Source organism: Pinus tabuliformis, chromosome X (assembly GCF_031772625.1).
Source record: "Pinus tabuliformis cultivar Carrire ecotype Pingquan chromosome X, CPIR1, whole genome shotgun sequence".
Lineage (NCBI taxonomy): Eukaryota > Viridiplantae > Streptophyta > Pinopsida > Pinales > Pinaceae > Pinus > Pinus tabuliformis.
The window spans coordinates 455,252,332-455,396,510 of NC_142308.1; the positions used below are offsets into that span (position 1 = coordinate 455,252,332).

Genomic DNA, 144,179 nt, shown 5'->3' on the forward strand with positions numbered 1-144,179 from the left:
ACCTATTGTATCTCCACTATTTGTTGCAATGAAGTGTGATTACAATTAGGGAGAATACTAAACATAAGAGCTTACCCTATTATCACATAAAATGAATATAATTCACCTAGAGAAGAAATTCCAAAATAGGGATTGTTGGACAAACAGTAGGTTGAACCCTCTGTAACATCTAATGGCATTGTTACTGTTGAGATTGTTGTAATAGTCAATGATGATAATACCACTATAACAATCGACATTGTTGATACTATTAAAGCTCATATAACATTTGATGCCACTGTTATTGCAGGGCCTGTAACAGTCGAAGTTGTTATCAATAATAAGACTCTTCTAAATCCACCATATCCATAAGATTAGTGATAGCTAAGGCTTATATAATGGAAAAATGGACCAGTGGTGATGATGACACTGGTGTTCTTTGTAGGAATTTACAGGGTAAGTTCCTCAGAAAGAATACCAAAAGGACACCGCTCACAACCAGATCTCAAATCAATACACCAGTATTTTTGACGTAGTTAAAACCCTCAGAGTGCAAGGAGGGAAACAGTCCACGGCCTGTCCCAACGTGGGTACAGACAATTTATTAATCAAAGAATGAAAATTTACATAAGCTTCTCTCATGCACGGATTACCCGAACAATGACCCTCCATGCGCTTTAAATAGAACTCATGGACCAATCGGGTGTCAAGCCACAGATCAAGTGTCGATAATACCGAGGTGAGAGTGAACCGTCGGATCACTACATATCGTGACCGTCGGATTGTAAGTTACAATATGTACAACGGTAAAGAAAGACACTTTACCTAACTCTATACCTAACTCTAAACTAGACCAAGTTGATCTTAACTATATCCTATGTGTCGAAATATCCTAACATCCCCCCTTAAGAACAACTTGGGATAGGATTGAAGGATTTACAAATATGACACAATAGGAGAAGGAAGGAGGCACTAGAGCCTATCCCCCCTTAGTGACAACTTCCTGAACTCTAAGCATATATCGAAGTTTAGTGAACTTCGCCTCTGTGAGAGCCTTTGTGAAGATGTCTGCAATCTGATCATCTGTTGGACAATATTGTACTTCAAGAGCATGGTCATGAATGAGTTTTCTGATGAAGTGCATGTGTAGTTCGATGTGTTTGCTGCGCTGATGCTGGACTGGATCTTTGCATAGCTGAGGCGTGCCAAGAGGCACGTTTGTCAAAACTGTCCCGATGATGTTTTCCGAGTACACATCCGGAACAAACACCATCTCTGCAAGATATCATAGGAAGACCTGTCACCATATTTTCTTTACATAGATGCTGAAGGGAGCGATAGTTTAAGTGACCAAATCGCTCATGCCAAAGTTTGCTCACTTCATCATTATGAGCAACAAATGCTGAGGGAAGATTTGATGACCCAAAGTTGTGAAACTTATACAACCTTGTGGAATCATCAGCAAGACCAGTAGCTAGAATCTGTTTAGGATCTTTTAGATCCTTGATTACAACATCATGAGATGAAAATTCAACAATTTTGCCTTCACCTGAATGAGTTATCTGATAGACAGATAGAAGGTTGGAGGATAAGGTTGGAACACATAATACATCATTAAACTGACCATTGTCTAGATGAACAGTTCCAGTCCCTACAACACTAAGAGATCTATCATCACCAACATATATATTTTTGGTGTTACAATCTTTTAAAGAAGAAAACATGGCTTGGTTTTTGGCCATGTGATAAGAGGCTCCAGAATCAATGAGCCACTCATGAGAATGAGAAGAAGAAGAAGATACATTTAAAGCATAACCAGACTGAGATGATTGACAACGACATGCAAAAAGTGCCATTCCGGAAGTTGAAGTTGAAGTAGGCTCCACATGGATGTTATGTTTCTTCATTGCGGCTTCCAAGGCTTCCATCTTCTTAAAGCATTTAGATTCTAAGTGGCCATCTCGATTACAAAAGTTACAATGTCTGTCAGTCCTCTTCCATTTGTTTTTATTGGTCTTGTCATTTTGCTGAAATGATCTTTCATCTTGAGGCTGAGTTGGTTTAGGACCATTCCTTTGAGGATAAGACTTCTTAGGATTCTTTGAATTTGGTTGCTGCTGGGCGGCTAACGCTTTCGAGGAAGAGTTTCCAAGATTAAGAAGACCAAGGTGTAAGAGTTTTTCTTGTTCTCTTATTAAGGAATCACAAAAGGAGTCAAAGGAAGGGGGTTTGTAGTCTTTGCCTTGACAAATGAAAGCTTCCCTTGTAGAATGGAAAGTGGAAACAAATACAGAGTAGGCTGGTCCCAACTTAGTAAGGATAGAATAAATAAGGTTACCATCTTCTTTCTTAACTTTAACACCTTCCAAGAGATATCTAAGGGTCTTGAATTTGGACAAGAAATCTTCAATGCAAGAAAAATTATTAGGATCCAAAGTAAGCAACTCATTCTCAAGTTGATGGGCTCTAATTTCATTTTTAATCCCAAAAACTTTAGCAAGTTTTTCTAATGCTTCATGAGGAGTTTCAATTTCTGCAATGTGGAATCTAAGATCAGGAGAAACAGACATTCCTATCAAACCACGTGCTTGATCTTGTCTATTTTCCCATTTTTCGGCCTTGTCTTCATCTTTGGGTTTCTTCTCTTGGTCTGTGGCTATTCTGAAGAGACCTTTACTTCTAAGTAAATCTCCCATGTAGGCTACCCATTGGAAGTAGTTAGTGCTGTCAAGAATGACTTGGCATGGACTTTCCATTTTTTGAAAAAAAACTGAAGCTGAAGATGCTGAAAGTAAGTGGTCCAATGGATAGATCTCGAAAAAATAGGCGGTTTTAAAAAAAACGGCTCTGAAAAAGGCTTCCGGATGAAGAAGTTATGGCTTTTTTAAAAAAAATTGTTGACGTTGCCGGCAAAGTGCGCGAATGTGCGGGAATGAAAAAATCCGCCCCCACAAAATGGAGACTTGAACCCAAGACCTCTACTCTCTTAAAAAGTCTTTGAACCAATTGATCTATACAAAATATTTGAGAGAGAGAGAGAGAGAGAGAGAGAGAGGGGGGGGGGGGCCTCGATTTGCGTGCTTGCCTTGGGAAGGCTCTTTTCCCCTACAAAACACAAAACACAAAACCCAACACGAATATGCAAAGAAAAACGAACCTTACGGCTCAAAGTTAGCTTTAGCCAAAAAACTAGAATTTTAAAAAAAATCTCAAAGTTAGCTTTTAACCGAAAAACTAAATATTTTTCTCAATGTTTCTGATTTTCCAAGATCACACTAAGGTGCAGGGAAAAGAGCATACGCATGAGAAAAATCATTTCTTTCTGTTTCTGATTTGCCCAGATCGCACAGAGTCGCAGGGCAAAGAGCATACGCAGAAATGAAAGGTATAGATCCGGGAAAAAAAAGGCTAAATAAACCGAAACCGAAATAAGCAGAGAGAAAATGACAGTAAACTGCAAAAAAAACACTGTATACCTCCCGATCTGAAAAATGACGCAGCTAGGGCTACCGAAACCTTTTCGCGTGTAACGAAAGGGGTTCCTCACTGAAACAGATGCTCCGAACGCAACAGAGCAGTCCTCTCGGCCCGAAAGCAGTCAGAAACAGCAGATCTAGGAAACGACAGCCGCATGCAGTTCTACCGGCTTCAGATTTGGATCACCAACGGACGCGGCCCTCAAATAGCTCTGATACCATGTAGGAATTTACAGGGTAAGTTCCTCAGAAAGAATACCAAAAGGACACCGCTCACAACCAGATCTCAAATCAATACACCAGTATTTTTGACGTGGTTAAAACCCTCAGAGTGCAAGGAGGGAAACAGTCCACGGCCTGTCCCAACGTGGGTACAGACAATTTATTAATCAAAGAATGAAAATTTACATAAGCTTCTCTCATGCACGGATTACCCGAACAATGACCCTCCATGCGCTTTAAATAGAACTCATGGACCAATCGGGTGTCAAGCCACGGATCAAGTGTCGATAATACCGAGGTGAGAGTGAACCGTCGGATCACTACATATCGTGACCGTCGGATTGTAAGTTACAATATGTACAACGGTAAAGAAAGACATTTTACCTAACTCTATACCTAACTCTAAACTAGACCAAGTTGATCTTAACTATATCCTATGTGTCGGAATATCCTAACATTCTTAATACATAAGAAATACCAATTTCCCCAAGTCTTAAGAGTATTCTACTTGAAATTGAGCCTAGAAAGACCTTAAATATTACTCCTAATATATTCCTTACACAAATAAGAAATTTGGTACAGTTGCTGAGAAAGTACAAAAGGAATTTACCTAACCTCCCTCTTGGCTTAGGAATTTCCAAGTTTCTTCCAAGTAAGAAAATTTCAAGGATCGCTCTTAATTAGGGACATACAACAGCTTCTCAGGTGGAGATTATGGGACAACCAATTGCTTCAAGAACTCCTCTCTTCGACGTCATGAATTTCTTTTGTCATGGAGTCTTCATCTTTGGGACTTCTTCATAGGGTACAGATCATCCATCACTTCCATCCATGAGCCAGTGATGTCCTTATTTTTTCAGAAAGTGGTCCATTAGTTTTCTATCTAGATTTTGCTTCATGTCATGTTGCTTTCTCCATGCCATATTTTCGAAAGGATCTTACATCCTTCTATATGGTCTTCCTCGAAGTCATTCACAAATCTAAGCCCATCCAAATATTAGTTCAAAATACTTCAGGGTGATGCTAGGGCAAGTTGGAGCTCGCAGGGTATTGGAGCATCTTATCAGTTGCAGCTGATAAAACCAAGGCGTTGGAGTGTCCTTCCAGTTAGAATTGGTAAAACTAGGGTACAAGAGCATCCTTTTAGGTGTTGGAGCTACCTAATAAACTTGAATGCTTTTCTAGAGTACTAGGGAGTTGGAGTTTCCCTTTCAATTGGAGCTGAAACTTTATTATACTCACAAAATATTAGAAAAGCATTTAGTGGTTTTTCTCGCAAAAAGGTTTCCACCTAAAAATTGTTGTGTATTGCCTCTTGTGATGTGTTATTGATTATTGTTCTTTTGTTCATGCACTAAAAATTCTATAATTAACTAATTGTAAGTGAAATGTTGATTCAAACTCCCCTCAATATTTCCAACAACTGGAATGGCTATGGCAATGCCCATGCATATGCATGACATAATCCAATCGACGAGCTTTAATAAAATGTACATTAGTTACACATGTAGCTAGAATGAACTTGACCCAATGAAAAATGAGGGTTACAACGACCTTTGAAGGTTCGATCCACCACGAGAGTGCAACGTCTACCTTGTTATTAATTTGATTTGCCTTGGAATACTATTTTGGAGATAAAAGAGGGCCCACAATCTACTTTAGATGCTCAACGCTTCCTCTTTCTACCAAATGTCTAGCTAGCCCTTTATTCATGCCCATGATTTGGCTTGAAGGAAGATGGAATTCATTTCATGTGCATAAATACAACCACATTCCTCTTCCTTTGAGCATGAACACATTTGCATGGGTGATAATAAATCTCATGACCCACATGCAATGCAACATATTGAACTTGCAACATAAAACATGCTCTACCACCCTATTCTTATAAAATACATGTCTGCCTCACTCTTTACAAGCTGAATTTTGCTTGAAAAATAATTATTTTGACAAAATTTCAATACACCATGTCAAGTAGACATCATGATGTTCATTTTGAGCCATTATTGAATTATGGTCCATGGAACCTTGTGCATTGGGATAGGTGCAATGCCCTATAAATCATGGAATGTTGTGAACTATGAATTTGTCATGTAGAGAAATTGAATTATATTGTACCATGGCCAAAGAGATGCATACAATCTTTATGACATATGACCATGTGGAAAAGAAAAGAATGTTTAACACATCAAATGGACTGGCCCTACATAATGTGTCACACCTCCAAAACCAATGGCTTGTTCAAGCCATGTGTCCAATTAGATCCATCCCAAGGCCTCCAATCCTATCCAATCAAAAGAACCTGAGAGTGGAGACTAGACAGACCAAGCATGGCCAACCATAACAAGACTAGGATACCATAATACACAATCATCACATCAGAAGAGTTTTGACTTGCATGTCTTTGCGTTTACAATGGTGTTGCCATGAAAAGAACCATGGTACCTCCCTAGGAGGTAACAGGCACAACATCTAAACTATGAACAGGTTGCCTTTCATTGAAGATCTTGCTCTAGAATAAGGCATACAACCAATGCCCCTCAAAAACCAAAAGTCGTTGATAAGCCCACCTAGTGGGAAGGTGCATCAAAGTAACACCATTTTATATCCAAAGAAGCCTCCAAGGAAAAATTGTTGAAGGTACCCCAATCCACCATAATGGCCAGAGAAGAAGCCAACCAAAGGTCAAAAAGTGATGTATAAACCAAAAAGAACTACCAACAAACCCAAATCGCCCTCCTCAAATGAAGTCAGTGGCTCCCAACCCCACATTGGCCCCCTAGTCTAGATGTTGCAGCTAGGCAAATGAAATAATAGAGATACAAGCTACCTCTCTAGATCCATAGGTCCATTCAATGGAATAAGAGAGAAAGAAGCCCCAAAAGGGGGAGAAGGTATTAATGACGAAGTGTTGAAAGGTGCCCATAAGGAAGAGGGAAACCCAATGGATTTTCAAGAACCAACCATTCCATTTCAAAGCATTCATGGAGAATGAAGCATGGCTAGCAAGAAGAAAATTTGATAGCCTCCATAAGATATCAAAGTTTACATGACGTGGCAACAAAAATAATTGTTTTATATGTATTATTTTTGTGTTTTATTAAGAAATCAATTAGTAAAAAACTACTCTACTCACTTTTGGGTGAACAATAGAAATTCGGGAAAAAAAATGGATCTTTTGTATCACCCCATCCATTGTTAAGGGGTAAGAGATGTTGCAATCCAACATCAAAAAAAATTGTAATTGTTACTCATCTTGATTCCACCTATCTATGTAATTTGATCAATACTCATTATTGTTAAAAAAACACAATAAACAATACTAATATAGTATCAAAATGTTTCTTTCAAAAAGTAAATCACTTTGAACATGTACATATATTTCTTCAACTATGTCAATTGGCTTTCAAGTGATTGAGAGAAATGATTGAGATCCTCCCCATCCAAATTCAATTTCCAAGTGACATGGTGATCTTTAACGTAATGGCTTTGAGCCTATAATGTAATTCTTATATAAAATATAAAAAGTATTTAAACAAGAAAACAAGAAACAAAAATATTCAATTACACTTTAATATCATATAATAGTGTACATATTGTTTTCTGATTACATTTTAACATTATATAATAAAATATATATTATTTTCTTAAACTTGAATAATATTGATCTAGAATACTTTTATAATATTTTATTCATCGCCTATTAAAAATAATATTAATATTAAGCAAAAACCTAGCAATATCCTATATTCTCATTTCATCATGACTGCTTAATATAACATATACAATAATTTAATTAATAAATACCATAAATACAAATCTAGAATAAATCTCAGCATTATTCCATGTTATCATTCCATTACCGATCACTGCATATGAAAAGAGATATTTTATAACTAATCGTTTGTTTCTTAAAAGTCATAACTATAAATGGAAGTACGAATCAAATTTTACAAAGTGAAATGTGAATCTCCTCTCCATATAATGAGTTGTTTATTATTAAAACAATGTATAACATAAACATTATAGTTGCTTAAACTATGAGATATATAATGAAAATAAACATTTTATCATAGTTACTATATAGAAAGAAAGAAACTATATGAAAAGAAACATTTTACTTTATAATTAATTATTTGGTTTTTAAAATTAAGAGAAAATTAACATTTACAAAACGAAAAGTGAATCTCCTCCCCGAGTTTGTTAGCAAAACAATGAAGAACATTATCTTATACTCTTATTACATTACAGGTGCTTAATATAACATATATTGACTTATACTATTATTTATACTGTTATTAAGTTAATTAATAAAAATCATAAGCACAAATCTGTGCAAATCATAACACTACTCTAGTAATCCATTCGAATAAGTGGAGATATTTTATAATTAATTGTTTACTTTTCAAAAGTCATCACTATAAACGTATGTAAGAATCAAGAATGAAAAGTGAATATCCTCCCCATATAATGAGTTTGTTAATGGCAATGTGCATGTTTGTGAACCTCCTTCCCTGTAATGAGTCTGTAATGAGTTTGTTGGTGGCAATGTTGTCTGAGTATAAATTTCTTGGAGAATCTCCTTCCCTGTAATGAGTTTGTTAGTGGCAATGTTGTTTGCGAGCATAAATTTCTTGGAAAATGTTAACAAAGTGTGCCATCACGAACATAATCTCAGCTTTGCTTTCGCTTCCACATGTTTGGCAAATATTTGTATGTGTATTGGATACTGGACACCTTAACATTTATATAAATAATAGCTGCTTACTGCTCTCATTTCATTGTAAACATGCATGCATCAAGTCAGAAGCCCATATCGCTAACTTTATAGGCACACAACTCATGAAACACAACCTGATTTAGAAAGAAAATTGAAAAGCCCGTAATGCTAGCTTTATAGACACACAACTCATACAACACAAGCTGACCTGGAAAAAACAACAAAAGATTCATTGAGGTTTTGCGAGAATTAATACTCGATGTTTTCCTATACGAGCTTCATGAACACGACCAACATGACGGAGGACCTACAGAGTGCAGTAAAACATCAGAAAATTTCTGTCATGTTTCAACCGAAGTACTAAAAGCTTTTCAAACTGTTATTTCACTTCTCAATCAAGTTTACTCAAACGGACATTACTAGGAACTAGGAAAAGACGAGATAGCGTTACTTACAGTCAATATTGATTTCCCTGTGTTATCAAGCTTTAACACGGGCCCTTTTAGATCTACCTCCAAGAAGAAATGTTTGCCCTTAACCGGCTCTGATGTTGAAATATCACGTAGCTCCTACTCACAAAGCATAATACACAGCTGTTAATGAATACGAAGTACAATTAATTAGAATATTACGATAATCAAATAATTCATCTTCTTACTAGTGCTTTTTCGAGCAGATCTTCTCCCAGCTGCAAGCACATGAATTCACAAGTAACATTAATAGAAAAGAATAACTGTAAGTTGAGGCAGGTGATAGTTATTATGGTAAAACTAGAAGGAAGCCAGGATTCAACAACAGAGCAGTCAGGAGAATCAATATAATTTCAAAAGAAGCAAAATGCAACACAGACCTTCTTTCTGGGTGCCGCTATTAGCTGTGCGTTAGTTTCTGCATATTGTGCCATCTCATCAATAGCAGCATTCACTTTATCAAGAGTGAGACGCCCTCTCATGTAGCTGTTCACATAATTTATATATCCGTTATACGATATTTCTGACCACTAACAACTGTGTTTTAACATGTCACTGTCAATTTTCAACCCTCAAATGAATTGAATAGTCACTTAAAGCAAGATTAGCCTGCACCTCAAAGGTTTGCTTGGATACATCATTTACCTTGAAAGCGAGTCAAGTTCGTTATCTGTCAGGTACCAACGAGGAGGTGGACCACGGCCTTTCCTTTCCTGCTAACAAATCTCTGTTAATAAGATACCACTATCAAAAATCAACATGATCGATAAGTACATGCGAAATTCCAGGTAGCAAAAGAACAGTAAGGAGACACTTTCAGTATCATTTCAAGTGTAGGGCACTCAAATGTCACCTTGACTACATTGTCTTTGGCTTTCTCTAATATTTATAGGCAACAAAAGGATCACCAAAATTTGCCCAGATTATAGCAGGATAATAGTACCTAAAACCGAGCGTTATGATGTTAAGGGTGTTCTGTTCTCTGATTTTGAACGTATTATCAAGAGATTGTGTAGCACTGCTCTTGCATATCAGGTTCAGTTTACAAGGAAGTCTCTTGTAACAGACCTGTGATAGATCCCCTGGCAATGTTGAAACCTTTGACTGAACATGGGAAATAAAACAGATTCTGAGGAAGGGCTTCTGTAGTGGAACATTACGAAATATCATTTTACAGGATTAACTGTGAATTCAAAGTCATTGATCTATGACCCATCATCTCCCATGAGCATCATTCACTCATCATTGATTGCTTGTGAGCTTGTATATCCACTTAGCACTTGTTGGATCCGGTAATGTAGTCAAAAGAATCACATAGCGTTAATTGTCACTTTTTGGATGTGCACCTAGTAACTAGGATTTCCCTAAAAGTCAACCATCCCAAGACCATAATTTAACCATGCTCGAGCTAGAGAGTCTTGGGATAGTGACCTACCCAAGAAGTCCTGATTACAAGGTGCAAGTCCCAAAAGTGGCAATTGACATTGTGTGATTCAGTTCATTAATTGTGTTCCAAATTCTTCACCACTGTGAGCATCATTCAAAGCAATGAGTACAAAGGGGACAATTCAAGCTCATGGTCACTAGTGAATGACGATCATGGGAGATGGGTCATAGATTAATGACTTTGAATATACAATTAATACCAAAAATGATATCTCATAATGTTCCAGTGTGAAAGCTCCACCACATACATAAATAAAGGGAAAGTAACTCCGAATGAATAGTTCATGATGTTGAAAATAGTAGCAAGAAAGGGTTCCTTGATTTGTGCCTTAATTCAAGGGAACACAACGAGTTTCTTCTTAGCATGCTAGAGTTCCTATAAGTAAGGAGCTCATTCCTCAAATTTAGGACAAATTCCTATAATTCAGGATTCATTCCTAAAGGATAAAAGTTAGAACGAGTTATGAGGCCGTTAACTAATGAGCAGAAGTGGAAGGCCAAGTTTGTTGTCTTCTAGAGCGAGTTAAGTTGGGAAAAGGACGGGTGATTGTATCTCAAGTTCTAGAATTGAGATAAGACGAGTTGCATGAGTTAGTTAACTCAGTTAACTCAATCAATCACAAAAGCACTTTCCTAAAATTAGAACTTGCCAACTTTAGCCATTCGAACTGCTTTAAAAGGAGGATGAAGGCACAGCTTTGATCATTGTCTTATGAGAACGAGTTGGTGAGAAGGTTGCACACGTTTATGTGTGGAGCCTGTGAGAGAAAGGATATACAAGAGGAGCTTGTGCGAGTATTGAAGAAGGCAAGCAGATCAGGGGTCTTGCAGATAGGTTAAGCTTAGTACAAGCAGAGGGAGTCAGATTGTATTCTCTATTAAAACAGGCTGTTTTTGTAAGAGATCGATTGCTCAGTTTTTGCTATCAAGAAAATTTTCAATAACAAGCAGAAGCTTTTGCCAGTTGAGTTCCCTAGACAATTCTGTGTTGTTGAATTATATGACTGTGCTTTTATTTCTGTTCCTATTCCACTGCATCTAGTAGAGAAATTCTGTGTTTATGTGAGAAGAAATTTTATTTCAGATTTGCTCATATTAGCGGATCAGAATTTCGTGAATTTTCTAAACATGAGGCACAATTCTTACTAAGGTTTAGCAAATAGGGTAGCAACCTAAGTGGGCCTGTTAATGTTCAAGTTTGCCTATTGCAACTGCAGGGTTACATGAACAACGACTCTAATGAGAAAGAACACAATCAGCACAGACCACCTAAAGAAATACACCCAGTTAGCCTAAGGATATCTATGAAAATATGATGAGAAGGGATGTCAGATAATGTTCTTGTAGAGGAAAAGATAAATTGGAAGACTGGAAGGCCAATTGTGATAGGGAGGGAGAAGAATGGAAAACATGATATAGGACGCCCTAGCTAAAATCAGCAGATAAAAATACTACTACAGATCTACGGTCACAAGAAAGCAATTAACAATATTAGCAAACTGAAAGATGAAAAATGGCAGTTCATTGAAAGGTAACAAAGTTATGAAAATTCAGTTGTGTACTACCCTTTAGGTTTTATGGCAAAGGACTGTTGATTTGGAGTAGCATCAGATGTGCTCTAGCCATGAAATTTGGTGGAAAGGTTGGGGCACATGAGATCTCCAATACCCAGAAAGGGTTTGGGCAGATTCTAAACAGATCAGGAGATATTAAAATAATTAATATTTTTAATGGAGTCCCTAAGTCTAAACTTATAGAAAATAAAATATTAATGTGTACTAATATGAATTTATGTTAGAATGGTCCAAAAGACATGGATCAAGCCAGATCTAATCTTAGCCGTTGATTAGGGACTTAATCTCGTCTGTTGAGATGTCAACAGAAAAAGTATAAGAGGAGGCTTGAGGGGCACTTGGAGAACACACTGAAGGAGACCAGTCAGTTCAATTTCTGGAGCGGGGTTCGTTGAGAAATTGAACCAGTGGTCTGGAGAGCAGTCAGGAGGCAGCAAGTACAGAACAGAGAGACAGGAGATCAGCACAAAAGAGGCAGACGCAAAGCCAGAGGAAGCCACGCAGAGGCAGCAGAGACTGCGCAGAGCCAGAAGGGCCTGCGTCATCCACGCAGAGGCTGCAGGAGTGACACAGAAGCCTAGAGAGGCTGCACAGAGCCTCAGTAGGCTGACACAGAGGGCTTTAGGCAGATGCAGAGGATTTCAAGCTGTAGCAAAGGTCAGTAGGGCCTACCTGGGTTTAGGAAAGTACTGGAAGTTTGTCTATCTGTGGGTAAGCCAGTTTGGCACCCTATTGTACAAGAAAATTGCTGAATAATAAAATCCTCCCTTGCTGCACCGGTTTTCCCACATTGGGTTTTTCCGGGGACATTAGTCCAAAATAACTGTGTCAATGTGTGCATATTTTTGTTTCTGTATTACGATGTGATATCTGCAACAGTGTTTATTTTAATGTTTGTTGAAGTAATTTCATGAATAACTTATGATGAAATAAGTAGGAAAAGTAAATCAGTTGCTGCAGTGATAGAATTTTCACATGGTATCAGAGGAAGTAATCAGAGACAGAAAGGGAAATCAGTTATCGGTCGAGACCACGATGCAGAGGCATCCACCTCAGGGGACTCACGCAGATTTTCAGAATATTGCACAAGAGAGAGAGATTTCGATTTCTCTATGTTGGCTTCCATGTTGGAAGAAGAAGTGGTGTGCATGACTAGTGCTGCATCATCAGAAGTATGCTATATAGATAGTGGAGCCTCGTGGCATATGACGAGAATCAAGGAGTGTTTCTCAGAATATCGAGAAGAGAAGATGAACTTTCAGATCACCATGGGGAACAAGGCAAAGTGTACTCCAGTAGGAAAGGGTACCATAGTTTTTCAAAAAGAATCGAGAGAGCGGTTCCGTGCCACAAATGTGTTGAATGTGCCAGGATTGGAGATGAACTTACTTTCCGTGTCACAACTACAAGGCAAGGGCTATGGCATCTACTTCATCAAGGAAAAGGTATACGTCAAACACCTGAGCTGGAAAACAAAAGTGCAGATCGGGATCAAAAGTAATCGGTTGTAAAGATTACAACTAGAATCTCCAATGGCACTAATGGGCAGTCATGGGGACAAAGACTTAAATGAACTATAGCGCAGAAGGATGGGTCACTTGCACCATGGAGCTCTGAGAATTCTCAGGAGCACTGTAACAGGAGTTTCGGGTCTGAGTACGGAACGAGATGATGTATGCAGGGGATGCGCTTTAGGAAAGTATGCTAAGGCGACATTTCCTAGGAGCAACCACAGGGCCAGGAGTGTATTAGGATTGATACACTCAGATATCTGCGGACCTATGTCTGTGAAAGCTCTCAGCGGTGCCGAGTATTTCCTTACTTTCATTGATGACCACTCGAGGAAAACCTGGATCTATTTTTTTGAAAACCAAGGATGAGGTTTTCTATCGATTCAAAGATTTCAAGGCTCTAGTGGAGAATCTGACAGGTAAGAAAATAAAAGTCTTGCGCTCAAATAATGGTGGAAAATATGTCGATAAGGACTTCACAGATTTTTGCACTAAGGAGGTCATCAGAAAAGAGTGGACAACTCCCTACAATCTGGAGCAGAATGGGGTGGCAGAAGGGAAAAACAGGACTATTGTAGAAGCAGCTAGGGCCATGTTGTATGATCAGGATATGCCAAAATTCCTGTGGGCAAAAGCATGCAACACAGCTGTCTACGTTCAGAACAGGACTCCTCATCGGGCATTGGGCAAGATTACTCCAGAGAAAGTCTTCACAGGGAAGACACCTAAAGTCAGTTATTTCATAATATTTGGGAGTTTGGTATATTGTCGCATACCCGAAGAAAAGAGGAAGAAGCTGGACCAGACTGCAGAAAAGGGGTATCTAGCAGGATATAGCGAGAATGCTAAGGCATACAAGATCTATCTTCCAAGGAGCAGGAAGGTAGTAGTACGACGAGATGTAAAGTTCATGGAGGACAGAGCTTTCAGAAGATCTCATGAAATGCCTTCCAAGGAGCAGTCGACAGAGGATCCGTTGGTCATGCCTCTTCAACCAACGGAAGTGAAGAATCCTTCCTCAGATCAAGAAGATTCTTAGGATGAGGAAGAGGAGCAAACAGAAGCACCTGTTGGCAAATGAAGAACCAGCAAAGAACTTCGTCAAATTCTGCGTGATGCATAGAACTTCATTGGAGAGCCAAGGAACAATAAAAGGGAGCGAAAACAGCCAGACAGGTATCAGGCGTTAGTAGCTCAGGATGGAGAGCCTGCCAGCTTCAAGGAGGCAGCTCAGCATCAGGTCTAGCTAGATGCGATGGTGGAGGAGTATAACTCCATAATGGTAAACGATGTCCGAGAGGTGGTGTCAAGGCCTCAAGACAGATCTGTGGTAGGTTCAAGATGGATCTACAAGATCAAATATGTTGTGGACGGCAATATTGAAAAATACAAGGCCAGGTTTGTGGCTAAGGGGTATGCTCAAAAGGAAGGGATTGACTATGAGAAAACCTTCGCCCCGATAGCCAGGTATACATCTGTTAGGACCGTGATATCTCTTGCAGCCCAAATGGGATGGGAGATCCACCAGATGGATGTCAAGACGGCATTTTTGAACGAGGTAATAGAAGAAGAAGTATACATTGAACAACCAGAGGGCTTTGAAACTCATGAGAAGAAGTCTCATGTATGCACACTGAAAAAAGCCTTGTATGGGCTGAAGCAGGCACCAAGAGTGTGGTATGGTCGAATAGATGGCTACTTGCAGAAGATGGGGTTTGTCAAGAGTGACGCGGATCCGAATCTCTACTATCTGGTCATAGAGAGCGAGCCACTTATCTTAGTATTATATGTGGATGATCTCTTCCTGACAAGATCATCCAGACTCATTGAAGACTACAAGAAGAATCTAGCCACAGAGTTCGATATGAAGGATCTGGGACGAATGCACTATTTTCTAGGGTTGGAAGTTTGGCAGCAGAAAGGAGAAATCTTCCTTGGGCAAGGAAGGTATGCTACAAAAATTCTGAAAAGGTTCGAGATGGGAGACTGTAGACCTATGGCTACACCAATGATCACCAACTGGAAGAAGATTGATGCATCAAAAGACAAGGATGTCGATCCCACCCTATACTGACAGCTCATAGGGTCCCTGATGTATCTAGTCAATACCAAGCCAGATATTTGCTATGCTGTCAACACCCTCAGTCAGTTCATGGTGGAACCAAAGAGGGCTCACTAGGCAGCAGCCAAGCACGTTCTCAGGTATTTACAGGAAACAGTTGATTATGGGCTCTTGTACAACAAGGGGAAGGATATCAGGTTGAGTGGATTTACTGATGCAGATTGGGCAGGAAGTTCAGTGGATCGGAAAAGTACCTCTAGGTACTGTTTCAACATTGGATCAGGAATAACCTCCTGGTGCAGTAGGAAACAAAAGTCTGTGGCTCTGAGCTCGTCTGAGGCAGAATATATGGCAGCAAGCACAGCTTCGTGTGAGGCCATATGGCTTAGAAAACTGTTGGTAAACCTATTCAAAAGAAATATGGAGGCGACCAGGATCATGTGTGATAATCAGAGTTGCATCAAACTCTCTGAGAATCCAGTGTTTCATGATAGGTCAAAGCATATTGATATCCGATGTCACTTTGTCAGAGATTGTGTCCAACGTGGAGCTGTACAGTTGAGCTACACTCCTACAAGGGAACAAGTGGTAGATATCCTCACCAAGGCCCTTGGAAAGTCAAAATTTGACTACTTCAGAGAAAAGATGGGGATGGTAAAGAACCCCTTTCAGAAGTATTGTGTTAACAACACGAATGAAGAGGGAATTGCAGTGCAGATGCAGTGTTGAGAGAAAGGACTAACAACAGCACAAATGCAGAGGAAGTTGCAGTGCAGATGCAGTGTTGGGAGAAAGGACTAACAACAGCACAGATGCAGAGGAAGGTGCAGTGTGGATGCAGTGCTGGGAGAAAGGACCAGCAGCAACACGGATGCAGAGGGAGTTGTCGTACAGATGCAGCAATGGCAGTGGCAGAACCATGGGCAACAGTACAGGATGCAACAGTGCAGAGGATGTTGGGCAGGGAGGCCTGGCATCAACACAGGTACCAATGTCGGATGATCAGAGTAATACTCAGTGAGGAGTATTGCTAGAGCACAATCCTCGCTAAGAGGGAGCGTTGATTTGGGGTAGCATCGGATGTGCTCTAGCCACGAAATTTGGTGGGGAGGTTGGGGCACATGAGATCTCCAATACCCAGAAAGGGTTAAGGCAGATTCTAAATAGATCAGGAGATATTAATGTAATTAATATTTTTAATGGAGTCCCAAAGTCTAAACTTAGGGAAAATAAAATATTAATGTGTATTAATATGAATCTGTGTTAGAATGGTCCAAAATACATGGATCAAGCCAGATCTAATCTTAGCCATTGATTAGGGACTTAATCTCGGCCGTTCAGATGTCAACAAAAAAAAGTATAAGAGGAGGCTTGAGGGGCACTTGGAGAACACACTGAGGGAGACCAGTCAGTTCAATTTCTGGAGCGGGGTTTGCTGAAAAATTGAACCAGTGGTCGGGAGAGCAGTCAGGAGGCAGCGAGTACAAAACAGAGAGACAAGAGATCAGCGCAGAAGAGGCAGACGCAGAGCCAAAGGAAGCCACGCAGAGGCAGCAGAGACTGCGCAAAGCCAGAAGGGCCTGCGTCATCCACCCAGAGGCTGCAGAAGTGACGCAGAAGCCCAGAGAGGTTGCGCAGAGCCTCAGTAGGCTGACGCAAAGGGTTTTAGGTTGATGCAGAGGGTTTCAGGCTGTAGCAGAGGTCAGTAGGGCCTATGCTGGGTTTAGGAAAGCGCTGGAAGTTTGTCTATCTGTGGGTAAGCCAGTTTGGCACCCTGTTGTACAAGAAAATTACTGAATAATAAAATCCTCCCTTACTGCACCGGTTTTCCCACATGGGGTTTTTCCGGGGACATTAGTCCAAAATAACTGTGTCAATGTGTGCATATTTTTGTTTCTGTATTACGATGTGATATCTGCAGCAGTGTTTATTTTAATGTTTGTTGAAGTAATTTCATGAATAACTTATTATGAAATAAGTAGGAAAAGTAAATCAGTTGCTGCAGTGATAGAATTTTCACAAGGACTAGCCAAGGGCAGGTCGGGATTGTTCAGACCTTTTATAAAGATATCTCATTTTGATTACTCCTGATAAAATGTCAATCCTCTAAAGCATGTAACCATAGAAAAATTGTACTCAATAGTCTTCCAAATGCCAAAAGTTAAAGCTCCAGCCCTGAACACTTTTTAACAAATTTCTTTAAGGAGCCTCGGAGATAAACATTGTCACTCAAATGCAGTTATTGAATCAAAAAGAGAAGGTAAGGTGACTAGAGCTCTAATCACCTACTTCACAGCTTTATTCCCCAAGGAAAAGAATCTTTCCTCTTAGACAAAAATAGGCTGATTTCACTATGCAAATTAGGGTACAAATCATCTCTGAGCTCTTCAGTTCACTGTCAAGTGGCTAAAGGATGGTCTTCCCCACCTAATTGCTAAGTAGCAAGGGAGCTTCTCTCTAGTAAGGTAGCTGCTTTATAAGAAAATTCTAGCACATAGTCAGTCCTTCTAGCCAAGAAAATATAAAAGAAAACTATGATGTTTATGAATTTATATACGCATACTGCATTTCATACTGGATTGGGACTTTCTCACACAAATATTCAAAAACTTTGGACTTGTTGGCAGTTGGATGATGGGTGGAGACGTGCGACAATTAACTCCCAGTTTTCAGTTCTTATTGATGAGAGACCATCATACTTCCTGAAAACAGCTAAAGGTTTGAGACAAGGCCATCTGTTCTCCCAAAGTTTTGTATATCCCCATGGCAGAATCCTTAGAATTCTTAACAGGAAAAAAGTGGTCTATATCACAGGGGTAAAAATGTGTGAAGCTAGATTTTTGAATCATAGTCAGTTTGCTACTGATACAAAGTTAGGAAAGGAGCTTCAAAAATGAGGCTGAAGAGGACATCTTATTCATTATTTGGAGCCTTGGAAGGTACAATGAACAAAAACTGATCCTTATTTGATGAAGTCAACCAAAATAAGAGAATTTACCTCAGGCTCTACTAAATAATTGGATCATTTCATTAAAGACTTGAAGCATTCAGGCTTATCCTTTTCAGAGTAAAAAATCATGTCTAAGGATTGGAAACTGGCACTTGATCATTTGAGAAAAACAGTGACTAGTTGAACTACCTAATTATCAATTCAGCAGGAACACATATTCATCCTCTATATTTATTAAGTGCAACCCTAATGTATCAGACTTTCTCACTCCATTAATAACAAAGATGAAGAAAGTTATAGAAACCATATTATAGAGTGGAAGTAAAAAATATATGAATTCTTTCTAAACAGGACAATGGAAGGACCTGGGATGTGAAAGCCTTCTCTATTCAAACTTATCTGGAGCTGTCATCTGGAACATGGAAAAAGAGTAGAGCTTTTCAAAATGGGGTTTCAGAAATGACACAAGATTTTCCAGAAAACAAGGAAATGACAAATAGAAAGTAGCCATAGTCAAATCCAAGTTAGTAGAGTCAAGAAAGTTATACAAAGCCTGCTCGTAGACTCTGATTGTTCCACTACTGGGTTGAGGATAGTGCCATGGGAAAAAAATACAGGGAAGTCACATTTTTACTTCAACTTTAAACAAAAAAATCATGAACAAAGACCAGAATTCAATTTTATGACTGGAAAGGAAAAAGATGCAAAAATCCAAACATGAAGGATGTTGCTTCGCAACATTGCTTAAAGTTTTGCTGCTAAGTTTACTTCTCCAGGCTTTATAAGTCAAAGTAACCATTCACAGTTTGGAGACAGACAGAGAGAAAGCAACATTTTTGTGCAAAAAGTGTTGAGAAACACCAACAAAATTATTCCTACATGCTTCCATATGTAAAAAATCTGCAAAATACCTTTTATTCCTTTGAAAATGCATCTCATTACCAAGCCATAAGATGTACATCATCAATCACATCATGGAGCCAGAGTGTGACCACACGTCACCTCTCCCTACATAGGCTAGGAGAACCAGTGCGTCAGATTTGGTTCTAATCTCAAGGAACTATATCTTTCTTGAATATGTGAATTCTAACTAAAACGTACATAGCCAACTCAAATTTGAAAGTTGTGATTTCTCCCAAATAGAACAGGATAGTCACCCCATTAATGTTGCAGAACATCGTCTTTTCCATAAAAAGGAATATTTTATCAACTGAGCAAACATTCCAAACACTTTCTCCAGCATGCAAAATCATCCCTGAATTTGCTCAACACAGAATTATATTATGGGTTCACACAGGTTTTCTATCCTTATCACACCAAAAGGACCCCTTTCGCATGAAGAAGGGCAACAAAAGAGAATGGTGAATTCAGCAGCTACCCATGCCCAAAAGGCACAGGCAACTTTACTTCCTAGGTGTTTCTCAGTCATTTTCACAACCAAAACATTTCTTATATCAAATGTGCATCTTTTTGCATTTCAGTTACATATGGTTTGGACGTTGGTGTCCATGAAGAATAGCATGCGAGAAAAGGTCCTTTTGTAATGCCACAATGAAGGCAAATCACCAAAGGGATTTCTTTTAATAGCATATGAAACCACCAGGATCTGGGGTATGAAGTAATATTAAGGTTATTTGTTGAAACTTATCAATTTAACTTGGTATCAGGGAATCATATAGTATGAGGAAAGGTCCTTTGGGAAGAAATATCAAAACCACAAATCGTCATGAAATGATTCTCCTCTCAGCATTATTTTAGAAAGTATATTCCGAATCAATGAGAAACAGGTCCAATTTTGTTAAATGATTGCAAAAGAAAAAGATAATTGTCCTTCCTGGTTAAAGGAATTGTCCAAACAAAAATTCCTCAATAAGAATTGTAACAGTTCCTTGGTTTGGCAGGTCAACTCCAGATTGAGGGGGTATTTATTAAAGGCTGCTTGTTGATTGACAGAAAAGCACCAGGAAAATCCTTCCAGAAGAATGAACCTTGGTGAACATAGTTCTGGATGCCATCAAATGTTGAAAAACATAACTTCTTTATGGGAAGAACTTAACAGAGTAAAATAATAAGAGAAATGGAATCCACTTGCTGAGAGAATGGAACCCAGTTGCTCTGATTAAAAAGAGTAAGTTCAAGCCTACCTTCTAATTATGCCTCTTTGCAAAGAATGCATGAGAAATTATCCTTGAAAACACAGGAGTCCTTTTCGTTCCAGCCAAATCTAGTTTTTATTTGCTCTGATACAGTTCATGACCTTTTGGGTATGTGTTACATTCTTTGCACGACTAGTCATAGGTGTTGTTACGTTGTGCCAGGTGCAATAAGGGGGTCACAAGGGAGGCGACAGCACCCCGAAATATGTTTTTATGTGGACCCAAGCATGGGGGGCAGGCCCAAAGATGGTGGGAGGACCTACCCCTGGTTTCACACATGGCTTTGGGCATGATGGTTTTGCCCATGGTATTTTGTAGATCCGGTCAAGGGAACTACGGTTATGTTTTAATCCAAGGTTAATGGATCATGGGTTTATAAATGTTTCGGCATATATATAATGTATTGTAACATTGAAAGGAATATAATGAAAAATCAATTTGGTTTTCCTGATTTTGGGTTCTAGGAGAAAAATTTGTGTATATTTTTGTTCTCACCATTGTATTTCTTTGTTTTTTTAAGAATCCGTTTGCAGGTGATTTTTGTACAAGTTTAAAACCTTCATGACCCATCATCAATCAAATTAGGGAAAAAAATATTTATTCTTACTCTTCTAAGATCAGCCAACAACTATTGATCAATCCTATTAAAGGGCGAGAACTCACAATATATCCTTGCAAAAGCCAAGGTACTACAATAGTAAGTGTTGAATTTTCTAGGGCACACGAGCTAGAAACAATTTTCTTCCACAGATAACTACTTCCAATGATCAATTAGCACTAAATTCACATAGAATTCATCCAATATCATTAAGCAATTATACAGAAGAAAATTCAACCATTAAACATGAAAGAGCGGTAGAAAATTAACAATAAAACCAAGAGACAAGAGACACAAAAAGTAGGCCTGAGGCCAGGGCAAAACTGTTAAGTTATGGTAAGTTCTATGCTTAGAGCAATTTACTTCAATTTCTTCTTATTAGCCCAATGTCAATTTCACTGCTTAGCAATCACATTAACATAAAGCAAAATGCTGATAGAACATAAACAAATCAATAGAAGACAAGCCAAGACAAGAGACACCAAATGTGGTGGCTAGCCAAGGACAAACCCCTATGTGGGGAAACCCTTTGATCAATTATTCTATAATCTTCAATAATTCAGCAGAGAGAGAGAGATAGTACAATATCGCAAATCTGATATTTTATATCAGCGATAATAAATCAGCAACCAGCAAAGTGAAAGCTAGTCAAACAGCCCCGAATTGACCTCTAGTCAACCTTGAAGAACTCGGTCTTCAACAGCAAACATCAGCAGCCCAAAACAGCCCTTAGTCAACGGTCAAAACAGCAGTCAATAATCAGCAGCCTGCGGTCAGCCCTAACCAGTCAACGCTGGTCAACTCTTTGGGTCAACGCTAGTCAACGCAGCACCCAATCAGCATGTGCAAGACAACACATCTTCTAACAGCCCTCCACCTTGGTCAACGCAGCCCAAAAAAGTCAACGCTGCCCAAAAAGTCAATGCCGCCCTAGAAAACAGTCAATGCTGCCCTAAACAGAATTTCCGTCCTTCCTCTTGCACGTGTGAGAGAAGCTGCTCCTACGCTGGCCCAATGAGATTAGAAGAGAGAAGATGAGTGTTGAGATGATGTGAAATAATGCCACAAGGTATCTTCCTTTTATATGAATCGTTGAGGTTAAGCTGGGGGTGTGTCACACACTTTATCTTGCTGGCCGACCTTGACAAATTGTCAAGAAATACAAATAAATTCATATCTCCATAAATACATGTCGGAATCGGATGATCGTTAGATCAATCCTACACCTCTCAACGAGAGGAATCCAAGAAAAATATCAGCTGCCATAAATAAGATGACCCACATGGAGTTTGGCCCTAGTTGCCAATTTTAACACTCCCTCTCAACTAGGGAGAACTCCATCTGCTAACCAATCTGGTCGTCGTTACTATCTCTGCCATCAAATGCACTGCCCTGCACGGCTCGGCTCGACTCTGCTGAACTATGAAGAAGAAGAAATGATCGAGGATGTATCATACCATCCTCTACTGACCCGAAGTCAGTCCCAAATTAAAGAGAGTGCTCAATAGTGCTCTTACTGACCCGAAGTCAGTTCCAGAGAGTGTGTCATACCACTCTTACTGATCCCAGATCAGTTCCAAGAGAGAGTGAGCTATATCACTCTTACTGACCCAAAGTCAGTTCCAATTGATCCTAGATCAATGTCGGTCATCCTAGCATAGGGAGTACAGTAGATACACGATGCGTCCATCGTTACTACTATGGTCCCTATCCTCATTTCCCTACTCATTGGCCAAATGAGAGGTACTTCCCATGAGTCCCAAACTGCATGGGTAGGATGCCTTGACAGGAGAACCACTCGTCCTGCCTACAAGTCACCATGGGGTATCATAGGGGAAGGTTGAACCATTCACCCTGTACACAGCGCACCACTAAGGGAGGGTGAGTCGCCCTATGGTCGCTTGTTGCTCCAAGAAGTACCCCAAGCCCCCCAGAGCTCCCAGAGCTCAATGCATGCATCATACAGGACCCTCATAAGAGGGTCTCTCAACGACTCCAAGTCGTTCTCGGAAAGTCAAGAATTTGACCTTTCCCAGGGGCTTCGTCAGAATGTCGACGACCTACTCATCTGTACCGATATGATGGAGCCTTATTGCTCCTCGTTGTACCATATCCCAGATAAAGTGGTACCTAATATCGATATGCTTGGAGCGATCATGAAATATGGGATTCTCGGATAAAGGAATCCCACTCTAGTTGTCACAAAGGATCACGGTAGTATCCAATGTCTGTCCAAACAGCTCACTAATGAGCTTCCACAACCAGACAGCCTCACAAGAGGCCATACTCGCAGCAATGTACTCTGCCTCAGCAGTGCTCAAAGCCACCGACTTTTGCTTCCTGCTCATCTAGGATATCGAGGCAAAACCAGAGAGAAACAGCACCCAGAGGTGCTCTTACAGTCCACCATACTCCAAGTAGCCTCACATGTCCGGCAATGTATCTCAACCCATGAGTGATTGTGCCCCAAAGATATCTCAAAAGATTCTTGGCACCAATCCAATGTGAGTGGTGAGGCTCAACCATATGTTGGCTCAACGTGTTGAGTCACTGTTGACTGCAAAACATATATCCGAACAGGAGTTCACCAAGAACATCAATGCTCCTATGAGTTGACGATACTCAATAGCATTTCCCAAAGCAGGTCCGGCAACACTATTGCATAACTTCTTGAAGTCAAGCTCCATCGGGGTAGTCACGGGCTTGTAGTCCACCATACCGAATCTCTCCAATATCTTCACCACATATTTTCCTTGAGATAGGAAAACCTCCCCTGGCTTCTGCCAGACTTCCAGCCCTAAGAAATAGTGCATCAGTCCTAGGTCCTTCATCTCAAATTCGGAAGCCAACTCCTTCTTACATTTGTGAATGATAGGGTCTGCACTTGTTAGAAAGAGGTCGTCAACATACAGCTCCAGTATGAGAGGCTTATCATCTTCAACCTTAAAGTAAAGGTTCAGAACTTCAGATCGACTTCACTCCTAGTGAATCCCAACTTCATCAAGTAGCTATCGATCCTCTCATACCAAGCTCGAGGTGCTTGCTTTAGCCCATAGAGGGCTTTCTTCAACCTGCAAACGTGAGATTCACGATTATGAATCTCAAACCCCTCGGGTTTTTCCACATAGAATTCCTCTTTGATCAAACCATGCAAGAACACCGGTCTTGACATCCATCTAATGTAGGTTCCATCCTTGCGAAGTAGCAAGGGCTATGATCAAGCGGATTGTGGTGTATCAGGCAATAGGTACAAATATCTCATCATAGTCTACGCCTTCCTTTTGAGAGAAGCCACGAGCGACAAAGTGAGCCTTATATTTTTCAGCACTCCCATCAGCTCCATGCTTTATTTTGTAAAGCCACTTCAAGGTGACAATTGTTTTGTCCTGGGGTCTGGGGACCACATCCCATACATCATTCTTCATGATGGACTCGTATTCCTCATCCATAGCACCCTTCCATACCTGATGCTTCAGGGCTTCTTCGAATGATGAGGGCTCATTTTGAATGATCGTGCTCATAATGGTCAAGTATCCCTGATACCTGATCGGCTTCTTCCTTTCACGGAAAGTCCCTCTGGGTGCAATGTGTCCTTTGGCATCATCAAGTGTCCCCCTAAGCCATGAGGGCCTCTTTCTAGAAGAGGAAGGCTCTTGCGGAGGGGGATCGATATGATCCATAGGTTCTTCCACATCGGGCATCGTCTCATCTTCCTTCTCATCCGGCTTCTTGGTGTCAGCTTCTTTAGTTTTCCTTAGAATAGGAAGATTTTCAACTTTGCTAAGAGCCATGTCTTCGTCAAGGTGACATCATGACTAATCTCAACTTCCCTTTGACTAGCCACATAGATTCTATAGTCCTTAGAATTTTCGCTATAGCCCACAAAGATTTCCTTCTTTCCAGATGCACCCAATTTATTCCTTTTCTCTTTAGGCACATGAAAATATACGGGACTTCCAAAAATTCTAAAATGAGAGACATCATGTTTCTTACTAGTGAACATCTCTTCGGGAGTATTGGAACCCAATGCTTGATGAGGGCATCAGTTTTGAACATATACGACGGTATTCGCAGCGTTGGCCCATAGAAACTTTGGAAGCCTTTCATCATGGAGCATAGCACGAACAGCTTCCACAATCATACAATTCTTCCTTTTCGCCACACCATTCTGCTCAGGAGTGTATGATGTTGTGGTCTCCTTCTTAATGCCAGCCTCTTTGCAAAAGTCATGGAACTCATTGGATTCATACTTAGTCCCATTATCAGTCCTTAAGATCTTGATCTTCTTCTCAATTTGATTTTCGATCAAGGCTTTGAAGTGACGAAACCAGGAGAATAATTCATCCTTCTTTTTCAAGAAGTATATCCACGTCTTGTGAGAATAGTCATTTGTAAAAGTGAGAAAATATAAATAACCTCCTAAAGAGTTCACGGGCATCATACCAAATATGTTGGAGTGGACCAATTGCAAAATATCGGAGGTCTTGCTATGGCTAGAGGGGAATGGTCCCCTTTTGAACTTTCCTTTGGCACATCTCGAACATACACCTTCATGCTCTATTTTGAATTCGGGCATCCCTGTCACCATTTGTCTTACATCGAGTACAGCCTTATAATGAAGGTGGGCAAACCTTCAGTGCCATAGTTCAGACTGAAGAGAGGTGTCGCAAGACATGACTCCCAACGGACTTCCTCCAACTTGATATAGAGAGTCAACTCGAAACCCAAGAGTGAAAGCATATTTAAAATTCTTTTTCCATACACGTACCTTGCCATCGATGAAGGCCACCTTGTAGCCTTTGTCTTCCATTGCCGAAATGGACACCAAGTTCTTCTTGAGATCAGGTACATATAAGGCTTCTTGCAAATGAATTGTGTTACCCTGATTTAGTTGAAGAGTAACATTCCCTACACCCTTTATGGGATAGGTGGAGTTATCTCCAAGAATAATCTCCAAGTTGGTCTCTTTCTCTATCATATTAGAGTGAGCTTCCTCGTAACCAGTGAAGTGCCTTGAGGCACCACTATCAATAAGCCAATTTCCCAACGAGTCCGGAGGAGTTAATAATCATCTTGCTTATTGTTAAAAACATTAGATTCATACCTGCGGTTCCTTGCCTTCTTGGAGGGTTGACCACTTCCTTGATTTTCGGCGTGCCTCTTTCCTTTGCCATTGAACCTGCCATTCCTTTGATTGTGGTTGGAATTGCCCCGGGAGTAATTTTAATCATCGTCATGAGATGTGTCCTTCCTATTTGTACACTCCCTCGCATAGTGTCCGAATATATTGCAAGTGAAACATCTTCCCTTCCTTAGCCCTTTCAATCTAGCCTTTCCTTTGGATTTAGACCCAGAATTTTTTCTCCTTTTAGCATGAGAGGAGAAAGCAGTGGGGTTGCCTTTAAATGAAGGCATTTCCTGCTCTTCCATCCTAGTCTCTTCTTGAATGCATCTCACCATCAATTCCTCAAATCTTGGAATTACATTATTGTTGAGAAGAGTGGTTCTAAATACATACCATTCGGATGGGAGCCCTCCAAGAGTTGTGATAGTCAGTTCCTTGTCAGGAATGACTTCTCCAATCGATAGGATATCATTCTTAATCTTGATGATCCTTAAGAAGTAGGATTGCATATCCTCATCTTTGCCCTTCTTAATTTCCTTCAGCTTACTTTTGAAAAACAAAACTTGATTTGCATCACTAACTTTTAACAAGCTTATCCGTCTATCATAGATCTCCTTAGAGGTGTTTAGCTCGGAAGCATAGGCCGCCGGGGGCTTGTCAATAGAGTCCCGGATGAACTTCTTCGCTTTGAATTCACCCTTAGTGTACTTGTTCCTTGTAGCAGCCATTGCATTTAATGGAGGCTCTGTAATTCTGCCTCTCACATAGTCCAACACTTCCTGCTATTCCAATGTCAGATCGAGAGACATCTTCCATCCGCGATAGTCAGACTTCTCACAGAGCTTGTCCTTGGCGGGGAAGTGTAATGAGGAACCCATGAAGTCTAAAGACTTTTTCCAACAGTCTTCGCTGATTGCTCTTGCTCTTGCTCTTGCTCTTGTTTGGGCTTTGTCTTCACCTCAGCTCTGATAACATGTTAAGTTATGGTATGTTCTATGCTTAGAGCAATTTACTTCAATTTCTTCTTATTAGCCCAATGTCAATTTCACTATTTAGCAATCACAGTAACATAAAGTAAAATGTTGATAGAACATAAATAAATCGACATAAGATGAGCCAAGATAAGAGACAACAGATGTGGCAGCTAGCTAGGGACAAACCCCAATGTGGGGAAACCCTTTGATCAATTGTTCTATAATCTTCAATAATTCAGCAAAGAGAGAGAGAGATAGTACAATATCGCAAATCTGATATTTTATATCAACAATAATAAATCAACAACCAGCAAAGTCAAAGCTAGTCAAATAGCCTCGAATTGACCTCTAGTCAACCTTGGAGAACTCGGTCTTCAACAGCAAACATCAACAGCCCAAAACAACCCTCAGTCAATGGTCAAAACAACAATCAATAATCAGCAGCCTACGGTCAGCCCTAACCAGTCAACGCTAGTCAACTCTTTGGTCAACGTTGGTCAACACAGCACCCAAACAGCATGCGCAGGTCAATGATTGGTCAACACATCTTCTAATAGCCCTGCACCTTGGTCAACGCAGCCCAAAAAAGTCAATGCTTCCCAAAAAGTCAATGTTGCCCTAGAAAACAGTCAACGCTGCCATAAACAGAATTTGCGTCCTTCCTCTTGCACGTGTGAGAAAAGCTGCTCCTACGTTGGCCCAATGAGATTAGGAGAGAGAAGATGAGTGTTGAGATGATGTGAAATAATGCCACAAGGTATCTTCCTTTTATATGAATCGTTGAGGTTAAGCTGGGGGTGTGTCACACACTTTATTTTGCTGGCCGACCTTGACAAATTGTCAAGAAATAAAAATAAATTCATATCTCCATAAATACACGGCGAAATCGGATGATCGTTAGATCAATCCTACACCTCTCAACGAGAGGAATCCAAGAAAAATATCAGCTTCCATATATAAGATGACCCACATGGAGTTTGACCCTAGTTGCCAATTTTAACACCACAAGGGAGAACCCAGAAATCCTTCCTTATATGAAAGATAGAGTTCAAGATTCATCAATACATCAAAAGTAATAACATCAAGATAATAGCCAAACCAGAAACCAAGAACCACATCAAGTGCCAAGCCAAGAACCAATCCCTTCTCTAGATTTTCGGGCTCCTTTCCTTCCACAGAATTCACTAGAACAGACAGAAACACAAGTGATGCGAATTGCCCAAATGAGGAGAAATGCCTCACATATAAATAGCCTTCACAAGGGGTCGAATAGGTGCCTCAAAGGGGCCCATCCAACCTAAACAAAATGAGGCCGACTTGAGCAAATTTTGGAGGAAAAATATAATTTTCAATTTCTTTTATAATGAAAATACCAACCACGGCTACCATATTTTCCAACACTCCCTCTTAGCCAATGAGGCAATTTTCATTCCCTCTCTCAAGATCAATCTCCTCGACCAATCCACAATTCTCCCGGTCCACAACCTAAGGGAGAGATCACAAGTACAAGTCTCTCTCTCAATCAAGATCAATCTTCTCGTCCAATCCATAGGCCTCCTGGCACACAGCCTAAGGGAGAGATCATCAGTGTCATCGCAAGGAAAGATACATGGTATTGCACTCAAATTGTCAATGTTCCAAGGAAAGTGGAAGTACCGACTTTTTCAACAAGGATCGGATCACATTTCAACAGTCCATGTGTCATGGTCATCCCATTCTACAAGTTATATATTGTAAATGATCTTAGTAAAACCTTGACATGTAACAACCTAGGTAATCTTATAATTTGATGACAAATTCCATCCTAGGAGGTTTTTTAACCTCACTAATTACCTATGTTTCTAGACACGACTAATCAAAAGAATTTTTTCCCTCCAGCTTAAACCCCAAAGCTAGGGTGAAATTTATTGTCTATTTAGTAGGTGAGTCCTAGTGTTTTTACTAGAGCCTGATGTGAAAGTGGTCTGGGAATAATTTAGCTAGTTGGCTTAATTATTTTATTACAAAACACTTGGTTTACTAGATCATATTGTGTCGCAGATGGGTTATGTGTCTTGAGGATCTAAGCCAAATGTGTATTCCCTCTTTGAGTTTTGTAAATGTAAAATTGTATGTATTAGAGGGTTGGAAAAATAATTAAATCCCCTCATGTCAAAATTAATCAATGTTACTTGGGAGCGGGAGCGGGAGCGGGAGCGGGAGCGGGGAGCAGGAGCGAAAACAGGAGCGGGAGCAACCATTTTCAGAAGCTCCTGATTTGGGAACGAATCCGGGAGCGATTTTTTAAAAATATATATATATTTTATATTTTTTAATTTTTGATACATATATGTCAACAAAAACATGTAGAATGATGAATTAGACATAAAAAGCATAAAAAAAAAAAATAGATTGATCATTGAACCATATCACATCAATCATCTAGAAATTATAATCGTCATCAACCATGTCCACAAGTTAGTTAAATACATATTACAACTGCAACATATTGAGTCTTATAAATCATGATTCATCAAATTCAATCTTAAAGTTTCAACTTCAAGCTTTCAGAATTGAAAATTCAATAACATTTATCATCATTGATCACCAAAGTTGTACTTGTAAGCTAAGTTTAACCATTACAAGAAGTAATATCGAAGATATTTCTAAGTCCTAACTTCTAACTGTTAACATGATATGAAATGTTAAAAATTTATAAAATGAAACATGAATAATGAGATGAAATGAAACAACTTTAGTCTTTCACAAAGCATCATATTCATAATTCACAATCATTACCAATGAGTTATAATTGCCAAGGCCCAACTTCAAACTTCAAATTTTCAACCAATGAGTTAAAATTGGCAACCAGGGCAAAACTTCATGTGGGTCATCTTATTCATGGCTAATAATATTTTTATTAGATTCCTCTCGTCGAAAAGTGTAGGATTGATATAAAGATCATCCAATTCCGATAAGTATTCATGGAGATATGAATTTATTTTGATTATGGAATTATTATCAAGCCGACCTACAACTCATGTAGGCTCAAAAGCCCAACAGTCGCATCTATTCACCCACCAACGTTGTGTATAAATATAAGAGGGCTTTTCCTCATTTAGACTCACTCATCTCATCACATCTCTCTCTCTCTACTGCGCAAATATGACTCTCTTCTCTACTGCGCTGAAATGGGTCTCTCTCTCTCACACATGTGAAGCCGGAAACTGCTGAAACTGACGCTGCAACTGCAGAAGTAAAGATTGACTTGCGTGGCCTAGAAGATCTCCTCTTTGGAACTGCGCTGTAGGTTCATCTGAACCTCCTTTGAAAGCCGCAACTTTTGGTGGTGGAATGAAGTCAATCCGACGAACGGTTTGCAAGATATCGACTGCCCTAGTTTGAAGCCGGAAACTACTGAAACTGAAGCTGCAACTGCAAAAGTAAAGATTGACTTGCGTGGCCTAGAAGATCTCCTCATCTGAACTGCGTTGTAGGTTCATCTGAACCTCCTTTGAAAGCCGAAACTTTTGGTGGTGGAATGAAGTCAATCCGACTGTCGGTTTGTGAGATATGGTCTGCCCTAGTTTGATAATGAAGCCGCTAATGCTGATGCTACTGATCTAGGGTTTGCTACTGCTGATATGAATCAGATTTATTGTACTATTTCTCTCTGCTGAATTATTGAAGATAAAAGAAGATTTGATCAAAGGGTTTCCCCACACATTGTGGGGTTTGTCCCTGGCTAGCCGCCACATCTTCTGTCTCGTCTTGGCTTGTTTTCTGTCGATCGTTTAATGTTCTATCTGCACTTTACTTTATGAACATGTGATTGCTAATCAGTGGAATATAATAAGAAAAAGAAGTAAGCTGTTATAAGCATAGAACATACCATAACTTAACATGATATCAGAGTTGAGGTGAAGACAAAGCCCGAGCAAGAGCAAGAGCAATCATTGAAGAGAAGATTGGCAAGGCTATCCTAAAAGAACTATGAGGTCCTCAACACTCTTTCCTACCGAAGACAAGCTCCGTGAGAAAGCTGACTATCACGGATGAAAGATGTCTATCGATCTAACCCTTGAAGATCAAGGAATGCTGGACCATGTAAGAGGCAATATTGTTGAGCCTTCATCAAATGCATTTGTTGCTGCCTGGAACAAATGGAAAAATGGAGAAGTCAAAACAAAGAAGATCATCCGGGACTCTATCGACAAGCGCTTGGTGGCCTACATCTCTGATCTAGACACCTCCAAGGAAATCTACGACAGACTGGTGAGTTTATTTAAAGTTAATGATGCAAATCAAGTTTTGTTTCTTAGAAATAAGTTGAGGGAAATCAAGAAGGGTAAAGATGAAAGTATGCAAGCATACTTCTTAAAGATCACCGAGATCAAGAACGGTCTCCTATCTATTGGGGAAACCATTACTGACAGAGAAATGGCACTCACAACTCTCGGAGGATTACCATTTGAATGGTATGTGTTCAGGACTACTCTTTTGAACTATAATGTAATTCCTAGTTTTGAGGAATTAATGGCTAGATGCATTCAAGAAGAAACAAAGGAAGAAGTGTAAGAAATGCCCATGCCTAAAGGTCCTCCTACTGCCTTTCTTTTCATGCAAAGAAAAGAAATAATTCCGGGACTAAATCAAAAGGAAAGGCTGGACCTAAGGCTAGAAGAAAATGACGATGTTACATTTGCGATAAAGCAAGTCACTATGCAAGGGAGTGCCCTGATAGAAAGGACTCACTCTAGGACAATGATCAAAATCCCTCTGATGGCAATCAAAGGAATGACAAATTCAACAGCAAAGGTAAGAGGAGAGTTGGGAATCAAGGAAGAGGACAAGCATTCAAGAAGGCCAGAAATTCCAGGATGTATTAAATGCACCTGACCTCAAAAAGATCCTAGTGTCCATCTCGGGAACGGAAGACAAAGGCTACAAGGTAACCTTCAGCGATGGCAAGGTATGTATATGGAAAAATAATGTTAAAGATGCCTTTACTCTTGGGTTTAGTATTGATTCATTATATCAGGTCGATGGAAGTCTGCTAAGTGTCATGTCTTATGACACATATCTTCAGTCCGAACTTTGGCATTAGAGGTTTTCCCCCCTTCATTATAAAGCTATACTCGGTGTAAGACAAATGGTGATAGGGATGCCCGAATTCTGAATAGAGAATGAAGGTGTATGTCCAGGATGTGCTGAAGGAAAGCTCAAAAGGGGACCATTCCCCTCAAGCCAAAGCAAGACCTCTGATATATTACAATTGGTTCACTCAGGCATACCAGAGGTTGGCATTAAGAGGGAGACTACTACACCACATACTCCTAAGCAGAATGGTGTGGTGAGAAGGAAGAACCGCACGATGATGGAAGCTATCCGGGCCATGCTACATGATCAAAGACTTCCGAAGTTTCTATGGGCTGAAACTACAATCACCGTTGTATATGTACAAAATCGATGCCCTCATCAAGCATTGGGTTCCTAAACTCCTGAAGAAATGTTCACCATCGGTCAAAGGGAAGTCGTGATTAGTCATGATGTCATCTTTGACAAAGATATGGCCCTCAGCAAGGTGGACAATCTGTTGACTTTGAGTAGCTCTCAAGAAGCCGACACCAGGGAACCGAAAGAAAAGGATGATGAATCAATGCCTGATGTAGAAGAACCCATGGATCCGATTGATCCTCATCCACATGAGCCTTCCTCTTCTAGGAAGAGGCCTTCATGGCTTAGGGGGATACTTGATGATGCTGAAGGACATGCTGCACCATGAGGAACCTTCCATCAAGTAAGAAACTTAACAGGTATCAGGGATACCTGACCATCATGAGCAGATCATACAAAATGAACCTTCATCATTCTCAGATGTCATCACGCATTAACTATGGAAGGATGCTATGACCATAGAATATGGGTCTATTATGGAGAATGATGTCTGGGAAGTAGTTCCCAGACCCTGGACAAGACAATTGTACTTCAAAATGGATTTACAAGATAAAGCATGCAGCAAATGGAAGTATGGAAAATTATAAGGTTCATTTTGTTGCTCGTGGTTTATCCCAGAAGGGAGGTATAGACTATGATATTTGCACCTGTTGCCAGATATACGACCATCCGCTTGATCATAGCCCTTGTGGCTTCACAAGGATGGAACCTACATCAGATGGATGTCAAGATCGCATTCTTACATGGTTCTATCAAAGAAGAGGTCTATGTGGAGCAACCTGAAGGATTTGAGATTTATGATTGAAAAACTCATGTATGCAGGTTGAAGAAGGCTCTCTATGGGCTGAAGCAAGCACCCCGAGCATGGTATGAGAGGATCGATAGCTACTTGATGAAGCTGGGATTCACTAGGAGTGAAGTTGATCCTAACCTTTACTTTAAGGTTGAAGATGACAAGCCTCTCATATCGGTGTTGTACGTGGATGACCTCTTTCTAACAGGTGCAAACCCTCTCATTCACAAATGTAAGAGAGAGATGGCTTCTGAATTTGAAATGAAGGACCAAGGACTTGAAGTATGGCAGAAGCCAAGGGAAATTTTCCTATCTCAAGGAAAATATGTGGTAAAGATATTGGAAAGATTTGGTATGATGGACTGCAAGCCTGTGACTACCTCGAGGATCTTAACTTTTAGAAGTTATATGGTAGTGATGTCGGACCAGACTTGGGAAATGCCTCTGAGTTTCAAAAACTCATTCGCATTGATGTTCTTGGTGAACCTCCGTCTGAACATATGTTTTGCAGTTAGCATCGTGAGCTCATATTTGGTTGAGCCTCACTGGATTGATGCCAGGAATCTTCTGAGATGTCTTCAGGCCACAATCTCTCATGGATTAAGATACACTGCCAGAGATATGAGACTACTTGGATATACTGATGTTGATTGGGCAGGCAGTGTGGTGGACCGTAAGAGCACTTCCGGGTACTGTTTCACCTTGGGATCTGCTTCGATATCCTGGATGAGCAGGAAGCAGAAGTCGGTGGCTTTGAGCACCGCCGAAGCAGGATATATTGTTGCTAGCATAACCTCATGTGAGGCAGTTTGGTTGCGAAAGCTCTTCAGTGAGCTGTTTGGATTTACATTGGATACCACTGTGATTCTCTGTAACAACCAGAGGTGGGATTCGATTATTGAGGAATCCCGTATTCGTCAATTGCTCCAGCAGATAGACATCATCTGGGATATGGTAACTCGATGAGCAAGGAAGCTCCATCACATTAAGATGATGTACAGGTTGATACACCTTGTCAAAGCCCCAAGGAAAGATCTAATCTGTGATTTTCCCAAACGACTTGGAGTCGGCAAGAAACCCTTGTACAAGGGTCCTGCATGTTGCATACATTGAGCTCTGGGAGCTCTGAGGGCTTGCGGCTCCTACTGGAGCAACATATGACCACAGGGTGACTCACCCTCCCCTAGTGGTGCACACTGGAACAAGATGATTCGCTCTCTTGTGGGACAAGATGATTCGCTCTCTTGTGGAACAGGATGATTCGCTCTCCTGTGTAGCAGGATGATTAGTTCTCCTGTGAGGCCTGGATTGATGTGTTCTCCATGGCAGCCTGGATTGATGTGTTCTCCATGGCAATTGTAGCAGGATTGATGTGTTCTCCTGTGAGGCCTGGATTGATGTGTTCTCCATGGCAATTGTAGCAGGATTGATGTGTTCTCCTGTGAGGACAGGATTGATTAGTTCTCCTGTCGAGGCATCCTACCCATGCAGTCTGGGACTCATGGGAAGTACCTCTCATCTGATCAATGAGCAGGGAAATGAAGTTAGGGACCATAGTAGTACCGATGGACGCATCGTTGTAACTACCGTACTCCCTACGCTAGGATGACCTCCATTGATCTGGGATCAATGATACTAGTCTAGGACCAGTGGTAGGAGTTGTACCATACTATGACGCTGACTTCGGGTTGGTTGAGACTGGTCTGGGATCAGTGGTACATACTCTGAGACTGACTTTCAGTTAGTGGAGGATGATATTGGTCCGGGACCATTGGAGTTGTACTCACTATGACGCTGACTTTGGGTTGGTTGAGACTGGTCTGGGACCAGTGGTACATACTCTGAGACTGACTTTGAGTCAGTATGATACATCCTCAATCATTTCTTCTTCTTCATAATTCGGACAAAAGCAGAGTAGAACAGAACAATGCAAGAGCAGAGCAGAACAAAACAAAACAGTACAGATCAGTGCAGGGCAGAACAAGACAAAGCAGAACAGGCAAAATAGAGCAGAGCAGGGCAAGGGTCAGGCTGTACAAGGCAGTGCATTTGATGGATGAATAGTAACGACCGATAGACAGATTGCAGATGAAGTTCTCCATGGTTGAGAGGGAGTGTTAAAATTGGCAACCAGGGCAAAACTTCATGTGGGTCATCTTATTCATGGCTAATAATATTTTTATTAGATTCCTCTCGTCGAGAGATGTAGGATTGATATAAAGATCATCCAATTCCGATAAGTATTCATGGAGATATGAATTTATTTTGATTATGGAATTATTATCAAGCCGACTTACAACTCATGTAGGCTCAGAAGCCCAACAGTCGCATCTATTCACCCACCAACGTTGTGTATAAATATAAGAGGACTTTTCCTCATTTAGACTCACTCATCTCATTACATCTCCCTCTCTACTGCGCAGATATGAGTCTCTTCTCTACTGCGCTGAAATGGGTCTCTCTCTCTCACACATGTGAAGCCGGAAACTGCTGAAACTGAAGCTGCAACTGCAGAAGTAAAGATTGACTTGCGTGGCCTAGAAGATCTCCTCTTTGGAACTGCGTTGTAGGTTCATCTGAACCTCCTTTGAAAGCCGCAACTTTTGGTGGTGGAATGAAGTCAATCCGACAAACGGTTTGCAAGATATCGACTGCCCTAGTTTGAAGCCGGAAACTGCTGAAACTGAAGCTGCAACTGCAGAAGTAAAGATGGACTTGCGTGGCCTAGAAGATCTCCTCATCTGAACTGTGATGTAGGTTCATCTGAACCTCCTTCGAAAGCCGAAACTTTTGGTGGTGGAATGAAGTCAATCCGACTGTCGGTTTATGAGATATGGTCTGCCCTAGTTTGATAATGAAGCCGCTAATGCTAATGCTACTGATCTAGGGTTTGCTACTGCTGATATGAATCAGATTTATTGTACTATTTCTCTCTGCTGAATTATTGAAGATAAAAGAAGATTTGATCAAAGGGTTTCCCCACACATTGTGGGGTTTGTCCCTAGCTAGCCGCCACATCTTGTGTCTCTTGTCTTGGCTTGTTTTCTGTCGATCGTTTAATGTTCTATCTGCACTTTATGTACATGTGATTGCTAATCAGTGGAATATAATAAGAAAAAGAAGTAAATTGTTATAAGCATAGAACATACCATAACTTAACAAGGCCCAACTTCAAACTTCAAATTTTCATTGTCACAGTGATATAATGTTTACAAAAAATATCATTATGATATGAAAGAGTCAAGAGTCAAGAGTCAAGGACTCAAAACTCAACAGTTATGAAAACTAAAGTCAAATAGAAACTAAAAAAGACAAGTAAACTGTAAATCTACATGTGGCCCTTGCCACGAGAGTCTCCAGGAGTATAAGCAGGTCGTGGTGGTCTTCTAGGAGTCTCCCGCACAGACCGACAACCAGAACTAGAACCTCCACGCGAGGGTGTAGATGGAGGTGGCGACAGCAAAGGAACAAGACTCGGACCTCGAGCACTGCTACTGGATGGTGGAGGTGGAAGTGGAGGTGGCATGGCTGCTGCTTCATTTTCATCCCTTACAAGTTCCTCTTCTAGTTCTTCAATATGTACAATGCCATCCTCCAAATTGTCATCCTCTGGGTGATTGTCCCAAATTTTATATGTGGGATCCTCATTAGCCCGATCACAGTAATGACTCAACAACCTCAAGTTGTAGTGCACATAAACCAAGCTTTCTACTCGGTTTTCATTGAGTATGTTTCTTTTCACATTATGTATATAGCTGTAGGTGCTCCAACACCTCTCTGCAGAAGAAGAATTTACAACCTGTGAAACAACTTTTTTTGCCAATTTTGGCAAAAGTCCGTGGCCACCATATGTTTCCCACCATGTGAGAGATTCAAATTTATCTTTGTCGTCCATTGCATGGAAGTTACCATACAAACCAATGCCACTGAAGTATCTGCCTATTTCAAGGCGCACAGCTACACATTCCTCCCTGTCAGGTACCAACTTTTCTAATGCTTCCAAATATCCTTTAGTTACCTCTGGATCTAAATGGGGTTTGGTCCTAACCCCACCCCCTGCTGCAGGTTGGCCCAACCAAGATGTAGAGCAGCATTTTGGCGTAAGGATATACGCCAAGCAATGTAGTGGAAGGTTAAGCCTATTCCACCGTTCACACACACAATCATGAATCAGTTTGTACAAGTTGGGATCTCTATTATGAACAATGTCTTTTATTTCCCCCAACATGGTTTCCATTTGCTCATACACCTCGCCAATCACTGGTTTTTCTGTATCTGCAAACCGAATCATGTGATAAATTGGCTTGGTGAAATCCAATACCTGCCTCACACTTGTCCAAAACTGCCCATCAAGAGCGGCCTCCTCCACCATTTCAAAACCTGCCATGTCAGCTACATTTGTAGCCCTTTCCTTTAACACCTGCCAATGTGGACTTGATACCATGCTAGCTAATGCCTCTCTTACCTTCAAAAGGCGCCTGAAGGTGAGGTAATAGCTACCAAATCTAGTCTTCACAATCTTCAGCAACTCCAATCTCGAGTGACTGCGGAAAAGGCCATGGGTATTGCTATGATTTGTAATAAATTTTATCATTTGTTTGCCTTTCTTGTACAAAACACCAATCCATTGGTATTGTTCATTTTTGTTTTTGACAATATCATGCAACAGAAGGTTCAATGTGTGAACCAAACATCCAGACCAAAATATGTTGGGGTATTTATCCTCAATAATTGCTCCCGCTGCCTTACAATTAGGAGCATTATCAGTGATGACTTGGATGACATTGTATGGGCCAATACGCTCAATTGTTTCAAGTAATGCTTCTGCAATGTTGATGGCGGTCTTGAACTTGTCTGAGTAATCATGTGCAGCTAGAAAGATGGGACCACTAACAGACACTGCAAGAACACTTATCAATGGCTTGCCTTTTACATTTGTCCATCCATCAGATACAATGGACACCCCATGGTCAGTCCAAGAACTTGTCATTTTATTCAAAGAATGTGATATTTTTGCTTTTTCATGATCAAGGCCAACGGTTCTTGCCTTCTCATACCCAGGGCTCTTGTATCCTTTAGGGGCATCATTTATGGCAGAAACCATTTCGTGCCAATAAGGTGAGCGTAGAACATTGAATGGTATCCCACATGCATAGAGAAACCTGTAAACTTTTGAATCCACATCATTCCTACACCCCTCATCAAGGAAATCTGATATGGTTCTACGCCTTAAAGATGATGACCCTATGCCTCCATGTCCATATCCACTGCCTTGGGAGGATGTTGAAGGAGTTCTTTGTGATTGTGAGCTTGGTTCAAAGAAACCCCTTGATTTTTTTGTTCTGTATTGGGCTTCCTCCTCTTCCCTTATGTATTTGGCTCTATCCGCTGTTGACACCGCTGTACAAGTTTTTATTCCTATTTGTTTCTCTCCATCCCATGGCCTTTTCCCGCAGAGGTGTCTTCTAGCACGGGTGTATGAACCTGTGTAATCAGTGTTGCAATGGGGGCAATGAAATTTAGCGGTTCCACCCCCTCTCCCTGTTTCAGCCCTGTGAACATATTTCCACAATGGAGTTTGGTCTTGTTTAGTTTTTTGAGGGTCATGTTCACCCTCCTCCAACTCCTCCTCATCGGGGTTTTCACCCATTTGACTTTCTCCGGCTTCTTCATCCCCCTCTTCAGTTTGGGGCCCCCTCCGTTTCCTACTCTCCAGCACCATAATAACCATAAAAGGGACCAGGAAGAGGAAAATGCCAATAAATATAGCCAGGTCCATGGTGTTTGATGTTTGTAGGGTTTTGATTCTTGAATCTGCAAATTAATTTAATTTATTGGGATTAATTAATTTAATTTAAATACATGATTTTTAAACTCAAACAGTTAAATTAAATTAACTAAATTACTATCTAACCAGCTAAACTAACTAAATTACTAAGTTACTTACCTCTGCAGGCTTGCTCCTCGCTCCTTGGCACTTGCTCCTCGCTCCTCAGCACTTGCTCCTCGCTCCTTTGCTCTTGCTCCAGCTCCAAACTCAAGCTCAATGAAGTTAGAATGAATTTTTTTTGGCCCATTGGGCTTTTAAAACCCAAAAAAAAATTTAAATTTTTTTTATTTTTCGGGTCCGCGGATTTTTTTTCCGCCAAACCGCTCCCGGCCCGGCTCGAATCGCTCCCGGAGCGATTTTTAATGCCCAGGAGCGATCAGGGAGCGATCGCTCCCCGATCGCTCTCGAGCATTAAAAATCGCTCCCGCAGCGATTTTTAATGCCCAGGAGCAATTAGGGAGCGATCGCTCCCCGATCGCTCCCAAGCATTAAAAATCGCTCCTGGAGCGCCGGAGCGATCGCTTCCTAACAGACCAGGGAGCGCAAATTTTTTTAAGGGAGCACGCTCCCGAAAATCGCTCCCGTCCAGGAGCGATTTTGGGAGCGCGCTCCCGAGCCGCTCCCGCCCGGAGCGCGATTCAGGAGCGGGTTCGAGGGGGGGGCGCTCCCCCGCAACATAGAAATTAATTAATTTTTCTAGAAAAATAAAATTAAATCCTAAGCCAGAAAATAAATTAATTAAATTCAAATTAAATTGCCTTAGGAAAACAAATTCCCCAAATGGAAAAATTCATAGGTCTTAAAAAATTCATTTTTTAAAAGTCATCCACCAAGGGAATATTGTATATTTCAAGAAAAATTGTACCATTGGATTTTGGTGGTTAAGTCAAAGTCAAATTTTTTAAGAAATTAGCTCAAAATAATTAATTTTGAGCTACTTAAAATGGATAAATGATAAATTCGAAAATTCCTCAAAAATAAAAATAATAATCAAGAGCCAAGATTAAAAGAGCTTGAAGTATTTATCAACAACCAAGATTATTTTAACAAGGATCAAAGAAACTCGTTATTTTTCCATTTGGAAGATTCATCTATAAATTAGAGAATAAATTGAGTCTCTAGTCATCTTGATCTCTGGCTGGAATTGTTGTTGAAGCATTTTGTATACTATTGTCCCGCTAGGAACTATTTTTTTCTACTATAATAAAAGACTTTGGGGTGCAACTCGAAGTGTTATTGTTCATTGATCTATGGTATGTATTGACTATGGGCTTCCTATGTCAATCCTTGGTCTCCAAGTTCACATATTGTGGGCAAGGGTTACTTTGCTTGGATCCTTAGTTTTTATATGGTGGATTGAGTCTTCGCTAAGGCTATAGTGAGCATAAATTTTCTAAAGCGTTTTAGCCATTCTTCCAAGGAAAAAATATCATAAAAATTTATTTTCTCAAAATCTATTTTAAAAGCCATGTATATTTTGTAAAATAATTTTGTAAGTTTATTTGTAAGTTATTTTTCTAACTTGGGTTGGGGTTTTTAGAATTATTTTGTATATATTTGGGGTTTGGGTGTTGTATTTCTATTTTTGCAAGTTGGATCAAGGGATCAAATGAAGGAAGAGCTAGATCTAGGCCCTTGAGGGTAAGATTTAGCCTCTTGATAATTTTGCAAGGACTTTCACTAAAGATTTGAGGGCAAAATTCAAATCTGGAAGAATAAAAAAAATTGAGACAATAGTTTTCAATGTTTGGCCTTCCCAGGACTAGATCTACCCCTTCCAAGCTCAGTGTTTCCCTTCCTTGGCCTGCGTCAGCCCTCCTTGGCCTTTCCGTCATCTTTTCTGCCCTTTTAGGGCAAGTCGTAGCCTTGGGAGGCCAACATCTCCCCTTCTAGGCCCAGCATTGGGGCCTTAAGGCCTCAAAAGGCCTAGTCGTGGGCCCTAGGCCACACGGTTGCCCTTCTCTTGCCCAAACAGCTGCCCTTTAGGCAGGTCGTCCTCCTTTTGGCCCTAGTTTGCCTTCCAAAACCACAGCATCAAGTCGTTCTGAACTTTCTTCCTCTAGTGTTGCACTTTTTCGGCTTCCCCTTGCCCTTTCTACCCCTGATCTATCATCTCAGCATCCTTATCCCCAAACGTTGGCCTACCATTGGCCTTCCTTAGCCATTTTCTGCCCTAACTTGACCTAAAACCCTAATCTGAATTTTAAAGGCTAAACACTTGGTGGTTTTGCAGGTTTAAAGTCTCAAAATTCATATTTTTCAAGCGGCAACTTGATCCCAAAGTTTCAATGAATTTAAACCACGCGATTTCCAAGGCCTTAGGCCTAAGGTTTGACCTCTAAACCCTTGTTTTGCTTCTGTTTTACTACAGCAACCAAATCAATAATCTTTAAGCCCTAAAATCACATGTTAAATGGTCAAAATCACTTAGAATTGTAAAATCTAAATTTTCACAAGTTTTGGCCACTTGGGCATCTTGAATTTGGCCTAGATCTAACTTTAAAGCTTGCTGGAATTTATTGCATAACTGCAAAATTCAGATCTGAATATTCCTAAAACACATTTTTAATTAAGGTCAAACATTTTGAATTTTTAGTTTCCGGCAAAATTTTACTATTTTTAGGCATTTTTGGCATCATCTTTAGCATCACTGGCTTGCTAATTTGTGATTAATTCACTGTTGTCATAAATATATTAGTTCTAAAATTCACTGAATCACATCATCACAAAGTGGGATAAACAAGTTAAGTTACATTTGCTGGTCATTGGAAATTTTTTGTGTCGAGCAAATTTCAAGTTTTGAGGTAATTTCTCATTGTTGTCGTAACATTGATAAAGTTTGGGATTTCTGAATTACTATTGCTGATATAAATTGTCATAAATTTGAAATTGACTTATCTCATCTTGGTTGTCTAACTTTGCACTCTTTCATAAGTTCTAAGTCTTTGATATTGTGGCATCTAATTGAATAATTGTTATAATCTTAAGAAGTTTGGCATCTTAAGGTCATTGGTTATTTGGCATCTTGTGGAATATTGTTGAAGTTTACACTTATATTGTTCAGCATTTATCTTTCTTAAGATTGTATCTAAATATTGTTGAGTACTCTTGCTTCAAAACTAATTCACAAAAGGTACTTAAGTAACTTACACAATCTTAATCCAAGATAAATTTCACTCATCTCTTGCATAAGCATACTAGATCTAGCTTGCACTAATAACTTACCTCCTAGCATAAGCTAGGTTGATAGAAGTATAGGGCAACCCTTATCAGTTAGCTTGAGGGGCCTCAGCAAATTTTCGGTGTTTAACATGGTGACCTTGCAATTGTCAGAGCCACAGTTTTTGCAACGCAGGAGGCATCAGGTGATAGGACAACAACAGAAGGTGTCGTTAATCAGGCCCTAGCCTGCTTCTTGTTGGCCTCTTTCCCACAACCTACCTTGGAGTCCAACTTCAAAATAGTTAAGGGAAGGTTACATTTAGATTAGGCATTTAACTAAAAATAACCAAGATCTTTGCATCACACATAGGTCATAGGTTTGCATATCATTCAAGTTAGTCAATCATCTTAAGCAGCAAGTGTCCATTCAATCATCTAGTTCCAATTTACTATAAGAAGGAATTTATGACTCCATTAAGGCCCTGGTCTCATACTTTAAAATCCAATCTAATTAATGATCTTACTTAAATTTAACCAATTGGATAGGCCACTCATTAGTGTCTCCCAAACAATTTGGTTTCCAACTTGTTTTCCTTCGTCTCATTTCATAGGGACTACCCCCATAGCCTTGTTAGGAGACAGCTAGAACGGAGTGGACGGGGATCAGAGTGACAGCCCCTACCCTAAGCGTTGTCGCAAAGCTTTTACAATCTAAGCGACAACACATAGCATCCAACACGTCCCACAAGCCACAACCCCGCAGCATTCAAGTCAATGCACTCCTAACCAATGGGATCAATTAGTGAGGCCAAACCAATTATATGCACAGGGTACATCTCCACGACCACAAGGTTTCCCAGTTTGTAGTCTAAGGCAGGAATCCCTATCTCAATCATATACACAGCGTACATCTCCCCGATCACAAGGTCTCCCATGTTAGAAAATCAGAAAGGCAATAAAGATTGTCTTGATCTTGATAGTTACTTGTGATGTTTCTTATTATTGCAATTCTTTATATCTTCTTTCTTTAGTTCATCAAGCAATTACCAAAAGCAACAGCACATAAAACAATAAACACCAAATGTAGGCACATGCCAAGGCAAAACCCCCCTCGAGGGGAAAACCCAATCAAGATAATTCTTCCTTTCAATAGTATTCTTTGAGACTCTTCACCCTAGACCAAGACCAAACCTTCCCTCCACGCCAAGTCAGCCTCCCAGAATTTCGATCTCTTCCCAACAACGTCAACTATGCAGCAACTTACGGCAACTAGTAGCTTCCAACAACAATGAAACTTGGAAGAATTCGATCTCCCAATCTAGGGCATGAAATAGAGAGAGAGAAACACCAAAATTTCGATTTTCCTTGTCTCCTTAGACTTCCCCAAACTCGCACTCACTTCGGCTTCCCGGCAACAGACTTCACACCTTTTCCTAGCTACAAGAGAACTTAGCACTTCTACCCAGCAAAAAGAGATTTTCACACTTATTCCCATCTACAAGAGAATTTGAACTAGTGAGGGAATGATGCTCCAAATGAATTCGATGACCTTCTTTTTATAGGCTTCTTGTGGGGTCAAATAGGGTCCTTATGCTGACTTGATCTTCTTCTAAGCCGACATGGTGTGGAGGTTACATAATTCATATTTGACTCAATACTTAACATTTTTACATGATTCAAAAGCTCAAAAAAGGTCTCTTTAAATGCACAATAACTCTATAGACTCAAAATAAATCCTAGAATTCCTCAATGGGACTTTGACCTAAAACATGGTGACCCAAGCATGAAACCCATGCTTTAATAAGTCACAATAATAATAATAATAATAATTCTTTTATTTATTGTTTTGACAAATACATTACATGATGACTCAAGTACATTAATGAAGACTGAACATAGTTACATTTTCTAACATCCTAGCCCACAGCGTAAGGGAGGAATCCCTATCTCAATCCCAGACCATAGGCAGTTCTCTTGGCCAACAACCTAAGGGAGAGATCACAAACTCAATGCCTCAGAACCAATCTCCCCAACCAAACTCACTGGTCTCCTAGCCCACAGCCTAAGGGAGTGACAATTCTCCCAACCAATCCACAGGTCTCCCGACACACAGCCTAAGGAAGATTTTTTATGTTATCAATCAATGCTCCCTCTCTAACGAGATTCTTAGTCATTCACGTAATCATCAACTAGTTCAACAGCAAAAAAAGTAGCCATGGTGATTTCTAGCACTTTATCAAAAATTTCAACAAAGTACAACATCCAGCTATTCATTCAGCTTCAGTTGGGACTTCTCACAAAAGCAAACATCAACAATCCAACAAATTACAAGTGGCCTCTCACATAAGCAAATATCAGCACTCTACGCATTAGCAGAAAAGTGTGACATAGTTGAATCCATCAAACAATAGGTGACTTCTCACAGGAGCAGGCATCAGCAATAATATCAGCAACAATGGTTGAATCTAGCAAATAACAAGTGGATTCTCACATAAGCAAACAACCTGCACATCAGCAAACATGTATACCATAATCGATTTCAGCACAATATCCAATAGATCAACAAACAACTTTCGAAGCCAAACCACTTCACAAATCAGCTACATTCCCAGCTTCAATTACGCTACATGCAGTAGGAACATCCATGTTATTCAATCCAACACAGCTCCCAAAATATAGCAATTTCATGCATCAAGTGGTTCAACGAGCCAATCAGAGGGATTCATCAAATCAACAACAAAGTCTTGCAACTTCTTCAAATTTTCCTCAAGCAAGTGTCCATGGACTCACAGTCCATTATGCCACAACCTCAGCAATGATTTCACCAAGCTCATGCCATACTTTCAATCTTACAATCCTTCAATCAGCTCCCTCTTACACTGGATGAAGAGGACCACAATCCTTATCAATATATCGCAGAAAAATCACGAGCTCATCTTCAGCAAATTTGGATCAGCATCAATCTTCAAGACTTCAAGTCATACATCATGGATCAAAACATGCTTCAATCAAGCTAATATTGTCTGCTCCCTCTGAGTCCAAAGCCCATCCAATCACGAGTCTTCTTGTCACTTTGTTCTTCCATCTTTACAACAATTGCCACAACCTTGACATATTGTATCATGTACCTACAATTCTCACTAGGAGGCCATGGAACAACAAATACAACCAAGCAAGACATACAAAGACAAGAGACTCATAATGAAACAATAAACAAGAAAGTACTTACCTCTTGAGAAAGTGTCAGCTCCGTCTTAATCATAACCTTCTCAAAACCAATCAACCTTGTCCACGTCATCACCAAGGAGTCCAAGTCCACATCATTAGGGAGTTCATCATCAAGGAGTCCATATCATAAAGGATTTAATGTCCTCATCAGCTAGTCTACGTCATCATTAAGAAGTCCACATCATCAATGAGTAAATGTCATCATCAAAAGAGTCTGCATCATCAATCAATCAATGTCATCATCAAAAGAGCCCACATCCTCATTAAGTCCACATTGTGAATGAGTCTACAGTATCATCAAGAAATCGACATCATCAAGAAATTGACATCATCATGGAGTCCACATTATCCACATCATTAAGGAGTTAAGGTTTCTTCTTTCAAGCGATCATAATTTAGACCATAAGCCTTAGATTTTCTTCTCCAAATCCTATCTAGGATTTACAAACCATAAACAATCCAATGTCAGTAATGATTAAAACAATAAAATAAATACAAGATACTTATCTTTTGGGATCATGACAGCTCCCTCTTGATCTTTGGTCTTCTTGAATCCATCCTGCAAATCAACTTCATCATCAAGATGTCAACTCTTCTAGGAGCTACGGTTTCAAACGAAAGCAATTAATCCACAAGCACAACGATTATCATTTCCAACCACTTTTGTCTTGATAGGGTTTTAATGATATTACAAACCCTAACACTTATCTTCATCATTCTTGATCAACATCCTTGCATTCTCTTTCATCTCCATCATTCTTGCTTTCAATCCTAGGTTTTTTGAGATCAAACCCTTACTAGAGTTTATAAATCCAAAACAAGTCAACACATTTAGTCTTCCAAGCCATACAGTCTCAATCCTTTAAAAAGGTGTAAGATCAAATTTAGTCTTTAAGGAGGAGCTTGGTTCTCCTAGTAGCAAATTTTTCAGAAAGGCATAATAACCTCAAATCAAGAACCTTTAGCAACATCATCTCTTGCAATAGATCAGGTCTTAAATGAAAAGAGAAGGGAGATATTCAAGAAGAGGCATAGGGGACATTTAGCACACCTATTTTAAACTTTGATCGGTTCTTGAGATTCCAAAACAATGTACTAAACCTTCACTTGAAGACTCACAACTTGCCACACATTATTTTGACATATCTAATTCGATCTTCATATCATAAGAGAAATGAAAACCAAAGAAAATAACATTCAATTCAGCCCTCAGATCAATTAGGTCAGCTCCTTTAATGAGGTGAATCTGCATAACAAAGATAATAGACTCAACCACAAGGAAGTTCAATCCCCACTTCAAACTTCAATATAAATACAACAGAGGTAACTCAAACCCTTTAACTACATCATAAATACTTCGCTCGCTAGGACAAATATACATATTTTGGATCTTTCTTACACAAGGAGCTCAGTCCCTTTATCATATAAACTTTGAAATTAATCTCCTCAGACTTCCTTGATTCTAAGCTTATCATATCAATAATGAACTTGGATTCTAATTTGCAGACTTCCAGTCTCTTCATCATAGAGATATATCATAGACTTTCAACCTTTTACTCCTCAAAATTTGATTTCAATCATATAGAGAAGATAGCCTCAGAATCTTGCATTTCCACAGAAATTTCTTAAGAATTTTGCATGGTATTACAAAAAGATGTGCCTTACAACTGGACTTTGATTTCCTTAGTCACTGATCTGATTTAGAATATTAGTTTGCAGTGCTAATATCTGCCTTAGATTATAAACAAAATGCTTTCATTGTGCTTAAGGATTCATCAATTTTTGCAAGTGAAATGAAGAGTTTTTTTTTGTTAATTTTATGAGCAATTTAACATAAATCAGAAACTAAACAGCAGCATAAACAGGTACAGAACATCATCAAAAACACATTACAACAAGCACATGATAAAGGAGTTCACGCCTCCTGGGCTACGTCTCCTTGGTCCAGCTTCTAATGGCTTGGGCCTCTCTATTATGCTAAAAGTGTAAAAATTTGTATTAACAATGCTCAAATGCTTCTGAAACCTACTCCAATGAGTCCAGAATGTCCAAAAATGGCTATCTAGCCTCCTTTTTATCCAATTTGGTGAAAAACAGAAGAAGTTATGACTTCCATTTGTTTTTCCATTATTCGCTCCACAAATTGCCCCATTTCCGGCATGATCCTACAAATCAGCGCCAAAAACGCGCTAATTGGGCTACATGATCCTACAAATTAGTCCCAAAAACGCGCTAACTAGGCGAAAATTTAGTCGCGCAGCAGGCCATAATCTGTCAGCACCGACTCTCCATCGCAAATCGCAATCGGCGTAAAAACTCAGCGGTCTTATGGTCTGGTGAACACGGCGAGAGATGTGTGATTGCAATCTGGTGGACCAACAGGAGTATTAACCAGAATTCATAATTTATCGCATTTGCAAACCTATCGGAAATCACAATTCGGTGGTGCCTTAACGGGTAATCATAATGCGAGACTTTGCACCCTTGCAATTTGAGATTGCAATATCGCATCGCAACCTGGTACCTGCCAAGGGTCGATTCTATAACACCGACCCTTCGCCAATCTGCGATTGAGATCCATCGCATCGCGCCTCCGGCCGATTTTTGACAGCCTTCCCGCCTGCCCTATCGCATCGCACCCTTCCCTACCCAAGGGCCAGTTTTTAATGCCGACTTGCCCGCAATTGCCATTTGCAACATGCAGGGGCCAATGGCAACTTGCCACTTGGCACCTCCTCATTCGCAATAGGACCTTGCCACATCATTTAATCTTGCCATGTGAGCAAGTCATACCTGAACTTTAACTTGTTATAACTTCTGCATACAAGCTCGGATTTGAGTGTTGTTCACACTGTTGGAATCAAAATGATGAGCTCTTCAATCTGAAGCTAAGTTTATCAAGATTCTGACACTTTGATTTTTGAGCATAATTTTGAGCACCTGATCACTCCTCCCCACTAGAAGCCTTTTGGACCCCAAAAGGATCACTTTCAATTGTTCAGCAGGTGAAGGTACAGTTCCCTCACCTTTCCAATCTCGATCCACTGATCACTAAATTGGAACTTGTGATCTCCACGATTCTTGTCGTGCCTTTCTGTGTACTTGCCTTTAACTTTTTCAAATTGTTCTTGCATTGTTTGATGTACCATTTGGAGTCGTTCAATAAACTCTTTGGCCTTGTCCATGTTACTATCAGTGGCAACATCCTTCTTACCAAGATGATACAATACATTATGATGCAAATGGTAAACAAATTCCTCCACTTGATTCCTTTGACTCAAGCTTGAATATACATCTTGAAAGTATGTATTTTTCTGAACACAACTTTCATGCAAAACAAAATTATGCTTGAGAGAAATAGTTATACAAACTATAAGCCTAAAAAGTACATCAACAAACTTGTCGCTTATACCTTTCTTATACCTTTTGACCGAGTGGAATAGTAGACGAAAACCCATCCAATGGAAGTGTCTTTGTCGCTGCAACTTAAACACTTTATCATTGAAATTTTCCGAATGAAAAGAAATGGGTTTACCACATTGGAAAAAGTCTATGCCCATGGCATAGTCACATACAACAACCTGAAACATAAATGATTGTCAAAAGTCTGGAAAAGCAAGTACTGGAGTTGTACTAATCTTTTGTTTTAAAGCATCAAATGCCTCTCGTTGTTTGCCTCCCCACTGGAAGACCTTTTGCACAATTACCAACGAATGCAAATGAACTACAATAGAAGAAAAATTAACAAAATTTCTCCTCCAACATTGGGTTGTTCCCAAAAAACCTATTATCCAAATGATTATCTTTAGCCTGCTTGCGGAAATTGCGAGCAGAGCAAAGGCATCTGCGGCTTCACTGTTGGGTCCCTATACTACTAGTGTAGCCCCTTATTGTTATTTCTACAACCCCCTGATGGTATTGTTGTGCCCATGTAGTCCCCATGTTGTTATTATTGTGCCCCATAGAAGCCCACTATTATTATTGTTGTGCCCATACAATATTATTGTTATGTAGGCTCTGATTATATTGGGACCACTTAGACTCCTATATATAGAAAGGAGGTATTGTCATTTGTATCATCCAAGAATCGTTCATTTGTGTAATGTAAAGGAGGTTGCCCCCTCGAAGAGGCTTGATTTCTAAGTCGTTGATCTATCTTTTCTATCTTTTTGTGAGCTGGTTTCGTAACATTTGGTATCAGAGCTTTGGATTCTAGGGTTTCGTTGCTCCAAACAGGTCATCGTGGAATTTTCACTATAACTTTTTCTCTAAGAAGTTTCAGAAGCTAAAAAAACCCATTTGAAAAGAAATCATTTTGAACCTCGGGTCTGAATTTCAGATCTTGTCTCACTATATTTTCGGAGATATGATCTGAGGAAGTTAGGGTTTTTGCAAGCTCCAGAATTCCATCTCAAACAAGTCATCGTGGCATTTTCACTATAATTTTTTTTTCTACGAAGGTTCAAACTCTGAAATTAAAACCCATTTGAGCCGAAATCTTGGTGAAGCTCGGGCCCGAATTTCAGATCTTGTTTCACTATATTTTTGGAGATACGGTCCAAGACATTTAGGGTTTTTACAGACTCCGAATTACATTCCAAACAGGCAACCTTGGGAAAATCATCATAACTTTCTCTCTGAGCATCAAACTGAAATTTCGTAAGAAGTTACAAAAAGAGGACAGACTGTAATTTTCCATGTATTTTTTCAGGTCCAAAGGTCGAAACAGTGACATGTGGCACTTCGTACAAGTTCACTCTACTGAAAAAAATATATAATCAGGTCATCTTGGGAGATTGGGCATAACTCTTTCTTGGAGAATCCAATTGCGATCAGACTAGTGGCATTGGAAAGAGGACTCAGAGAGCTACCACAGGCCACAATTTCAAAACTTGAAGATTTGAAATTAAAGAGTTAGAGTCGTTTAAATATCAAGCTCCTAAAAGCAAGAAAAATAATGACTCAAATCAAGAAAATAGAAACACCTAGTAAGCAAAATTGGATGGATGATTTGAAGAATGCGATCGAAGCTAAGATAAATAGTTTTATATGTGCCATGGAAGCTAATATCGATGGTATGGAAGCAGATTTGAAAAAAAACATGGAAATTTGAAGAAAGACATGGAAGGTTTGAAGGAAGGTGGGACAAAGCTACTACAAAAAAGGCCTCCTAATGACGAAAAGGTAGTAGAGGAAACTCATGATGAGAAAAAAAAATGTTAATCATGATTTCATAGAATCTAACATTGGATTGAAGACCTACCATATTCCAAAGATCGATATGAGGAATTTTGATGGCAAGGATCCCATAATATGGATACTACAGATGGAGAAATATTTTGATCTACGCGATGTGCAACTGTTACAAAAGGTACGTACTATATTTAAAACCGGATATAAATTTTTATGGTATAAAGGGCTTTGTTCTCTTAAACCACTTGTCACATGGTCAATTTTCACGGAGGAAATGTTAGCACATTATGAGAATACAAAGAGCAACACCTTCTTTAGCCAAATGATAAATCTCAAACAAAAGGGTTCAATGGCAGAGCACATTGAGGACTTCCAAAAATTGAATATAAGGGTAAATGATATTCCAGAGAAGCAGAGGATTGATGTCTTCATAAGGACTTTAAAGGATAACATTCAACATGAGGTTCATCTTTGGGAACCTAACTCATTGGAGAAGGCATTCAGGTTGGCAAGAAAAATTGAAAGCAAAATTATGACAACAAGAAATCCTACCACTCACAATTACAAAGATGTAAGTGTTGTTGCTCCTAGCCTTCCACAACCTACAAGGTTGACACCACAACAATTGGAAGAAAAAGGAGAAAATGACCTTTGTTATAGTTGTGATAGCAAATACACTAAAGATCATAAGTGTGCTGAGAAGAAATTATTTTACATTGATTGTGAAGAGCAGAAAGAAAAGGATCAAGAAACGTCAAAAGAAGAGGATATACACCAAGAACCAACACCAGAGAAAGAAGAAATGAATCTGACCATATCTTGTAATGCATTGGCAGGAATTACCATTCCTCAAACTCTCAAGATAGAAGGACATATCAAGAAGAAAAAGGAGAAGAAAAAGGATAAGCTCACTTTCACACAGAATCGAATGAAAGAACACGCAGATCAACATCGCAGCAAAAGAAGTTTTGACATAGGCGACTAGGTATTTTTACGACTACAACCATACAAACAAATGTCCCTCAAGCAAGCTAAGAAGGATAATAAATTATCACCAAAGTACTATGGTCCTTATAAAGTGTTGCAAAAGATTGGTACTATGGCATACAAATTGGAGCTTCTTGCATCTTCCCGAGTGCTCCCAGTTTTCCATGTTTCATGCTTAAAGAAAGTTATAGGTGACAAAATCCCAATTCAAGCTGGCGATGAAGGAAAATTCATATTTGAACCTGAAGCAATCACGGAAACAAGAACCCAACAACTACGAAATCGATAAATTTCAAAGTATCTCATCAAGTGGAAGAACTTACCCGCTGAAGATTCCACATGGGAGGACGAGAATTTTATACAAAAGCATCCAGAACTACTCAAGCGTTGAGAAAAACACTTTTTGAAGGAGAGGGACATGTTAGGTCCCTATACTACTAGTGTAACCCCTTATTGTTATTAATGCAACCCCCTTATTGTATTATTGTGCCCATATAGTCCCCATGTTGTTGTTATTATGCCCCATAGAATCCCATTACTGTTATTGTTGTGCCGCTACAATATTATTGTTATGTGGGCTTTGATTGTATTGGGACCCCTTAGACTCCTATATATAGAAAGGAGGTCTTGTGATTTGTATCATCCAAGAATTGTTCATTTGTGTAATGTAAAAGAGGTTTCCCCCTCAAAGAAGCTAATTTTGAAGTCGTTGATCTATCTTTTCTATCTTTTTGTGTGTTGGTTTCATAACATTCACGAGAATGTATGATTCTTTCACCTGTGTCTGCAAGAATGGAGTCAATACCACCACAGACTGTTACGGCTTCAATCTTGGAGAGGTCTAGCTTCAACTCACCTTCTCCATGTCCCACGCAGACTGCCAAAAAGCCTTTGGGAACCTGAACACGCTTGGAAGAACCAATTTCACAGCTCAAGTACATCAAAGAAGTTTTATCCAACATATACTTTGACATCTTTAGAAACAAATGTTCTTGACATACGACATCAAGTATTTTTTTCTCACACATGACATGTTCATAATGAAATTTTCTGAAAATGAAAATGTCATCCAAATAGACTATCCTATCTAGAAATGGCTTCAACACATCTTTCTTCATATGCGTAAAAGTAGTAGGAACATGGCAAAGACCGAAAAACATAACAAGCCATTCAAACAAACCTTGTCTGGTTTTGAATGTCGCCTTCCCTATATGTCCTTCAACAACTCTACTTTGATGAAAACCACTTCTTGAATCCCATTCAAGGAAATGCTTACCATTCTTCTCGGGCGCCAAAACAAGAGGTGCACCACACGATAAAGGAGTAGGCCGAATGATCCTTTTATTCAACAATCCCTGGATTTGCATCTTAATTTTTGCGCTTTCCATCACTAGCATCCTGTACATGCCAATGTTAGGAAGAAGATACTTTTGCTGCAACTGTAACTCAGGTTGGATTCCCCTCTTGGGAAGTAATCCCTTTGATTCCTAAAACATTTCATCGGATTGGTTAATAGCATCAACCAAATCAGTTTTCAAATTCGAATTACAACCATCAAATGCTTCATAATCAATATCATTCTCAGGATTGATCATGAGAAGCATAAAATTCTTTCTCGAATTCACCAGTCTTTCATCTGCCTAGCATTAACAAGCGAAAGATTTGTTTTTTTACTGTTAGCTCTCACAATATATTCTACTCCTTTTTTGAATATGTGATATTTGTTTCCATGTCGATGGAAAATAGTTTTTATGTCGTAAAGGTACAAGCTGCCCAAACCAATGCCACAGATATCTAACAGCACAACGTCAAGCTCCACTTCATCTATGAATTTCGCAGTGATTGCAAATTTCAGTTTACACTTTCTCGTAACCTGCGATTGCGCATTGTCACATACCCATCCAAGTGAATACGGTTTATGATGTGGAACAGTTTCCAGATTTAAACTCTTGACAATGTTTTTTGAGATAAGATTCGTTTGAGAGCCACTATCAAATAGCGTATCAATCTTGTTATGCTTCGATAACACCCTTATGTGAAACAGTTATATTCTCCTCTTTTCATTTGGAGTTTCATTTTGCAAGTCCGAAGAACTAGTGCTGGCAATGGATTCCTTTTCTTTTAACCCCGTGGTTGTGATTTTAGTTTTATCACCCGAATTAGATCCCAAATCCTCTTCTTGAGTGATTGCAGTTGTCTTTTATTTTCCTTTGTTGTTGTTTCTCTTTGGTTTCATTTTGGGATGAAGCTTCCAACAGTGAGCTTCATCGTGACCCTCTCTAGAACAATGTTTACAGATTGTTTTCTCTACTTCTTTTTTGATAGATGCATTTTTCTTTTATTTTCTTTTGAAAGCCTTTTCCTTTCCTTTACTCTTAAATGGCTTTTTACTACCTTCTTCTGAGATATTTTTCCCTCTTGCCTCAAGATGAGTGGCTTGCACACACACATTATCTAGATTATCAGGATTAAACATTAAGATAGTGTGCCTAAGATAACTATGTAAACCCCCTATGTACTTCAACAAAGTGTCCTATGATTTCAAATCTACACCCACATCAGAGACCTTTTTTTGAATTCTTGGGTGTAATCTTGCACATTTTGACCTTTAAGTTGTCTAAAGTTCTGTGAATTCATGATGGATTTCTACATATAAGCTAGAGGGTAGAATTGTTTTTCGATTGCAGCAATGAAATCATTCCAAGAAATAGAGACCTTAACATGTTTTTTAATCTCCTCTTGGGTCTTTGATTCCCACCATACTAGTGTTGCACCCTCCATTCTCAATGAAACTAACTGAATCTTTATGTCATCCTCTTGAAGGTTTTGAATCCTGCAATAGACCTCCAACTAACGGATCCAATTATCAAGCTTCTCTGCATTCACTTCACCATTATACATAGGTAGCTCAAATTTAACATCAAGTTTTAAAAAGGTGATTTACCAGTTACTTTTGAAGAATGATGATGAGTACGAGTAAGGGTTGTGTTAATGGAAGAGGGTGAATATGCTTGTGAAGAAGAAGATGAAGAAAATGGTGGAGAGGTTGGAGGTTTGTCTCCATTTCCATTACCTCCTTTTCCATTGCCTCCTCCTAAAGAGCCTTCTCCTTTGGGAGGTTTGAAACTTTCCCCTTGCAACTTGGTATTCCTCTCTTCATAGAGGATCTTCACCATCTCTGTCATATCAAAGAAATCCTTTCTGAAGGTCTTCTCATCTTCTGTCATGTTTGTAGGTTCTCCTTCATGAGACATGATCTCTAGAGTGTCAACTACAACTTGAGGCTAAACTGGTGTTGGAGATTGTGGCAACCTTGCTCTTCTTCCCCTTGACCCAACTTTAGGGCTTCCAACCAACTTTCCTTCACCTCTTTTGAGTTTTAACCTTGTAAGCATGACATAAACTTGCAAACAATTAAATCCTTCTTTCACAAAACAAAACCTAGGGCTCTGATACCAAATTGATCTGATTTAGAATATTAGTTTGCAGTGCTAAGATCTTCCTCAGATTATAAACAAAATGCTTTCATTGTGCTTAAGGATTCATCAATTTTTGCAAGTGAAATGAAGAGTTTTTATGTTAATTTTATGAGCAATTTAACATAAATCAGAAATTGAACAACAGCATAAACATGTACAAAACATCATCAAAAACACATTACAACAAGCACATGATAACAGAGTTCACCCCTTCTGGGCTACGTTTCCTTGGTCCAACTCCCAATGGCTTGGGCGTTTCTAATACACTCAAAAGTGTAAAAATTTGTGTTTACAATTCTCAAATGCTTCTGAAACCTACTCCAATGAGTCCAGAATGTCGAAAAATGGCTATTTAGCCTCTTTTTTTATCCAATTTGGTGAAAAACTGAAGAAGTTATGACTTCCCCTTGTTTTCCCATTATTCGCTCCACAAATTGCCCCATTTCCGATATGATCCTACAAATTAGCCCCAAAATCGCGCTAACTAGGCGAAAATTTCGCCGCACGACGGGGCATAATCTGTCGTCACTGACTATCCATCACAAATCGCAATCGGCGTAAGAACCCGACGGTCTTATGGTCTGGTGAACATGGCGGGCGATGTGCAATTGCGATGTGGCGGACCCGACAGGAATATTAACTGAAATTCATAACTTATCGCATCCACGAACCTATCGCAAATCGCAGTTCGGTGGTGCCTCGGCGGGTAATCATAATGCGAGACTTTGCACTATTGTGATTTACGATTGCGATATCGCATCGCAACCGGTACCTATCGAGGGTCGATTCTATAACACCGACCCTTCGTCGATCTGCAATTGCGATCCATCGCATCACGCCTCCGACTGATTTTTGAAAGCTTTCCCGCCTGCCCTATCACATCGCAGCCTTCCCTACTCAGAGGCCGATTTTTAACACCGACTTGCCTGCTATTGCGATTTGCGACATGCGGGGGCCAATGGGGCCTTGCCACTTGGTGCCTCCTCATTCGTTGTAGGACCTTCTCACGCCATCCAATCCTGCCATATGAGCAAGTCAAACCTGAACTTTGACTTGCTCTAACTTCTGCATACGAGCTCGGATATGAATGTCGTTCGCACCGTTAGAATCAGAATGACGAGCTCTTCGATCTGAAGCTAAGATTATCAAGATTCTGACACTTTGATTTTTGAGCATAATTTTGAGCACCTGATCAATATCAATCATAGAAAATAATCTTGATATGATAGACAAGCAATTTCTTGGATCCAATCATAGAGACGGCTCGAATCTATTCCAGACTTCAGATCAAGGGGCTCATCAAAATGTCGTTACAGATATTCAAAGGGACTCAAATTATTAATGCAAACTTACATACTTAACTAACATTGTCTAGGCTTCAATTACTTCTCTATTATTTCGACTTCACAATAGTACAAGATAATTGATACCTTACAACGACATACAAGTTGTTAATTTTCCAGTGTTCTATGCTTAACACAATCACTTACACCAATTCTTCTTCAATTAGCAATCAATTTGTCCACTATAATTCAATCTTAAAGCAACAAATAGCAATTGTAGATATAACAGTAAACCAATGCACAATAGAAGACAGCCAAGAACAAGAGAGACACAGTGTTTGGTCAAAGACCAAGGAAAAATCTCACAAGGGGGGAAAACCCTTTCAAAATTCTTCTTCTATTAGATTGACATCAAATGTTCAGCAGAGAGATACAATGTTCCAATTCATCAACAAAGAGTCAAAGGTCACAACTTTGACTATCCAAACCAACCAATCAGTATCCAGTCAAAGATGAACCAACAAGTCAAATTTGATCCAATGTAAAGTCTGCAATTCTAGTCAGAGTCGACACTCAACAAAAGCAACCCTAATCAATCAACAGTCAATCGTCCTCCAATAGATTCAGTCAACCTACCAAAAGATGCGGCCTTCTCTCTCCAGTCAAAACAGTCAAAATTTTGCCCATACAAATTCGATCAAAGTCAACTTTTGACCTATGAAAACCCTAGCTACAGGACTGTGGTCAACACTGGTCAAATAGCCCAAAAAAGTTCAATCAAACTGTTCCGGAACTCGGCCTCCCAAAACAGATCCAAATCTATTCAAAACACACCAAGTCAACACAAGTCAAAGGTGCCAAAATAGAAGTCAAACTCAATCAAGAGAATTTCCTCCCTCCTCGCACGTGTGAGCTTGGAACCTGCAATTTTAGACTTGTACAAACCAATCAGATCAAGAGAGATATGTGTGATGATGCTCCAAAGTGACGTGACATAAGGTCTATTTATATGTGTCTCAAGGGGTTCAATTAGTTTGCCCAAGCCGACTTGTACTTTTGTGCACATGTTGGTTTCTCATCAAAAATAATATTTTTCCTTGTCTAAATTAAATTCTTCCAAGGGCTAATAGGGGCTTCTCTAGATGAGGAAGACTTCCCAATGGAGGGAATTTGTCCCTGAGCTGCCAAATTAAGACTCCCTCTCAACTAGGGAGAAATTTCCGACTGCATCATAAGTCCCATCTCAAACATCTTGTCATCATCATCACTGAATCAAGTCATATCTCGCATTTGCGATTCTCTGCTTATTTGTTGAACATTCTCGAATCTAAAGAAGAAGAATCATCATAGGGGAGCTCTGGCATCCACCCTATATCCAAGGACAATAGGCGAGATACACTTACCATGAAAGGTAAGGATGACACTCTATCCTATTGACCTATGACAATAGGTGAGATACACTTACCATGAGAGGTCTGGATCACACTCTATCCTATTGTCCATTGATCTTCCCATCATGACCCTCAAGAGTCAAGTGGTAGAACACTTGCATTCACCGCCTTGGGGGAGATACACACTTACCATAATTTGTAAGGATCAATGTTATCGGAATCGGACTGGAATCGGTCGATCTAGCCGTTTTTGGCCCAAAATCGGTCCGAACGGGGCCTCCAAAACATAATTGGCCAATTCGGTACCAAACTGGTTAGCTATGTATCGAAACCGGTTGATTCGGTACTCTCCCATCAAACCGTTCAGTTCAAGACCAGTTTTTGTGCGATTTGTACCTTCCCGAGTCAGTGTAAAAAATTTGCCTTTTTCTTTATTTTTTCATTTTTTCATTTGGTTGGCCCACTTCTAATTCTCCCCTAGGCCAACCTAATATTCACGCCTATGGTCCTCAGCCTAACGTTCAAGCCTATAATCCTATTATTGCTATGCATTTCATGGTAATGTTAAATGCTTAAAGTAAAAGTGACATTCTCCTTAATCTTTCATTTCCATCCTTTTTGCTTAAATTTTTAACATTACCATGAAATGACTCAAGATGTTTGAGAGTGGTTCCAGCCTCATGGGATTTCATACAGAGAAAGTAGGATTTTAGATTTCGTTCAAAATCCAGCAGACTTAACCATTTTTCAGGATATTAGGGGATTGCAACATTTCCATTGGATTTTGTCATGTACGAGGGTAAGGAACTCGTATTCAATAAAAAGCAATCCCTCTATGTACTTTGATGTTAGTGGCATTAGTTGTCTGAACTCCTCTATCATGACTATTGAAAATATACCCATCACTCACACAAAATCTTGACTTGACATGCTACACTTTTTCTATCTTATTTAAATGCTTAGAGGGTTATATTGATAATGAAGATCCCAATATAGGCAATGATTGCAGACTTGGATGCTACTCATTCTTCAAATGAGGATGACCAGGATGATGATTTTGATGATGACATTGACAATTAGCACTTGTAGGTTGTAGTTGTAGTATTGTATACTATAGTATCAGACTATCATGTTATTTTGCGCTATAAAGGCCTTTTAGAGCCTGCTTCTTGATGTTTTTTGGTTCAACGATGTTTTGCACTAAGTGTTATTTTGGTTATATGAACTATTACTTGTTATATAAATCAAAACTTTTGCATATTTGTGTATAAATGGTTTGGATACATATGGATGCACATGAATATATATGTTTTTCTTTAAAATATGAATATTTTTATTTTTTTGGTAAACAAGATTTTTACCGATTCCGACCAGTTCCTGGTCCACAAGGTTTTTCAGTTTGATCACCGGTTTGGTTCTGATAACACTGGTAAGGATCACACACATGCCCAAGTCACCTCACCTATTGGCCAAATGGCAAGGAACAATCCCAACAAGCCCATCTTGTGGGTAGGATGCCAACTGAGGTATACTTTGTCAAGTCCCAGACTTGATGGTAGGGGGAGATACCCACTTGTCATAAATGACAAGGATCACACACGCCCTAAAGTGACAATAGGTGAGATACACTTACCACAAGGTGTATGGATCACACCCTATCCTATTGTCCAAAGATCCCTCAACCCCAAGAGCTCTCCAACTCAATCCCTCTCCTTGTGAGCTCAAACAAAGGGGAAGAGCACAGCTCAATGTCCTTGATCAGTCGTGAACCTTACCCAAGAGGATCACATCCATCAATCCAAGTTGCTCTATGAAGGCCAAGAACTTCACTTTCGGCAAAGCCTTGGTGAGAATATCTGCTATCTACTCATCAGTCGAAATGTGATGGAGTCTTACAACTCCTATTTGCACCATGCCTCGAATATGGTGATACATGATCTCAATATGCTTGGACTTGTCAGGAACACAAGATTCTTTGCCAGATGGATCTCACTCTTGTTGTCGCAATATATCATTGTCGTGTGTAGAACATGCTCAAACAATTTTCCAAAGAGCTTCCTCAACCATACTACCTCACAGCTAGCCATGCTAACAACAATGTATTTGTGAGAATTTCTAAATAGAAATCCAACTGCAATGACTGATACTATTTCTTCTACTTATTAATTCAGAAACAAGTTATTCACAGTGTTTCTACAACAAATATCAAAATAAATTCTACTGTAGCCTTCACAATTCAAATACGCGAAAAGTAAATGTAAGGAAAAATACTAGCACAAGTACAATCACAATTACATAGTTATTTTTGGACAATTGTCCCCGGAAAAACCCAATGTGAGAAAATCGTTGCAAGAGATGAAGGTTTTTTTATTAATCTTCAGCAAAATCTCATGTACAAGATACAACCAACAGAATGGCAGAGGAATTTTTGTGAGAAATTTTACAAAAAAAATTATCACGCTTCACAATGAAATTCTGACTCTAGAGAGGACCTACTACACTCACTGCATCACCTTCTGCGTAGTCCCAACATCACTGCCTCTACATTGTCCCTCCTCTGCTCTGTGTCTTCTCTCTGCTTCCTGCACTCCCGGCCATTGCTGATACCCTCTCCCTCCAACCTATAACTCTCCCTCTGATTCGATTTTCTCTTGCCAAAGATTAGCCAGTGAGAAAATCAATCTACTTGGGCAACTGAGTATCTGCCTGGGTCGATTTCCAAATGCCCATCGAAGTTCATATAATCCTCTCGTTGATCAATCAACGACCCATATTAGATTCTAATCAATGGCTTAGATCATTTTGACTTGATGCTCGTCTTCTTCGAGAAGTTTCACCCTTAGTTTAATTAATACCCTTTAATTATTTTAATTTCCTAAGTTTAGACTCAGGCATCCATTAAAAATAATTAATTATTTTAATAAAACTGTCTCAGGGTGGAATTTCCCAAAACGATTTCTGGATATTCTGGAATACATGTGTCCAAGCCTCCCTGCAAATTTGGAGGCTTAGAGCACATTTGATGCTACCAGAAATCAACACTCCCTCTTAGCGAAGAATGTGCTCTAGTAATGCAACCAGCTGAAGCATCACTCTGACTCTGTAACATCACCCTCTGCGCTGCTGATGTCTCACATCACTACCCACCAACTACTATGCAAATGTTGCATCTGTGTTGTTGTAATGTTCCTAAACAAGAAATTAAGTGATAAACAAAACATGCCAACAGTCCAGCAATCAGAAAAACGAAATTTACATCAAGCACCCATGAAATCACTGGATATAGAGAACTGTTGAGCCATTTTATTAATTCTTCAAGGGCAAATACAATGACAAAATAGAATGGTGCACATGGGCTTGTCTCAATGGACAATCGTGACAAAGCCCAGGTGAGCAAATGTTGAACTGAAGGTTGCCCCAACTACTGCACCAAAACTAAACTGTGCTGCCCAGAAACTGCATTTGTCTGTTGAAATTGAAGGGTTGGAATCACTGCCTCTTGTGCTCATAAAATTATAAGATTTCAGATCCTTACTTCTTAGCCTAAACCCAGAAAAACCCAGGAAGGGTTTGGTCTATTTCAGACTTATGAAATTCGACCCCCAAGTAGCCCAACCTCAACTGCAACTACAAAAATTGGCCTGCTAGAATGAAGTTGTAAAACCTCCTGGAAAATGCCCCAAATCACTAAGATGATCCCTCCTATGAATCTCCTTCCTTCCCAGCTGTGATTCCGAGTTGTAGCTCTTCCCCTCAAGACCCACGAATTGACTGGAATGGCTCTTTGCGTTGTCCTCCAAGCCTGGAATTCGAACTACCTGTTTGTTGCTCTCTCTTGCCCCAAAACTCCTCTTGAATGTTGGCCCAATGATGTCCTTCAGATTCCTTGGCTTCTCCGGCTAATGGTTGGCCCAAGGTAGCTCTTTCCTCCACTGCGTGTTCTCAACTGCTGGCCCAAAAATATGCACTCCCTGAAGATAGTTGAATGACTGTGTTGTAGATACTCCCGGAACTCCTTGAAATGTTGTGGAACTGCCTTCCTAGGGTGGCACTCGAAGTTCCCCCGAAGGTAAGGTTGAATCTCTTGCTTGAGAGATTTGTGGTTGAACAGCCAGTTGACTCGGCAAAGCAACTTGAGCAAACAGTCAAGTAAAATTCGATATACAAGAGTGAATGAATGACCAAGTGAGAGGCTCCTTCTCCTTATGACTTTGTGGGCCTTCCTTTGCCTCATGTGGGCCCCTCCAACAGCTATACGAATTCCCTCCAAGCAATTTGAATTGCCTAGTTCGAATTCCCACGTGGGTGGCCCCCACCTTCCACTAGCAAACTAATTTGGCCGAAATTTCTCCTAAGTCCCTAAGTCAAAACTACTTGGGTCCTTTTCCTTGGCAAAATTGTGCAAAATTGTGTAGAGATAAGCCTGTTACAAATGTTTTTGGGAAGGGACATCATAGTCCTCCCCTCCTAAATGTTGCTTGCCCTCAAGCAACTTCAGAGTTGGGTGCTCCAAAATGTGCTCACCCTCCTAGGTGGCATCTTCATATGACAAGTTCTTCCAGCGTACCAAGAACTCCCTGATGGTCCTACTCCTCAGCTTCCTCTTCCTCCTCTCCAAAATGGCCTTAGGCTCCAAAACAAAGTGGCCCTCATCATCTAATGGGGGTAACTCAAATGTTGTTGTCACCTGTTGCCCCAACACCTTTTTAAGGCATGAGACATGGAATATATTGTGAATCCTACTCCCTGGAGGCAACTCCAACTCGTAGGCCACCTCCCCAACTTGCCTAACCACCCTATATGGCCCATAAAATGGGGTTGTAGCTTCTCGCCCCCCTTCTGCTTCAACGTGGACTACATGTACGACTGTAACTGGAGGTAGACCAAATCCCCCTCCTCGAAATCTCTCTCGGTCCGATGTCGATCTGCGTACACCTTCTACTGGTTCTACGTCGTCACTAAATTATCCTTAAGAGCCTTGAGGATGTCTTGCCTCTCTTGGATCCAATTTTTTGCCTTGGGGCCCAGTTGTCTCCAAAAACAACATCAGTAAAAGATAATGCATCATAACCATACAAGGCATAGAAAGGAGTCATACCGCTAGACATGTGGTGAGTGGTGTTGTAGCAATACTCGCCCAAATGCAGCCATCGGATCCAAGCCCTCTACTGCCCAATCACGTAGTTCCTCAGGTACCCCTCCAGCCATTGATTAACTCACTCTGTCTGGCCATCTGTTTGGGGGTGGTAGCTCGTGCTAGGGGTGAGCTTGGTACCAACCAACTTGAAAAGCTCCTGCCAAAAGCCTCCCATGAACCTGCTATCCCTGTCACTCACGATGTTCTTAGGAAGCTCGTGTAACTGGAAGATCTCCCTAAAGAACAACTCTACAACCTGTGAAGCCGAATATCTAGTAGGGATGGCGAAAAAGTGGGCATACTTGGTCAACCACTACATAAATGCAGTCCTTGCCTTGTACTGTGGGGAGCCCCGTGATGAAATCCATGGAGATACTTTCCCATTTCCCCTCGGGGATGGGAAGCGGCTGTAACAATCCTGCAGGGTGAATCAACTCCCCCTTGTTCCTCTGACATGCCTCACACTCTTGTACGTGCTTCAACACGTCCCCCTTGAGGCCCTTCCATGTGAAGCGCTCCCTAACTGCCATGTATGTTTTCCTGAACCCCTGATGCCCTAACAATGGCGAGTCATGTGCTACCTGGAGCACTCTCTCCCTCAACTACGAGCTGGGCACCAGAAATATGCGCCCCTTGTAGTAGATAACCTCATCCATCACCCGGTAGCGCTCATCTGCGTGGGTACCCTCCAGAATCTCGCATGCCCTCCTGTCCTTGGAATACTCCACCAATAACTGGGCCTTCCAATCATGGCAAATGCTCATGAGTGATAGGCCTGCGAGTCTCTGTGATAGAGCATCAGCCACCACATTGTGCTTTCCCCGCACATACTCTATGTCAAAGTCATAGGCCTACACCTTGTTGATCCATCTCTATTATTTGTCATTGAGGCCTTGCTGCCCCATGAAGTGACGAAGACTGTTGTGATCAATCTTCACCCGAAACCTATTACCCACCAAATATTGTTGGAACTTGGCCAATGCATGCATGATGCCCAGCGTCTCTGTCATATATAGAATATGACCGCTCATGGGGTAAGAACTTCCGACTCTCGAAAGCAATGGGGTGCGCATCTTGTGATAGTACTGCTTCAACTCCCTCCCCACATGCATCACACTCCACAATGAAGGGCTAAGAAAAATCCGGAAGTGCTAAAACTGGACTACTGCTCATCACCTCCTTGAAGCGATCAAACGCTACCTATGCCCCATCAATCCATGCGAAAGCCCCTTTCTTGGTCAAATCTGTTAGGGGTGCTGCCAACTGCAAAAACCCCTTGACAAGCTTCTGGTAATAAGTGCAGATACCCAAGAAGCCCCTCAACGTTGCCACATCCCTAGGCACTGGCCAATCACGGATAGCTCGTATCTTCTCCTCATGGACCTTCACCCCATCTACACCAATGATATGCCCTAAGTAGAGCATCTCTGTCAGGCCAAACTCACACTTGGACAGTTTGGCATAAAACTGTTGCTCCTCCAAAATACGCAACACCTCCTCCAAGTGCTGGAGATGCTCCTCCCAAGTCCTGTTGTAAATCAAGATATCGTCGAAGAAAACCAGCACAAATCTCCTCAACTGCCTCCGAAACACATGGTTCATACATGACTGAAAAGTAGCTGGGGCGTTGGTCAACCCAAATGGCATGACCAGGAACTCGAAGTGCCCATAATGGCACCGAAAACCTGTCTTGGGGATGTCCTGATCCCTCACCCTGATCTGGTGGTACCTCGAACATAGGTCTATCTTAGAGAAGTATGTGGCCCCTCTAAGCTCGTCCATCATCGATGTGAGGGATGGGGTGCTGGTTCTTCAGTGTCTTCCTATTGAGGGCCCAGTAGTCAATGCACATGCACAAGGTTCCATCCTTCTTCTTCACCAACACTATTGAAGAAGTAAAAGGACTGGAACTTGGCCTGATATGGCCCAATGCCAACAGCTCTTTGATGGCCCTATCAATCTCATCCTTATAGGCCTTAGATGCCTATAAGGGGTGGTGATCATTGCCTGCACACCTGGCTCCAACTCAATGGCTTGCTCGAATCCCCTATCTGGTGGCTGCCCGAGTGGAATATCACTGAATACTATGTACTCGTCCTACAAGGGCTGTATGTCTGGTGGTGGTGGTTGGACCTGTCCTCCAACCTCTAAAATCCTCAGCTCCACTGCCCATGCTATGTCCCCATGTCGCAGATCTACCTCCATCTTATGCACTGAGACTATCTGGGGTGGATATGAATGCATGCCTCTAAGGACCACCGATTTGCCATCCGGCCTGGTGAACTCCATCTCCAGTTTCTTCCAATCAGTAGTGACCCGCCCAAGGGAGTACAGCCACTAGACACCCATCACCACGTTGGTGTCTGGCACATCCACCACATAGAAATGGCCCATAATAGAGTAGTTCCCCATAATAATTGTCAAAGCGATCACATACCGAGTGTATTGCATGGTACGATTACCTGGTACCAGGACTGAAAAGCCCTCAAACTCGATCATGATGAGGCCCCTCCTCTGAACCAACTGGGCATCTATGAAGTTGTGGGTAGCCCCACTGTCAACTAAGAACGACACCCGTTGTCCCTGTATAGTGCCTAGGATCCTCAATGCCAGGAACTTGAGGACCCCGCATAAAGAAGCAAGGACTCACCTTGATGGGGCAAAGGATGCCCCTCCCTGTGGAGGTGGTGGTGGTGGTCCCCTATCCTTCAGAGCCTCACCGTCTCCCATACCACACTCTTGCTCCATCTCATCCTCCTGGTCAATGTCTGAAAAGACCTCAATATAATGTGCTTTGCTAACAGTGCACAGATGGCCTAGTGCCCAAGGCTCCCAGCTAGTGAAGCACAACTTCCTCCTCCTGAGGTCCTTCCGTGTCTCATCATCCAGCTACCCCTGTCCTTGGGTGGTTCTCTGAGGTGGAGGTCTAGTGTAATGCCCCTTCTAGGGAAAAGGGGTCCGTGCAGGGAAAGGTGCTCTGGTCTTGGGGATGACCCCTTGCAAATCTTTGGTGCACATAACTACCTCCTATAGCGTGGAGGGTCTGTGTGACTTCACCAATCCAAGCAAGGGCTCGAGTAAGCCCTCTATGAAGGTATATAACCTTCGAGCATCTGATAGGTTCGGGACCATCACTGAAACTCGCAGAGACTCTGAAATGTACTACTCTGGGTTGCCTGTTTGGCAAAGTTGGGTTAGCTCCTTGAAATGTGCCTTTCGATCCCTCTAGTCAAAGCGTTCTACCACCCTCCTGGTGAAATCCTCATATGAAGCCACATTGACATGCCCTAGGGTGGCCAAACCATGAAACCACCAATCATGGGCTTCCCCCTCCATGTGTAGCGTGGCCATCTTGATGACTTCCATCTCTATCATCCGATTGAGCTAGAAATACGTATCCATCTTCTCAACCCGAGCCCCAGCAATGCACTTGGCAGTGCCATCGAATGTAGGGAAGTACATCCTCCCTATGGTCTTCTGTAGCTCATAGCTCTGTGTGCCCTGTCCTCCATAGCCGTTGGTCTTCTCATTCTGCTTGAGCTTGCAGAAATCTCTGAAAGGGAGTGCTTCCCTGAAGTTTGCTCCCATAGATTGCCACTCCCTAAAGTGTTCTCCCATCTGTGAAGGGTCTTCACCCCCTATTGGTTCGATCTGTGCCATAGGCACGAAAGAGGGCAGTGTGGCTCGAGTTGGCCCACTGCCTGATGGGGGTTGTGTTGTTGGTGAAGGGTGATCGAATTGTTGGGAGGCTCCAGAAGTTTCCCCAAATAAGAATCCTCTAGGGGTGGTTCTCTCCTAGTTTTGCATTTTTATCTCCTCCAACATCTCTTTCTGGCCCTTTTCTAAATCATTCAAAGCCTTCAAGAGGTTGTCAAAAGCCATCTCCTCCCTGCTCTTGGGCTCTACCATATCTTCCTCTGCTACCACTGCTTTCCCCCTGTCCTTCGTGTCTGGAGTGATTTCCAGCTCTCTTTCTCTGCTCCAGTACCTCTGCCTCCTGTAATATTTTGTTGGTCCCCTTCTCTCATAGGAGAAAATCCCCACAGCTGAGCCAAGACCTAGGCTTTGATACCACTGTAATGTTCCTAAACAGGAAATTAAGTGATAAACAAAGCATGCAAATAGTCCAGCAATCAGAAAAACGAAATTTACATCAAGCACCCATGAAAACGCTAGAAATAGAGAATTGTTGAGCCATTTTATTAATTCTTCAAGGGAAAATACAATGACAAAATAGAATGGTGCACTTGGGCTTGTCTCAATGGACAAGCGTGACAAAACCCAAGTGAACAAATGTTGAATTGAAGGCTGCCCCAACTGTTGTACCAAAACTAAATTGCGCTGCCCAGAAACAGCATTGTCTGTTGAAATCGAAGGGTTGGAATCACTACTTGTGCTCGTAAAATTATAAGATTTTAGCTCCTTGCTCCTTGCTCCTTAGCCTAAACCTAGAAAAACACAAGAAGGGTTTGGTCTGGTTCAGACTTCTGAAATTCAACCACCAAGGAACCCAACCTCAACTGCAACTGCAAAACTCGGCCTGATGGAATGAAGCTATAAAACCTCCTGGAAAATGCCCCAAATCACTAAGATGACCCCTCCTCTGAATCTCCTTCCTTCCCAACTATGATTCCGAGTTGTAGCTCTTCCCCACAAGTCCCACGAATTGACTGGACTGGCTCCTGCGCTGTCCTCCAATCTTGAAATTCAAACTTCATGTTTGCTACCCTCTCTTGCCCCAAAACTCCTCCTAAACGCTGGCCCAATGATGTTGTTCAGATTCCCTGGCTTCTTCGGCTAATGGCTAGCCCAAGGTAGATATTTCCTCCACTGCGTGTTCTAAACTACTTGCCGAAAAATACACACTCCCTGAAGATAGTTGAATGATTGTGTTGTAGATACTCCCCGAAACTCCTTGAAATGTTGTGGAATTGCCTTCCTAGGGTAGCACTCGAAGTCCCCCGAAGGTAAGGTTGAATCTTCCGCTTGAGAGATTCGTGGTTGAACAGCCAATTGACTCGGCTACGCAACTCGAGCAAACAGTCGAGTAAAATTCGATATACAAGAGTGAATGAATGACCACGTGAGAGGCTCCTTCCCCTTATGACTCTGTGGGCCTTCCTTTGCCTCATGTGGCCCCCTCCAACAGCTATACGAATTCCCTCCAAGCAATTCGAATTGCCTAGTTCGAATTCCCACATGGGTGGCCCCCACCTTCCATTAGCAAACTAATCTAGCCGAAATTTCTCCTATGTCCCTAAGTCAAAACTGCTTGGATCATTTTCCATAGCAAAATTGTGCAAAATTGTGTAGAGATGAAACTGTTACAAATGTTTTCAGGAAGGGAAATGACAGTTGTTGCTGGCCCTGCCACTGTCAGCTTTGCATCTGCACTGCAACCATCTCATTTGTTGCTGTTGCAACTGAGAAACCATTTGTTTCTGCTATTGAAACGGGTTCTCTACCATATCCATCTGCTCCCTGAACTAGATGAACTTAGCTCTTCCTAGAGATTTTGTGAGTACGTTTGCTACTTGATTTCCTGTGGGGGCATACCGCGATTGTACTGCCCCACGCTGAACACAGTCTTTGATAAAGTGACATCTGATATCAATGTGTTTCGGCCAATCATGAAATATTGGATTCTCAGAGAGTTTAATACAACTCTAATTATCACAGAAAACACTAGTCGCTTCCATCCTCTTCCTGAACAAACTCACAAGCAGTTTTCTAAGCCATATAGCTTTGCACATTGTTATGTTGGCTGCCATATATTTTGCTTTTGTTGAGCTCAGAGCTACCGACTTCTACTTCATACTGCACCAAGAGATCATTCTTGATGCAATGTTGAAGCAATACCGGAGGTACTTTTCCGATCTACTAAACTACCTGCCCAATCTGCATCTATGAATCCATTCAATCTGATGTCATCTCCTCAGGCGTATTTCAACCCATATCCGATTGTTCCACGCACATATCTAAGAATGTGCCTAACTGTTGCCCAATGCTCCCTTTTCGGTTCCACTATGAACTGACTAGGGGTGTTGACAACGAAGCAAATGTCTGGTCTAGTATTGCCCAAATACATGAGCAACCTAATGAGTTGTTTGTACAAGGAGGGGTCCGCTTGGCTTTTGATGCATCTATTTTCTTCCAATTGGTGATCATAGGCGTAGCCATGGGCCAACAATCCTGCATTTTGAATCTCTTCAGGATCTTTGTAGCATATCTTCCTTTCCCAAGGAAGATCTCCCCATTCTTCTGCCAAACTTCCAACCCTAGAGAATAATGCATCAACCCCATATCTTTCATGTTGAATTCGACTTCAAGATTCTTCTTGCAGTCTTTTATGAGCCTAGATGACCCTGTTACAAACAAGTCATCCACATATAATACCAGAATAAGTGGCTCATTCTCCACCATTAGATAGTAGAGATTGGGATAAGCATCACTCTTGACGAATCCCAACTGCTGCAAGTAACTATCAATCCGACCATACCATGCTCTGGGTACCTACTTGAGCCCATACAGGGCTTTCTTTAACCTGCATACATGAGTTCTCTTTTCATGAGTTTCGAAGCCTTTGGGTTGTTCTATATACACCTCTTCTTCTATCACCCCGTTCAAGAATGTTGTCTTGACATCCATCTGGTGAATCTCCCATCCCATTTGAGCTGCTAGAGATATAACAGATCTAATGGAAGTATATCTAGCTATTGGGGTGAAAGTCTCCTCATAGTCTATTCCTTCCTTTTGTGAGTACCCCTTTGCCACGAACCCAGCCTTGTACTTCTCTATACTGCCATCTGCAGCATACTTGATCTTGTAAATCCACCTTGATCCTACCATTGATCTATCCTCTAGTCTAGGTACCACTTCCCAGACATCATTCATCATGATAGAACTATACTCTTCTACCATGGCATCCACCCAAACTTGGTGTTGTATGGTTTCCTGAAAGCTGGAGGATTCTTCAACCTGTGCTACCAAGGCTTGGTACCTGTAAGGCTGTCTACGTTGCCTCTTCTCAATTCTAGGAGCTCTGACAAACTCCTCTACGTCCCTCAGCATCTGTCGTACTTCCCTGCTGGTTCTACCACTGGAGGTGGGAGGCTCAATCAAATCTCCCTCCCGTTCCTATTGTTCCATCTATTGAAAACTGTCTGTATTTCCTACTTCTAAGGAAATATGGTGCTGGTCACTGTGCTCGATCCTGGTGTCTGTCCTCTTGCTTGTCCTCCTTGCTACCCCTGTTATTGTCACTGTTTTAAAATTCGACCGAATTGAATCCGAAACGGCCGAGTTGATCCGAGTCATTGAAGAATTTTATGACCCGGCAGAAAAACCAATTCAGGAGGTCGAGTCATGACTGACTCGGCCGAGTCAGTCATGACTCGGTCAACCCAGCCGTTTCCAGTTCTACTCAGCCAAGTCATTAAATCCAGCCAGTCACCCAAAAAAACAGAGATTTTTCTAATTTTTAATTTTTTTTAACTTTTTAACATTTAGTTGATTGTTGAGGACTCCAAGGTGTTTTCTAAATTGGTTAAGTGCTATTTGGGGTCCATTCCCCTCTCCTAGTATTGATATGCTATTCAAATTTCATGGTAATGTTCTCCTAGTATTGATATGTTATTCAAATTTCATGGTAATGTTAAATTCTTTAAGTAAAAGTGACATTCTCCTTAATCTTCATTTTCATCCTTTTACTTAAATTTTTAACATTACCATGAAATGACTCAGGATGTTTGAGAGTGGTTCCAGCCTCATTGGATTTCATATGGAGAAAGTAGAATTTTAGATTTCATTCAAAATCCAGCAGACTTATCAGTTTTTCAGGATTGGAGGATTGCAATGTTTCCATTGAATTTTGTCATGTATTAGGGTATGGAACTCGTATTTAATCAAGAGCACCAATCCCTCTATGTACCTTGATGTTAGTGACATTGGTTGTCGAACTCCTCCGAGATTCGCTCCCAAACCAGGAGCTTCTGAAAATGTTGCTCCCGCTCCCGTTTTCGCTCTCGCTCCCCACTTTCGCTCCCGCTCCCAAGTAACATTGAGCCAGATGATGTTGGCAACTCTAGCAGTAGCCAGTAGTACTGGTCACAGACTTTTGTTGTAGAAGCCATTTATAGCCTCCTTGGTATGTGTTTTTGTTTTGATCTCTATATCATCATCGTGTATGTATTGGACAGTGCACTGGGTGCCATTTTGATATAATGGATATATTCATGAGCCTACTTTGATCATGTGTAGTCTTCTATCTATATTCTAATGTTGTGTGTTTGGAAACAGGAATGAAAATCTTTAAAATTATGTGTTTTTATAAAAAATAAATATTTAATGTATTTTTTACAACGACCAAGTCATTGAAATCGAGCCAACCGAGTCAATACCGAGTCGGAGTCGGAGTCGGAGTCAACCCTTGACCGAGTCAGAGTCGCAGTCGGAGTTTTAAAACATTGGTTGTTGTTAGACTAATGGGACATCAACTGACTGATCTTTTGTTGGCATCTCTCGAGATTTCCTGAAAGCTCTATCCTCCATGAACTTTGCATCCCGTCTTACTACAATCTTCCTGCTACTAGGAATGTAGATTTGTATGCCTTCGAGGTCTCGCTATATCCTACGAGGTACCCCTTTTCTACAGTCTAATCCAGTTTACTGCGCTTCTCGTCTGGAATGTGACAATATGCCACACTTCTGAATATCCTGAGATGACTCACTTCCGACTTCTTCCTTGTGAAGACTCCTTCAGGCGTTTTCTTCCCCAATGCTCTATGAGGAGTTCTATTCTGGCTATACACCATTGTGTTGCATGCCTCTGCCCATAAGAATCTAGGCAAGTCTTGGTCATACAACATAGCCTTTGTCGCCTCAACAATGGTTCTATTCTTTCGCTCTACTACTACATTCTTCTCTGGATTATATGGAGTTGTCCATTCTCTTTTGATGCTCTCCTTTGCGCAGAAATTTGTGAAGTCTTTGTCCGTATACTCTCCACCATTATCTGAACGCAATACCTTTATCTTTTTCCCTGTCATGTTTTCTATGACAGCCTTAAACTCTTTGAATAGATCAAAGACCTCATCCTTGGTCTTTAAGAAATAGATTCAAGTTTTTCTAGAGTGATCATCAATAAAAGTGACGAAGTATTCGCCACCACTAAGAGCTCTCGTGGACATTGGGCCACAAATATCTTAGTGTATCAATCCCAATACGTCTTTCGCTCTGTTGTTACTTATGGAAAAAGTTACCTTAGCATACTTACCTAGTACGCATCCTCTGCATAAATCATCATGCTCAGTATTGAGGACTGGTACTCCTGTAACAGTCTCACTGAGCATCCTTAGTGATCCATGATGTAAGTGTCCCATCCGCCTGTGCCACACGTCATTCAGTTCCTTCTCACCATTATGGTTGTTGCCTATCAATGCCATTGGAGACTCAAGTTGCAATCTATACAGTTTGTTGCTTCGAACTCCAATTTGTCTCATCTTCTTCCAGCTTGGATGTTTGACATATACTTTCCCTCCAATGAAATATACATTGTATCCCTTGTCCTGTGACTAGGACACTGAAATCAGATTCATTCCTAACCAGGGGACATACAGAACATTAGTGGCTCGAATGTTGGTTCCTGCTTCCGTCTGAAATGTTATGGTACCTCTCCCTACTTAAGTACACTTTGTTCTATTTCCCATAGTGATATAGAAATCCATTTGCTCTTCTTGATAGCTCGAGAAGTATTCTTGTACTCCAGTCATGTGCGATGAAGCCCCACAATCAATATACCAAACATCTGCCAACGTTGAACTTGACAAGCATGTGAATTCTTCTTCAGATCTGGAAGATAATTTAGAAACATCTTGATTTTCCATCCTTATTTGTGCCATTTTTCCTATAGATTTTTTACACTTTTCTGCCCAACAAAAATTGTGTCCCACCTGAATATTGCTCTGCGCTAAGACTGCTACACTACTCCCTCTGTCACTAGCAAACTTCGATCTGAAATCTCTCTGTCAACTCACTCAGAGAGAGATTTTCCCACAAAAATTTTGCCTTCCTAGATTGCACAATCCCTCTGGGGATTCAATCTGTTGCCTACACAGCTCCCGCTTATGTTCAGCATTGGCTCTTCAAGTTTCGTTCTCTTGCTTCTCCTTAGCTCTAATACCATGTGAAAATTTCTAAATAGAAATCCAACTGCAGTGACTGATATTATTTCTTCTACTTATTAATTCAAAAATAAGTTATTCACGGTGTTTCTACAAAAAATATCGAAATAAATTCTACTGCAACCTTCACAATTCAAATACGCAGAAAGTAAATGTAAGGCAAAATACTAGCACAAGTACAATCACAATAACACAATTATTTTTGGACAACTGTTCCCAGAAAAACCCAATGTGAGAAAACCGGTGCAACAAACGAGGGTTTCTTTATTAATCTTCAGCAACATCTCATGTACAAGATACAGCCAGCTGAATGGAAGAGGAATTTCTGTGAGAAATTTTACAGACAATTTTGTCACACTTCACAGTGAAATTCTGACTCTTGAGAAGACCTGCTGCCTTCATTGTGTCACCTTCTCTGCAGTCCCAGCATCACTACCTCTGCGCTATGTCACTGCCTCTGCATTGTCCCTCCTCTGGTCTATGTCTTCTCTCTGCTTCCTGCACTCCCGGCCATTGTTGATACCCTCTCTCTCCAACCTACAACTCTCCCACTGATTCAATTTTCTCTTGCCAAACTTCAGCGAATGAGAAAATCGATCTACTTGGGCAACTGAATATTTCCCTGGTTCAACTTCCAAATGCCCATCGAAGTCATCCTTATAATCCTCCCTTTGATCAATCAACAACCCAAATTAGATTCTAATCAATGGCTCAGATCATTTTGACTTGATCCTCGTCTTCTTCTAGAAGTTTCACCTTAGTTTAATTAATTCCCTTTAATTATTTTAATTTCCTAATTTTAGATTTAGGCATCCATTAAAAATAACTAATCATTTTAATAAAACTATCTCCAGGTGGAATTTCCCAAAATGATTTCTGGGTATTCTGGAATACATGTGTCCAAGCCTCCCTGCAAATTTTGAGGCTTAGAGCACATCCAATGCTACCAGAAATCAACAGTATTCTGCCTCAATCTTGCTTAAAGCAACGGAATTTTGTTTGTTTTTCATCCAAGATATCATGGCAGAACCCAAACTAAAGCATCACCGTGATGTGCTCTTCTTGTCAATAACATTTACGGCCCAGTCAACATCAGTGTAATTGATGAGCCCTGGTATTGCAACAAGAATGTTGCAACTCCCAAGGCTACCAACTTTAATTAGCAATACAGAGTTTGTACAAACTTAAGAGGGGTCAACATTGTATTTGCAGTAGACACCTTTCTCTTCCTAGTCTGACTCCCTTGATGCAGGCGAAGGAAGGCAATGAAACAATTTCAAATGAGCAAAGATCTAGGTAAGCCGCTAGTCCTAAGTTGCAAAAGATAAATAGCAATAAGCAAACTTATTCTACTTTTGCTAAAAAGTAAATGACAGAAAGGAAATATATTCTATTTGCAAAAATGTAAAGCATAATGACAACCAAACAAATCTAATCTATTTTGCTAGAAAGGAAATGGCACTAAAGGAAATCTATTCTATTTTACAGGAAAAAAAATTCCTATAATACTCTTGCATGAAGGAAATCACACTTTGCTTAAAGTAAATTGTGAGAAGGAAATCTAAACTAATTGCAGAAATCAACATTCAAGAGGCAAGCAAAGTAAAAGTTAAATGGTGACCTAACCAAGCCTCGGCTCAACCAAAGTGGCCTCAGAGCATTCATAGGCCATAAATCTACTTCTACCATGAATTTGGAGTGAATAAGAGCTCAAAAACAAATTGTTATGAGAAACTTTTCATTGCTACAAGGTGCATGTTTGACTCAAAAACGTTTTTTTTACATGATACAAAAGCCCAAGAAGGGTCTAATAAAAATGGCAATGACTCTAATGACTCAATACAAAACCTAGAAGCCTTCAATGGAGGCTTTGACCTAGAAAGCAATGACCCAAGCATGAAACCCATGCTTTAAGAAGTCATTTTCTTTAATAATAAAATTTATTTTGATAAGTACAATTATGAAGACTAATACTAGTTACATTCTTCAACACTCCCTCTTAACTAGGGAAGTATTCATAATTACATACATACGAAGGTACGTGGAAGATCTCAAAATGAAATGAACAATGAAGAGTTCTAGCACACTCAGTGCTATAGATTAGATACCTGACCAGAGTACTCTAATCGAGTGGTACTAAGGTGGACTCAAGATTTAGCCACTATAGGTACCATCAAGCTTTTAAGCTCTACCACCAACCCAGTGATCTAGGTGTGTATCCAAGGTCGGAGCTTCATGACCAACGACACCCTCCCTACTTCAAGATCTAATCATCAACACATCGGCTGGCCAGATGTCCTCCCAAGCATCTTGCCATAAGATGCTCCATCCCTCCCAATCAACTAAATCTGTAACATCAACCAATCCAAGCATGCTTCTAAAATATTCAAACTTCTTATTCGGGAGAGATTTCGTTAACACATCAATTACATGTTCATCTATCAGAACATATTGTAGCTTCACGACCCCATCTTGTACCAAACTCCTAATGTAGTGGTACTTGTTGTTGATATGCTTTGTCCTTGCATGGAATACGAGGTCTTCAGACATCTTGATGCTCCTTTGATTATCACAATTTATCATCGTAGGATCCAAAGGCTTTCCAAACAAATCTGACAGAGTTTTCTTAACCAAACAACTTTCTTTCCTACTTCACATGAAGCAACATATTATGCTTCAACACTATTTAATGCAACAGGATCTTGTTTTCTACTCATCCATGAAATCGTTGCAGATCCCAAACTAAAACAACCATCGGTAGTGCTTTTTCCATCAATCTCACTACCACCCCAATTAGAATCGGTAAAACCTATTAACTTGACTTCCTTTCCATTATATTTTAGGCAGTGATGTATTATGCCACATAGGTATCTCAAGATATGCTTGGCAACTATCCAATGGTCCTGACGAGCCTCCAACTAAAACTGACTAAGAACGTTTACAGCAAAACATATACCAGGTCTCGCATTTACCAAGTACATTAGAGAACCCACCAACTTATGATAGCTAGTAGGATCGACGAGACAAGAGTCGGAGCTTCTCAACTTCTTGAGATTACTGATCATGGGAGTAGTCATAAGCTTGGAAAACATCATACCAAACTTTTGTAACATCTTGATTATGTATTTACCTTGACCCAAATATATCTCACCGGGTTTATGCCAGACTTCCAAGCCCAAGTAACAGTGCATGATTCCCAGCTCTTTTGTTTCAAATTTTGTTGTCAGCGTTTTCTTGCATTCTAGTATTCTGCACTCCACACCTGTAATAAACAAATCATCCACATATAGCAATATAATGACTAGTTCATTCTTCACCACCTTGATGTAGAGGTTTGCGTCAGCAGAACTTTTGACAAACCCAATTCTTAAGAGATATGCATCCATCCTTGCATACCATGCCCTAGGAGCCTACTTCAAGCCATAGAGGGCTTTCTTGAGTCTAAAAACATGTGTATCTCTTCTATTTATTTCAAAGCCTTTCGGTTGTTCAATTAATAGTTCTTCATCAATGGTTCCATTTAGAAATGTTATTCTCACATCCATTTGATGGATATTCCATCCCATAGTAGCAGCTAGCGAAACCAAAGATCTTATAGTAGTATACCTAGAAGTAGGAGCAAAGGTTTCTTCATAGCCGATTCCTTCCTTTTGTAAAAACTCCTTGCAACGAATCTAGCTTTGTATTTGTCTGTGCTTACATCAACAGCATGTTTGATTTTATAAATCCATTTGGAAGTGACAATTGATTTGTCACTTGGTCTAGGAACTATTTCCCAAACCCCATTCTTCATGATGGAATGATATTCTTCTTGCATTGCTTTCTTCCATTCTTCTTGATGAGCAACTTCTTCAAAGGTAACTTTACCTTTACCTTGTCATTAAGAAGTCCATATTGTCAATGAATCAATGAGCTTCTATTAATTTTGTCATGTATGCTACATACCTTGAATATCTCTTTGGTCTTTTGCTTTCTCTAAAAGTTCCTTTAGTTGCTCCATGTCCTTTGGCATCTTCAATTGTAGCTTTTAACCAATTTGGCCTCATCCTTGTTTCAGGAATGATTATAGGTTGTATAGGCTCACTTGGTCCTTCTTCTTCTTCTTCTTAGTTTGTAGTTTTTTTGTCATGATGCTCTTCTTCTTCAAATAGTGATACATCTTCTTCACCGGATTCGATTGGTATATCCTTGGATCTTTTGTAAGTTTGATTTTCATCAAATATAAAATCCCTGCTAACTTCAATTTATCTTCCTTCCTTGATGTAGATTTTATAAGCCTTTGATGAAAGGCTATAACCAACGAAGATCCCTTTTATGCTTGTAGAATCCAATTTCTTTCGCTTGTCTTTTGGAACATGAATGTATGCGAGACACCCAAAGATTCGGAGATGGTCTACACATGGCTTCTTCCCTGTAAATGCTTCTTCCGATGCCATATTATCAAGATTCTATGAGGACTTCTATTTTGTATATACATTGTTGTCATTGTTGCTTCTCCCCATAGAAATTTTGGTAGATCTTTGATCAAATATCATAGTTCGTATGCATTCTTCAATGGTTCTATTTTTCCTTTCTACAACTCCATTCTGCTCGGGGTTGTACGGAACAATGAGCTCCCCCTTAATACATGTTTCTTTACAATATGTAATTAATTCTTTTGAAGTGTATTCCCCTCCATCGGATCTCAAAGTCTTTACCTTTCTTTCGGTTAAGGTCTCCACTTCGGATCTAAATTCCTTGAACTTTTCAAATACTTCGTCCATTGTCTTGAGAAGATAGACCCATGTCTTTCTAGAGTGATTATCAATGAAAGTCACATAGTAAAGATGGCCTCCAAGATATTTATTAGACATTGGCCCACACACATCGGAATGAATGAGGTTTAGTATCTCCTTAGACCTTGTATCACTACTTGTAAAAGGTTTCCTAGTATTCTTGCCCAAAGCATATCCCTTGCATACTCTTTCATGATCTTCTTTGATGTTGGGGATGCCCTTTACCATTTGACTAAGAATGTGTATTATCTTGTAATGAATATGATCATATCTTCTATGCCAAAGTTTGAAAAGATTGATCTCCATGCAAACTAGGGCATAGGGAGATGGTGTTATAACTCTATATAGCCTTCCTTTGCGATCTCCAACGATTCTTACCTTTTCAATACTTGAATTTTTTCCCCAAACCAGAACTTTTTCATCTACAAATGCAAACCTATCTCCTTTATCTTCTAAAAAAGAAATGGAAAGCAAATTCTTTTTCAAACCTGGGACAGAATATGTGGTTGAGATGTAGCTTTGCTCCACTTTCCAACTTCAATGATGTAGATTCAAGGCACTTGACTGCATAATTGTTGTTGTCTCCTAGCTCCATTGCATGAGATGATGGTTCCCTTGAAAGAGTATGAAGTTGTCCACTTTCTCTCGTCATATGTATTGAGGCTCCACTATCAATGATCCATGCATTGTCATCATCAAGAGTACCTGTAAGTGCAGCAAAGAATCCTTCACTCTTGACTCTAATTTGGAGGCCCATTAGTAACAATGATTCTCACATCTCCAACAGTATATCTCAAACCAAGATTAATCGTCCCATGTAAATATCCCAGCACATGCTTAGCAACGAACCAATATGCATGTAGAGGCTTAGTCATAAATTGACTCAGAGTGTTAACTGCAAAACATATGTCTGGTCGAGTGTTCACAAGGAACATCAATGCCCCAATCAACTATCGATACTCAAAGGGATTCGCCAAGTCAAGTCCAACATCTTCTCCACATAGCTTCTTGAAGTTCATTTCCATCAGTGTGGCCATGGACTTGCATTCTACCATACCAAATCTTTCCAACAATTTCACAACATATTTTCCTTGTGAAAGGAAAATCTCACCAGGTCTCTGCCACACCTCTAAGCCCAGGAAATAGTGCATCAATCCAAGGTATTTCATCTCAAATTTAGAGGCCAACTCCTTGCACTCGAGCATGAGAGGCTCACTACCTATCAAGAATTATTCATCAACATATAAAACAAAAATCAGGCACATACCTTGAACAACGTTGAAGTAGAGGTTTGTGTCGACGTTGCTTCTTGTGGATCCAAGCTTCATCAAGTAGCTATCAATACAGACATTGTTAGTTTTTGTAGCATCGGACAAGTGTTCTAGTCTTGACTTCGGTCAAAGAGGCTAAGAAACACAAGATCTCAAAAACCCAAAAAATGTTTCGGGAGACAACACCAAGAGACAACTCAATTAAATTAATTGATCGATAATTAAAAAATGCTTAAGTCTAACTTAGGGAAATCGATTAAACAATGAGAATTAGTTAAGAAAAGTGAGAATGCTCTAGAAACTCACAGGGATTGAATTTGAGATGATCTTAGTTGTTGATGGAGATCTAATCATGGTCATTGGTTCACCATATTGGAAAATCAGAAAGGCAGAGAGATTTTCTTATACTTGATAATTACTTGTGAAGTTCTTGACTTCTTATTATATTTCTTTATATCTTCTTTCTTTTAGTTCATCAAGCAATTACCAAAGCAAAAGCACATAAAACAATGGCCAGTAGATATAGGCTCACAGTCGGGAAAACCCCTCTCTAGGGGAAAACCCAGTCAGTAATTCTTCCTTCAATAGTTTTCTGAAGATATTCCAAGACTCTAAACCTTGACACAAACTTTCCTCCACACCAAGTCAGTCTTCCTCTTCTCTTGCACATGATCCTCCTTGACCTAGCAACAACAGTAGCAGGACTTTCTTCGACCCAGCAACTTCTATCTTGCCTTGGAGACTTCGATCTTCTATTAGAAACTTCCATCTAGACCCAGTACAACTTCTTGAGGCAGCAACACCCAGCAATAGCAACTTCGACCTACATTGGCAGCAACATCACACGGCAACTAGCTACAGCATCAACAAGAAAACTTCGATCTTCCAAACTAGGGCACGATAGAGAGAGATAGTTGCACCAGAGGTTCGATTTTCTTCCTTTCCTTCTTCTAGATCAAACTTGCACTTCCTTTTCCTTCTTCCATTTCATACTTTTTCCAGCTTCAAGAGATATCGAAGTTGCTTGTGATAGTGAATGCTTCAAATGGAATTCGAACTGCTTCATTTATAGTCCTTTGGTGAGGTCGAATAGCCTTCTTTGAGGCTGACTTGATCATCTTAAGGCTGACTTGGTGTGGAGACAACATAATTCATATTTGACTCAATACTTAACCTTTTTACATGATTCAAAAGCCCAGGAAGGGTCTCTTTAAAAGTACAATGACTCTATTGACTCTGAATAAATCCTAGATGTCCTCAATGGGGACTTTGACAAACATGATGACCCAAGCATGAAGCCCATACTTTAATAAGTCATAATAATACTAATAATAATTCTTTTCTTTATTCTTTTGACAAGTACATTACATGATGACTCAAATATATTTAATGAAGACTAAACCTAGTTACATTTTCCAACACTCCCTCTTAACTAGGGAGGTATTCATTAGATATAAGTACAAGGAATATCTCAATTATATGAACAATGAAGAACTTTAGGCACCGCAATGCCATGGACTAGATTCCCAACCAGGGCAATCTATCCATTGGTCTCTCAATAATTTACGCACCGCAATGCCATGGACTAGATACCCAACCAGGGCAATTTATCCATTTGTCTCTCAATAATTTACGCACCGCAATGCCATGGACTAGATTCCTGACCTAGGCAATCTATCCAAGTGGGACTAAGATGGACTCAAGCTTTCAGCCTCTCTAGGCACCATCAGCCTTACTTGTTAACCATCAACCCAAGGACCTAGGAGCATATCCATGGTCAGAGCTCTATGACCCACGCCACCCTCCCTACTTTGGTACCTAGACATCAACACAAAGTGTCGGCTAGATGTCCTCCCAAGCAATGCTTCACTCACAAAGCCTCTCCTTGATCCAGCAGATCAAGGACAACAAATATCTCCTGATCAAATTGATCGGTAACCAGCATGCTATCAAAACCTTCGAGAGATTTAAACACAACCCCAATCAATGATATATTTTCACATAAATAAACACAAACCTTTGGGGTTTTCCTGATGTTGCTTTTCAAACATGATACGTTGATCAACCGAATCTTTCCTTTTCAACTTCACATACAGCAACATATCCTTCAAACTTCATTCTCCAATCAAAACTATGCTCTCCCTCTCAACCAGGGAGATTTTCTCTGCCCAAGCTCCCTCTTAAACTAAGGGAGATCTCTTCTATCAACTTCTTCTTTTCGACATCAGAGAATCTTTCATGGCTTCCATCCTTCTTATCAAAGTCACCATCACCGTTCATATCATGCTTATCACATCAACCTTTCTTTCGATCATCTTCACCACCTAGAAGATTGTGTACCTGCACAACTTAGATAGCAAGTACAACCAAAACTATAGAAGCATGAAGTTAGCCATAACATAAATCTTATAACAACGGAAGCATTAGACATAATCAGCAAGAGACTATACTTCAACTTCTTGCCCAAGTTTAGTTACAAACCCTAAATCACAACTACAACTCATCAAGATATCAAACTTATTATATCTAGGGTTTTGATATTCTTTTAATGATATGACACGATCTTTCATATAGAAAACCCTAGAAACAAATTTGATTAATACATCTAACAATTTTCAAATTTCATATGTTACATTCCATACAAGGATTTCATACAAACCCTAGATTTCATAAGCTTTTAACAATCAAGAACCAATCACAGCTTCAATCAACAACATGACTAGAATCCACTAGGGTTAGCTACAAACCCTAGATTTTTCTTATTTCGGCATCATCCTAGAATATCAAATTCAAACAAGGACTTATATTAAACCCTAAGACTTATGACCATAAATAATTAGCTCAACACATATATCTATGAATTCATCATCATGCATAAGCATATCATATGTCAGGAAACATTAATATTTTAGACATACTAACCAGGTTAGGGATTCAACCAATAGACACATATCTAGGGATTCATTCCTAGGACTCTAAATACATAACAAGGGTTTTGCTTATAGACACAACCAAACCCTAAAGATCTAAGGTTTCATAACATAGCAAAGCAATCCCTACTATACCAAAATTTTAAAGGTTCGGGATTTTAGACAACATCATTCAACCCTAACAAGTTAGGGTTTTCATGATCATACCAAAACCGCAAACATGACATCATTAACAAAACTTCAAATAGCATTTCACAATAACCCTAAGCAGTTTTAGGGTTTCAGACATTAACATTAACATACCCTTAGGTTAGGGTTTTCCAAAGGACCTGTCTAGGGTTCTATACAAACAATCATGGATGTATGAAGGGTAGATTTATCAAGTGATGAATCACACAAAACAAGAATCATTATGATTCAATATAGCTAGTCATCACAATGTTAGTAATAGATTATCATATTAATACATATTTATTATAAAGAAATTAATGTTTTGTAGTTTAAGGCATACCTTTGTTCCTCAAAAAACCTTGCCTTGGAAGGCCCTCTTCCATACTCCTTGAGGATATAGCAGATGTTTTCCTAACCAAGAAAATAGAAGGAGAATGGTGATTAGTATTTAATATAATCAAAATTTAAATAAGTACATGAAATTAGAAATTGAAAGGAAATGAGATACTTAACTTTGGGAGATGTTGGGGGCTCCCTCCAAAGCTTGAGGGATACCAATAAACTCATAAAAACAAAAGAAAATGTCTTTTCCAAAAAATATGTTAAAAACCTATAAATTCTAAACATCAAAAATACAAAATAAAATGTCTAATACTATAAGCAAAAGACTTAGTAGTGTAAGTCCCTAATATCAGATTCTTCAGGTTTGGCTTTCTTTAGGTCTTCTTCTTCAGCAACATTGGCTTGATCTATTTCTCTCTTCTTGTTTCTTGGATTGTCAATACAATCACTCCTGTAGTGACCCTTCTTATTACATTGATAGCATTCTACTTTGGACACATCAACCTTCCTCTTTGGTCCTCTCTTGAAGTTTCCTCTATGTTGAGCAACATAGGGATTTGACACTCCTTCAAGGTTGGCAACTAATATGAAATTCTTAATTCTTCTTGACAGCAAGCGGTCCATAGTTCTTCAAAACTCGGAGCTTCCTTCCAACTGTTGAGTCCTACAACAAATGCACCCCAAGTAGGTGGCAATCCTAGTATAGCAATGACCACAAGTTTTTTGTCTAGAACAATTTCGTCAATGGCCAAAAGATCATCTCTGATTCTTGCTATCTTTACAAAGAAAAAGGCCACAGTGTCTTGTTTAGTTATTTTTGTGGTCCTTACTTCATTCTTCAGACTTGCTACTTGACCAATGTTCTTAATGGTGAATAACTTTGACAAAGCCTCATATATTTCTTGAGCATGGTCAATGTTGGCTATGATGGGACAAGGTTGTTCTGTATTCCTTCTACCATTAGGTTCACGTCCACTAATTCCAAATCTTTGAACTTTGCTTTATCAGCATCACTGGAGTCTTCAGTAGGCTTCTTTACCTTTCCTTTCACCAAGTCTAGTACCTTGTTCTTTTCAAGGATGAGGTCAATCCTCTTTTTCTAGGATTTGTAGTTTGAGGCTCCTTCAAGTTTATTCTCTCCTTTGATTGTGTTAGACATCTTCCTTGAATACAGTAGACTTCTTTCTTGAAGTAATCCCTTTGAATGATTCCTTGATCAAGTGTTTGAGACTGCCTTTAGCTTCTTTCTTCACCAAAGCTCTGAAACCATGTTAGAAAATCAGAAAGGCAAAAATATTTTTTTATACTTGATAATTACTTGTGAAGTTCTTGACTTCTTATTATGTTTCTTTATATCTTCTTGCTTTTAGTTCATCAAGCAATTACCAAAGCAAAAGCACAAAAAACAATGGACTGTCGATATAGGTTCACAGCTAGGAAAAAACACCTCTCTAGGGGAAAACCCAGTTAATAATTCTTCCTTCAATAGTTTTCCGGAGATATTCCAAGACTCTAAACCTTGACACAAACTTTCCTCCAAACCAAGTCAGCCTTCCTCTTGTCTTGCAGGTGATCTTCCTTGACCTAGCAGCAGCAGTGGCAGCATTTTCTTCGACCCAACAACTTCTATCTTGCCTTGGAGAATTCGATCTTCACTGGAATAGTTCAATCTTCTCTTCGAAACTCCCATCTAGACCCAGTACAACTTCTTGAGGCAACAACACTCAGCAATAGCAACTTCGACCTATACTGGCAGCAGCATCACATGGCAACTGCCTACGGCATCAACAAGAAAACTTCAATCTTCCAAACTAGGGCACGAGAGAGAGAGAGATAGTTGCACCAAAGGTTCAATTTTCTTCCTTTCCTTCTTCTAGATCAAACTCGCACTTCCTTTTCCTCCTCCTTCCAATTCGCACTTTTTCCAGGTTCAAGAGATCGAACTTGCTTGTGAAAGTGAGTGTTTCAAATGGAATTCGAACTACTTCATTTATAGTCCTTTGGTGAAGTCGAATAGCCTTCTTTGAGGCCGACTTGATCATCTTAAGGCCGACTTGGTGTGGAGACAACATAATTCATATTTGACTCAATACCTAACATTTTTACATGATTCAAAAGCCCAAGAAGGGTCTCTTTAAAATTACAATGACTCTATTGACTCAAAATAAATCCTAGAAGTCCTCAATGGGGACTTTGACCTAAAACATGATGACCCAAGCATGAAACCCATGCTTTAATAAGTCATAATAATAATAATAATTCTTTTCTTTATTCTTTTGACAAGTACATTACATGATGACTCAAATATATTTAATGAAGACCGAACCTAGTTACATTTTCCAACACACCAAATAGAGATTATAAGAGCAACTCATTGGGTAGAGGGGAAGACACACTTTAGCACATTGATTGGGTGAATGATCTAGGCAAATCAAATTTCCTAGAGAACAGAAATTCAATCGGGAAGAGAATTCAAGCCAGGAGATCAATAGGAGAGGCAAATGAGCAGCAGTAGAATTTCCGGTGGAGGTTTTCAGTGTCGAAAGAGTCAGCCAAAAAACGTCGAGTTATTCTAGAGGAGGCTACACGTGGACTACACAAGCAGCTTCAAAGGGCAGTTCAATTTCGCTGAGGATGAGATCGATTCAGTTGTCAAAGGCCGGGATAATTTTCCTAAGGGTCAAAGAATCACTTCTAGCAGCAATAGCAGGCAAGACATCTTGATCAGAGGCAGTTTTGTTGACAAATCAATGTTTCTATGAATTACAGTTTGATTCCTCTTTCTTGATAATTACTTGTGAATTAATGTTGGCTTCTTTTACTTTGTTATTAGTTTATCTTTCATCAAACAATTACCAAATTATATGTATATGAAGATCACAAAAACAAGAGACACAAGATGTAGGCACTCAGCCAGGGAAAAACCCTTTCAACGAGAAAACCCAATCCAACTCTTCCACTAGTTGATTCAAATCAAGATGAGACAATCCAAGAGCCTTTAGATCTGTTGCACACTTTTTGTCAAAGTTCCAAAGAAGAAGATATGCCAAAAAAAATTCAAAAGATTGGATCATCAGTCATCAATTCATTGAGTCTTTGTAAACCCATTCTGCAAATTTCTAATGTAAATGACGCTAGTAAGACTGTATGTATGTAGCAACCTAGGGAAGCCTATTATTTTGGAAAGAATTTCATCCAGGGGGATTTTCATCTCACTGACTCATCTGTGTTTCTAAATACAGATGGTCAACAGAGTTTTTCCCTCCAACTTCACCCCAAATCTAGGGTGGAATTCTTCATCAAGTCTTAAGTGAGTCATAGTGTTTTAGTTGAGTCTTATGTAAAAGTGGTTTGGGAATAATTTAAGCTAATTGGCTAAATTATTTTATTACAAATCACTTGATCTATTAGATAATATTGTGTCGTACAATTAGGTATGTAACTTGAGGGTCTATATCGACCGGGTGTTCCCCCTTTGAGGGTTGAAAATGTAATTATCTTATGTAAAAAAAAATTAATGCATGGTCCCTCATACTTAGACACCATGGCTAAAATATTAGAGGGTGGACAAATCATTAATCCCCTCAAGTGTCAATTAATTAAATAATCTGGCAAAAACTAAGCCAGAAATTTAATTAATTAGAGTCAAAATTAAAGTCTTGGAGAAATTAAATTCTCCAAGTGGAAAATTCGTGGGTAGCAAAGAAATTTATTTTTGGAGGTCACCCACAAAGGAAATATTGAAAATTTCAAGAAAAATTGGGTCTTTGGACCTTGGTGGTTAAGTCAAAATCAATTTTTTTAGGAAATTATCTCAAAATAATTAATTTTGAGCTAATAAAAATTGGGTTAAATAACAAATTCAAAAATTCCTCAAAAAATAAATATTTTCAACATTGGAGATTAAAAGATGTTCAAATATTTTTCAACGATCGAAATTATCTTGACGAGGATCAAGCTAACTAGTCATTATTTTTCCACTTGGAGGATTTATTTATAAATTAGGAGTCATTTGTGTCTCAAGCCATGAGATGTTTGGCTAAGAATTCTGCAGCAAAGTTGATGTAACGCTACTATCCCGCTGGAAACGTTTTATGAATCATAATAAAGACTTTGGGGTGCAATTCATGGTGTTTATTGTCTACTAATTTGTGGTACGTGTTAGGTACAGGCTTTCCTATATTGTGCTTACAATTGATAAAACATTTGTTATTCATTAGATGGTGAAAAGAACATTCTATTGGTAGATTTTGGGCCTATCTTAAGTGATCTAATTCGCCATATGTCTAAAAAGTTTTTTTGAAGAAAATATAGAGTGTTTGCAGGTTCCCCAGCCCTTGCACTCCAAGTTCACAAATTGTGGATGTAAGGTGACCTTGTTTGGACTTCAAATATTTTTATGGTTTATCTAACTTCGTTAAGTTTGTAGCTTGCATTTATTTTCCAAAGTATACTTAGCCATTTATCCAAAAATTTCTAGGGAAAATTAATTGTCAAAATTCATTTTAAAAGCATTGTATATTTGTATATTTGTATATTTATAAATAAATTTGTATAATATATTTTGTAAATTATTTTTTTATTGGGATTTTCGAGTTTTGAGAATCTTTGTATATATTGGGGTTTAGGTATTTGTAAATTTATTTGTGCAGGTGAAATCAAGTGAGAAGAGTTGGAGATCAGTAGCAAAGTCAAAGGAGCAGCAGTAGAATTTCCGGTGGAGGTTTCAGTGTCAGAAGAGTCAGCCAGAGGAGGTCAAGTTATTCCACAGGAGGTTGCACAAGGATTGTGCAAGCAGCTTTAAAGGGCAGTTCGATTTGGCTGAGAAGGAGGTTGATTCAATTGTTGGAGGCCAAGATAATTTTCTTAAGGGTCGAAGAATTACTTCCAGCAGCAACAACAGGCAGGACGTCTTGATCATAGGCAGTTTCGGGCTGTTGAAAAATGTGTAACTAAATTCGGTCTTCATAAGTATGAAATGTATTTTTTATTCTTGTAAATTATAAAATGAAAGAAAAATTATTATTATTGTTTTGGAGCATGGGTTTCATGCTCAAGGTCTTTTATTTTATAGGTCAAGCACCCATTGAGTGCTTCTAGAGTTTGTCCCCGGTCAAGAAGTCAAAAGAGTCATTGTCATAAGTTGAAGACCACATCGAGCACATTGTAACTTGTAAAACAATTGTTTTTGTCTTAAAAAGTGCCCAGATACCCTCCAAGACCAAGTCGGCATATGTTTGCAAATTGAAAAAAGCATTATATGGCCTCAAGCAAGCACCAAGGGCATGGTATGCTAGAATGGATGCATATCTACAAAGAATAGGCTTCACAAAAAAAATTGTTGATCCGAACCCTTATATCAAGGTTGTAGATCGAGAACCTGTAATCATTCTTTTGCATGTAGATGATCTTCTCTTGACACGTGTCGAAGGTTGAAGGGAAAAATGTAAGAAGCAACTAGCAGCAGAATTTGACATGAAGGATCTAGGGTTGGTGCATTACTATTTGGGACTAGAAGTCTGGCAAGGACATGGTGAAGTTTATTTGGGTCAAGGAAAGTACGTGATCAAGATGTTGAAGAGGTTTGACATGATGCACTGCAAACCTATGACCACTCCGATGATCACAAACTTGAAGAGACTAAGGAGTTCTAAATCCAACCCTATTGGATCCTTCCAAGTATAGACAACTAATTGGCTCATTGATGTACTTGGTGAACACTCGAACAGACATATGTTTTGCAGTAAACATTCTCAGTCAATTCCAAGTGGAGCCAAAGCATGATCATTGGATAGCAGCAAAACATATACTGAGATATCTGTGAGGAACTATCCACTACTACCTGAAATATGATAGGAGGAATGATGTCCACCTGATTGGATATACAGATTCTGACTGGGGAGGCAGCGAGCAGGATGGAAGAAGCACTACAAGAGGATGTTTCAGTTTGGGATCCTCTATGATCTCATGGATGAGCAGAAAGCAAGACATAGTTGCTTTGAGTAGTGTTGAGGCTAAGTATGTTGCAGCTTGTGAAGTAAGTAGAGAAGCAGTCTAGTTAAGGAAGTTGTGATCCGACCTATTTGAAGGGTCGATGGACCCTACAATGATACATTGTGACAACACCAGTTGTATACGATTGTCTGAGGACCCAGTATTTCATGGAAAGACAAAGCATATAAACAAGCATCACTATATTTGGGAGCTAGTACAAAATGGTGTGTTGTAGCTATAGTATATCTCCATTGATGAGCAGGTAGTTGACATATTGACAAAATCTCTTCCTAATAAGAAGCTTGTGTACTTGAGAGACAAGCTTGGCTTGGTTGATATATCCTCCATAGTTGAGAGGGAGAGATAGGCACATCATTCTTGTCTTCACTTGGGAAGCAGAATGGAGGATTGGGTAACCATCTGGCATCTGATACTCTTTGAGGATAAGGTAGGGCATCCAAGATAAGAGTAGTCGTGGATCGATACTCTTTGAGGACTAGCTATCTAAGACAAGAATAGTTCAAAGAAGGTCATACTCAGTGAAAACTCGAGTGGAGTATATACCTTGAGAGACAATGATGATGGTGTCTATAAATCATTAGTCTCGCTAGCATTGTGCTCTAATCTTGTGGAGAGATAGAGTTGTTAGTCAAGGCTTTGCTATATGACAATGCTACTTAATATGATGCTAGACAGATGGGTTACCAATTCGACTCTCCTTATGAGATCTCTTCAAATTGAGAATGTCCATGTACCTCTTATGAATACCTCCCTAGTTAAGAGGGAGTGTTGAAAGATGTGTAACTAGGTTCAGTCTTCATAAGTATGAAAAATATTTTTGATTCTCATAAATTAAAAAATGAAAGAAAAATTATTAGTATTATTTTGGAGCATGGGTTTCATGCTTAAGGTCTTTTATTTTATAGGTCAAGCACCCATTGAGTGCTTCTAAGGTTTGTCCTAGGTCAAGAAGTCAAAAGAGTCATTGTCATAAGTTGAAGACCCCATCGAACACATTGTAACTTGTAAAGAAAATTATTTGTCTTAAAAAGTGTCCAGTTACCCTCCAAGACCAAATCGGTCTGGAAACTGGCAAGTCGGCCTAAAGGAAGAGCCACGTCCACCCTTGAAGAAGCCTATAAATAGAAGAGGACTCGTTCTACTTGAAGCACATTCACTCACCACTCATTCTAGCGAAGGAAGAGGAAGGAGAAGGCAAAAAGGAAGAAGAGGATGAGGAGGATCTTTTGTTTGGGCTTCTCCCACATGTGCTAAGGAGAACTAGGGCTTATGCAACAAGACCTAGGGTTTATATCTTCAGGTTCGATCTTGGAGAAAAGGAGACAAGTAGGTCAAGCGAAGGTCACCAAGGGTAACCCTCATGCTCCTGAAGTGAGGGAAAGTCAAGTGAAGGTCAAAGGAGGGCTCAAAAAACAAATTGAAGCTCACACATGTGGCAGCAGCAACTGTTGGGGGGCCGAAATTTCAGATCTATAGTGGAGGTCGAAATTTCAACAGTTGGAGGTCGAAGAAGTGCAACTAGAAGAGATTTTACTGGGTTTAACAAGATCAGGGTTAGCACATCATCCGGAGAGGTTGGTCTTGGTCATGGAGGCTTCTGAAGTCGGTGTTAAGGTCTTGGAATTCGTCAATTGAAGAATCTAAGGAAGAGAAGAGATTTGCAGGTTTTCCTCTCAAGTGGAGAGGTTTTGGCCCTGGCTTGCAACCTATATTTTGTGTTCTTTTTCTTCTTGTTTTGGTAGTTGTTTGATGATTCACAAATATAATAATAAGTAACAAAGCTAATAAGTAAAAGAACATCACAAGCAGTTATCAAGTAAAGAGAATTAATCATAAGTATTGCCCTATTGAATTCTCAACACGGGCAATGCAAGTTACACGTTGCGCAAAGAGGGGCCTTGGACAACCAGTTGGAGTGGCTAGATTGCTTGTGGAGAAGGGAAAAATTCCCTTAACAATTTTGACAGGGATTCCTTTGGAGAGGATTGCTAGTTTGGCATCCAAATTCTACTCAGAATTTTTGTTGTTGAAGAATAATAATAAAACCCTCATCTACTGCATCGGTTTTTCCACATTGGGTTTTTCCGAGGACATTTATCCAAAATAACGATGGCAAATTTTATTATGTGTGCTCTATCTTATCAGTTCCAGTTTTTATTTTCCACGATATTTTATGGTAAAGAAATTGCAGTGTGATCTATTAATTATTTTATCGTAACAAAATAAACTGCATAATTAATCAGTTAGAAGACTAAATTCCACTTGTTTCTTTTTCAGGGGAATTTCACAAGGATTCCAGGACCTAAGGGGCTTGCTTCAATCCATAGAGAGCCTTCGTCAGTCGGCACACATGAGTCTTCTCATCCTCTACTTTAAATCCTTGTGGTTTCTCAACATATACTTCTTCTTGGAGTATGCCATGCTTCTTCCTGGAGTATGCCATGAAGAAATGTAGTCTTCACAGCCATTTGGTGAAAAGTCCATCCTTGACTAACAACAAGGGCAACAATAGATCAAATAGTAGTGTAGCGGGCAACCGGTGCAAATATGTCATCATAATCTTCTCCCTCTTTCTGGGAGAACACTCTAGCCACGAACCTCGCCTTATATTTTTCAATGCTTCCATCTGCTCCATGCTTGATCTTGTATAGCCATTTTGAAGTCACAAAATACTTCCTTTTGGGTCTCGGAACCACTTCTCACACATCATTCTTCATGATAGATTCGTATTCGTTTTGCCAGAGCATATTTCCAAACCTGCTTTTTCACTGCTTCTTCAAAGGTGGGAGGCTCGGCCTATATGATGGTGCTCATAGCTACAACATAACCCTGGTATCGACATGGCTTCTTACTTGTCCTAAAGGTTCCTCTAGGAGTGGTATGCCTTTCAGCATCCTGTAAGGCATTACAAAGCCATAATGGTTTCATCCTGGCAGGATGATCACATGTAGGAGGATCCAAGGGGTCCATGGGTTACATGGGATCATTAGCAACATTTGTCTCAAGTTCAAGCACAAAAGGACCTTCTAGTGGGTCTATGCCATCATCCTCATTCTCAATGATGAGAGAAGTCTCCCTTGCTTTCGCAATGGCAACATCTTCGTCAAATGTCACATCCCTGCTAAACTCGATATTCCTTTGATCGGTAACATATATTCTAAAGGCTTTAAAATTTTCACAATATCCAACAAACGTACCTTTCTTTCCAGTGGCTTCCAGCTCGTTCATCTTGTCCCTCAACACATGAAAGTACAGAGGGCAGCCAAAGATCTTCAGATGTCCAACATCGGGCTTCACACCTATGAACACTTCTTTGGGAGTCTTGTCACCCAAGCCTTGATGAGAGATCTTGTTTTAAACATAGACCACAGTGTTTGTTGTTGAGAAATCGAGGGTATAGCAATTAAGTGATTTCTCTTCTAGTAGTAACTGCTTGTGAGTGTTTTTTACTTCTTTAGATTAGGATCTTCTTTTACTTAGGTTATTAGTGTTCTTCTTCATCAAACAGCTAACAATGCATAAACCATAAAGAGACAAGAGACATAGAATATACTTATAGGCTATCAACCAGGGCCAAAACCTCTCAGACTTGAGAGGAAAACCTCAACAAATTCTTCTTCTTATAGAGATTCCAATTGACGGATACCAAGACCAAGACCCTTGACCTATTTGCCACTCCAAGACCAAGACACAAAGCCTCCTTTAGTCAATGATAGTCAACCTTCTGCTCCTTCCTTCTCGACTTCTCTTTGACTTCGACTTCCTTCAGACTTTTGCTTATTTCAGTCTCCCAAAAATTAGAAACCCAAACTCATGCATAAGATCTTCTCTTATGCCTTGTTTTCCTTCGCTTTAGTAGGAGATCTCTTCTTTCGTAACTCGACTAATAGTATAACCTTGCTTCCTCCTTGACTTACCCTTCCAATAGGTCTATAATAACTTCGGCCCTTTCTGCACCAGAAAAACAGTCCTTTTACTTTGCACGTGTGAAGGGAGATCACCTTAAAACAGTCCCAAAAACAAAGCTAAAGACCTCGTTGCTCCTTCCCTTCTCCTCGCTGGTTATAGGGCTTTTATTTGATGACCTTCGCACTTACTGACTTCAGACTTCCTTCGGTGAAATTTTGATCCTAAAATAATGTCGAGCAACCCTATATATTGTTGTTGCCCCTGCTAATTATCCGACTCGACAAGAGGATGAGCCGACGTTTCCTTTGAAGAGATATTATTATTCCTTTTGAAGCTGACTTGAAGGGAGATACATGTGCTTGTCTTGGAGGGCTATTTATACTTATCTAATGACTCATACAAAATGTAACATGCCCAAGAAGGGTCCTTCATACATGACATAGACTCAAATTGACTTTTATGACTAGATGACAAATCCTAAAGGCTCACAATGGGAGCCATCACTAAAATAAAATTCCTTGCTCATGAAACCCATGAGACAAGCATTACAATAATAATTTTATTTTTCTTCTTTTCATCAATTACATAAAATCACAATTACACATGTCATTATGAAGACCGAACCTAGTTACACTTTTCAACATTTGCAGCTTCACCCCATAGAAACTTTGGCAACTTTTGATCATGCAAAATGGCTCAAATAGCGTCCATGACGATCTTGTTCTTTCTTTCAACCACTCCATTTTGTCGGGGATTGTAAGGTATGATGGTCTCCTTCTTGATCACATCCTTCTTGCAAAAGTCAATGAACTCGTTCAAAATGAATTCTCCACCATTATCATTCTTGAAAACCTTGATTCTCTTCCCTATTTGATTTTCTAACTTGAAGTCCTTGAACATATCAAATGCTTCATCCTTGTTCTTAAAGAAGAAAATCCATGTTTTGCGAGAATAGTCATCCAAAAAAGTTATATAGTATAGATAGCCACCAAGAGATTTCACCGGCATGGGTCCACATAAATCAAAATGTATGAGTTGTAGAATGTCACTAGTCATTTTCTTGCTAGAAGGGAATGGTCTTGTTGTCACATAAGATGTACACCTAAGTGTGGGAAAAGTTTCCAAACCCATAAGGTATATTCCTTAGAGCACAACGCTCAGAGAAGGGGTTGTTACCTATTACCAAATCTCTTTGTTTAAGCTCTCTCCTAGGCAAGCTAAGGTGGGGTGGTCCCTAAAGATAGTTAGTAAAGGAAAACATGTCAAAACAACAAGTTCTAGAAGACAAGGGCAAGGCAATTACCACTTGTTAATTTTAGATAACAAAGGTATGTTCTATGCTTAAGACAATTTACTTCAATGTTCCTTTAGCAACCCAATGACAAATTCCAATTATATCCAACAACAATCACATTAACTTATAAACATTGACAGTAAATGCAGATAGAACATAAAATTATATGCAGAAGACAAGCCAAGACAAGAGGACACAAGATGTGGCGGATGTCATGAACAAACCTCAATGTGGGGAATCCCTTTGATCAAATCTTCTTATTATTCTTCAATAGTTCAGCAGAGAGAGAGTACAAATATCATAAGCCCAAAACAGATATGCTAAATCAGCAGTCAAATCAGCCCTAACCAAAAAGTCAACAGTGGTCAAAGCTGCCCCAAAACATCCTTCAAACAACAGTCCAATTCGGCCTTCCAGGAGAGTCAAAGTCAGCCCAAATTCTTTGGTCAAAACCCAATCAAAGGAGAGAGAAAGTCTGCTGTAATTTTCTGCAATCAAACCAAGAAATCAACCTGAAGTCAATGCTGGTCAAACTATACCCAAACACCTCGATTTCTAAGCCAATAAATGCGGCCTCCTAAAATCAAACTTTTGGCACAAAAATCGAGGTCAACACTAGTCAAACCACCCAAAGTCAACATTAGTCAATGCCTTGAAATCTGCGACCTATTTCACCCAGAAAAACTCGGCCTCCTGCCACACGTGTGTAGAGAGGGAGAGAGAGTTGCCACACGTGCGAAGAAAGAGAGATGCCTCCAATGTTGTACGACTCAATCAAGAAAGAGAAGAAGTGTGATGAGATGATGTCCAAATGAGGAAAAGGTCTCTCCTATTTATACACTTCGTTGAGGGTGAAGAGGCACATCTATTGGGCTTCATGAGCCTACGTTTGATTGTGGCCGACCTTGATAATTTGTCGATAAGAGAAATAAATTCATAATTCCATTTCTACTTATTAGAATGAAATGATCTTTATATCAAAATTGTACCTCTCTGAAAGAGGAATCCAATGCAATAATCATCTCCATCATATGAGTTGTCCTAAGGTGGAAGTTGGCCCTAGTTGCCAATTTTAACACTCCCTCTCAACTAGAGAGAATTCCACCTGCCAATCCATCATCATGCCAACCTGTCATCTTGAACCATCATGCCATCGCTGCTCTGCTTTGCTCTGCTAAACCATGAAGAAATAATGAAGAAGAGGTGATCAAGAGTGTATCATACCACTCTCCACTGACTAAAGTCAGTCCTTGATCCCAGATGAAGTTGTTGAATACCATGCATCCTAGTCATAGGGAGTACGGCAGTACACGATGCATCCATCAATAGTGCTATGGTCCCTAACCAGCTTTTCCCAACTCATTGGCCAGTGAGAGGTACTTCCCATGAGTCCTGGACTCTATGGGTAGGATGTGTGTCGAGGCACAGCAAGAGAAGGTGAACCACTCATCCTGCTCATATACCATAGGAGAAGGTGAACGAATCGTCCTATGCATATGTCAATCGTAGGGGAAGGTGAACCACTCACCCTACACACATGTGAACCGTTATGGGGTATCACAGAAGAAGGTGAACCACTCACCCTGTATCCAGCACACCACTAGGGGAAGGTGAACCACTCACCCTATGGTCGCTCATAGGTAGCTCCAAGAAGTACCCCACGCCCCCAGGAGCTCCCAGAGCTCTGTGTTCAACTCATATGGAACCCTCATCAAGTCTCTCTCGAAAGGTTAAGAATTTGACCTTCCCCAAGGGCTTCGTGAGAATGCATGCAACATGCTCATCTATTCCAATATGTTGGAGCCTAACTGCTCCCCGTTGTACCATATCCCAGATAAAGTGGTACCTAATATGAATGTGCTTGGAGCGGTCGTGGACACAGGATTCTCTGATAGACGAATCCCACTCTGGTTGTCACAGAAGATCATGATGGTCTCTAGCACGTGCTCAAATAGCTCACTGAAGAGCTTCCTCAACCAAACTGCTTCACAACAGGCCATACTTGGAGCAATGTATTCGACCTTGGCGGTGCTTAGTGCAACTGATTTCTGCTTTCTGCTCATCCAAGATATAGAAGAAAACACCAAAGAGAAGCAGCACCCAGACGTGCTCTTACAATCCACCACACTGCCATCCCAGTCAGCATCTGTATATTCATGAAGCCTCAAATCCTTGACAGTGTATCTCAGTCCATAGTGGATTGTGCCTAGGAGATATCTCAAGAGATTCTTAGCAGCAATCTAATGAATGTGATGAGGCTCGACCATATATTGACTCAACGTGTTCACAGCGAAGCATATGTCAGGACAGGAGTTGACCAAGAACATCAGTGCCCCCACAAGTTGACAATACTCGGTAGGGTTCGCCAATCCAGGCCCAGCAGCACTTCCACATAGCTTCTTAAAGTTGAGTTCCATCAAAGTAGTCACGAACTTGCAGTCCACCATCCCACATCTCTCAAGTAGCTTCACAATGTATTTTCCTTGAGAAAGGAAAATCTCACCTAGCTTTTGCCATATCTCCAGCCCTAGGAAATAATGCATCAATCCTAGGTCCTTCATCTCGAACTCGGAAGCCAACTCCCTCTTGCATTGATGAATGAGAGGGTCATCACCTGTCAGGAAGAGATCATCCACATAAAGGACCAGAATGAGGGGTCTGTCTTTTTCAACCTTGAAGTATAGGTTTAGGTCTGCATCACTTCTCGTAAATCTCAGCTTCATAAGATAGCTTCGATCCTCTCATACCAAGCCCTAAGGGCTTACTTCAACCCATAGAAGGTTTTCTTCAACCTGTATACATGTGTCTCACGATCTTAAACTTCGAACCCCTCAAGTTGTTCCACATATACTTCCTCCTTAAGCGAACCATGTAAGAAGGCAGTTTTGACATCCATTTGATGAAGCTTCCATCCTTGCGAGGCAGCAAGAGTTATGATCGAACGAATGGTAGTATATCGAGCAACTGGTGCAAATATCTCATCATAGTCTACTCCTTCCTTTTGAGAGAAGCCTCAAGCTACAAATTTGGCCTTGAATTTCTAAGCACTCCCATGAGCTCCATGTTTGATCTTGTAGAGCCATTTCGAAGTGACCACAGACTTATCCTTGGGCCTAGGAACCACATCCCAGACATCATTCTTCATGATTGATTCATACTCTTCGTTCATCACGTCCTTCCAAACCTTTTGCTTCACTGCTTTTTCAAATGTATAAGGCTCAAATTTTACAATGGTACTCATGGCAACTAAGTACCCTTAGTATCTATTTAGCTTCTTGCTTTCATGAAATGTCCCCCTCAATGTAATGTGTTTCTCGGCATCTTCAAGAGTATCTTTGAGCCATAAAGGCCTCTTTCTTGTAGTAGAAGGCTCACTAGGAGGTGGATCAATGGGATCCATCAGGCATCAATTCATCCTGCTTTTCAGCATCAACATCATCATTGGCCTTCTAGGAATAGGAAGATCTTGAATCTTTCTGAGTGCAGAATCTTCATCGAAAGTGACATCATGACTTAATTCCACTTCCCTTTGACTAGGCACATAGCTTCTATATGCCTTTGAAGTTTCACTGTAGCCCACAAATGTTCCTTTCTTCCCAGATGCATCTAGTTTGTTTCTTTTCTCTTTCGACACATGAAAGTCTACAAGACAACCAAATATTCTAAAATGAGAAACATCAGGTTTCTTACCGATGAATACTTCTTCAGGTGTCTTGAAGTCCAAAGCTTCAAGTGGGCATCGATTTTGGACATATACAGTGGTGCTGGCAATTTCTCCCCATAAGAACTTCGGAAGACCTTAATCATGAAGCATAGCCCAGGTGGCTTCTATGATGGTATGATTCTTCCTTTCAACAACACCATTTTGTTTAGGAGTATAAGCGATTGTAGTCTCCCTCTTAATGCCAACTTCTCTACAATAGTCTTTGAATTAATTAGACTCATATTCAGTCCCATTATCAGTCCTCAAAATTTTGATCTTCTTCCCTATTCAATTCTCAAATAAGGCTTTGAAGGGGAGGAACCATTTCAATACTTCGTTCTTCTTCTTTACGAAATAGACCCATGTCTTGCGAGAGAAGTCATCCACAAAAATAGCATAATACAAATATCCACCCAAAGATGTCACGTGCAACATACCTGATAGATCAAAATGGACCAATTGAAGAATGTCAGTGGTTTGCGTCTCACTTGAAGGGAATGGTCCCCTTGTATGTTTTCTAGCTTCACATCCCTGACAAACACCTTCATGATTTAAGTTGAATTTGGGCATCCCTATGAAGGTGAGCAAATCTTTGATGCCATAATTCAGATTGAAGAGAGGTGTCACAAATCATTGCTCCCAACGGACTTCCTTCAACCTAATAGAGACCTTCAAACCTGAATCCTAGAGTGAATGCATCTCTTGGATTCCTTTGCCAAAGACGACCCTTCCCATCAATGAATGACACCTTAAAACCTTTGCCTTCCATCGCAGAAATAGAAACTAGGTTCTTTTGCAAATCAGGTACATATAACACTTCTTGTAGGTGAAGGGTTTGACCTTGATTTAAGTGAAGAGCGACGGTCCCAATTCCTTTCACAGGATAACTGGCATTATCCCCAGTATAATCTCCATATTTGTGTCCTTCTCAACCAAGTTTGAGAGGGCTTCTTTGTACCCAATGAAGTGCCTTGAGGCACCACTATCAATCAACCAATGGTCCAATGTATCCGGAGGAGAGGTGGTGGAGAGGGCAGAAATAAGATAAAATTCTTTTTGCTTTACAACATTAACTTCATCATACCTGGAGTTTCTCAACTTCTTGGGAGGATGACCATTTCCATTTCGAGCAGTGGGAGCATTCCTCTTTCCTTTGTTGTTGAACTTGTTGTTCCTTTGATTGTCGTTGCCCTTAAAGTTATTATTATTGTCATCATCTCTTGGAGTATCCTTCTTGTGAGGACACTCTCTAGCGAAGTGGCCAAACCTGTTACAATTGAAGCACCTTCCTTTTCTTCCTTCTTTGAATCCCGGCTTGAACCCTTGTCCTTGATTCCTTGGACCAGCATTGTTCCTTCTTCTAGAATGAGCGGAGAAGGCAGTAGGATTGTTTCCATTTGAGGGCTTGTCTCTTTCCATCATCCTTATTTCTTCTTGAGTGCATCTAGCCAATAGTTCCTCAAATCCCGGAATCCTATCATTGTTGAGAATGGTAGTGTTGAACACATCCCAATCTCTTGTAAGACCTCCAAGTGCAATAAGGGATAGCTCCCTGTCACTAGTGACTTCTCCAATAGATAGGAAATCATTCTTGATCTCAATGATCCTCATGAAGTAGGATTGGAAGGATTTTCCTCTATCCATCTTGATGTCTTTCAACTTCTTGAGAAAGAGAATTTGATTTGCATTGTTCACTTTGAACATCCGAACCAACCTTTCATACATCTCCTTAGATGTTTCCAAATCAAAAATATATGCAACCAAAGGCTTATGAATAAAATCAACAATAATCTTCTTAGCTTTTACCTCACCTTTCTTGTGCTTGGTTTGAGCAACAGTAGATGCATTTGAAGGAAGCTCTGTTATTCTTCCTTTGACATAGTCCATGGCATCATTCTCTTCCAACATCAAATCCAAAGTCATCTTCCATGCATGATAGTCGGATTTCTCCTTAAGCTTGTCCTCATATTTGAAGAAAGAGGTAGTCATCCTCAGGACTAGTTCCAAGTCCTTGTCCAACAGCTTCCCTTGGTGATTGCTTGGCTTCACTCTTGCTTGGGCTTGGTCTTCACCTCAGCTCCGATTCCATGTTAATTTTAGATAACAATGGTATGTTCTATGCTTAAGACAATTTACTTCAATGTTCCTTTAGCAGCCTAATGACAAATTCTAACTATATCCAGTAGCAATCACATTAACTTATAAACATTGACAGTAAATGCAAATAGAACATAAAATTATATGCAAAAGACAAGTCAAGACAAGAGGGCACAAGATGTGGCAGATACCAAGGACAAACCCTAATGTGGAGAAACTCTTTGATCAAATGTTCTTATTATTCATCAATAATTCAACAGAGAGAGAGAGTACAAATGTCATAAGCCCAAAACAGATCTGTCAAATCAACAGTCAAATCAGCCCTAGCCAGAAAGTCAACGGTGGTCAAAGTTGCCCCAAAACATCCTCCAAACAGCAATCCAATTCGACCTTCCAGGAGAGTCAAATTCAGCCCAAATTCTTTGGTCAAAACCCAGTCAAAGGAGAGAGAAAGTCACAATAATTTTCTGTGGTCAAAACATAAGTCAACGTTGGTCAAACTGTACCAAAACACCACGATTTCTGAGCCTATAAATGCGGCCTCCTAAAATTGAACTTCTGGCACAAAAATCAAGGTCAACACTAGTCAACGCCCTGAAATCTGCGACCTGTTTCACCCAGAAAAACTCAGCCTCCTGCCACATGAGCGAAGTAGAGAGGGAGAGACAGCTACCACACATGCAAACTCAGACATATGCCTCCAATGTTGTACGACTCAATCAAAAGAGAGAAGATGTGATGAGATGATGTCCAAAAGAGGAAAAGGTCTCTCATATTTATACACTTCGTTGAGGGTGAAGAAACACATCTATTGGGCTTCATGAGCCTACATTTGACTATGGCCGACCTTGACAATTTGTCCATAAGAGAAATAAATTCATAATTCCATTTCTGCTTGTTAGAATGAGATGTTCTTTATATCAAAATTGTACCTCTCTGAAAGAAGAATCCAATGCAATAATCATCTCCGTCATATGAGTTGTCCTAAGGTGGAAGTTGGCCCTAGTTGCCAATTTTAACACCACCCAATGCAGCTTGAATTAAGATTAATTAGCAAGTAATATTGTTATTGAGCAGTGTGAATGTTAGAAGATACGATCAAATTGAATCAATATGACACTCAATAAAATGAAAAGTGAAAGACCAGTGCCTTAATAACAACGCTCAAATATAGACTAAAATACTTGCACAATAACAAAAGATATTACAAGTTATAAAATAGGCAATGTTGCAAGACAAAGTTAGTACAACAAATCAAGAGATTATAAGCAATTACAACTATGAGCAATAAGATTTAAATACAATTTGCAAGGAAAGAAAGCTTGTACTTCAAGTAAAGATGTTTTAATGATATTCAAAGAGAATAAGCATGAAATTAACAAGTACAAGGATATTAAAGTAAATCTTGCAAGTAATTCATCAGCCCATAATTCCAATTACATTAATTAATTGAAATGCGAGAGATGAAAATGCTAGATGATAAATGCAAGACTAGACTATGTGAGATGCAAGGATATTGGTTGATTTTAAGCTATATGCCTAGCCTATGGGTGAATGCCTTTTCCTCAATTGTCAAAGCTTGTCTTAGAACAAGGTTGTTGGAAGAAGTGTTGGGGAAGAACTAAATAGCCTCATTAACGATACCTACCCAGGGCTTCTAACAGCCCAAGTGCCTCTGTTCCTACAAGGGACTAGGCCACAAGAGAACTACAAGGTCACCTATTTTAACCGTAGTTTAAGGGTCGAGCTTCTTAAATTGAGAGGTGGAGAAGGTTGTCTTAAGATCTCTTTTCTGCTTCTCTTCCTTGAATATCGAACTTATTGAATGAGTGCTCCAAATAGGTCGAACTGCCTCTATATATAGCCTTTTTGTTGGATCGAATTGCCCTAATGTAGACCAACTTCATGGGGACAAGGCCAACTTGGTGTGGAGGTGACAAATAACCTTTTTGACTCAAAAATAATTCTTTTTACATGATACAAAAGCCTAAGAAGGGTCTAATAAAAATGACAATGACTCTAATTACTCAAGACAAAACCTAGAAGCCTTTAATGGAGGCTTTGACCTAGAAAACATTGACCCAAGCATGAAACCCATGCTTTAATAAGTCATTTTCTTTAAACATAAAATTTCTTTTTGATAAGTACAATTATGAAGACCGACACTAGTTACATTCTTTAACACTCCCTCTTAAATAGGGAGGTATTCATAATTACATACATATAAAGGTACATGGAAGATCTCAAAATGAAATGAACTATGAAGAGTTCTAGCACACTCAATGCTACAGATTAGATACCTGACCAGGGTACTCTAATTGGGTGGGACTAAGGTGAACTCAAGCTTTAGCCACTCTAGGTACCATCAGGGTTTTAAGATCTATCACCAAACCCAGAGATCTAGGTGTGTATCCAAGGTCTGAGCTCCATGACCAACGACGCCCTCCCTACTTCTAGTTCTAGACATCAACACATAGGTCGACCAAATGTCCTCCCAAGCATCTTGCCATAAGATGCTTCATCTCTCCCTATCAACTAAATCTGTAACATCAACCAATCCAAGCATGCTTCTAAAATATTCAAACTTCTTATTCGGAAGAGATTTCGTTAACACATCAGCTACTTGTTCATCCATCGAAATATATTGTAGCTTCACGACCCCATCTTGTACCAAACTCCTAATGTAGTGGTACTTGTTGTTGATATGCTTTGTCCTTGCATGAAATACGGGGCCTTTAGACATCTTGATGTTGCTTTGATTATCACAATTTATCATCGTAGGATCCAAAGGCTTTCCAAACAAATCTGACAAGAGTTTTATTAACCAAACAGCTTCTTTTCTTACTTCACATGCAGCAACATATTTTGCTTTGGCACTACTTAACACAACAAGGTCTTGTTTTCTACTTATCCATGAAATCATTGCAGATCCCAAACTGAAACATCCAGTGTGGGATCTGTAATGATTTCATGGATAAGTAGAAAACAAGACCCCAATCGAAATCGGTAAAACCTGTTAACTTAACTTCCTTTCCATCATACTTTAGGCAGTGATGTATTGTGCCATGTAGGTGTCTCAAGATATGCTTGGCAGTTATCCAATGGTCATGACAAGGCTCCAACTGAAATTGACTAAGAAAATTTATAACAAAACATATATCAGGTCTCGTATTTACCAAGTACATCAAAGAACCCACCAACTTACGATAGCTAGTAGGATCGACGAGACTAGATTCGGAGCTTCTCAACTTCTTGAGATTAGTGATCATGGGAGCAGTCATAGCCTTAGAATCCATCATACCAAACTTTTGTAACATCTTGATTATGTACTTCCCTTGACCAAGATATATCTCACTGGGTTTCTGCCAGACTTCCAAGCCCAAGTAATAATGCATGAGTCCCAAATCTTTCATTTCAAATTTTGTTGCCAACATTTTCTTGCATTCTAGAATTTTGTGCTCCACACCTGTAATAAACAAATCATCCACATATAGTAGTATAATGACAGGTTCATTCTTCACTATCTTGATGTAGAGGTTTGCATTGGCAAAACTTTTGACGAACCCAATCCTTAAGAGATATGCATTCATTCTTGCATACCAAGCCCTAGGAGCTTGCTTCAAGCCATATAGAGCTTTGTTGTGTTTGCAAACATGTGTATCCCTGCTATTTATTTCAAAGCTTCCGGTTGTTCAATGTATACTTCTTCATCAATGGTTCCATTTATAAATGTTGTTTCGACATCCATTTGATGGATATTCCATCCCATAGTAGGAGCTAGTGAAACCAAAGATCTTATAGTGGTATACCTGGGAGTAGGAACAAAGGTTTTTCATAGTCTATTCTTTTTGTGAGAAACCTCTTGCTATGAATCTAGCTTTGTATTTATCTATGCTTCCATCAACGACATGTTTGATTTTGTAAATCCATTTGGAGGTGACAACCAATTTGTCACTTGGTCTAGGAACGATTTCCCAAACCTCATTCTTCATGATGGATTGATATTCTTCCTGCATCGCCTTCTTCCATTCTTCTTGATGAGCAGCTTCTTCAGAGGTAGTTGGTTATGCTTCTATCAATTTTGTCATGTAATATCTCTTCTATTAATTTTGTTGCATATCCTGAATATCTCTTTAGTCTTTTGCTTTCTCTAAAAGATCCTTTAGTTGCTCCATGTCCTTTGACATCTTCAAGTGTAGCTTTTAACCAATTTGGCCTCTTCTTCATTTTGGGAATGATTATAGGTTGAATAGGCTCACTTGGTCCTTCTTCTTCTTGGTTTGTAGTTGTCTTGTCATGATGCTCTTCTTCTTCAAATAGCGGTATATCTTCCTCATCATATTCGATTGGTATATCTTTGGATCTTTTGTAGGCATGGTTTTCATCAAATATAACATCCCTGCTAACTTCAATTTGTCTTCCTTCCTTGATGTAGATTCTATAAGCCTTTGATGAAAGATTATAGCCAACGAAGATCCCTTTTATGCTTATAGAATCCAACTTCTTTCTCGTCTTTTGGAACATGGATGTAGCAAGACACCCAAAGATTTAGAGATGATCTACACATGGCTTCTTCCCTAGGAATGCTTCTTCCAGTGTCATATTGTCAACAATTCTATGAGGACTTCTATTTTGCATATATATTGTTGTCATGGTTGCTTCTCCCCATAGAAATTTTGGTAGATCTTGATCAAATATCATAGTTCTTATGCATTCTTCAATTTTTCTATTCTTCCTTTTTGCAACTCCATTATGCTCGAGGTTGTACAGAACAATGAGCTCCCTCTTAATACCTGCTTCTTTACAATATGCAATCAACTCTTTTGAAGTGTATTCCCCTCCATTGTCAGGTCTCAAAGTTTTTATCTTTCTTTCGGTGAAGGTCTCAACTTCGGATCTAAATTACTTGAACTTTTCAAATACTTCGCCCTTTGTCTTGAGAAGATAGAACCATGTTTTTCTAGAGTGATCATCAATGAAGCTCACATAGTAAAGATGGCCTCCAAGAGATATATTATAAATTGGCCCGCACACATCGGAAGAATGAGGTCTAGTATCTCTTTAGACCTTGTATCACTGCTTGTAAAAGGTTTCCTAGTATTCTTTCCCAAAGCACATCCCTTGCATACTCCTTCAGGATCTCCCTTGATGTTGGGTATGCCCTTTACCATTTGACTAAGAGAGGATATTATCTTGTAATGAATATGCCCATATATTCTATGCCAAAGTTCGATAGGGTGGATCTCCATGTAAACTAGGGCTTGATAACTCTATATAGTCTTCCTTCACAAACTCCACTAACCTTTGCCTTTTCAATATTTGAATCCTTTCCCCAAACCAAAACTTTACCATCTACAAAGGCAACCCTATCTCCTTTATCTTCTAAACAAGAGATGGAAAGTAAAAAAAAAAATCAAACCTGGGACATAGAGTATGTTGTTGAGGTGTAGCTTTGCTCTGCGTTCCAACTTCAATGATGTAGATCCAAGGCCCTTGACTACATAATTGTTGTTGTCTCCTAGCTCTACTGCATGAGATGATGGTTTACTTGATAGAGTATGAAGTTGTCCACTTTCTCCTGTCATATGTCTTGATGCTCCACTATCAATGATCCATGCATTGTGATCATCAAGAGTACCTATAAGTGCATCCAAGAATCCTTCACTCTTGACTCTCCTAGATAAATTGTAGATGATTTTTCCAGTCCATCTTCCTACAACTTTCATGATATTGAGACCCATCTTCAAATAACTTGCCATCGAGGGAGTAACCTTTTCTTCCAACCCTACATTTCCTTTATTTAAGTGATTGCCAACAAAGTGATCTTCAACCTTCTTCCACCTTAGCTCTGAAACCATGTTGAGAAATCAATGCTTATAGGAATTAGGGTTTGATTTTTATTTCTTGATAATTACTTGTGAATTATGTTGGCTTCTTTTACTTCTTTATTGGTTTATCTTTCATCAAGCAATAACGAAATTATATGTATATGAAGACCACAAGAATAAGAGACACAAGATGTAGGCATTCAACCAGGGCAAAACCCCTTCAAGGGGAAAACCCAGTCCAACTCTTCCATTAGTAGATTCAAATCAAGATGAGACAATCCAATACCCTTTAGACCTAGAAAAAGACCCCCTCCAACCACCAAGCCAACCCTTCCTTTCAATAGATGATCCCTATCAAAGTCTCTAAGTGACAACTTCCCAGTAGCAGCTTCAATCCAGAATTTCGGACCCTAGCAACAGATTTTGGCCCCCAAATACAAAACTTCGAACCTGCAATAAACTTAGAATTTTGGCCTTAGCAACTGACCAGAAACTGCACGCGTGAGAGATAAATAGCCCAAAAACTCGAATTAGGTCTTCCCAACTTCTTTCGTCCTTGTCCAGCTATTTTGACTCTCTTTTCTACTTCTCTTCCTTGAAGATCGAACTTGTTGAGTGAGTGCTCCAAATAGGTCGAACTACCTCTCTATATATAGCCTTTCTACTGGGTCAAATTGCCCTAATGTAGGCCGACTTCATGGGGACAAGGCTGACTTGGTGTGGAGGTCACAAATAATCGTTTTGACTCAAAAATAATTATTTTTACATGATACAAAAGCCCAAAAAGGGCTTAATAAAAATGACAATGACTCGAGACAAAACCTAGAAGCCTTCGATGGAGGCTTTGACGTAGAAACAATTGACCCAAGGTCACGTTCTTTAATAATAAAATTTATTTTTGACGAGTACAATTATGAAGACCAACACTAATTACATTCTTCAACATTCATTGTTAGGCCAACTTAGTCTTGGCGGGGTAATTTGACACTTTTTGACTCAAATTAATTCTTTTAACTTGTTACAAGATGCCCAATGGGATCTTTTACATATGACAATGACTCTATTGACTTCTTGACTCTATGACAAACCCTAGAAGCACACAATGGGTGCTTGACCTAAAATAAATTGATCTTGAGCATGAAACCCATGCTATAAAAAATAATAATAATAATTTTCTTTTCTTTTTACAACATACAATAATCAAGAGTACATTACATATTATGAAGACCAAACCTAGTTACATATTTGAACAACTCTCGACCTCTAAATTCTCTGACGATGAAGTTTTACACAACACCTCATTGGGAAAAATAATTCTCTATTGCAAGTCTATGTTGTGTTTTATAGTACAGCTAGGAGGCATCCCTCAAGATTCTTGGAACAACTCAAAATAGCATTATAAAAAATAGTCTAGCTACTTTCACTCATACAACTCCTCCTGCGATAGTGGAGCTTGGCACAATGAAACCTCATAGTCACAATTCCTCCTACAATAGTGGATTCAACTGTTTCAAGGAAGCTTACACGTAGTGTGGGATTATGCAGTCATGCATATCATTGTGATGACATTTCTAGATAAGGAGCTCCATCACTGCTAGTCGCAAGATAAGACTTTAGTTGTTGCAAAAAAGTGCATCAATTTAAGGTACTAATACACTTTGAATTGGAAGGGGTGATCGCCAACTTGCAAAGGTATTTCTTTCTATTGAGAATAGTATAGATGGTGCAAAGTTTGTATAATTGCCCCCTGTGTGGCATATCTAAGCCTACAAACTAGAAGTTGGACAAGTATATTCAATTTCTAGTTGTGTTTGATAGTACAGCTAGGAGGCACCCCTCAAGGTTCCTAGAACAACTCAAAATAGCATTATAACAAATCATCCAACTACTTTTACTCAAGCAATTCCTCCTACGGTAGTGGAGCTTGGTACAATGAGACCTCATAGTCACAACTCTAATGGAAAGATCAATCTTCTCTTCCTTTGAACACAAAATAAGAAAAGTAAATTGCCTTAAGGCTTTAATCAATCTCTAAGCTTCAACAACAAAAACTAGCACAAAAGGTGTTGGATCTTTCTATATGATCATTAAATAAGTTTGTTTATCCTTGACTACTACCAATTCTTCCTTAGGTAGTGGATTGCCCCTCAATCCCACCTCTATGGATTATCAAAGATGACACCATACACATTCAATGGAATAACATTGATCTCTATTTCCTCAATATAATTAGTTAAGATGGTGCGCTTGACCTTACATTTGCGCAGAAAGATGAAACATCTTCATCTATTCATATTCTTTATATACAATAATTAACAAAAATTCAAATCACACCGACATTGTTTGGTTGTGTGTTTACAACAAAATCAGCGTACCAAATTGCACAACAAATGTTAGCATAACCAAAATTCTTCTTGTTCGACCAAATTGCAAAAATGGTAAGCAACAAGGAATTTAGCGCATCCACAACACAATATTCTCTATCACTCTCATTTAAACCAAAGGTTGATCACAACAATGTGCTTCTAGAGCCATTCATGTTGTGCTATTTCACACCTTCAAGCACACAAATTTGGAACAAACTTCTCTCTAGTACAACTCTAACAATCATGGACTTTGTCTTTGAGCTCCTTCTCGACCAATTGTACCAACTCAACTTGTGACCACGTCAGCACAAAGGGGCTACTCATTCCAACAATTCAAAAGTTAGTTTTCTTTTTTGTGTCCCTTACGCTGCTAGATATTAAAAACTATCACAACTATATAAATTAAATGGCTGGTAAACATCGATAGATATCAAAGCACTTACCTCATGATACATATAACATTGTCAAAATTTTAAAAAATCATAAAAATTAACTAAATTATAACTTTATTATTAGTAGTACCAGTTATAAAAAGAGTTAATATTTGAGTTTTATATATATATATATATATATATATATATATATATATATACGGGCCAATACCATGGCTTACTAATACTACATGTCCAAAAAATCATAACTCATGTTCATATGACATTTTTTTAATTAATTAATTTTATTAAAAGAGTAGAAAAAGCATAATTATTTTTAAAATAAATCTCCGACTTTTAATTTATAACTATTACTAAAAATACTTTATAATATTCTATAGAGATTAAATTCTTGTATTTTTTATAGTGATTCACGGACACTAAGTGGTCGCTACATCCACGCGAAAATTCAAGCAGATCAACCCCGATGGGAATCAAATCTCGTCAGCCAAAATAGCAGGGCCTAACCCCAAGGGCGTCGAGGAGAATTGACCATGTTACCTTCCAATAGGCGAGGTAATTGGCAACCGGAACTCGACCAATTAAGCTAACCCTTGGGGCTTATAGAGATTAAATACTTATCATCCTTATTAATAAATAAATAATTAAAATTGGAAACCTATAGATGGAATGGAATAGATGTAATAAATTAGACTTATTCAAAATAGATGGAATAGATGTAATAAATTAGACTTATTATGTGAACTCTGATTTGAAAAATGAACCAGAATGAAAAGAACAAGGGATCTCGCAAAATTAGAAAAGAGAATAGGGGATGGAGTTTTTTACTTTTAAAATCAAAATGCAGCGAGAAATATCCAAAAAGAGAGGTATGGTCGATATGTAAACCAGAGTAAAATTTCACTTGCCTTTTGAGGTTTGGTCTCTTCTGTACTTCTAGCCACTGCATCATCATTGGGCGGTTTCAGTACCAGACTGTTACCAAAGAAAAGGCATGCATAAATGTTTCAGTTGCCAAAATCACCAGATTATAGCTGATTGAGGACATTCAACTTATTAGTTGAAATATATTAAAGAATCACCTGGCGGAGCTTGTATCGAGAACGGAGGTGTTTCCTGGCAAATTAGGTGGAAGATTGGCCTGCATGTGTTGCAGTTTCTTTTGTTGATGCAATGATAGTTTGATCAGCTCCTATAATATCAACGAATATCTGAATTTCTTCAATAAATTTATCAACGTAGACAACTAAAATAAATAAATTTTATTCAAGCACATTTCAGGACCTGAGCTCTGGGCAAAGCTTCGGCCTCTTCCTTGAGATGCAGTTTGATCGCCTCGATTTGATGTTCCATGCCTGTCACCACCGAATCCACTGCCGCAAAATCGGCAATACTGCTACTCACGTTCACTGCCAAAACATAAAATCATTTAAAACCTGAATCCAGATACAGATTTCGTAATTAACAGCTTTTAAACAGCGTAACCCTGAAAACTGATGTCGAACCGTGCAAAAATATATATATATCCTTTGAAATGGAGAAAAAATAGACAGAAAGGCCTGGACCCCGATCTTAAAAAACAAGGGTTAAGAGAACAGAGGGTTTACCATTTCGAGTTATAATCATTTCCTGCAATTCGGCAATACGGCGGTTGAAGGAAACCATGAGACACTCGAGAGAAGACGCTGCCTCTTTTGCAGATGAATCCATCAGATTGCTGTCTGTCAAAGGTGCATCGCAGATTCAAATTTAATGAGCAAAATATAAAGAAGGCACCTTCCACATGGTATAAAGACAGTCTATCACGCTCTTTTGTATTTCTCCCGCCAAATTAAAATCAAAAGCAAAATGGTATGCTTCTAATATGTCCATTCAATCGTTCGCACGTTCAAACCTCTCACCCTAAAAATAAATCATTTTTTTATTACTATTTTTAATTTTAAGATCGTTGTTAAGCTAGACATTAAATCATTTTTTTATTACTATTATCTAATTTTAAGATCGTTGTTAAGCTAGATATTAAATTGATATATGGACTTTTAATTTTGTTCGTGAGACAAGGGACCCATTTTTATGTAACTATTCACTGCTAAAGCTACAAAAAATCAATAAAATTATTTTATAATTTTTAGTTTGTTATAGATCATCAGTTAATAATCTGCACAACATAGATCCTCAGGTATTAATCCGCAAATATATGTGAATTAAATGTTTATGAAAGAAATTCAAAGAGAAATGGGTAAATTTACAATGGCTAAGATATGGGAAAAAGGGGGCAGTTGGGGTTCTCTTTGATCAATAAAGAAAGAAAAGAAGAAACATTTTAGGGAATTGGCAAAATCTTTAACAATTATTTTAGAGTTACTTTAATTTTATCTTAACTCTATGGTGAGAGTATCAAAGCTTTTGAAGTGTAAACTTCTTTTAAAATAAAAAGAAATTTGATCTTTATTCAAAATTAAGATAGATCTAAGCTAGTTTAAATGATCTTAATTAACTATGTTAATATTATTTATTTTAATCTTAATTAAACTTATTTATATAATTTGCAAATAATTATATCCAGTTAAAAAAATATTATAATAATAGTGAAATGAAATTGTTAATATTACAAAGAATTATATACTCTAGTTACTAATTATCCTTAAGATTCCAATTATTCTCTTTAGAAAATTAATTGGAATTTTATGTCTTTTAAATAGGTTACATAAGAAAATAGTATCATGGGAAAAACCATGGTTTAAGAATACCGTGGACAAAACCATGAATTGTCAAAACCGAATTCGATAGTTTAATTTAAGTTTATAATTTTACAGTTAAAATTATAATTAGCAATTACACCACATGTTGTAAAGGAAACGCCATAAAGTAGTAGCATAAAAAAGAGTGGCATGGAAAAAAGAAGTTCTTAGTGGTCATTGTAGCTTAACTTATGCAAATAACATATTGGAAATTATTTATTGATTGTTGTCACATGTTTGTCCTTTGCTAGTGCTGAGTTTGGATAAAATTGTTGTGAGAATGTTCATTTCTTCTACAATCATCTGCAACAAAACATAGTACTCATAGCAGAAACTAAATTAGGCAAGATGAGTTCCTTTGTAGCGTGACTATAAAGAAGAAATGATTGTGGCAAATTAAATAGTGACAATGTTGGCTACTCTCAACCTTCTTCGCTTACCTGAACACCATCAACAATGCATTGGTCATTAACATCAAAGGGGTGCATAACGAACCCAAACGCAATTGCTTCAAAGACTGTCCTAATACCAACTGAGATGATACCAACAAAATGACATGGGAAGTAAAATGACAATTATCATGACTACAATGACAATGACATTGGTAATTTTAAATCTTGTATCAAAATATTTATAAGGTAAATATTGAAATATTAAGAAGTTAAATATAATATTTTTTTAATTGATGTAAAATTATATTAATATTTAAGTGAAAAAAATTATAGTCTAAATTGTCTAGAATCTGGTAGGAGTTTCTTGGAATTATAAGTTTGAGTTGTAAACTTTTCACAATCCGAGTCTCTCAGGGGTAGGGTAGGGTGTTGAATCCATATATGTAGTTAAAAACTCATTTTAAACAACAAAATTAATATTTGGCCAAAAAAAATAATGAGATTCCGACCAAAACTCCAAAACATAGCATGTTTAGTTAATACATTTTATAATACTTTTAATTAAAACTAGCAAAATATATATATATATATATATATATATATATTCGTTTCTATTTTTATTATAGACTATATTTTTTAATTTTGTGTATATTTTATTTTTATTTTGAAAGAGACATGTGTCAACTTGAGTTAGAGCATGGAAGAACTTACACATCTCTCTTATGAATTGTAGAATGTGCCTCTCGGAAAAACTCACAATCATCAAAACTTGATATGATACCTATATAATAGAGACATATTATTAAAAACATAGAACAACTTTCAAACCACAAAACTAAACATAAATGTGGAGGATAAAGATTAAATACTCTATTCGCTTACTACTCCCTACAGAAATACAAAGAATACAAATTTGTCCACACAAAGGGCATTCTTGCCTCAGACCATCATCATAATGTCACAATATGCTTACATTCTTTCATAATGTTAATGCTTCATTTATAGCTATAATACAAGGATTGTTGCAAGTAGCCATGTTTAAAAATTATACATTAACCAACATGGGGAGTTATATTGTTCTAGTAATTGATCTTGGTTTCCAATTTTAGTCTTCTACATGTTCTAACCAGCTTGCTCTCCATAGTTGTATTCACAACTACACTTTGTAGTCGCAAACCACAAGTTGCAGTTCTCCTCTACAATAACTCCTGTTATTTTCTGCAAGCCCCCATAAACCTTCTTTCAAATCTTCATTTAGGAGTCTTCTTGTTTGCAATATCCCTTTGTAAATTTCCAAGGAACTTGTGTATGTCATCAACCTAATCACAATACTGGAAGTTTGCATCCTGCAATCTTAATAATTTTTGCAACATTGGTTTACAAGTCCAAAAAAATCTGCAATAGGACCGTGCGATTATGTGGAACTCTCAGAGGAATGTCTTGTGTAGAAATAGATTTAAAGATTGAGAATGCAATTTTCTACTAGTCTCCTATGTGTCAATGCCAAAGTTCAACACAAAAACATTGCACTCCTTCAATTGAGTCTAGATTACTTATCAGTTTTCTTGTTTCCATAAAACAACAGGCACGTATACAATAGATCTTCCCATCATATGATATCTTCTAATGAATTCCAATACTTGATTCTGAGCTTCCCATGGAAATCCTCTTGATTAATTGCAACGTTGAGCTATGTAATATTCAAAGTTGAAAACTTTTTCTTGAATGGCCTTACTCATACCCATGAACTAGCCCCTGCTAAAAAGTCTTCCATGGGTTCCTAGGGCTCATTTCAACTGTCCCAACAAGACTTTTGAACACTTACAAATCTAATCTAGACCATTTCTGAATTGCCAACACATTTCCAACAGCTCCATGCTATTTGCATTGAGGGCCATAAACATTGATAAAACTTGATAAAAACACAATGTTCCCATTTTATCTCACCCTTTGCCTTGTTGCACATAACCTGCCAACTAAATTATCGATCAACATTTCTAGAATGTTCTCACTTGTCATATGGTTGTTAATCTCAATTTTTCCAAGGTTGAAATTCAATAGACTTACCATGATCACAAGGGGCAACTTCAATTTATTTTAGATGTTCATACTATATATATCTTAGAAAGTCAAGTTTATGAAAGGCCCATTCTTACTTATCAATAAATAGCATACCACTAAAAAATAGAGTATGATTTCCATTGATATATATATATATATATATATATATATATATATATATATATATATATATATATATATATATTCAATTTCATAATAAGGCCCAATCTCACCTATCAGGAAATGACATATAACTAACAAATAAACGAGTACCATTCTCACCAATCCTACATTCAATCAATGATAGTGATATTTGTACACATCTTACAACACATAGAGAATATCTATCAATAAATGGTGGTAGACTATGATACCTCTATTTTTCCTACAACAATGAATGTGTACTCTTTGCAAAAATTGCATTTTCAACTTTCCCTTCCCAAAATGACATTTGACGAAACCTTTCATTTCTATAGCGTATTTCTCTCCAAAGATATATCCAACCTCTACGTTTACATCTTGCTTTGTTAAAAAAGATGAAGTGTTCTGTGTTATTTTCAAAGATACATCAATAATATAATTTTTTGTCCTACAAAATTGGTAGATTCTAGAGCAGAATGGGAAGGGTGACAATAGGAAACAGCATTGGATGAATTTGTGATTGAAGGTAGGGTGCAAAACTATTTAAAGTAGTATTTGTCCCACCCAAAGGAAATGTCACATTCACAAGGACATTACCATTAACAAAATAAGTCCCATTTGCACCAACACTGCAATAAATAACACAAAAACTATCAGCATATAGATGACAACAATTTAAGAATAAAGATCCTTGATTTAAATTTTAAAAAGCAGATCTACAAGTCCATGATGCCAGTTCAACAATTTAATACTCAAGAAACTTTTAGATTGTTATGAAATTCCAAGCAGAGAATGAAGAAGTAATCTATAAAAGGCTTATAGAAAAGCTAAGAATCGGTCAGGCTACAAAGGAGAGTCATCAACAAAAAAAGTAAGTAGATTGCAAACAAATAGAACTATGAATCCTACATTTTTTCTATTTTGTGTTGCCAGTCTTGGAGTTCAACACAACTTTACGTCTTATTAAGCGCCCATGTTCTAATTATGACTTGTAAGGAGATCCTCCTCACTAACCAATTAGTAATCTACAAGGTGCTAGGATAGCCATAAATAAACAAGCAAGAACATTGTTATGGAGATGAATAATAACCAAATATATGTAGAAATTCTCATTGTAGATTAAACTAATTATGCAATGTACTAAAGCAAAATACTTAATCTACTTCTACTATCAAACTTGCGGAAGCTTAATCAATTTGAGCAAGATCAATCGGAACACATATAACAGAAGAAGAAGAAGTCAATACACATGAAACACAGAAGAATACTCTAGGGAAAGCCTCAACTAAAAACCCCGCTATCTGTATTATCATACAAGGTGGAAATACATCAAGATTACACAAAGCTTTAGCTCCCACTGTTAACCAGCTCTCAGTACAATCCTCCTAGATGCTCACAAGAAAACAAGGCTTCACACAAACCTTCTCCTTTGCCCTCCAAGCCTCCTATTTCCTTGCGTTGTTCCTCTGGGATGATTCACCTTCAACCAAGTGGAACACTGCTCTTACACACTATAAAACTGCGCCAATCCTCAAGGAACCTTGTTCCTTCTGCATGGGTGAGTTTCCTTTATAGGAAAATTCCTCCAACTGATAGTGTAATGTCCCTGTCTTTAATCTCAACTGGGTATTTGTCTGAACTGACATGCATGAGTTATTTATGAGAGAATATTCAGTTATCTGGAGAACACTAGTTGCATGCATGCATGCATTAACTGACTGAACTCACAATTAGTTCCTCAAACTGTTTGGAACTAATTTAACTGGACTTAACTCAGTTAACTGAGCTAACTAATTACAACTCAAATACAACTCATCCTTATCTCCTTAATTAAGGGATAACTTCCTCAATCAAAGGAATAACTGTTGCATGTCCTCACAAAGACTTCATGTTTGAATTTCTCCAACTAATTAAATCAAGATGAATTAATTAATTATTTTTCAAATAGTTGGTGAGACTAAATTCGAATTTTAATTCAAGGACAAATTACAATTGGAATATATCCTGGAACGCTATCTATAGCAATGTTATTTTTAGCATTTCTATTTTTATCATTTCTTGTTGCTATTTTCAACACTCCCTCTCAACAAGAAAGGAATTCAACTCGATCTCGATCCTGAACCTTTGGTATGTTCTGCATGCAACACTTCTCTCAAGTATTGTAGCTCCAGCAACTCTAGAAACAAAAAACATCCAACTTGAATCAGAATGATGCCTCTGTCATCAAAGTCTCTGACTGTTATTGCTTCTGTCGACTGAAAACTCTACACCTTTGTGCTCTTCAGTATCTGACTGCTCTAGTCTCTGTCACTTTGATCTTTGACTGCATCAATCACACTGATTCCTCCTGTTACATTTGTGCTACTACTGGTCCTATCACCCAGCACTGCATCAGCACTACACATCCTCTCATCATGTTGCATCGTGTTGCCCAATGTTGCACTGCAATTCTGTTACTGAGAAGTAAGTAACTGATCTCCCAACTAACCTCCATGTTGGGCCAAAAACACCCTCTGATGCTAAAGCTCCCTTTGCCGCTCCATCCGCATTTGTCTCTACCCACTCAGCCAGTCCTGCTACTCCTTGTCGAGGTTCTCGTAGCAAGGTCTCATCAAAGAGGCTGGGTACCTCAAGGATCCTACCCCTATTTCAGCCTTCATGGGACTATCACTTCACATCACCCCACCTCACACCTGGAGGTATGGCTGCATGTGATCCCTCTACTGACTTGGCTCGAAATTTCCCCCTACTGGAGGTCTCTGCATGAGTGGATGCCTCCACTCGGTCTCCTCTCAGCATCTCCAATTGTGGCTCCTCCACAATTGTCTGAGACTTCTTCTGGGGCTGCATGTTGAGAGGTAATGTACTCTCCCTCTCAACCACCAAGTCTCTAACATTGGCCTTGCTCCTCAAGGCTTTGCATGCATCTTGAACCTCAAGAGCATATAGGTTTTGTACCCGTGAACCGATCTGTTTCACCTGTCCCATGGTGATGTGTCTAAGGAAAACCTTTCCCTTACTGAAGACAACATCGTAGCCTTTGTCCTCCAACATCGCGATCGATACCAAGTTCTTCTTCAGTCTAGGCACATACTTCACATCTGTCAAGGTGATAGAAGCTCCATGCTCCCTCTGAAAAGAAACCGTGCCCACTCCTAAAACACTATACCTTTCATCGTCACCCATCTCTATGAGTATCTTGAGGTCTTTCTCCTCCAAGGTACTGAATAAAATTTTATCGCTGGTCATGTGGAATGAGGCTCCACTGTCAAGAAACCAACCACAACCCATCATCGATGAAACCATGCATGCGATGAGGGTGAAGTCCATCTCGAACTGAGAGGCCAATGCCTCACCTTCAGATCCTTCCGAGGATCCCTTCTTAGACTTCTTCGATGGGCAATTAGTTGCATAATGACCCATCTCGTGACAGTTAAAGCATCTCACTTTAGATTTGTCAATCTTCTTCCCTCCATGAGAAGAACTCGATTTGGGATGAGAATCCTTCTCCTTCCCTTTCCTTGCCTTACTCACTAAGGCCAGATTTTCTTCATCCTCCTTGGATGAAGAACCATCTCTGGTGCTCCTCCTAGTCTCCTCCTGCATGAGATCCGACCACAGTCGTTCCCAATTCAACAGTTTCTCTCTTCTATTCACTGAGTCCCGATAGCTATGCCAGCTCTTAGGAAGACCAAGGATAGCAAGACTTACCATATCATTATCGGTTGTCATTATTCCTACACTTCCAAGCTCATCTCTGCAAGTGGTGAGCTTGTTCAGATATGTAGAAATCGTGTCGCCCTTTTCACACTTGATTTTCCAAAGCTTGTCCTTGAGTGCCAGCTTCCTCTGGTCGCTGTTGTTTTGATATAGGTCCTTCAATGTCTTCCACATTGAAAACAGAGTCTCCTTCCCATGGAGACTCGAGACAATATGGTCTCGAACTCCCTCTAGAAGAATCCTCCTCGCTCTCGCCACACACTTCTTCCATTCCGCAAATTCTTGGGCATTAGCTTCATTGGCCTGGGGACTTCTTGATCAATGAAATCATTCAAACCATTGTCTTATAATACCGCTTCCATGCAATCCTTCCATGCTATGTAATTTGAGTTGCCATCCAGGGCATACTTGAGTCTCAGGCCATTGAACGCCATTGGTGAACTTTGAGATGTGATAAGAAATCGATTCTGTACCTGCAATCAAGGACTTCAAACTTTGAACTTTTCCCTTCTCAATATGTTGTTCACAGCTCTGATCACCTTTGCTCTGATACCATGTAGAAATTCTCATTGTAGATTAAACTGATTATGCAATGTACTAAAGCAAAATACTTAATCTATTTCTACTATCAAACTTGCGGAAGCTTAATCAATTTGAGCAAGATTAGTTGGAACAAATATAACAGAAGAAGAAGAAATCAATACACATGAAACACAGAAGAATACTCTAGGGAAAGACTCAACTAAAAACCCCGCTATCTGTATTATCATACAAGGTGGAAATACATCAAGATTACACAAAGCTTTAGCTCCTGTTGCTAACCAGCTCTCAGTACAATCCTCCTGGATGCTCACAGGCAAACAAGGCTTCACACAAACCTTCTCCTTTGCCCTCCAAGCCTCCTATTTCCTTGTGTTATTCCTCTAGGATGATTCACCTTCAACCAAGTGGAACACTGCTCTTAAACACAGTAAAACTGCGCAATCCTCAAGGAACCTTGTTCCTTTTGCATGGATGAGTTTCCTTTATAGGAAAATTCCTCCAACTGATAATACAATGTCCCTGTCTTTAATCTCAACTGGATCTTTGCCTAAACTAACATGCATGAGTTATTTATGAGAGAATATTCAGTTATCTGGAGAACACTAGTTGCATGCATGCATGCATTAACTGACTGAACTCACAATTAGTTCCTCAAAATGTTTGGAACTAATTTAACTGGACTTAACTCAGTTAACTGAGCTAACTAATTACAACTCAAATACAACTCATCCTTATCTCCATAATTAAGGGATAAATTCCTCAATCAAAGGAATAAATGTTGCATGTCTTCACAAAGACTTCATGTTTGATTTTCTCCAACTAACTAACTCAAGATGAATTAATTAATTATTTTTCAAACAACTGGTGAGACTAAATTCGAATTTTAATTCAAGGACAAATTAAAATTGGAATATATCTTGAATGCTATCTATAGCAATGCTATTTTTAGCATTTCTTGTTGTTATTTTCAACAATATATGTGTTGCCAAAATGTTTAAAATTTTTACAGTAACCAACATGGGGAGATATATTATTCTAGTAATTGACCTTGGATTCCAATTTCAGTCTTCCACGTGTTCGAACTAGCTTACTCTCCATAATTGTATTCACAAGTAGTCACAAACCACAAATTGCAGTTCTCCTCTACAATAACTCCTACTATTTTCTGCAGGCCCCATAAAACTTCTTTCAAATCTTCCTTTGGGAGTCATATTGTTTGCAAGATCCCTTTATAAATTCATGCAGATCGAGGGATTTCACAAGACCCATGGGCACATATGGTACTAGTCATTCCAAGTGGGTTGTCTCATAGCCTTGGGCCAGCTCCCATGGGGATGAGGCTCTGTTTTTATGCGAAACGAGGTGAGGATAGTTGGGGAGTTATGAATACCCAGGCTATGCTTACATTACAATGCAATGTGAAGACTTTCAGCGTGTCAATATTCACCCATGTTTTTCCATCTCCGTATCCTTTATCATTATGTTTTGATATTCACGATTAGTGACTAGTGATTGATAATTCCTCTATTTTTGGTCCCTTTTGGTTCTTATTTGCGTATTAGGAATACTATGGATATGAGACTTATCTCTTCTCATGAAATTTTTTACCCATGTAAACGTGATTTCTTTATAAATCAAAGTTCGTTTTTAATGTTTGAAAAAAAAGTGATAGTGATTGAAAATGTCCTTTTGATGATCTTGTCTCACAACATAGTCATCAAATTCAAAATTAAAATGTCAATATGGGTAAATGAATGGATCATTCTCTGCCTACATCCAGGTGCAACACGCATCAAAGACAATTTCCAATTAGTATCCATAATTACCGACTAAGATATCAATGCAAAGTCTGGGGAATTTCCAATCAAGATTATAATTGTTCATGAAATGGCATCAACATAGACGAAAAAGCCCTAAAATGTGAATGATGGTGACATCGTTGTTTAACTTTGGATTTATTTTTTTGGAATATGTTAAGATTAAATGTATAAATAAAAACATGATTCCTCACTGAAATAGATATCATATAATTGATAATGGAAAGTAAGCATTAAACCATGAAATTTTTCTACCTTATTTTATATTTTCTATTAAAATTTTCTATATAATATTTTTTTTATATTCTTTATTTATATAATATATTTAGATAAACGAACCAACAACATCATTTGAAAAAACACAATAAGAGATTAACATAAAATATGTTTAGACTTCTTATTTTTGGGCATCATTAACCAAACTATTTTGTTCACGTACTTATCCACATTTTGTTCGTCAACAGAACTCTCACCATATGATTGTCTCAAAAATATTCAAAACTAAAAAAATTCTTATTAAAAAATAAAGCCTTTCTTAATTGCATCCACTAAACACAATCTTATTCCCTCTTATCATCGCTTGTTTGGCCACATCTATTACACTGTGTAGAACATATACTACACAAAGTATGATATTCAATTCTCTCTCCATTGTTGGAGTTCTTAATTGTCTCAATAAATCTCCCACATTCCTTAATCCAACTCTTTCTATGGCAAATTTGATTCTTTCTACTCTATTGTAGTTCATGTCTTAATAAATCCCCAATTTTGAAATTTTAAGCAAAATGCATTTCTTAATCGGATTCTATCTGTGCCATTCTTGTTCTTGATTGTCTCAATAAATATCCTTGCCATTCTCGTTCCTAATTGTCTCACTAAATCTTCCACTTTGAAATTTAAACAAAATACATTTCTTAATCCAATTATATCTGTGGAATTCTCATTCCTAATTGTCTCAATAAATTTCCCACATTTCTTAATCCAACTCTTTCTATGCCAAATTCAATTCTTGATGCTATATTGTAGTTCCTCTCTCAATAAATCCCCAACTTTGAAAATTTAAGCAAAATACATTTATTAATCTAATTTTCTTTGTGACATTCTGGTTCTTGATTGTCTCAATAAATGTCCTTGCCATTCTCATTGCTAATTGCCTCAATAAATATCCCACTTTGAAAATTTAAGTAAAATGCATTTCTCAATCCAATTATATATGTGCAATTATGGTTCTTAATTGTCTCAATAAATTCCCCACTTTAAAATAAGAAAAAACGTGGGTTATCATATTATAATATATCCAGTACAAGACAACAATATCATCTCAAAAAAACCTTCAAAAAACTTCTTTCTTCATATCTAGTATCAGTGTATAGACTTCATGTCAAGTATCAACATATAGACTATCATCGATTTCCTACCCAGCCACCCTATACCTCTGCAAAGAGGCAGATGTACATCCCCTAATATTCTTATACTCGCACATTAACCATCAATACATTACATTACAATGATCATGCTATTTTAAACATATGAAAGGAAATTACATCTCAAAAACAAGAAACCTAATTGGAACAAGGTTCCATTATTCTGCAAATTCAGCGTTTACAATATTATGTTTCCATTATTTCATACAAAGGAGATATCCACTCTAGGAATCGATTTTCCTTGTATTCTTTCCACCAATCCATGAAGTTTCTCCTTTCCAAGAAAACATCTGAGGAAATGTCACGATCATTGATCATTTTTGCCGCATAACTTTTAAACATTTCAAGACTTCTTAGCTTTCGGTGCTAACCTTGTTCCAAAATTTTCATTTCTTTCAAAGCCTCTTCTACTTGCACCCAAAAGCATGAGCCTTGAGTGAGGTGTGCAAGATTTATGCAACTACTTCGACCTCTTAAACTCCTTGTTTTTTCATTCTCTTCCATCCATTTCTCAATAACAGTATGATGAGTGGGTCTTCCATCTGAAAGATAGTTATCTTTACCCTTATACATGCAACAATAATTTGCAATATCGAGAGGCTCCACAAGCTAGTTAATATTATTAAAAATGTAGTTAACAAAAAACTACAGAGCCCCTCCTTCGCACGAATAATCGGCTATGTCTGCCATTTGCATTTTCATTTGCAACATTGGGATAGCTTGCAGGGATTTTGTGTCTCATAGTTAGAGCAACCGTTACATTTTATTTATACAATCTCATATCCTTGGTGTTGGAGCGCCTAGAATCTGAAGGCAATCACCATCTCCATTCTAGAGACATGACAAGAGACATTCTAGGTATATTATTTATTGATCATGGCCCTTTTCTAATTTGTTAGAATCCTCGAAAGGAATTTTCATCTATTAAATAGACTATGTGTTTCTTCTTTGGCATAGGACCCAAATGGGCTCGTTTGACAGTGGGACAAATTCAATTCACAGTTTGCTTGGGTACTTCCATTGGCTCCACTCTGCTTGCGGGTTAAAGCTTGAAGGTTTTCTCTCTATTCTGCCTTAAAGATCTTAATTTTGGCTACCATTTTCCCTTTTTCTAGAAGTTATATTATATGAAATAAAGTCCCCTATTTATGTGCAATTTTGGTAAATTGCCACAAACCTCACGGATTTCAAATCAGTAACTAGACCAAAGAGATTTTTCTGAATCAAAGCCAAATTAATCTATAACATTAATGGACTTACTGCTAACCATTTAGCATATGTTTGTGAAAGTGTGTAGTTCATCTACTTGATTTATCATCCAAATGGAGTCATGAAGTTGTATGAATTCATAATCATATTCGGGATTGTCATGTTATTCTTGGCAAAGATGCCATCTTTCCATTCTCTTTGCCACATAAACTTGCTTTCCTTGATCTTGTGCTTGCTATACAACTTATGTGTGGTTGGAAGATCGATTCATGCAGGTTTGTTGTTAATGACTCGTTTGCAGATAAGAATGCAACTAAGAACCATATGTGAAATTATGCATCCTTGTGAGAAAAATTCTTAAATGACTTGTTATTTTTTTAATCCATAAGACATTCAAAACTGAATGTAGAAAAGGATTATTCTTTCATGGGAAGCAGTGTCTCCAAGGTCTTTGGAGCCTTTAATTATGTAGCAATTATTGCAACAACATATGGCAATGGGATTATTCCAGAGATCCAGGTTTGCTACACTCATTTTTATACATTATTTACTCTACCATATTTAGGATTCCAAATAGGAGTTATTTTTTTTCTCTTTTAAAAGATAATATATACAATTACCTAGAGTGTAAAACATAGCTACTGCAAGTAAACAAATAGAGCATTATTGAGACTATCTGGATTCATTACCAAGGGCTCATTAAAATTAGGCATTGTCTACCGAGACATCAAATTTGCGGGATGGTCAAAAAAATCCTTGGAATTTGTTATTTTTTTATATTTTTAATTAAATCTGAAAGTAGGAGTGTTTCAACACTATCAAAAACCTCTTCGGCACCAAAAATCTTGAAGATTGACAGTGTAACTTGGATTTCCAAAAAATTCTATAGGAATCCTGCACAAATTTTCATGAAAAGATGCAAATGTCTTAGAGAGTTTAATGGCCTACATGTAAATGCCTCGGCTATACCATGCGAGGTGGTCAGAGTACATGCTTCTAGGGGATTTATGTTCGTAGACTGCCAAACAGGTCCATAATAATGTGATTGGGAGCTTGGCTCATGAGTCATGATTCATTTTCCGTAGTGGTATTAAAATCCTTTTGTATTAATTGTAGAATTTGTTGGCAGTGGGGTTTAAACTTGGATATTTTGTTTTACAATTGATTGGAAACTTTTGCACATGGACCGGAAAAATGGCCAATTCAAATAAAAGTTCTCCCGCATTTATGAGAAAAAAATTATCATAACTTTGAAATAATGTTTAAAAATTGTGGCTTTTCGATCTTTATCAAAAATAGGTTTCCCATCATTTTAGTGTCAAATAATTCCGATTTTCCAAAAGCTTGTAAGATTAAAATTTCCAAAATCATACATGTAAAATTGAAATTACTATATCATATGATCCGGATTTAAACATGAAAGCAACAAATTACAGAGATAACCATATACACAAAGATGCAGCGGAAATAATACTTCATTTCATTAATGGAAAATACTGAAATATGCTTACAACCAGAAATGGAAATAAACCAGCTAGGGCGATGGTAGCTTATCTCTGAGAAGAGATGTGGTGGCTACATGCCTCTGAACTGTGTTACAATGAGGCTCAAAGGTCTATTTATTGTTGAGAAACATTCCAAAACCTAACCCTAGAAGATGAAACGCCAAACTGTGGGCCCCGTTTGGGTAAATTGGTACACCAACTTCCTAGGGTCGTAACTTTGGCATATGATCTCCGTTTGACGCGTACAATAGCTTGTTAGAAAGATCTATCCGAGCACTGCCACTTTGGGAGGCAATGGACCGATGTTGCCCCAGAATTCCCAAAAAACGTCGTCTAGGGCCTCAAAACGGCTCCAGAAGTTCAGGACCCGAAAAACTGCTAAAAATAGTAAGTTGTGCTACAATTAAGGAAACTGAAAATGCTGAGAGACACAATGGTGGGGGTCCAGGTGGACTTGGCAGGTGGCCACCAATATCCACCTGGATCATCATAAATGTCGTTTTAGTTGTTAATGATCTCTCTCGTATATTGTTTTACTTGTTAATTGTCTCTCTGGTAGGTACCAAAAATACAATCTTTCAAAAGGTTTGTTATATTGTTTTCATTGTTAGAGAGTTTCTAATATCAAGAATATAATATTTTAAAGGGTTTGTTACATTTTTTTCATGGGTAAAAAATTGTAATTTAAAATATGTTTTTGAATGTATAAAGAAATTTAAAGTGTTTAAATTTTTTAAAAATATTTAATTATTTAATTCAAATTTATAATTTTAACACATTTTTACAAAATTTCAAAAATATTAATTAAAATTACAAGCCAACCAAAAAGTATAGAAAAATGTAATTACAATCTTTGGTTCAAAGTTATTTACCACATCGTACATCCCATTCAAAATTACAAAGCAAATGAGGCCATTTTATCAAAAATAAACAACAAATATATGGAGCTTGTTGCACTAAACATCAATCCTACAAGCATTCCAAATGCCTATGAAAAATATGCGATTATGCATGGGATAGGGAGATATGCACGAGACATTGAAATCAACTGTCAAAACTAAAGAAAAAATTATCGAAAAGATTTATTTTACCTGCCAAGGAAATTCAAAATTCCCAAGAAATCACAATGGATTTCCATTAAAATGCAATTTTCATCTTCTAAAAAAATTCCTACAAAAGCTCAACTCTACACCGCCTAGTCCATTCAAAATACAGACATATTAATTTGACATGAACAAGAATTAATCAAAATATAAAGAAAACAATGGTATCTTGCAAAAATAAAATGATTTTCCGTGTTCAGCCTTATAGCGGCGTAGACGAGTCTGCTTCCATGATCTATTATTTGTTGCTTGATTTAATTTACTTCAAAGTGGTGTTGGATTTGAGAGCCAAAGTACCTTTTAAATACATCTTGGTTGTCTGACATTCCAAGGAGCCGTGAAATGTCATTGAACCATATGGGAATTTATTTTGTGGCTTCCATCTCTCTTTCCTGGGAAAGTAAAACTTCAACACTTTTATGAGACTTTGTGTATAATCAATCGAGATAAGAATGTTCATTATTTTTTTTATTACAGAGAGATGAGTGCATTTCCTTGATATAAAGACACGGAAGGCAAACGGTTAAAATGAGTTTCCCACAAGTTAAAGTTCTAATATTTTTATTAATTATTATTAACTATTAGCTGAGTATTAAAGTAAAATTATTATTAACTATTAACTGGTTATTAATCTGACGGTTGATTATTGCTCAATCATCTAACATTAAATATGAAGGTGCAGAGTGGTGCAACGTGACACTTGGGAGAGTCTTTCTTAGAGGGAACGTCTTATGGCGTATATATATATATATATATATATATATATATATATATATATATATATATATATATTATGCTGAGATTTGTGCTTCTTATTTATTTTATTTAGTTTTATTTTTATGTAATCAAAATGTTTACATAACAAGATAGGACAGGGCATTACAACATCTCTCCCATATTGGGTTGGAGAGTGTCTTTCGACCCTTATTATATTAAGGTTTTGCTTTTATTTTTTGGTTAGGAGTTTAGATAATACAAAATTTAGGTATCAAAAAAATGACAATGGTTGGAAATTTGATTACAGTCATACACTATCTTGTCTTCAAAACATTTTTTAAATATCTTCATCTTAACACATTATTCAGTCACACCGAAAATGGTTTAAAGGATTCAAGAAAGTTGAATTTATTCATGTTCTAAGAAGGCTTAATCAATTGGCAAATGCAATGGTCGCTAAGACATTCTCCTTATCTCTTGGTTGTTTGTGGAAAATATTGGGAACTGGTAGCTCACAACCTTCCCTAAGTTTATCATCCACCCTACTTATTAAATGACCATCATGATAATTTAGAAAAGTGGCATCACAATTACAACATGCATTTGTAAAGGACCATAAGGGTTGTTTGTCATGTTGTTCATGATATCTCACAAGGAGGTGTTATTTATTAGCCTTGGTGTGATGGGATGTTGTATAACGTGTGGAGAAACTTTGTTTTGGCTTTGGAGGAGTAGTTCACTACTTACCATTTTTCTTTTGTTTTTTCAATCAAAAGGTATGGTTCTAGTTGGAAGGTCAATCCTATGAGTGTTTCTTGTGAGGGATTCGTGGAAAAAATTATGAAGACCCAGAGGTTTATTTTCAAGAATAGGGAAGTCAATGCTTAACTACAAATTACATTCCTGCCTCAAGCTTCAAGCCGAGGTAATTTGTTAGTTATCTTTAAGTTTTCACAGTCATATAATTCAAGGATTTTCTCCCAATATGAAATCATGTTTTTTTATGGAGCTTCTTTTTGTTAAAATTGTAGCTCGAACAAGTGTCTCTGCATGGGCCTTATGTCTAGGCAAGTAGAAGATACCTTAATAATTACTTATTTCAATATTTTTTTATAAGTTTAAACTTAGGACAAGCATGCTAATTAATTTAATTAGTTATTATTAGCTTTGAAACTCTAATTTCTAAAGTTCCCATTGATCCCTCCTCTGTGAGTGGCTTGGGTATATCTCTCAATACCGAAACCCCTCCTCACTAGATCAACTAAGGTGGACTACTAATCATCGAAACTAACCATACACATAATGTGGGTTCTCACCCAGACAAGCTCCAAGAGCTCAACTCAACAACAAAAAACAATAATCCCAAATGCATGCCTAAGGAGCGAGCTCTCATCTCCTTTAATAATCATGGACTATCATAATACCATGGGTCATCTGAATACCACGAGCATTTTTCTTCTTTTATTAAAGTGACTTATAATATATATTTTGTTTCCACTTTTAATTATCTAATTCTCCCATATCCCATAATTATTTTTAATTTATAAAACATGTTAATGAGATACTCTCCTTTCCCAATGTCCGGAAAAAAAGGGACATTACAGTCCTCCTTTCCCAAAATTGCTTTACCGCAAGCAATTTCAACTTTGATACCAGGATCCCAAATGAATATGAAGAATCCTTATTGCATCACTGAGATAGAATCTAGAATTTGTATGCTTGGACTAATTCCTGGATCCAACTGTGAAATAGGGAATATATCATCCCCAATATTTGAACACTCCAACTGTGGTGTACCCCTCGATAGAAGTAATCTCCCCTAAGTTTCCCATTTGATAAGGTAGCAACTCATAATGTCCCTCTAATCTAACTATTGGGGTCCCCTGTCATAGCAAATGTCAACTACCACCATCACATCTTTGAAGTCCTGACTTCCCAAAGAGTGCCTCTCTCACTAGTCATCAACAATGCCTAAAACATACCACCATGCTAACATTGTGCTACTTTGATAATAACCAAGATGCCACTACACTATAGTTCTGACTTTTGATTTTGCATCCTGATATACTTGCCATCTTGCTCTAACAACCTACAATATTGGATTCTCACTTCCTTGTACAATCCATCTGTCACCTTCTCCTTATGTGGGTTGAGAAATAATGTGCAATGTTGCTCATTACTTGCATTTCTACTCCCTTGCAATTGTGAACTCCATGTGTTGCAAGCCTTGCTTATGTACCTTTGAAGAGGGTTGTTGTACGTCTCACCTCCTGGTCTCATTAAGAGCAACTTAGAAACATGTTTTTGTTGTTGGCTTCTGAGGTGTTTTAACTACTTCTCAAATACTAAAAAACTTGATAGTCGACCTTGCATTTTTTATCCTCCATTCTTCAAGCTCATTATCCTTCTTCAAAATTGTGACCTTTAGCCTCTTGAGTTTTTCCTTTATTTCTAAGAGGCCTTCTACAAGCTTCTGCAACTCCACAACTTCTTTGTACTTGTTCATCTCGCCCATATGATCTTGGGTGTCACTACTTCAGTCGTCCTATGGTATTATTGTATATGTAGATGATGAGGATTGTCGTTCACCGACTCTTTATTCTTATATCAGTTCCTCATCAGCTGACATGTTTTCTTCTTGGGGTATGGCATTGAATACACAGTTTCACCCACTATTTTGTCCTTAGTACCCTTTGACTGCAAGAAATATTTTCCTTTACCAATTCCTCTTCATTGACCAACTGTCCTCCTTTCCTGCTGTGATGGAAAATTTTGCTTCCTTCCCTTTCGGTTCTTCCCCTTGTTGGCATAACATGTGACCTTCAACCCCATTGAATTTAGCTCTCTTTAAGTTATTTTTCATTTTGAACCATTTAAGGTTGAGCTTAATCAATCTTCCTGAGAGTTCATGTGTAGCAGGTGAAACAACATACGCTTTCCTCCAAATAACCAACACCTTTGATTGCAGCTACTTGCGAATGGAATCGTCATCACCTAGAATGAAAGACAAAATACTTTTCATTATGGTTTCTACAATGCCAGGATGATATTCTCTAATGCTGGTAAATAAATAGTTGAATGTTTGAAAACTCAAATCACTATAATATAGATTGAACATAATGCCACATATTTTGGTTTTGGCCACCATATTCAAAATTCTGAGTTTCTTGACAAAGGTAAAGTACTTGATAACATGCAATCCTTTGAATCTCTCCACAATTAGTTGTAACACCCTTCTTAAAATGTCATCATTCTAGGGGGGACTAAGAGTAGTTATCCTTGTGATCTCACAAATGCAGGAAGAAATTGCAAGTCTTACCTCCTCACATGGATGTTTCATAAACCTGTGTTGGATCAAGGCTAGCATTGATGGTTTCATTGCCAAACTTAATATCCTCCAACCTGCTTGGGCTAGTTTGGACAATCACATGTCTAACTCCTCCAATTTAAAGAAGACATCCCCCGCCTTCATACAATTCAAATTTGATCCAAGGACAAAGATCCAATTTCCTACTTCCTTTTCTTTTTGCAAATCCCTTGGTACACTTTTGCTAAAGAGTAATATGAACTCCTTTGGAGAAGGGTTGATTTGTCTTGCTCTTTTATTCATAAAAAAGTCGTTTCCCAAAGAACCCATTGAAGTATTGTTGAATTGTTGTTTCCCTCCTACCAAGTTATTTATGGCATTCGTGAGACATTCTAAGGTGTGTTTCCATTTGTCGTCCAGGAGAAAATTTTCAATTTCACCTTTGCAAACAATCAACATGCCAATCCTTTTTTTTTAAATAAAAAAAAATGTGTGTTTCTTCATAATTACTTCAAAACCATAGTACATAAGTTAAACATATAATGTTGTTTCTTCTTTTCATGTAGTGGGATTCTCACTAACTCTAAGGAAACCAAGAGAATCACCCAACTATAACTTAAAATAAAATTAGACATTTTGGTTATAACCAGACAATACAAAACATAAGAAAAGATTGGATAATCTAGCAGTCTTGTAAACCATTAAAGTCAAAGGAAGAAATAGGAGTTGGGTCCTTTGCACTCGAACCATGAGGAGTAGGAGAATCAAAATCACATTGCATATGTCCTTCTGCATGCGACAACCTTGCATCGATCCTATCCATGAAAAAGCATTGATTTCTCATCGTTATTTTGATATCCCCCAATGAAGCAAACACATTATATCTCTCCATTTGATTGTCCCTCAGTACCATACCAACAGGGTCTTCATATAACATGCCAATTATTTGAATTAATTCACCATTTTTTTAATAAATTTTCTTGAGAAAAATATCCATAAGTAATTTTGTTGAAAATTTTAATAAATTCCAACAAGAAATAGATAGATGGTAAATCACAAAATTTTCATTGAAAATTTGCCACAACAAAAAACCCACCCAAATTTTTTAATAATACCATGGGACAATTTTTTTCTTCTTCTTTTGATTGGAAAATTTAATCAGTTATTGCAATAACATGACCTCTCCACAAATAAACTCAGTGGCGGCAATAACTCAACCTTTGTTGATCCATGTTAACTCAACTTTCGGATTTAACCAAGATCTTTTGCTTCCGTGATGTAGTCAGAATTGAATTTTATAAGAGGATAAATGAACATATATGCATGCTTAAGAAAATGGAAACATAATGATGATCAACAAATCATAAACAAGAGACATTGATAACGAAGTCGTCAGTGTGGACTACGTCTCCATGCCTAGTGTCAAGATGGTGTTAGCCACTTCATTCAGTGCTGGAAATGGTGAAGATGTACATGGACTATGTTTCCTGTCATACAAGAATATGTGCCCTCTACATGAGTGGAAAAGTCTCTCCACGAGACGTTCCGCTACAGGAACTATCACTCACAATAGATCTCCTATCAACATGACATAATCTTACACATGGTGACAATGAGTATCCCACCATCATGGCATCAAAGGGATCTCAACTAAAACACCCATGGTGACAATGAGTATCTTGCCATCATGGAAAAAAATGGATCTCAATGAAAACATACATAACAATCCATGATGAATACATATCACATGAAATAGACACAAATATTATGCATCATACATCAAGCAGGAATCAAAACAACATAGTACATCTCACAGCAAATGATAAAAGAAGTACATGATAACAACACTTCATATAACTCAACTTTGATGTTGGTTGAAGGATAGAATACTTAACTGCTAGATCTAAATGCACCTTCAAAATCGTGGCGTCGAATGGCATAAAATCGACTGTCCATGCTTTGAAATCTAACACCGTTGCTCCAATCTGGAAAATGGCCAAAAAATAGAAGGCTCAACTGCAAAAACTGACTGCAACACTGAATTTTTGTTGTCGAGAGGTTTAAAATCGACTATCCATTTGTCGAATTATAACACCGACGAAATATGGGGTTGTAGGAATCTTTTAGATTCCCCTGTGATTCTCCAAAGATGCCCTCCTCTGGGTTGACTGGAGATCTGCAACTCAAATCAGAAAATTGATCTGGCCATTGAGATCCTTGTGAAATTTCTAGAAGAATGAGTATAAAGTTGGTTGCATTCTGGATCCAGGAAATTTCAGCCTCCAAGGAATCTAGAAGATTCCCTCAAGATTCTCCTTTGCTAGGAATCTTCAAATCCACTACTCAAAAGGCGAATCTGACATCTCCATTGCATTCCCTATGAAAATCTGAGAAAAATGACTGTAAACTTGATTACATTCTAATCAAATGAAATTTTACCTCCCAAAGAATCTCCAAGATTCCTTAAAGAATCTGCATGAGAATATTCACCTCAATTTCCATGCCTAGGCCGGATGCCTCTACACTGCCACACCTATGTTTCGTTTCTCTCCATTTGGCCCCCCATTCTCCTCTGTTATGAAAATGAATTGAAGGTTTATATAGTGGTTGGGTGGCGGACTTTACAAAGTCGTCGCCCGTAGCCTAGTGCTTAAGGTGGAGCAATAGAGGAGGGTAGGTCGGGGGTTCAAACCCCACCGACCTCCCAAACTTAGAGGCACGTTGTATTTTTAATGTTGTCACATTAATATTAAATGGAAAACGGTTTGGTTGGGCCGCCCGTGGAGCGGGTTGGCCACGTTGTCGAGCGAGTTCGATTCTCGTATGTCCATAAATATCATATGTTGTCGCATGGTTCCACGGGGCGGGGTCCTCGGTCAACGAGCCCTGACCCTATTCATAGTTCCATCATTACATGGTTCATGTTGAAGTCTGGGGTGGCGGGGGTGACAGCCTATCCCCCACTATTTTTTTTAGTTCTTGTTTTATAATGTGATATGGGGTCCAATGGAGGTGGCGGGGTCCATGACCCGCCTCCTATTTTTTTCTTTCTATTTTTCTATTTTCTATTTTTATTAATAATAGGTTTTTTTTCTAATTTTGTCTAATATAAGGGTTATTAGACAAATTATGTATCCAACAAATTCGCCCATTCTCGGGAGCCAGATTCCATGTCCTAGACTCGGTCAATTTGTAGGACCATTAAACATGGCCGACTGCCCAACTTTGACCGCAACTTTGACTGTATCTATCTCCTCCATACGAGCTTGGGTTTGAGTACTGTTCACACTATTGGAATCAGGGCGACGAGCACTTCGATCTGATGCCAAGTTTGAGGGAATTTGACCACTTTGAATTTTGACCATTTCTGAGCCCCCTTGGACTTCTGCATGTGTCTGGAGCCACCTAGATCATTCCTCCCAATTGAGAAGATTTTGGTCCTACAAAAGCATGAAAATAACCCACAACTTCTTTGTACCTTGTCTGCACTACAAGTGTCTGATAAGTCATCCTTCCTTCTCCTTCACCTTTGTCCTTCGGAGCCATAAGTGATGAGCTGGCACCTACATCCCCTGCAACCCTGTAGTACATTGTTTTGCAAATTACATGCTTGATTTACAAGACCAACTAAGGACCCAAGCATCCCATACTTGCCATGAGTTTATAACACATACTTGATGGTCAAGTTTACATCAAAATGGAAACAAATACCCCAGCTATCAAAACAAGGCCAAACATCATTGTTGCTTCAACAAGTGATGGAAAACACATCATCACTGCAACACATGATTTACAAAAATAAGTCCAAACACTATTGTTGCTTTAACAAGTGATGGAAACACATCATCACTTTCACAATTTAAAATGCAACACAAAATAAGGCCAGACATCATTGTTGCTACAACAAGTGATGGAAAACACATCATCACTTTTACAGTTTAAAATGCAACACATGATTGGCAAAAATAAGACCATGACATTCTACCACACCTAGAAAAACCATCTCTCACTTATCAAAGTGAATGGGTCGTCTCCTTGTGGCACATTCACTGGTCGAACAACTATTTCATCTGGTTCATGCATGGATGCTTTGTCCTTGCGACGTTGCTCTGGATGGAGCCTCCAACATGTGGCCCTTTGATGACCACTTCTGTTGCAATGACTACAATAAGTCTTCTTCCTCCAGATCTACTTTACCTTCTTCTTTGCCTGCTGTTGAGAGGGTCTTTCACGCCTCATCCTTTTTTGTGCTGCTATTCTTTTCCAACACTCAGCAAATATATGGTTATGTAAACCACAAAAGGTACATGTTTTTCGATGCCATGATTTATGTCCATCATTAACAACATGATTGTAATTGAAATGAACATTCGAATATTGAGACTTATTATACCTCTCTAGGTTGCCTCTGGTGAAATTATGGTGACGAGAGCTTGCCTCAGCTTTTTCTCTGCAATGGGCACTGTCATGGGATGATGGTGATGTGTTCCCATCATTCTCTTTCCTCGACGATTTCAACAATGTCTCGGAAGCATCTGACACCCTTGAGCATTCTCCTTCGGTGTATCCCAAGCCTGCAAATCGAGGTCTTTGCACGACCTCCAATGGCTGAGTTATGCCTTGGCTATTAACACCAAGTTCTTCTTCTTCCTTGTACCTCATCCTAGTAAAGAGCCTCATGTTTGTCCCTGAAATTGGTATCTCCACATTTCCAATAGAAATTATATTATGTGGACATGAAACTGAAGGGAAATCAACATATTTTACCTCCATTGTCGAGTTGGAAATAACTGATGAGGGCTTCTCATCATCTATTGCTGGTGGTTCGTTGGCTGTCTTGGCGCATTCACCAACTTCCTTCCCGACATACCCAAGTCCTGCCTGATGGGGTAATTCCACTACTTTGATGGGGTTGACAATGCCTTGGCCATTAGTGCCCAAGACTTTTCCTTCATACCCCATTCCCTTCATCAGTTTGGAGCCAATTCATGTGATATGATTTTAAAAAACAGCGAAATCATCATTAGGAAACATACATGAAGTCGAAGAATTACTTTTTACCACACAGGGGTCACGTTGCAGCTTTTCCAAGGCCTTGTCCTTAGCTTGTAGCTGTCGCAACAACCTCTGTTTCTCCTCTTTCTCTTCTTGTAGAAGCATCTTTAATTCAACGTTATCTACTTGAAGAATTTGGTTGTTGTGCTTCAGTTTTTCCAGGGCCTCTTCCGTGGCTCGCAACAGAAGCTGCAATCACTGTTTTTCTTCTGTCTCTTCTTCTAGAGCTTCAAAAATTATGTCCATCTTATTGAACACTCTGATCATGGTCTTGTACATCTCTTTGTCATCCTCCATTGTTGCACGTTCCATTGTTCATGCTCGCAATTCACATCCACACGAAGACCGCTCTGATACCAAACTTGATCCGAGTTGACTCAACTTCCATATTTAACCAAGATCTTTTGCTTCTGTGATGTAGTTAGAATTGCATTTTATAAGAGCATAAATGAACATATATGCATGCTTAAGCAAATGGAAACATAATGACGATCAACAAATCATAAACAAGAGACATTGATAATGGAGTTCGTCCAGTGTGGACTACGTCTCCAGGCCCGATGTCAAGATGGTGTTGGCTGCTTCATTCAGTGCTGGAAATGGTGAAGATGTACATGGACTATGTTTTCTATCATACAAGGATATGTGCCCTCTACATGAGTGGAAAAGTCTCTCCACGAGACGTTCCGCTATAGGAACTATCACTCACAACAGACCTCCTATCAGCATGACATAATCTTACACATGGTGACAATGAGTATCCCTCCATCATGTCATCAAAGGGATTTCAACCAAAACACCCATGGTGACAATGAGTATTGCGCCATCATGGCAATAAAGGGATCTCAATCAAAACATACATAACAATCCATGATGAATACATATCACATGAAATAGACACAAATATACTGCATCATACATCAAACAGGAATTGAAACAACATAGTACATCTCACAGCAAATTATCAAAGAAGTACATGAGAACAACACTTCATATACCTCAACTCTGATGCTGGTTGAAGAATAGAATACTCGATTGCTCGATCTGAATGCACCATCAAAATGGTGGCGTCGAATGGCATAGAATCGACTGTCCATGCTTGAAATTTGACATTGTCACTCCAATCTGGAAAATGGCCAAAAAAATAGAAGGCTCAGCTGCAATAACTGACTGCACCACTGAATATCCATTTGTGAAATTATGACACCGACAAAATCTGGGGCTATAGGAATCTTTTAGATTCCCTCGTGATTCTCTAAAGATTCCCTCCATTGGGTTGACTGGAGATCTGCAACTCAGATTAGAAAACTGATTTCGCCATTGAGATCCTTGCAAAATTCTGAGAAGAATGAGTATAAGGTTGGCTACATTTTGATCTGGGAAATTTCAGCCTACAAGGAATCTGGAAGATTCCCTCAAGATTCTTGAAGATTATCCTTTGCTGGGAATCTGCAAATCCATTGCTCAAAAGGCGAATCTGACCTTGCCATTGTGTTCCCTGCAAAAATCTGAGAAAAATGATTGTAGACTTGATTACATTCTAATCAAATGAAATTTTACCTCCCAAAGAATCTCCAAGATTCCTTAAAGAATCTGTATAAGAATATTCACCTGGAATATTCTGGGAACCTACCTCGATTTCCGTGGCCAAGGCCACCCCTTCTGCGCTGCCACACCTCCGTTCCGTTTCTCTTTCGTTCGGCCCCCCATTCTCCTCTGTTGTGCAAATGAATTGAAGGTTTACATAGTGTTTGGGTGGCAGAGTTTACAAAGTTGCCACTTGTAGCCTGGTGGTTAAGGCGAAGCAATAGAGGAGGGTAGGTCAGGGGTTCAAACCCCATTGACCTCCGAAACTTAGAGGCACGTTATATTTTTAACGTTGGCATGTTAATATTAAATGGAAAGCAGTTTGGTTGGGTTGCTCATGGAGCGGGCCGACCACATGGCCGGGCAGGTTCGATTCCCGCCGGCCCATAAATAACATATGTTGGTGCGTGGCTCCACAGGGCAGGGTCCCCAGTCAACGAGCCCCGACCCTAGTCATAGTTCCATCGCTATGTGGTTCATGGTGAAGTCCGAGGTGGCGGGGGTGACAACTCGTCCCCCACTATTTTTTTTAAAATTTTTGTTTTATAATGTGGTATGGGGTCCGATGGAGGTGGCGGGGGTCATGGCCCACCACCTTCTTTTTTTGTTTTGTTTTGTTTTGTTTTGTTTTTTGTTTGTTTGTTTGTTTGTTTTTTTTTTTTTTTTTTTTTTTTTTTGTTTTTTTTTTTTTTTTTTTTTTTTTTTTTCCAATTTTGTATAATATAAGGGTTACTAAACAAATTACATATCCAACAAATTCACCTGCTCTCAGGAGCCGGATTCCATGTCCCGGACTCGGTCAATTTGTAGAACCATTAAACTTGGTCCACTGCCCAACTTTGGTCGCAACTTTGACTGGCTTTATCTCCTCCCTACGAGCTCGGATTTGAGTGTCGTTCACACCGTTGGAATTAGGGCGACGAACACTTCGATCTGATGCTAAGTTTGAGAGAATTTGACCACTTTGAATTTTGACCATTTCTGAGCCCCCTTAGACTTCTGCATGTGTCTCGAGCCACCTGGATCATCTGCACCAATCAATTCGGTTATTGCAATAACTAAACCTCTCCACCACTAAATTTAACTGCTGCTATAATTTGGCCTCTCCACAAATAAATTCAACCCAACACAATAATTTGACCCAATAAGAGAAATTCAGTCTAGTTAGAAAAATTCGACACGATAAGGTAAATTCGGCCCAAGAAGAGAAATTTGACACATCAAGATAAATTTGGCTAATTAAAATAACACTTCAAGGAAAATACCTTCTAGTAAAGGTTACAACAGAGGTTTTTAGTGTTATAAAATTGGAAAAAATTAAAAAAAAAAAAATATATATATATATATATATATATATCTATTTATTTATTTATTTATGTTTGCGATAGCGGATGTTTTAGCAGAGATTATAATAGAACTTCATCACAATTGAAAAAATCTGGGCAGCCAAAGGTTGTTGTTGTTATTTTTTTTTTGTTTACTCGACTGTTGGATCTGAATGCACCATCAAAATGGTGGCGTTGAATGGCATAGAATCGACTATCCATGCTTTAATTTGACACCATCACTCCAATATGGAAAATGGCCAAAAAAATGAAGGCTCAGCTGCAATAACTGACTGCACCACTGAATTTGTGTCGTCGAGAGGTGTAAAATCAACTATCCATTTGTCGAATTATGACACCGACAAAATCTGGGCCTGTAGGAATCTTTTAGATTCCCCCGTGATTCTCCAAAGATTCCCTCCTCTGGGTTGATTGGAGATCTGCAACTCAAATAAAAAAACTGATCTCGTCATTGAGATCCTTGCAAAATTATGAGAAGAATGAGTATAAAGTTGGTTGCATTCTGGATCTGGGAAATTTCAGCCTCCAAGGAATCTGGAAGATTCTCTCAAGATTCTTGAAGATTATCCTTTGCTAGGAATCTGCAAATCCACTGCTCAAAAGGCGAATCCAACCTCACCATTGCGTTCCCTGCGAAAATCTGAGAAAAATGACTGTAAACTTGATTACATTCTAATCAAATGAAATTTTACCTCCCAAAGAATCTCCAAGATTCCTTAAAGAATCTGTATGAGAATATTCACCTGGAATATTTTGGGAACCTGCCTCAATTTCCGTGGCCAAGGCGGACCCCTCTGTGCTACCACACCTCTGTTCCATTTCTCTTCCATTCAGCCCCTCGTTCTCCTCTGTTGTGCAAATGAATTGAAGGTTTATATAGTGGTTGGGTGGCAGAGTTTACAAAGTCACCACCCGTAGCCTGGTGGTTAAGGCGGAGCAATAGAGGAAGGTAGGTCGGGGGTTCAAACCCCACCGAACTCCCAAACTTAGAGGCGTGTTGTATTTTTAACGTTGGCGCGTTAATATTAAATGGAAAGCGGTTTGGTTGGGTTGCCCGTGGAGAGGGCCGACCACATGGCCGGGCAGGTTCGATTCCCGCTGGCCCATAGATAGCATATGTTGGTGCGTGGCTCCACGGGGCGGGGTCCCCAGTCAACGAGCCTCGACCCTAGTCATAGTTCCACCATTATGTGGTTCATGATGAAGTCTGGGGTGGGGGAGGGGTGACAACTCGTCCCCTAATTTTTTTTTTTTAATTCTTGTTTTATAATGTGATATGGGGTCCGATGGAGGTGGCGGAGGTCAAGGCCAGCCACCTACTTTTTTCTATTTTTTATTTGTATTATTATTTATAATAGTTTTTTTTCCAATTTTGTATAATATAAGGGTTATTAGACAAATTACATATCCAACAAATTCGCTTGCTCTCGGGAACCAAATTCCATGTCTCAAACTTGATAAATTTGTAGGACTATTAAACCTGGCCCACTGCCCATCTTTGATCGCAACTTTGACTGACTCTATCTCCTCCATACGAGCTCGGATTTGAGTGTCATTCACACCGTTGGAATCAGGGTGACGAACACTTCGATCTGATGCCAATTTGAGGGAATTTGACCACTTTGAATTTTGACCATTTCTGAGCCCCCTTAGACTTTTGCATGTGTCTCGAGCCCCCTGGATCATTTGCAACAATAAATTTGGTTATTGCAATAACTAAACCTCTCCACCAATAAATTCAACTGCTGCTATAATTCGATCTCTCCACAAATAAATTCAACCCAACACAATAATTTGACCCAATAAGGGAAATCGTGTAGCTAGAAAAATTCGAGACAATAAGGTAAATTCGGCCCAACAAGAGAAATTCGGCACATCAAGATAAATTTGGCTAAGTAAAATAACACTTCAAGGAAAATACCTTCTAGCAGAGGTTACAACGAAGGTTTTTAGTGTTATAAAATTGGCAAAAATATATATATGTTTGCGATAGCAGATGTTTTAGCAGAGATTATAACAAAACTTCATCACAATTGAAAAAATCTGGCGAGCCAGAGGTTCTTGTTTTTGTTTTTTCTTTTTCGTTGTTGTGCGGTGCACTACATATATAAAATCACTAAGGCTGCATTATAACTAAATCACCAGGGCGTTCAATGTAAAGAACATCGGTGCCTGAAATGTATACTTCCTTAGTAAGTATATAATAAAAAAACACCCTAGGCGTTCTTTTAAGGAACGACACCTAGGAAGACAAACAAATATTGCAAACCCAGTTCTTTATTTTAAACTCGCAACGCCGATGCATATGGTTTGTATGTGATGCACTAGTGCGCTAATGATATAAAAGGAACGGTGCTTTTAATTTCAATAATGCATCGATGCTGCAAATAATATTTTGTAGGACTGGGGTATTAGTTGTATGAAATCACTATTGCATTAAGAATTACAATGCACAAGGGCATTAATTGCAAACAATACCAGTGATTGATGACCTAAATACCTTGGTGTTGTCGTTTTTCAAAAAGGCACCAGTCATGCAAAAAAGATGTTGTCACGGTGCTTTTATATAACATAACGTACCAATGCATGTTTATGTTATGGACACACCAATTTTTTATATGATATTTTCTCTTCTTGGAAACATCGATCTGTGACAGGCAATTATTGTAATTTTTAAAATTCATCATCTAAAAATCGGCATATATCTTATAACAATATTCATATAAATTAAAGTTTGATTAGTGCATTTGTATATGATGTTTGGATTAATTTGTTATATTATTAAATTTCACATCTCTTCATTATAATATTTAATCAGTGGTGTAACATTTCATAATGAACTTAGATAACGCAATAGAATAAATTAAAATGTATTTTATTAGATATCAATAAGATGCTCTTTGTCATACAAAATAAGATTTTTATTGGTAAACCCTTGTCTTTCAATTGGGACACTATGTCCATTACATTAGACAAAATGTCTTATTTTCATAGACAAATATTTCAAAGAGTACAACATGTTACATTGATATCCAAATATATAATCATTCTTCGCTAGAACTGCTGTCACTGCTCGAGCTACTTCCATGACTTGGGTTATTTGGATGAATATTTTGTTGATTGACTGTTTTCGTCTTATTGATCTTCTTCCATATGCAAACATAAAAATAAAGTGTAATGAGTGTATCTATATTGTTGAGAATAATGAAAATTGAAATAAATAATATACATCAATGTCAATTGAATAACAATGTACCATAGTAAGAAGTGAGTCATAAATTATACACGTGGTTTAAAAACCAAGGCTCATGCCTTGTTGCCACAAATCTTTTATAGCCGTAGTTCCATACTTTGTTTCCTACATGTTTTAAACCCCATTATAAATAAGAGATTTAATATAAATGATTTTTTTTGTTCTATTAATTATAAACTGAGAGAGTAAAATAACATATATACTTACAAATTCCACAATTAAGTTTTGATATGCCAACATAGATTCACAACCCATATTTAACCCAATGTCAATCAATTCTTTTGACAACTCTTCTTTGTATATAAATTGAGAAAAGTAAAATAACATAGATACATACAAATTCCACAATCAAGTTCTGATATGCCAACATAGACTCAAAACCCATATTTAACCCAATGTCAATCAATTCTTTTGACAACTCTTCTTTGTATGTTATCACTTATTTGAAGACATTCAAGGATGGTTGTTGTAAAACAACTTAAAATATACAAAAATAGAACCTTGAGTTGTTATAAGGAAATATTAACAATTACTCACAAACTTGTCTATCAGCCCTTTTCTTCCTCGTCGTCTTATTTTATGTGCTAAATGGGTTCCATTTTGCTTTTTTTCTTTTTTTCTGCAAGAAAATACTTGAAAATTAATATTTAATACTAGATTATTTTTTGATATGTACAAAGTGAATTATGATTACATACATTTGAAGCATGTTGTTGTTGAGATGGCTCCTCCTGTAATGCAATTGTGTCCATTTCTTTGACTGTCTCCTTATACACCCTTTTGGTCATTCGCACTGACATGTTTCACATATCAACTCGTTGATCCTTTGGGATTTTCATAATCTTCTTGAAAAAAAGAAGATAATAAATCTTTTTATATTGATATATGAAAACTAAATATAACAAACTTGATATTAATAAATGAATGATTTGTATTAATATATACTTATAATTCTAGAAAATCATTTTAATTAGGAATATTACCTTTTGAATGATCTTTTTTTCTTGTTGTATGTTTTTGTTTTTGTTATTGCAAGTCTGGCATGTCTCATTAACCATTGCTTTGGAAATGCTTCCTGTAGTTTAGATATAATTTGGTTATTGGAATCATTCGATTGATTTTTGTATTGTAAGTGGAAAGTACGTCTATACGTTCGTTCCACTAGATCCCTCATAGTTTTGTAAAAAAAATCCCCCTTTTTCATTAACCTCCAGCACCACTCCACATGAGCTAAGAACCAATTCATCGTCATTTATATGTTCTATAATTTTTCTTTTCTCGGAACAACATTGATCTTTTCTGTCGTTGTTGCTCCCTGTAGAACATTAAACATATATAAATTAATAGATTGTTTGAAACATGTTATCTAATATTCTTAAGTATATTATTAAAAAAAAACAAAAACAAACAAACAACTCATATTTAATAATATATTTTCATTCACTTGATTCATCCTTCCGCAAATTTTCTATCAAACTTTTATGATCTTCTACACTTAGATTAGAAACAATCTTATTGGTTTTCTTCATTTTGTGGCTCTGCATGACACACGTTAACCGATACATATTAGTTAAACTTACATATAGTTCAAACATATTAATTTAGTAAAGAATTTACAAAGAACTTGTTTTCTCTATTATTTTTCGATGTGTTATCATTATGTCCATCAATATTTTTGTTACTTGACACCTTCTCAAACATATTTTTTTATTTTATTTTATTTTTTTCAACATACAACGTGTATTATTAAATATAGAAGTCATTAGATATATTTTATACATAAATCAAATAATTTTCAGCCAAAAAGAGCCTTGGTAACTTGTGTGTTTATTTGAATAAACACACTAATGTGTTTAGGACATTAGGTTTTGAGTGAATCACCATACCTTTCAAATTCTGATCTTTCTGTGGTTCCAAAATATTTTTTTGCTCCACAGTGCTCCCGATATGTCTTGCTTGCAAATGATCTCTCTTTTAATTAAACCCTTACAGAAATTGTAAAATTATTTATTAGTAAAATCAATAATAAAATTTAAATTTTTTACTATGCACTATTTGAGTGAATCACCTTACCTTTCAACTTATGATATTTTGAATAGTTCTGCTACTACATAGTGCTCTCGGTTTGTCTCTCTTGCAAATCACTCCCTTGAAATTTTCGGAAAAATAATGAATAATTTTTTACTATTTAAGAGATTTTATGAAATTAGATTTTGAAAAATCAATTGCCGCTCATTTTTTAATTTAACAAAAAAAAGAAAGAAAAAAATCGTTTTTTTTACACTTAATTCGAACATCAGTGCATCTGATAATAAAGAGCATCGATGTGTTTACAAGCACGTCGAAATTGTCAAGGTGCCAAAAATTTTCAACGCACCAAAATGATACAATTATTATTATTATTATTTCGAAATCTCGAAACGGTGTAATTAATATTTTAATGCAACAATGTGGTTTGTATTTAAATGCATCGGTGCTGTAATTTTTATAAGGGCACTGACATGGTAGAATTCGTTTTTATTTTCAAAATCTTAGAAACAGATGCGTACTGTTGCTCTTTTTATTTAAACACATTGGTGCAATTTTGTACAAGAGCACCGATATGATAACATATTTTATATTTTTAGAATGTCAAAAACCAGTGTAGGTATTATTTGAATGCTTCAGTGTTGTTATGATTTAAAGGTATTGGTGTGATTTTGTTCTGATAAGCACACTGGTGGGGTTTAAAAGTTATCTGAAATTTTATTTTCACTTATAATGGCATATTAATCTCAAATTATCCTTTAAGAGGTACCCACACAAATTACAATAGTTCATAGTATACATTTTTTGCTTAAAGTCATCTTATTCTTGAAAACTGATTTGAAAACTATATTGAAATTCATATTGTACTTATATGGTTCTCGAAATTAATTTTTGATATGCACACAAAATTTTGTTTTTGATTTTTCTCAAATGCGGGGACAAAATCTCAATAATATTAAATGGTCAAATTCTTCACATTCCAACTCGTTCCATATTGCTAGTCAAAGTCCTTCATAGAGTTCTCCATTTTCATCTCTAGTAAGTTCATATTTTATTTATATTTCAATTATCTAATCGATTTTTTTTAATCCATGTCAATTTGAATAAAAATGTATCTAAATTTTGCAGGATCCTAACTCTAAATCGATTCAGAATAAAAAAATATTCCTCCATTTCAAAAGTGTCAGAAGCTCTTATCAAGAGCAACATGGCATCTTCCAACAGCAATCATGGATCAATGATGGTAATAACTGTTTGGTATAATGCAATTTCAACGAACCAATTACATTAACATGCTTACTAATATAATTGATATTATACTAATGATGTTCAACATTTTTTGAAATTAGGATTATAGTGATGATGAGAAACCCACCTACCATCTTCTACTGCACCCCATTGCAATGTCAACTCGAGAGAAGGTTGCACTAAGAGCAAGACTCAGAGAGGAAGCATACAAAGAATGGTTGAATCAACCACCTTTTCAATTCCCACTACGTTTAAATTCACCAATTAGGAATGAATACAAAAATAGTAGTTCTTCATCGCAAGTTGGCAATGGAGGCAATAAAGTAAAGGTTGGTATGGATGATTACTTACGAGATACAACTACCATGGAGGCAATGCTTTTAGATGCATTCCATAATAATGAGCTAGGAGATGATGCTCGTATCATTGATGCCTTATTCAAAAGCCTGAAATCTTCTTCCACCACCCCTCTCTTTGGACCTGGCGGTAAGTCAAAGTCTACTCAGTTGGGGACAATGATGTTGTT

The 144,179-nt window shown here is 38.7% G+C and overlaps 1 protein-coding gene across 1 annotated transcript; it reads right to left on the minus strand.

The window, feature by feature from the left end:
* Positions 1 to 8,316: 8,316 nt before the first annotated feature.
* LOC149140558 (spindle/kinetochore-associated-like protein) lies at positions 8,317 to 110,293 on the minus strand. The gene is made up of 10 exons (XM_089447562.1): positions 110,064 to 110,293; positions 109,741 to 109,865; positions 109,549 to 109,648; positions 68,583 to 68,641; positions 10,199 to 10,213; positions 9,513 to 9,580; positions 9,248 to 9,353; positions 9,056 to 9,085; positions 8,853 to 8,966; positions 8,317 to 8,704 (listed from the first exon to the last, which is right to left on the minus strand). Exons 1-10 carry the CDS (start codon positions 110,164 to 110,166, stop codon positions 8,627 to 8,629), a joined length of 798 nt encoding a protein of 265 aa, XP_089303688.1. The 5' UTR covers positions 110,167 to 110,293; the 3' UTR covers positions 8,317 to 8,626.
* Between the last annotated feature and the right edge of the window lie 33,886 nt (positions 110,294 to 144,179).

Excerpts from the sequence above, each read along its gene's own strand:
- LOC149140558 (XM_089447562.1), bottom strand. The coding sequence starts at position 110,166 with ATGGATTCATCTGCAAAAGAGGCAGCGTCTTCTCTCGAGTGTCTCATG. Across the intron at positions 9,354-9,512 it reads GAACTTGACTCGCTTTCAAG|CTACATGAGAGGGCGTCTCA; the intron begins GTAAATGATGTA and ends TTATGTGAACAG. Across the intron at positions 8,967-9,055 it reads ATCTGCTCGAAAAAGCACTA|GAGCTACGTGATATTTCAAC; the intron begins GTAAGAAGATGA and ends CTTTGTGAGTAG.